Source organism: Populus trichocarpa, chromosome 1 (genome assembly GCF_000002775.5).
Source record: "Populus trichocarpa isolate Nisqually-1 chromosome 1, P.trichocarpa_v4.1, whole genome shotgun sequence".
Taxonomy (NCBI): Eukaryota; Viridiplantae; Streptophyta; class Magnoliopsida; order Malpighiales; family Salicaceae; genus Populus; species Populus trichocarpa.
In genome coordinates, this window is record NC_037285.2 from 15,586,752 (window position 1) to 15,730,930 (window position 144,179).

At 32.7% G+C, this 144,179-nt stretch overlaps 8 protein-coding genes, 2 long non-coding RNA genes and 1 pseudogene across 24 annotated transcripts in view; 4 read left to right on the forward strand and 7 right to left on the reverse strand.

Annotated features, from left to right (window-relative positions):
• The window catches only part of LOC112328024 (uncharacterized), a 4,715-nt pseudogene extending 2,424 nt beyond the window's left edge, over positions 1-2,291 (reverse strand).
• LOC7486640 (sirohydrochlorin ferrochelatase, chloroplastic) lies at positions 1,910-4,272 on the reverse strand. The gene is made up of 6 exons (XM_002299597.4): positions 3,959-4,272; positions 3,575-3,813; positions 3,410-3,471; positions 3,101-3,211; positions 2,901-2,993; positions 1,910-2,502 (listed from the first exon to the last, which is right to left on the reverse strand). Exons 1-6 carry the CDS (start codon positions 4,012-4,014, stop codon positions 2,401-2,403), a joined length of 663 nt encoding a protein of 220 aa, XP_002299633.4. The 5' UTR covers positions 4,015-4,272; the 3' UTR covers positions 1,910-2,400.
• A 13,971-nt stretch (positions 4,273-18,243) lies between these two features.
• Positions 18,244-24,143, forward strand: LOC18094746 (protein MLN51 homolog). 6 transcript variants are annotated; one of them, XM_024588379.2, is made up of 11 exons: positions 18,244-19,291; positions 19,760-19,863; positions 19,965-21,032; positions 21,377-21,491; positions 21,857-21,979; positions 22,811-22,866; positions 22,973-23,015; positions 23,109-23,185; positions 23,261-23,339; positions 23,495-23,581; positions 23,675-24,143. In XM_024588379.2, the coding sequence occupies exons 1-8, from the start codon at positions 18,765-18,767 to the stop codon at positions 23,149-23,151; spliced, it is 2,079 nt and encodes a 692-aa protein (XP_024444147.2). In that variant the 5' UTR covers positions 18,244-18,764; the 3' UTR covers positions 23,152-23,185; positions 23,261-23,339; positions 23,495-23,581; positions 23,675-24,143. The 6 variants fall into 6 exon arrangements, with proteins under 6 accessions (XP_024444147.2, XP_024444152.2, XP_052301667.1 ...); XM_024588384.2 differs by having other exon boundaries at positions 18,245-19,291; positions 19,760-19,862; positions 19,961-21,032; positions 21,857-21,952; XM_024588363.2 differs by having other exon boundaries at positions 18,246-19,291; positions 19,760-19,862; positions 19,961-21,032.
• A 17,475-nt stretch (positions 24,144-41,618) lies between these two features.
• LOC7486641 (uncharacterized) lies at positions 41,619-48,667 on the forward strand. 2 transcript variants are annotated; one of them, XM_024584082.2, is made up of 5 exons: positions 41,619-41,911; positions 42,583-43,594; positions 44,620-45,518; positions 46,749-46,805; positions 48,237-48,667. In XM_024584082.2, the coding sequence occupies exons 2-5, from the start codon at positions 42,598-42,600 to the stop codon at positions 48,480-48,482; spliced, it is 2,199 nt and encodes a 732-aa protein (XP_024439850.2). In that variant the 5' UTR covers positions 41,619-41,911; positions 42,583-42,597; the 3' UTR covers positions 48,483-48,667. The 2 variants fall into 2 exon arrangements, with proteins under 2 accessions (XP_024439850.2, XP_024439842.2); XM_024584074.2 differs by having other exon boundaries at positions 41,620-41,911; positions 42,431-43,594.
• Positions 48,668-56,705: 8,038 nt separating this feature from the next.
• LOC7486642 (nuclear pore complex protein NUP50A) lies at positions 56,706-60,219 on the reverse strand. The gene is made up of 2 exons (XM_024586051.2): positions 60,051-60,219; positions 56,706-58,597 (listed from the first exon to the last, which is right to left on the reverse strand). Exon 2 carries the CDS (start codon positions 58,527-58,529, stop codon positions 57,054-57,056), a length of 1,476 nt encoding a protein of 491 aa, XP_024441819.1. The 5' UTR covers positions 58,530-58,597; positions 60,051-60,219; the 3' UTR covers positions 56,706-57,053.
• A 2,775-nt stretch (positions 60,220-62,994) lies between these two features.
• Positions 62,995-74,519, reverse strand: LOC7472972 (coatomer subunit beta'-1). 6 transcript variants are annotated; one of them, XR_008058340.1, is made up of 26 exons: positions 74,382-74,519; positions 73,763-73,783; positions 73,608-73,669; positions 73,405-73,459; positions 72,546-72,582; positions 72,075-72,400; positions 71,856-71,987; positions 71,611-71,759; positions 70,888-70,956; positions 70,609-70,759; positions 70,433-70,498; positions 69,673-69,861; positions 69,206-69,346; positions 69,044-69,118; positions 68,755-68,931; positions 68,559-68,650; positions 68,345-68,461; positions 67,680-67,794; positions 67,452-67,523; positions 66,829-67,025; positions 66,660-66,753; positions 66,046-66,152; positions 65,668-65,797; positions 65,128-65,334; positions 64,451-64,514; positions 62,995-63,335 (listed from the first exon to the last, which is right to left on the reverse strand). XR_008058340.1 is itself a non-coding variant. In XM_024590177.2 (26 exons), the coding sequence occupies exons 1-25, from the start codon at positions 74,382-74,384 to the stop codon at positions 64,495-64,497; spliced, it is 2,739 nt and encodes a 912-aa protein (XP_024445945.1). In that variant the 5' UTR covers positions 74,385-74,519; the 3' UTR covers positions 62,995-63,335; positions 64,451-64,494. The 6 variants fall into 6 exon arrangements, 3 of the variants coding, with proteins under 3 accessions (XP_024445945.1, XP_052305985.1, XP_024445941.1); XR_002979027.2 differs by having other exon boundaries at positions 65,128-65,346; XM_024590177.2 differs by having other exon boundaries at positions 65,205-65,346.
• Positions 74,520-95,442: 20,923 nt separating this feature from the next.
• On the forward strand, positions 95,443-97,147 carry LOC112326497 (uncharacterized). The gene is made up of 3 exons (XR_002980103.2): positions 95,443-95,620; positions 96,208-96,264; positions 97,053-97,147. It is a non-coding gene; the product is annotated as an uncharacterized LOC112326497 (long non-coding RNA).
• Positions 97,148-103,865: 6,718 nt separating this feature from the next.
• Positions 103,866-105,364, reverse strand: LOC18094747 (uncharacterized). The gene is made up of 2 exons (XR_002979032.1): positions 105,044-105,364; positions 103,866-104,517 (listed from the first exon to the last, which is right to left on the reverse strand). It is a non-coding gene; the product is annotated as an uncharacterized LOC18094747 (long non-coding RNA).
• Positions 105,365-125,787: 20,423 nt separating this feature from the next.
• Positions 125,788-130,441, forward strand: LOC7472973 (probable sulfate transporter 3.4). Of its 2 annotated transcripts, none has more exons than XM_024590197.2 (13): positions 125,788-126,155; positions 126,694-126,742; positions 126,876-127,083; positions 127,384-127,555; positions 127,862-127,927; positions 128,022-128,135; positions 128,249-128,365; positions 128,558-128,684; positions 128,761-129,047; positions 129,125-129,315; positions 129,532-129,617; positions 129,854-129,930; positions 130,009-130,441. In XM_024590197.2, the coding sequence occupies exons 1-13, from the start codon at positions 125,835-125,837 to the stop codon at positions 130,057-130,059; spliced, it is 1,866 nt and encodes a 621-aa protein (XP_024445965.1). In that variant the 5' UTR covers positions 125,788-125,834; the 3' UTR covers positions 130,060-130,441. The 2 variants fall into 2 exon arrangements, with proteins under 2 accessions (XP_024445965.1, XP_024445957.1); XM_024590189.2 differs by having other exon boundaries at positions 125,790-126,155; positions 130,029-130,441.
• A 10,187-nt stretch (positions 130,442-140,628) lies between these two features.
• LOC7486643 (uncharacterized) lies at positions 140,629-142,964 on the reverse strand. Its single transcript, XM_006369108.3, has 3 exons — positions 142,397-142,964; positions 142,053-142,279; positions 140,629-141,099 (listed from the first exon to the last, which is right to left on the reverse strand). The coding sequence occupies exons 1-3, from the start codon at positions 142,618-142,620 to the stop codon at positions 141,092-141,094; spliced, it is 459 nt and encodes a 152-aa protein (XP_006369170.1). The 5' UTR covers positions 142,621-142,964; the 3' UTR covers positions 140,629-141,091.
• Positions 142,965-143,777: 813 nt separating this feature from the next.
• Positions 143,778-144,179, reverse strand: part of LOC7472974 (MAR-binding filament-like protein 1-1) — a 6,234-nt gene continuing 5,832 nt past the window's right edge. For all 3 annotated transcript variants that reach the window (XM_002299601.4, XM_024592898.2, XM_006369109.3), the window contains one exon: positions 143,778-144,179. This exon is cut by the window's right edge and continues 1,552 nt beyond it. In XM_002299601.4, the coding sequence (XP_002299637.2) occupies positions 143,935-144,179 (245 nt within the window). In that variant the 3' untranslated portion in view covers positions 143,778-143,934.

Consider the following 144,179-nt stretch of genomic DNA (forward strand, 5'->3'; position numbering starts at 1 on the left):
TCCAGGAGGCACAGACTGCTGATTCTGCAACGACAAGATCTGCCTTCATGGCTGTTTGAAGCTGAGATCTGTTGCGTCTTCAGGAACTCAGATCCTTCATCTAGCAAGCTCTGGCATCAGGCTACTGTTCTTGCTGGGACTACGGCAGAAACTATGGCTCAAAGCTCAAAAACTCTGTTGCCAACTCCAACATTGATAGTGAAGCTTCAGTCATTAAGAGCTCATGCAATATCAGCACAAATTTCTGTTGCTGCTTCTTTTTACCATGTGCTTTGCCACGCAACCAGTGTCCTTATCTTAGAAGTATAACTCCAATTTCATGAAACTTATTTCCCCTCCTTGGCCAAAACCACAATAATCTTTTACCATGTCTGACCTGATTATTATCAGTCCTATTGTCTACAACTACCAAACTATCATTAGCAAGCAAATCTCACCATGCATTCTGTTCAGTGTCAGAAAGTCATTACTGGATTTACCTCCAAGCCCTAGAACTCCTCATTATTGCCATGAGCCCATCTGACTGCAAATAAAACTCGAGGTAGGTCCATCAATTGGTTTGAAACCATTTTAAGCTGCCACCAATCTCTCTTCATGTAGTTTGACTTAAATGTAATTGATGGGTAAGAGCGTTCCTAGATATTGATCTCTTGGACAATGTGGACAAAGCTGCCAACTTGCCTTGAAGGTGATTGCCTAGCTACATTAACATGTAAATCTCCTCTGGTCTTGCCTTCCCCTGTCAGCTTCTTCAACTATACACCGCCAAAATATTATCCACACCGTTTGTTACATGAATTACCCAAAAAATCAGCACAACTATAGAGATTTGAACTGGTCTCAATGTCTAATATAGCTTTCAAAGTTCACCTGAAACCAAAAAAAAAAGGAAAGAAAGAAAGAAAGAAAGAACAGGATAAAGTGATTGCTTTCTGATGGAAAATAAGTTTATTTTTTTTATTTTCTGTATATCATTACATTTTTGACAACCAAGCAGTGGCCTAAGAGAAAGAGAACTAGTATATCAAATAAGAAAAAAAAAGAAAAGTTTACTAAAATTAAAGTTATGAATTTACATAAAACAATTGAAATTCTAAGCTTCTCAGTTTTTCTTCTCTTTTCTTTTCCATGAGTAAAAGAAAGTTTAATTTACTTACGTAGCCAATGCTAAATTAATAAATAAATATATCAAGAACTGCTTTCATTTTCTTTCCATTTTCTACACTTTCTCAGCAACCAAACAGAGACCAATGGCAATGGAGGATCATAAAGTGATACTATTATAAATTTTCCTAAGCATTAATCAGAATCTTCCAGAACAGTATGGAGCTACAACACAAAGTAAATCAATTTTGTTGTCTTATTTTCCTACATTGATTTCTCAGCAGCCAAACAGAATTTATAGTGATGAAAACACATCAACAGAAAGGATCTTAGCAGTTTGTAACTTATCATGCAATGCAGCTTAAAGTCAGAAAGAGAGAGAAAAGAAATTACTTTTGATCTTTTCGACAGAGAAACAAAAGATCTTCTATGCTCATCATTTTTCTACACATTTTCTTACCTGGTATCTAAATAGCTTTCAGCGTACAGTGTGCTCTAGGACATGCACACCAAGTTGAATGAGAGATCCCAGCTCAAGCTGAGATTAAACCCAATCCTAGCTTGAATTCAAGATAGAGAATTCTAAGCAATTTTGGAATATGGCGAAACATGGGTATGTGTGTGGGCAAGAATAGGAAATGAATTTTTCCACAAAAGGATCACAGGTGTTATAGATATATGTTGACAATATCACCAAGCCTGCATACATTAAACAGAGAGAAAAGGCAATCTAAAGCAAGGGCCAATGGAATTTTGCAGTTTTCATTTGATAGAAAGTAGTAGAAACTGCATGTAGCACGAGATAAGAGTGTAAATTTTGCATTGAATATAATAAAAATATATTTCAGGAAATGCACAGCACCACTATAAGAATAAATACATCAACAAATGTTCACCAAGGTCATCACCATACCGAAACATTTCACACTCCAGTCGGTCATATTCAGGAAGCATATAAATTTCAAGCTATTCCAACTCCCAGGAACAACCATGTGAGGAGCCAAATTACATCCACATCAATGCTTCAAGAGTTCTTTTAAATCAGTGTCACCAGTGCAAAGTGCAACAGAGAATGCCAGAATTAGAAGATCACATGAAATGCCATGAACTATAACTTGTAGAAAGGATCGTTTGTATCCCGCAGTAACACCAGCAATATCTCTCAGTATAATCCACTTGTCACGCATTCTTCTTGATTGGCTCCATATGTTTGTCTAGCTCCTTAAATTAAAACTGCAAAGCAATAGCATGATAGATTCTTCGATTTTCCCAGATGCCTCTTGGTTTCCAGTTAGACTAATAGAGCTTGCATTTGCTTGTTCCAACGCAAACTGCACATTCATTTGCATCTCCTGCTATATGGCTTAAACAGTAGTTTATCCTATCATTCATAACATCCTGCATTATAAATCACTTCAGTATAGAATACAAGGCAAGCAGCTTCCATTCAAAAGAAATTATGTACTCAAGTTGGGTGGTACATGGTCACAACTTCTGGGAGGAAGTAAAAAACTCAAGGAAAAGGGAGGTCATCATCACAGAGATGCTTATGGATATCTATAAAAGTGTCATTGAGGGAAAAATTAAATTACTAGTCGATGTGGATGTGGAAAGAGCAAATACTTATCACAGGAGAAAGTGGAAGAGAGTATGATTATATTGGATCCATCAGCAGCGACCGAGATACTTTACCAAAAAATAGATAACATAAACACACCATAAATTTCACACACAGTTTGGAACTAAGCCAACACTATACAGACCTATGTAGATATTATGGTGGCCGAGATACATACCACAAGTAGCTCATGCAAGCCAAGAGGTGCAGTTATGAGATATGAGACACCAGGATGCTCCTTAGCAGCTTCATCAGTCAATGAAGGAATATCCTTTCGAACAAAAATATAGTGGAATGTTTGTTAGCATGACATGTAAAGCTGTAAGAAGAATAAATAAATTGATAATCCAGTCGAGGAAGAAAACAACAATGAATTACCCGGTGCCAATGTCGTCCTGGAAAGAGAAAGAATGGGCTCACGATCACACGATTCGCCCCTTGTTGAACACACAAACCAAAAGCATCTCTTATCGAGGGCTCAGCCAGCTCCTGATTAAATTAAAATATTAAGAGAAACATTACCAGAAGTGCATCGTTCACTTCATAGATGTAAATAGTTGAAGAAGAACACTGCGTATTTAAACGTGACAATATAACAAAAAAAAAAAAAATGAAGGGTGCGTGCTGAAACATATAAATGAAAAACCTCTAAGGGAAAAAAGGAGTATGTGAAATAGGAGCAAATACCATATGAGCAGGCTCCACAATTAGGTACCCAGTTTTATCTCTAAACATGGCCACAAACTCATCTGAAATTCACAAAACACAGCTATTTGATTATTATTTTTATGGGGAAAAAACCATAAAATCAAATAAGGTATGGTATTTGACAAAAAAGAAGAAGCAGCTTACTGAGCATGAGATTTGATTCTTTACGACGTGAGCCATGGTCAACAATGATGACACCGTCTTTGTCGCCCACAAAGACCCCATTCCCTCGAGGGTTCGTCTTCATAATTCCACCATCCCCACTGTTCAAACACAAGATTCTTCTTGATGAATACTTTACGTTTTGTAAATTCGAGGATTTGGGAGTCAACGCCCATCTGGGATTTCTTCTCGCAGTTGTTTCCCTTCCTGAACAACAATTACTGCAATTGCCAAACAAACGAAAAAACACGGGAGAAGAAACCAATAAGGGAGCGGCTACTGCTTATTTCAAAGAAAAATATTGCAATCTGAAGCCAGAAACTCCATTAAAGAATTAATCAGAAAAGAAGTAAGTTAATTAATTACATTTTAGCCAGAATGAGAGGAGAGACTGATGAGATAGAAAACGACTCTAACCCCATCTTTTTTTCTTCTTCTTTTTTTGAGCTAGTTTTGTGATCTATAGTTACCGCTGTCGCAGAATTTTTTTATAATAAATAAACAGTAGCTGAGAGAGGCAAAACGGCTAGGTAGGGCCATGACTCGGACGTGGTAGAAACTTTTTGAACATGTTCTACGGACGGAGACGTGAAGGGAAAAATGAGGCCATTTTTATGTACCTCCACGGCTCCACCAGGGGGTTCTCGGGGGACAAAGATAAGGAGGAGCTTTTCATGAAACCTTTTTTTTTCTCCCTTCAAGCGTAAACTTTTCACAATTCCAAGTCATATCCTTATGTCTTTCATGTATTAATCATAAACATCGATTTTCTATCAAGTTTATAAAGTAAAAATCATATATATAAAAAGAAAAACATAAAATGTAAAAGCAAATGAACTAGAGTGGCAATTACAACCACTTTTACCTGATTTAGGAGTGTGGTATATGATATAAATTGCTTTTCAAAATATTTTTTTTGTTTGAAAATTCATTAAAATTATATATTTTTTTATTATTTTTGATATCAATACATCAAAATATACAAAAAAAATTTAAAACAAACAAATTTTTAAATTTTTTAGAAGTGCGGTTTGACTATACTCCTAAACACACCTCAATCAGGAACACAACCACAAGTTCCAAAGACAAGTAGTAATAAACCTATTATTGATGGAAGACCTTCAAAATTACAACTAAACCTACTTATATTGAATGCTGGCATTTTACTTATCCATAAGTGTAGATGCCAAATCTTGATTTTGTTAATTATTATAGGTTAGGAGAGTGATGAGTCCTAAAATCCAAAATGTTTAGGAATAAGACTGATGTACTGGATAATTAATTGATCTCTTAATTTAAGTAATTTGATTCATTCTTCATATTTAAGGTGTCTAATGGCTTGATATGGAAAGCCTAAAGGGGTTGGTAACTAGTAGCACGTGATGCCTGGTAAGCCAGGTGATTGGTAGTTGTGGTACTAACAGGCAGTGCCTGGTAAGCCATGTAACCAGTAGCTGGTAACTGTAAAAAATTTCATTTGACAGACGTGGGGACTCTTCAATAGTAAAGTCAGTAACTTTATAAAGAGAAAAAATACAATGATAATTTAGAGAGATAACCTTTGAAAATATGTATGCTGAAAAGGTTAAGAATGAAGAGATTATTAACCTTGAGTTTGAATGATTCATAATGTATTTTATAACTCATGAGTCTTGTCTTTTCGTAGTGAAGGGGGGCTAAAATATAATTTCACCCTTGTGATATTTTGAGTTTTATTTAACTCAAAATAATACGTATTGGATCAATATAAAATAATGAAGGACTTACGTGGGGTCCTGAAAAAAAATCCCCAATAGAGTGTTTGGCTCAGGGCACATGCCCGATTCTATGGAGGTTCTGGGGTGCATACCCAGCACCCCCAATAAATTAGGTGTTGGAGCGCCCAACACCTTAATTAAATGGGTCTAAATCTTATGCTCGAACCCAATAACATGTGCGTATGTGCCCCAACACATAAAATAATTGGGTTTGGGCATAACACTTGGACCCAATAAGGGGTGATGACACAATCAGCACCCTCACTTGATTGGGAGGGTGCTGTCGTGTCCAGCACCCCCAATTAATTAGGGGGTGCTGGTGCCAACACCCTTAACTCTTGCTAGGTGTGACACACCTAGTAAGGTGTGACGCCTAGTATGGGCTCGGGCCACCATACCTGAGCCCATGTATCTTAGTAGCAATTAGGCTCGGACGTGGTAGCCCGAGCCTAAAGAAAATGTTTTTTAGGCCTATTTGAGGAGGGGTTTAGGTCCATTTTATTTGGATTCATCAATAGCCCCCAAGTCTTTGTGGTATTAATCCATAAAGACTTGTAAAAGCATAGGTTTCAGACATGGCCCGGTCCAAAGCCCGGGTTCCAGGTTTTGACCGGGTCAATTCTTTTTAAAAAAAAATCAAAACGACATCGTTTTAGTAAAAAAACAAAAGTCAACGGGTTGCATCCGAGATTTTGACTGGGTCAACCCGTCGGGTCAACGGGTTCACGCCGAGTTTTTCCTTCCTATATTTTTTCTTCAACCTGGCCCGATTCCAGCCTCGGGTTGGCCGGGTCCTGGGTCGACTCGTCAGGCCGAGCCTGGCCGGGTTTCAAAACTATGTGTAAAAGTATCTGGTTACCATGACGAGTTCATTGAATTTTCTTTGTATGAGAAGAGGGGTTGAAAATCCAGGTAATAAATTGGAAAGTCCGTGTGTAGAGGTGTGCATTATTTTTGAAGAAATTTTTAAGTATGTAGAGGAGAACCATGAAGGAGTCCATACTTAGAAAAATTCTTAGGAGAGTGAAATGAGATATAAAGGATTTCATACTTGAAATTTTTTTATAAAAGGTCAAAGGAAACTTATGGAGAAAAGGCTCATACTTAGAAAAATTTCTAAGTGGTTGGTAAAAACCTATGAGGGTGAGCTTATACTTAGAAAGTATTCTAAAAGGTTGAGGGGGTCCTAAGAAAGGTGACCTATGTTGACGCCTATATTTAAAAAAATTTCTAAAGGGCTAAAAGGAATGAACACATATCGACGCCCATACTTAGAAAAAATTTTAAGGGGCAAAAAAGAGTGAACCCATGTTGACGCCAATACTTAGAAAGATTTCTAAGGGGCGGAGGGGAGCGAACCTATTTTGACAACCTTAGAAAAATTTCTAAAAGGTGGAGGGGAATAAACTTATGTTGACGTCTATACTTAAAAAAAGATTATAAGAGGAAGAAGGGACAAATCCATAAAGGGTGGTTCTATCGCACCAAGAAAACCAAGTCCATCAACCCCTGGTTAATTGGTGAGAGGCCATTTGACATCACTGGAGAATGTGCTAGTCCTGAGACTGCACTGGAGAATAAAGGATCTGAGATCAACCTGTGATGAATTGGTTAGAGGCCTTTTGACATCACTTGAAGAATATGTCAGTCCGAGACTGAACTGAAGAATAGAGGATCTAAGATCAACCCCTGGTGATTGTGGTAATATTGCTCCAAGAAGGCCAAGTCAGTTCCTTTTAAGGAAAGTGGTTGGAAGCCTTTCATTAGAGATTTATAGTTAGGAAATGTATGTTAGAGATACTTATTTTTATTTCAAAAATAAACTTATATTTTTATTGAGCATTATGCATCATAACGTGATTTGTTGAACTTTAAAAAGCCTGGGGGGTTTGGCGTGAAACAACAGGATTGATAACTGAGGTCCATCTCACGGTAGCTAGGGGGAGCGTGTTTGGAGTATCGATTATGTGCATGGGTATCATAATGACACGAGCGACCCTAGAGGGACTTGATAGTATAGAGGCAAAATACTCTCCTGGAGGTCATTCTGCTTAGGCCTTTTTAGGTGGTGATTTGGCCTACGAGGGTTAGGAGTAGTCGATAATGATGGTGATGGGGTCAAATATGTTACCACAGGTGCTAAGACTTACTAGAGTGGTAAGGTCTGATTTTGTCCCTGTGTTGCCAACACGACTTGAGTAAGGACTTGAACCTAGTTGATGAGTTATTAAAGGTATGGTTGGGTAGAAGTGCTTGCGATGGCGGTAACAAATATATTCGTCACGCATCCTAACTAAGGTGTGCCTTGGTTATGTGTCATATAATGACCTGAAAATATCAAAAATAAGTTTTAAAAACCAATGGCTTTTTTATTAGTTTCCCATAGATAATGCCAATTGATGAGTCCTAAAAACCAAGGTGCTTAGAAATAAGGTTAATATGTTAGATAATTGGTAGATTTCTTAGTTCAAGCAATTTGATATATTCTCTCTAGTGTGTATGGTGTCTTGATATGGAAAACTCACGGGGTTGGTAACTAGCAGTAATCTGATCCATTCTTCATAGTTAAAGTGTCTAATGGCTTGATATGGAAAGCGTGGGAGGTTGGTAACTAGTAGCACGTGATGCTTGGTAAGCCAAAGTGACCAATAACTATGGTAATAACAAGTGGTGCTTGGTAAGCTAGATTATTGGTAGCTGTGGTAGTAGCAGGCGGTGTAGTGGCTTGATATAGAAAGCCTAGGAGGTTGGTAACTAGCAGCATATAATGCCTGGTAAGCTAGGGTAACCAATAACTATGGTAGTAGCAGGCGATAGGTGACAGGTAGCTGTGATAGTAACAAACAGTGTCTGGTAAGTCAGGTGACTGGTAGTTGTAGTAGTATTAGACGGAGCATGGTAAGCCATGAGAGTGGTAGCTGATACCTATAAAAGATCCCTTTGATGGATTTTGGGACTCTCTTGTCATAACTCAATTTTGAATTTACAAAAAAATAATAATATAAAAAAAAATGAAAAATAATTTGATAATTATGTCAAAACAATAGAAATTGAAAGTGTGAGGACTAATAAGAATGAAATTATAAAGTTGGAATAATTGATAAGTTTAGTAATTTAATTAAATTTTGAATTAGTTTAATTAATGCAATCAAGGGCTTAGTTGAAGAAATATCAAAGTTTAGGGTCAATTTGGGTCAAAATTGCAAGAAATTAAATTCCAAGGACCGAAGTGAATAGGCATTGATACTATAGGGAGGTTAATTGATTTTTCCAGGGATAATTTTGAAAGAATAAAAAGTTTGAGGAGTCAATTAAGGACTGAATTGATTAAATTTGAAACTAAGAACTATTTTGTAAATGACGCTGAAATCCAGGGGTCTAATTGTATTTGATCAAGGGGCGAATTAAAAAAAAAAGATTTTCAAAGATAAGGGGTTAATTGCAAGATGTTAGAACTTCAGGGGTTAAATTGAAGAATGACCATCTCGACCTAAAATGATGTTGTTCAATCAACTGTTCATTCTCCTCTGCCTCTAAAATAGAGGAAAATTTGTGTAAGAAAAGTTGTCAAAATAACATCGGTCAGACCACAATTCACACCAAATCCAAGCCAGAATATAGACCAAATGGTCTACTACAAATCCCAAATTGGTTCAGCTCATTTTGCCCCCCGATGCACCATTAATGTTAAATAAACCCATCACCAACAGTCCAACAATGGCAAGACTGTTAGTGTTTTTATTCCGACAAAACACGAACACTTTCAAGCCATGCTTATCCTTATCCTCATGAGAGATAAAACAGACCCACCATGCATATCCAGGGGTCCATCCCTATAAAAACAGAAGCAGAGGGGAACAAAACAAAACAAAACATAGAGAGAGTTAGGGAGAAAAAAATGCAAAAACCAGAGGGACTTTTGGATTTCCTTCAGAACTTCAGTAAAGAAATTTTTGCTCTCCCTCACAACAGGCTACTGGTCCATCCAACAGAACAGAAAACATGAAAAAAACAGAGGAAATTAGAGAAAAAAGCAAGAAAATAGAGGAAGAAAAAGAAGAGAGTAAGGGAGCTAGAGAGAAGAACGACTAGAGAGAAACAAACTAAAACAGAAACAAAAGGGAAGAAATGAGCCTTGTCCAACCAGCGCATCATTGCCTCACGTCTTCGTCTCTAGCAATAGCTACACCAGGTAAGCTATTGTTCTCCCCATCTTTGAATTTTAATTACTCACCCCCCGTAGCAAACATGTATGAATAATTAACGCATGCAAATGATGCCAACTTGGTCATTGGGATGCCCCAGTGACCAAGTTGGGTAGGCTGGATCAAGCCTAACTTGTATGGTTGGGCTAGATCTAACCAAAAAAAGAAAGAACTGTTGAGACCAGGCCGAGCCTAGGCCTTAGGCCCAACCGACCTTTTTTTTTAAGCTAAAGGTGTGTTCGGCAAACACACCTTTAAGCCGTTTCCCTTTCCTTTACTCTTCTTTATTTTAATATCTAGTCAAACATGCCTTTTAAGATATCAGAAAATTCTGAAAAAATTTAGGGACCCTTTTGAATTTTTTATGAGTCTCTTTCATGTTTTTTTTATGACTTTACTTAGTATTGGGTTGTAGAGTTATATTGCGGAATGCGAATCTGGTATAAAATATATACCTGTCTTTTTCGGTTTTTTTCTCTTTTCTAAAAAAAATAAAAAAGAAGAAGAAAACTCCCTTTTGACAAAAATACAAAAATACATGTTCTGCTTTCAAGTCAAAATTTTACTTGTTTATTCATTGGTACCAAAGTCAGGAATATTTGTATTCACTAATGTCAGAATTAGGAATACCCTCGATGTTCACCAATGCTAGAATTAAGAATCAGAACACTGGAATTGAAATTTATCTTGAACCCCAATATACACTAATGCCAAAGTCAGGAACACCATACTTTTTTACATAATATTTACTAATGCTAGGGTTGGAAGTATTTCTAGTTGAATATTCAAATGACACTAGAGTCAAGAATATTATAGGCATACCATCAAAAACAAAAATACAACAAATATTTAGCAATTTAAGACAAAACCAGCAGTACAATCTACCTCAGGTAGGACACTTAAGGGGTGATAATATCTTTCCTTTTGTATAATCAGCCTCGTACCATATAATCTCTGTTGACCAGTTAGGGTTCATAGTGACCATAATACTAGATGACGACTCCTTAAACCAGACTTTTTTCCCCTCTAAGAACAAGATACCAGATATATGTTTTTTTCCTAGAAATTTAAAGGTCGTCGCGATGCCAGGTGTGATATCCATGATGGTTAAGTTAGTAACTTTGTAAAGAGAGAAAATGCATTGATATTTTAGAGAGATAGACTTTAAAAATATGTATGCTGAAAATGTTAAGAATGAAGAGATTGTTAACCTTGAGTTTAAATGATTCGTGGTGTGTTTATAACCCATGAGTCTTGTCTTTTTGTGGAGAGGATGTGCTAAAATATAATTTCACCCGTGTGATATTTTGAGTTATATTCAACTTAAAATAATACATATTAAATCAGTATAAAATACTAAAGGACTCACGTAGGGTCCTAAAAAAAATCCTCAAATAAGTGTTAGGCTCGAGGCACGTGCCCGAGCCCATAGGGGTTTTGGGGTGAATGCCTAACACTCCCGAGAAATTAGGTGCTGAAACGCCCAACACCCTAATTAAATTAGTCCAGATGTTATACATGTACCCAATAATGGGTGCTTACGTGCCCTAACACCCATAATAATTGGGTTCGGGTGCGCCCAACACCCCTATTTAATTGGGTCCAAATGTTATGCCTAAACCCAAATAATTAGGAGGGTGCTGATGTGTCCAACACCCCAATTAATTAAAGAGTGCTGGCGTTAGTACCCCTAACTCTTGCTAGGCATGACACGCCTAAAAAGGTGTCACGCCGAGCATGGGCTCGGGACACCATGCTTGAGCCCATGTATCTTGGTAGCAATTGGGCTCGTGTGTGATAGCTCGAATGCAAAGAAGATGTTTTTTTGGGCCCGTTGGGGGGGGGGGTTAGGTCTATTTTATTTGAATCCATCAGAGAGAAATAAAATATTGGTGGATTTATGTTTTTGACTTGGATCGCTTATATGAAAGAGTCGCATGTTATTATTGGAACTAACAGTAGTAAGAAATCAACTTCATCATCTCAACAACAAAAAGAAACCTCATCATCCAAGCCTGAAAGAAGAACATCACCCTCACAATCTAACAAAAACTAATAAGCCAAAAAGCTAAGCCACAACCTTATATTTCTTAGGTTTGTTATATCATTTTCACTAGCCTTTTGAATTGTAATTTCCTTTATGTCTTATTTAGGTTTGTTATATACTTACTGTATTTCTAGTTTGTTAAGCTTTTATAACTCATTATTATGAATTGTCATAGCCTTGATGAATTATTTTGGATGCTCTAAGATTTCATTATAGTCTTGAAAAATATGTTATGATTGTTATATAAATTTTGTATTATTGTTGTGTTTTATAGCTATCAGGTTTTGTTTTTCTGTTTTGTCATCATGTTGCTCAAATCATGCATTCATAACATAACTTGCATTACACAAATACATAACATGTAAAATCTCCATTACATGTATTTCATTCACTCCATAAACATTAAAATAATTTGGAAAGCTAAGAAACCTAAAAGCAATGTTCTTAATCCCATTATAATGCTCTTCATATATTGCAAATTTGGATTGATCCCTTGAACAACATCTTTCAAGTTTTCAACCTTATTTTTCATTTCACTATTTGTTTCAAAATCTTTATTCATATTTTGCACCCAACCAATAAACCCATAAAAATCATATCATTAGAGCAACTAGGATTTTTTGTAGTCTTTAAAATCCTAGTTTATTTTTCTATACCTGCTTAATATTTAGTTTACACTAGATCATTGGCCTGCGCTGCGCTGCTGGTCAAATCAATTTTTTTTAACATAAAAAATATCAAAACATTGCTAATGTTTTTTTTCTGGTAGAATTTATTTTCTACATCGTGTGAGAAATGATCCAATATGACTCGGTCGACTTAAAGGCTCAAAATGCAACCTGGACAATCAGTAAAAACATAGTTTAACTCAAAATAAATATTCAATATATTTTTTTATAAATATTGAGATGACAATATACGAAATCGGTTTTGGTTAACCCGGGTTAACTTATCAATCCACATGTCGAGTTATGAGACCACGACAACCTAAAAAATAACAAATCAAATTAAATTATGAAGCCTAATTTTTAATAAACCCAATGTTGAATGATAAAATTAAAAAAAAAATCAACTAAAAAAATGATAACAAATGGTCAAAGATAACTCGGATTAACTTGTCAAATTCGCAACTTAAGTCATGAGACCACAATAACCCAATAGAAATAAATTTAAAATAAATTATGAAGCTCAATTCCCAATTAACCCAGTGTTGAAAGATGAAATTGAAAAAAAATAGTTAAAAAAAACAACTTCAGTCAACCTGGATTAATCCGCCAAACCTGTAACCCGAGTCATGAGATAAGAATATCCTTATAGAAAACAAACTAAAACAAATCACGAAATCTAATTTCCAATCAACCCAATGTTGAAAGGTGAAATTGAGATAAAATCAATTAGAAAAAAAGAAAAAACTCGAGTCAATTGAGTTAACTCATCAAACCCTTATTTTTGTAGCATTTTTAGAAATTGAAATACTCTAAAGAGTTTCAAACATGAGATTTCATTAAAAAATTTAAATTGAATTTAATTAAGAAGGTTTCAAACATGTTGTCATACATTAATATTTGTAAGCCTAAAAGGTCACAAGAAATATAGAATTCAAATGAACTTGAAGATTATAAATGAACATGAAAATAGAAAAAAGAAGAAAGACAAATAAAGATGTACTACTTATGTGATCGGCGCTCTGCCGCGGGTCATATATTTTTATTTTCTATAAAAAAATGTATATGCAAGTTTTTTCAACGCATTTCTATATTTCAAAAAATTTAAGTGCAAATCAAAAAGTTTATGCATATATGTAATCAAATAAACCGAGAACTATATGTTCTAATAAATAAATAAAAAGTCATTAATGATACTCGGTTAATCTCGCAAGATGGGACTTTACCCTGTCGCACCCTAGCGGCGGAGCGCGGCGACCCTCAATTGATTTTGGTTTTTTTTTTGTTTTTTTATGGATAAAGGAGTCGCCACCTAGTATTTTGGTCACTAGAAACCCTAACTGGTCTTTCAGAGATTCCAAGGCAAGGGACTAGTTGCGTAAAGGGAAGGTATTAGCACCCCTAGGATGCCCTACCTAAGGTAAGCTGCTTGATATTTGGTTTGCCTTATAATTGTTATGGTGTTGGTGTTTTCTAATCCCATCAGTTTTCCTAGGTTTGATTCAAACTAAATTTATTAAGATAGAAATCCAATGAGATTCCATGTGCTTTAAAAGCTCATTTTTCCCTTAGTATTTCAAGAGTTTGCGACTCGTAAACTGCAAGGAGCAGGGATAAAAATTTAGAAATCTAAGGAAATTTAGTGCGCTTTAAAAGCCTATTTTTGCCTTAGTGTTTCATACTTTCACGGCTTGTAAACAGTGGAGTAAAAAATTAAAATGTCCTCGATTATAATCAAGACTTCTTTCAAAGATGTGTGATGACTTATTATTCCTAAAAAAATATTTTGGATATTTACCACTTAGGGTTTCTTTATCCAAATATTAACAGTGAATAATAACAAGTTATTCCCAATAATATTTTGGATATTCATCCCTTTGGGATTTCTTTATCCAAACATTAACGGTGAATAATATATGAATTTCCCCCAAAATAAGATTTTTTATTTTTTGGAATATTGGCCAATATCCTTTGGAGTTTTACAAACATGTTGTAAAATCCAGAAATGCAAGAAAATAATTTTTATTGTGTTTAAGAAATCCATGCAAGAACACATTTTTGAAACTTCCAATATTTTTTATATAAAAAAAAAACCGTTCAAAACATGTTAGGGTATTGACCGTATGCAACACATAAAAAACATTTTTTTTTTACAACAAACACTCTAGTGCTTAAGCATAAATGACAAACCATTGCACACTTTTATTTTAAACAAACACTCCAATGCTTAAGCATAAATGATAAGCCACGCTTGTACAAGGATGATGCATTCACACGCTAAGACACTGTTCAAGAGGGAAAATGTATTTAAAGAGACCCGGCTACTGTTCAAGTGAATTATATTTCACTTGAACAGTACAAACACAAAGGAAAATGCATGCAAAGAGGTGAAGAGAACAGACCTGGAGGAAGACGAAGGAGCTGCAACGCTGTTGAAGGCTTTGCTGGCTAGTCGATCAGTGTTGCCATCTGTTCCAGCTCTTTCCCCCTATTCTCTGTTCGTCTCTTGAGTTTTAACCTCTGCAATCTTCGTCCCTCTCTCTACTGGTTATCTGCACTTTCTTCTCCCATGTTTTGCAGATTTTATTTGCAGAAAATAGAGCAACCGGAAGGCAGTCCCTGCTTCTTTTCTTGTTTCTCTTCTCTTTTTTCTTCTTTCTCTTCTACTACCTGCCTTCCCGATCTCACAATAACGCAAGAAATGAAGGGAAGAAACTCCCTCTGTTCTCTGCATTTTCTTTCTCTCCTACTGCCTGCTTCTCTTGCGTTTTTTTCTGGTCTTTCTTTTCTCCTTTTCTTTCTTCTCCCTCTCGCTAGGTCATTAGAGGGGGCTTATATATAGTCTAATATATCTCTATTTAGGAAAGATTCAATGCATTAATTCTAGGATGCAAATCCCTGCTGATTTGCAGTAAAAAAAACGCAAAAAGGAAACTAAAATATTCTGATTCCTATTTTGATTTCAGCAATTAGTTTCAGTGATCAAGAGGGTGGTACAACTCCTTTCTTTCCTTCCATAGCTGGGACCATGAGGCACCAGCTGCTCCCTTTGAAATAAGGCAATAAAAACATGGTTTGCATCTCTCTAATCAAGTGAGAGAAACATGGAAACCAAACAGGAAATTACAGATAAAAGGAAAGAAAAATCAGGATAGCTGTGCAGATAAAAACATGGTTCTTCAATTTCTTCCTCCGACAAAATTTCTTCTAATTTTATCTTCAATCAACTTCTTTATTTTAGCACCTTTTCCATTTGGTCATTGGTCCAAAAAAAGGGCTTCAAATTGGCCTGCAATTGGTCTTCAAACTTTAAGCATCTTACAATTGTGTCCTGCAAACTCGGGCAAAAATCCTTCTCGCGGTAGGAATCCCTGCTTTCACACTAGATATTCAAATGGGAATATCTTGAGCTTCTGATATCGAAATCAAGCGATTCAAAAGCCCAAATTTATTTACATGTCCAGGACTACAACTTGATGAAGGATTCGAAGTGAGATAAAATCGTTTTAGAGAACAGAATCTGACAGTAATCTGGTTGGTCAAAAAGGGCCTCCTGATCTATTTCAGAAACTGACAATGTCGAGCATCCTGATATGACTGAGAGTATGACCTAAGAACAAATCAATAAAATTTATGACGGAAATAGAGTCTTTAGTGTAAAACTCGGGTCAGGATCCTTCTCGCGACAGAATTCTCTGCTTTCACGTTAGATATTCAAACAGGAATATTATGAGCTTTTGATATCGAAATCAAGCGATTCAAAGGTCCTAAATTCATCTACACTTGTAGAGGTACAACTTTCATGAAGGATAAAAAATGAGATAAATTCGTTTTGAATAACAGAATTGTAACCAAACTCGGCTGGAAACCTTTTTGCGACAGGATTCTATGTTTCCACGCTAGATTTCAAACAGAAATATCTTGAGCTTCTAATATCGAAATCAAGCAATTCAAAAGCCCAAATTCATCTATGTGTCCCGGACTACAACTTTGATGAATGATTCAAAATGAGATAAAATCGTTTTAGATAACAGAATCTGGTTGGTCAAAAAGGTTTTCTTGATCTGACAATGCCGAACATCCAAATTTGACTGAGAGTCTGCCCTAAGAACAGTGATCCCTAGGACCCAATAAAGGTGTAGGTCAATTTTTCAACATGTCATAAGTGACATAATATAGCTAGGATGGTCAGATATCGTACAAAACCAAGTCAGAATTAGAGCCTGAGTTGGAACAAAAAATTACGACAATAACAGAATCAGTTTTTTTTTAAAATGCAAATTCTGAGGGATTTATATGAAGACTCCTTATCAGCCTAAGAAACATGACACTTTTGGCAGCAAAGGGGAGGATAAAAAGAGTAGAAAACAACTCAAATAGGGTTCGAAAAAATATTTCTTTCTCCTCCGCTTTTGTCAATTTTCCATCAAACATATGAGCTACACTCCTGCACTTGGTTCAAAAGGGGTACACACCATCTTCAGCACGTGGGGTCCAAAAATGAGTAACAACATACCTGATTATGTTTGCTAAATTTTTTTATTACAATATTTTTTTATTCAATCAGATGATAACAGAAATAGACAAACACATTAAATTGATTTAATAAAATAAAAAGAAAAAATATTATGCGAGACTACACATATTAGAAATATTATTTGAAAATAAAAAAAATTTATTTTAAAAAATATAGTTCATCTATACAAAAGATAAAAAAATTATAGATGAATTAGAAAAATCTCTTCGAAAATTAAACGCAAATCCAAAAAATAACCTTCATTTAAAAAAGGTTCTCTAAATAAAATAAAAGAAAGAAGGGATATTAATCTAAATATAAATATATTTTTTTTGAAAAGAAGCATTAACTGAAAATAATAGGAAAAAATAAATCAGACGACGTGTCATCTGATCTTGCCCAGATTCTGGCCATTATGGTGGTTGAAAAATCGAGGCCTAAGTTTTTAACCCCAAAACCCGTTTTTTCAGCCTATTTTTTACTCAAAATACCTATAAAATACTTTAAAAACCACAATAAACCTATCTATGATATAAAAAAAATCAAAAAATCATCTCAAAAACTGAAATCAATCCGAAACAAAAAATCACACTGAGTTCATATCTGTTTTTTCACGAACTTTAAAGGTGAAAAAAACCTAATATGAAATTTTCCTCATCAAAAGGAACCATTTGACACAAATATCTTCCGTTTTGGTGGCCTAAATTAGTGTCAACAACATGTTTCTCTTTCTACTACTAGAATTTAGTAACCTTTCTCTCTTTCTCAATCAGAGACTAAAAATAACAAAAATGAGCTTTTATACAAAAATTGATTTTGAAAACATATTGACCTGAAATTGTATAATCTTTTTTATTTTTGAAGTTCAAAGACCAATATTCATCTTTTTTTAAAAATTTATGGAATGTCATCCATGTTTGACATCTTTTTTTATTTAGGTCTTTTTTTTCAGTCCCACCTTTTTATAAGAAATTAAAATCAATTAGTTTTTAATTTGTACTAAATCACAAAAAAAAATTAAAACTAAATTTTAAAAATAAAAAATTTTGCACTGTCAACACCTTTTTATACTTGAGCGTGTTTGAGAGTGTGGTCGTGGTTGTTTTTCAAAGTGATTTTTACTCAGAAATGTATCAAAATAATATATATATATATATATATATATATATTTATTTAAATTATTTTTGACATCAGTGCATCAAAATAATCTAAAAATATTAGAAAAATATTAATTTGAAAAAAAATAAAAAAATTTAAATTTTTTCAAAAATATTTTTAAAATATAAAAACAAACCGGATATTAATGCAAAATATATAATTTCACAACAATTTTTTATACAAAATCCAAGAGGATTTATTAACAGGAGTGCAAGTTGTAAAACGACATCGTCAACACAAATACACTACCCTTGCTGGTGACCAAGCTACACACGTCCCACGTGCCGTGTCCTTTCCAATCCGAAACTTCCATGAAAATACAGATTGCCTAAAATCCCCTACAAAAAATGTGAAATACCTAAAGATTCCCTAAACCCAAACGACGAGAATTTCTTCTCCTCGAAATCTCCTCTGATAAATCAATCCTTCTTTTCTTCCCCTATTTATTGAATTTATTTATTTATTTTTTTATGACGCAGATTACACCAATAAATCACCAAATCTCTCTTTCTCAGAATCTAGGGTTTGCAAAATTCAGAACTCCTGGATCTAGTCTCCATTTCAAATTTAGGGTTTCAAGAGTTTCGATTTCCTTTGATTGTTAACGAATTTGCTTTTGGTTCGCTTTATCGCCAGTTCTGGTTGACTTCTAATTTCTTTACCCGGCCTTTTGGTTTGTGAGGAAGTTTTTGTTTGCGTGGAAGGATTATGTGTTTTCTTTGCGGCGTTTAGAAGTTTGATTCGACTGGGAGTTTCTTATTGTTGTTGTCCTTTTGATTGACGGACTGCAACGTGAAAATTTGAAATTTTAGGGTTTTGTAATAATGGCCAGGGTTGGTGAAGCGGAGATTGAATATGAGAGTGATCCTGAGGAAGAGAAGCGGTTGCTTGGAAGGAGAAGGAGAGAAGCTGCGAGTGACGACGAGGAGGGTGAAGGAGAAGAGAAGCCCATAATTGATCGGAGGTCTCCAATTCACTCTGATGAATCTGACGACCAGGTTGGGGCTGCAGACTATGATGACGACGAAGAAGAAGAAGAAGACGCATTAAATGGAGAGGAAGATGGAGATGACGATGAAGAGGTTTATGATGATGAAGTGGAAGAAGAAGAGGTTTATGAGGAAGAGGAGGGGGAAAAAGGAAATGAAAAGGGAGTAGGAGGCAACGGCAATGTTGGTGTTGAGGTTAGGGAAAAGGAGATTGAGGGGAGGAAGGTGGAGGAGATGGGAGAGGAGAAAGTGGAGGAAGGGGAAGAGGGGAAGAAGGAGAACGAGCCATTTGCTGTGCCTACTGCTGGGGCATTTTACATGCATGATGATAGGTTTAGGGACAGTGCTGGTGGTCGGCACAGGTATGATTGTGCCATTGGTGTGGTTTTAGGATAGAAGAAATTTGTTCTAGTGTAGAGTTTGTTCATAGTATATTATATACTGAAGTTTAGTAGTGTACACTTCAATGCAAAAGCCTATGAACTTTAATAGTCATTTTTTATTTTTGTGGTTTTTTATTGTATGCATAAACACATGTGTCTATATTTCCTTTAACCAGGGATCCATGGTTCTGATATCTTGGTGTGCTACTCCCTTTGCTTTACGATTCTAGACTTAACCATTGTTCACGTAGATAATTTGTCTTACCTGGGCTTATATAGAAAAACCTGGACTTTCTGTTTTACCTTTTACTTTTTTTGCTTTTGATATTCATAGTCAGAACTTCCTATACATATTGTTACCATGTAGTTCTGAATGATGTGTACCATCTCCTTTCACTTGTTATATCTTAAATAAGTAATTCTAAGTTTAACTTGTACTTGGTTTAGGCGAACCTTAGGTCGAAGGAAGTTGTGGGAGTCCAAAGACAATAAGAAATGGGGGCATGACAAGTTTGAAGAGATGACTTTGCAGGAAAGGCATTATGAACAGGTGATAATTTCATACAAAACTTTATTTGATGTGAGAGTCCATTTTCTTCCTTTTCCTTTTTGTTGTTTCTTAGTGAAACTTTCCTCGTAATAATTCAGGGAAGAAGGAATGCTAAAGGTAATTTTCATGCCCGTGGTGGTAAAAATCGAGGTCCAGAACAAGGATATGCCAGACGGAACAGGTCGCAATCATTTAGTGATGGTAACAATCAAAACCAGGCACCAAAAGCTGTGAGAGGTAGAGGACCCAGAAAGGGTGAATCTACTTTCAAGAGCCGCAGAGAGACACCTCCAGTGCAAAGCAAACAGCCTGGGAAGCCCCTTGAAAAACATTCGCATGGCAGTTCAGGGAGAGTTTTGATATCAGCATCAAATACAGAATCTGATCAAGTGCCCACTGCTCGAAAAAACTCAAACTTGAGTTCTGCTTCTCCTCCTTTTTATCCTTCTGGATCTTCAAGTAAAGACATCACCTTGGGTCAGAAAAGGGATGTACACGGTGCAAGCACAAGCAAGAATCATCGCACTCCTGTTATAGATGAGAATTTTCCTATGCAGCAAACCAGTGCATTGGTGAGGGGGAAGAATATAGCTGACTCTGTTGCAATTGACAAGCTTTATATTGATGATTCCATCACTCCAGCAGGGAAGCCTTTGAACAATATGCAAACGCCACCATCTGTATCTTCTGTGGTCAGCACTATCCAATCTTTGCAATCCAGGGCGCAAGGGAGGGGTGTAGCTATGTCAAGCCAGAGGAGTTATCAGGGGAGTCCACAGCACAACCTAACCAACAGAACCTCTCCCACCGCACCGCTTCACTCTCGTCAGCGAAGTCCTGCTCAAAACCGCATTCAACCAGCTCCTGCTCAAAACCGCATTCAACCAGCTCCTGCTCAGCCGTTAGTCCAACATCCTGGTAGTGGCTCTCAAGCCTCTTCTCCACCAAAAACTGCTTTGTCACTAAATTCTTATGAAGCTGGTGAAGCAGAGACTGCTGTGGAATCAAGTAAATCCAGAACTGCATTGGTTGGAAAGGGAAAAGGCATTATTCAAGGAAATGGAAGGGGATCTTTTCTTTATGGTGGGGCAGAGGTTGTGGGAGCCACAAGGAATATGGGTGTTGGGCATGGTGATCAGAACCTCCCCGGAACACCAACGTTTTTGCCAGGTATAGTTTTTTTTTGGATTGCATTGTTTATCATCTAAAAGGAAAAGAAGAAGAAGAATAATAGCAATATTAGGAGCCTTCATTATGCAAGTGTGAGAGGCGCTCATGCTAATGCTTTATCCTTATTATTATTTTTCTATTCAAATCATGGACATGGTCTTCATATTGTTTTCTTTTCTGTGTGTTTGGTATCTTCAAGGTATCCTTTGGAGGAATAGCTTTCTTATCATGAGCTGTTATAGTGGTCTTGTCCATGCTTTATGTTTTTAAAGAAGCTAAGGACTACATTTTGTATATTTGTGTTTAAATAATTCATTTTGTTATGGTGGTTGATTGGTATGCAGTTATGCAATTTGGAAGTCAGCATCCTGGTGGTATTGGAGTTCCTGCGGTTGGCATGGCATTTCCTGGATATGTTGCTCAGCCTCAACTTGGTTTAGGGAATTCTGAAATGACATGGTATGCTGAATCTGTCACAGAACTGCAATATAACTGACAGGGTTTTGGTTTTACCTCGGGTCTTGCATGGTCTAGGGAGGTGCTGTCTATGTCCCATCAATTGGCAAATTGCACTGGTGGATTCAGATTATTATGATTCAGCTATAAAAAAACAGAACAAAAGTAAAGAAAATAAACTGATTGCTAACACAATGGTGTTTTTCTGTCATGCAATGGTTTTCTATATATCTTGAAGCAAATCTGTGTCACATGATGTTTATAGTAGGAATTACTGCCCTGTTCATTCCATTATGTGGTCTTTCTCTTTTGGTTTCTTTTCTTTATATCGTAAAAGGCGAATAATAAATTGTTATAATGATGTTCAGGTTACCAGTTCTGACTGGTGCTGCAGGAGCTTTAGGGGCTACTTATTGTTCGCCTTATCTTACAGTTGATGGTGCTTATCATGGTCGTCCATCCAGGCAAGCATCTTGCTTGGGTTCTTCAAGGTTGTTAGCAAATTGTCATTGTCTTGGATGTCCAAATGTTTTGTTGAATTTCTTCATTGGGTCCTTTTATCCATGTTTGTTAATTTTTCCATAAAAATCTCTGCTAAACAACAGCTTTTTATTGCATGAGCTACTTGTAATACAAAAACAAAAAGACATTAACAGAAGGAACAATCCAGTTGAGAAATGGGTAAAACATTGGGGACCTATTTGATGAATTTGTTTTATGTTGGGACACAATTGATAATGGTTATACAGGTTATGGATTAAACTTAGGATTGACCTATATTCTAGCTGGCAACGCCAAACCTTTTCTGAGTTAGACATTGTGATCTAGATGTAAATTTTTTGGGTGTTTTTCTTTTCATTTAAAAAACATATTTTTACCTGGAAAGAGAATTATTAGATTGCTTAATGTTGTAAGAACTTTAGTCATGCCTGCATGCTTCTTTGATTTGTTTGTCAAAACGGTAATTGTAGAATGCTAGGGCTTAGTTTTGTTTTGTCTTGTCAATTTATTTGGAACTTTTTTTTTTTATAGATCATTCACTTTTGCAATTTTGAAATCTAATTGGAAATTGGTAGTTTGCTGGTTGATTTATAATTTTTGCTACTATTTAAAGTGTTTGACTGGATAGTTACTGTTTTTAATGTTAGATGATATCAATATTTCTCGTTGTATTTTCAATTATATGTTGCACTTCTCTTTAGCACTTTTGGTTTTTTATTTTTTTTTCTTGTGCTAAGTTGCTTCATCTTCATTGACTTAAATGACATTATTCTGTTGACATGTAGTCAAGAGTAGTATTGATGGTTTGTTTTCCTTTGCAGTGAAGAAAGTAGTTCCAATGTACCCGATAATGAATGGAAGCCTACTCAGAGACCTGGTAAGGAACAATCTTAATCTTTCTGTTGCTATGCTTAGATTCTGTTGACTTGATTTTGAACAGACCTTGTCATTGTTATGTTTCTATGAAACTAACTGTCCCACAGAACTTGCAAGTGATGAATTTGGACAGCGACAAAAGCCTCGCAGGCAAGTTAAATTTCTAAGCTGTTGCTTTCTGTTACCCCCCTGCTACTCTCTACGTTCCTTGATAAGGTAGCTGACTTATTTCTGTCTTTGTAGATACTCGGAGATGGATTTTAAGCAGCCAAGTACAAGCACTTAGATGAAATGGAGCGTGTTTTAATAAGCAGATACAGGTTAAATTCTGTTCAGTCAACTTTGTATTTTGTTTGCGTTATGAAATTCTTAGACGTGATTATGTGTTGACACAGGTCTTCATTCAAGCCCTTTGTGATCTCCAGCTTTTATTCTGGAGGGCTTTGGGCCACAGTATGTCCCAGGATATTTTAGGTAACTACATTTTAGCCTCTGGTTATTTTTTCTGTTTCATACTTTAATCTTCTGAACAAAAGCACAAGCACCTTACAATTATGCAAGTTAAATCATTTTTCCCTACTGAAAATGCTTTTTATTTACTCTTGATTCTTATCACCTCACAATTGCAGTTATGTAACCAACGCCTGCTCATGCTGCAGTCAATTGGAGAACATAATTGTGGCTTGACGGGTGGCATTTTCTTGTTAAAACTTGCAGTATGAATGCATTAGAGAAGATCCTGTTGGTATGTTGGTTTCTTAATGTTTGGTGAACAGACTTTTATTTATTGTGTTTTTTGGTGTTTTCAGGTTTTCTTGTGGCTTGGTTTCTTAATGAAGCTCGTGAGAATTGCATGCGGGCTTCTCAAAAAACTATATACTAAAAAAATGAAAAAAGAGAGAAGAATTATTGTGCTGAAGGTGCTTGCTCGGTGGTGACGTGAGTTTTCCTTTTACACAGTAGCTGGTATATGAGTTTTTTTTATACATGACTTGCATGATCCTCGTTGGTCGGTCAAGTCTGGTTTTGAGGGTACCTATTTCCATCTGAGATTTCTTCGTTTAGCTCAGGACCGCCTTCCTGCTGAAATACTGCAGGTAGACATTTACTTGTTTAGTGGGACTCATACTGTGAGAACAAGTGCTTCTCTCAGCTGTGGAATGTGGCTTGTTTTTTTTTTTTTTTTAATTTATTTTTTAAAACGTGGCTATGATTTAAAATATTCTGTCTTTTTATCATGACAATAAAATTTATGTGCTATATCTTTCGTTTATTTAATCAAGTTGTGTCTATGCCATGTTTGGGTTTGGATAGAAAGGCTAAAATAGGAAAACTCATTCGTTAGGGCCTACTGGTCTCAAGAAAGGTTGATGCTAACAGAACAGAAGAGCGGATCCAATGCCGTGAGTGAGTTGGGCTGCCAAGTGCAACAAGCACTTGAGAATCTTTGAAATATCATGTCCGACGAGATGCACGGAGGAAGATAACGAACTTAGAATGGCACCTCCTTTAGATTCTAGAAAGTTGAAGAAGACAAGGATAAAATGCCTAGGAGAAGAGAACGAACCTAGACCGGCACCTTCTTTAGATTCTAGAAAGGTGAAGGCAAGGACAGGCGATCCTCTTCATCTTCTACAAGGCTAGAATAGATAAAGGATAGGATAGTGATCTTCAATTTGAGGGTCTAGTCAGTGGAACCGATGAACCATGCGAGTTGGTTAGATGTGCTTGGGGCAGACGGCTTATATATAGTACAGGGGAAAGAACTAGAAAGAAAGAAAAAGATTGTGAGTAAGCTAAAAGCAACTATCAACGAAGACCATACCTGGAGTTTCAAACATGAAAACATACTATCCTAGTCGGGGAGGGACTTTCTCTAACTCCACTCCTTGTTATATATATATAAGTGGAAAACTACGCTTAAAACACAAGCCATGAAATTGAATTTTTGGATTTGGCTCGGGGACCTTTCCTAGGTCGGGCGAAGTCGAGATAGATTCACATGGATAGAAAGCCCAGAGACGAGAGTTTGGAAGAAAATTTCCATTTTTTGTTTGGAGAAGACAATGAAAAAGGAACCACCGTTTTAAAAGTACCAGTACCACAAGCAGATTAAACTTCTACTTATTATATAGTCTATATATTTTGCATCTTTAAAAGCGATCTCGTAGGGAAAGAGGTATATTGAATTACTAGAAATAGATTCATGTGTACTTCTATGGAAGTCCTCTCTCACTTGAAGCTAAATGAAGATAAGAAGTGCCTAAAATCAATGCATTCCTTTCTTAGTGAAGGTTCCTTCCATCTAATCCCTCGAAGTCGCTCACTTACCTTCAAAGAGTGATTGATATATTTTACAAAACGTAGGCGCAAGGTCCTCTAGACACTGTATTACGTGCTGTAGTTTGAGATCTTGTGATGGGTTTATGAACGTTTGTAAGATACTTTGAGGAACTCTAGGCCTCCTTGGATTGGTTTAGTTCGAGATAATCATGTGATACTTTTATTCATGGCCTTCAAGTTTTTTAAATAGCCGAACCTCTTGATGTAATTTAGATTTTGGGGGTAACTCCAATTTATATGCCACAATGCCAATCTTAAATGGGATTTTAAATGGTCAAAAAAATTAGGGAGTAAGTTTTTAGGTATCCCATTGTACCCAATATTGAAAGATAATGCAAATTCAAGATTAAATTAAATGATTATCGGATGAATTTACATAAAAATTAAGTCTGAAAACTTAAATAGGTTTTTAATAGACCAATTTGATTTAATTATGGGTTCAATTAAATGTTTAATTAAATTCTAGAATTAATTTGGGACAAATTAAAAGAATTAATTCAATGCAAGGACTTAATTAGGCTTTTAATGTGTTAAATTAATTTTATTAGAGATTTAATTGGTGAAAAATTAAGTTTGAAAGCTTAATTTGGGCTTAATTAAGAAGTTTGGAATTTTAAAGCATCATATTTAATTTTTCCAAACTCAATTAGATGAAATCAAGAATAAAATTGCAAAAAAATCAAAGTTTTAGGGGAAATTATGGGCCATATTTAAGAAATTCAAGACCAAGGACCTTTTTGCAAAAAACACATTAATTCAGGGATCCAGTTAGGTGCAATTAGGGATAAAATTGAAGAAATTAGAAGTTTGAAAGTTAATCAAAGATGAAATTGAAAATATCCAAGACCATGGATCAAGTTGAAAAAAAAGCTGAACTCAGAGGGTCATTTTAATAATTGGCAGGGATGAAATTGAATTGATTCTTAGAATCAAAATTCAATTGAAGACTTAATTGAATAAATTGAAAGGTTGAGGGCTGAAATGGAAACATGAGTTTTAAACCTAAATTAACCCTAACCACCAAAACAACGTTGTTTCATTTAAATGAAACAATGTGTTTTTGTGTTGTTTTGAAGGGGGAAAAAACGATGTATTTTGGGACAAAATAATGTCGTTTTGGTCAACAAAAGTAAAAAAATAATAGTGTAGATGACGCATTATCTAGCATTGTTCATTATCTTTAACCTTTGTACTAGAAAGGCTGCCTGAGTGACTACTTTTCAAAGACATTTAATGTCTCATCTCTCTACCAAACAGGATAAACAAGGCATCACTATCATGGACCAACATTGTACTATGCCTCAACATGATTTTCACAATATGGTAACCTTTGTATCTACCACACCGCCGCCCCAAAGATACTAACCCAGTCAGCCTGTGCAACCCAGTTTCACAACTTATGATGGTGACTTTTGACCAACAATTGAGATCCTTTCTATTTGAATCAAGGCTCAAGATTCATGCAAGATCAACATTTCATACTCTTCTTTCAACACTTATAAATAGTGGTGACATCCATTGGAAAAAAAGAGGGGAGAGAACCCAAAAGTAAACCCCTGCACCATTTTTTCTAAAAAAGAGAAGAAGGAACAAAGCCACCTTCCCTCTTTTCCTCGCCTCAAACAATATCCCCTCTGTTTTAGCTTAAAATTATGACCCTCTCCTTTCCTTCCCCACAGTGGAAGCCAAACAACACCATTTTCAACCTCTAGCAGCTTCACCACAAAAAACCAACCTCTCATTTCCCTCTCCTCTACTGTAAAAAATATATCCACACAATACCTCAGCACAACAAATTCTCTTCCCTTGGCGACACCACCACAACTTGTCATTGCCATCAACTTCACCTGTACCACCGCCAACCTCAATTAGGACCACTACGCCATGACAACCTCCACTATTCACAGTAGCTTTCAGTAACACCCACAACAACTCAATTTCCTCAACAAGAAAACCATCATATTCCTCACTATTCAGCAATTCCAGTAAGCTGCGCCTCTAGCAAGCGACCTTCTCTCCTCACCATGACCAGCCTTGCACCAGACTCCTCTCAAGAGTAGCTCCACTAGCAATGATAACAAACCTTTAACCTAAGAAACACCATAAGCCTCTATCTCGTTCCCTCAGTGCCAATAGCTGTAGTCGTAGCTTCTTTCTCCAGCGCCACCAGTAGTGGCAACATACAAGGCCATGTAACTTTATCTTCCTCTTTTCTTTAGCAAGCTTTTGTTGCATGTAGGACATAATTAATTAATGTTCTACAGTTGCTATTTTTTTTTTTAACCAGCAAAGGATAAGATAGGCTGTATCCTCAACCTATCCTATATGACTAGGCTAGGTCCAATCCATCTTTACATATATAAAAAAGGAGGAAGAAATGTTTGGGCCTTCATTCAGCCCAACCCAACCGGGTTGAGCTTGGACCTCAAGCCCGACCAGCCCAAGCCCCTGGCTAAGGGTATGTTTGCCAAACACACCCTAATGCCTCTCTTAGTTTTTAGCCTTTTTTTATTATTATTTCAATAGCTAGTCAAACAAAGCCTTAAAATCTTAAAAAAAATCTAAAAAATTCAGGGACTATTTAAAAAATATTTTTAGGTCTCTCGTGCATTTTCCTAACAATTTTGTTTAATATTAGGCTGTAGACTTACACTGTAAGATACAAAACCAATACTAAAAATACTCGACTTTCTTCAAAAACTTTGAAAAAATCCAAAACATTCCCTCATTTCAAAAACAAAAGGAATATGTTTTTTTGCATACGGACAAATCCTAAAGATTTTTTTATATATATTTTCTAAAAACAAAAACAAATAAAAATTGCATTTTTATCATGTTTTTAAAATACAAAAGGGATATCGTAACCAATTTATGATTATCCATTAGAGTTTGACCAAAATACCAAAAATACCACAACAAATATTTTGTTTAATTGATATTCGGTGTATTAAGATTTAGTTATAGACTTTAATATGTGAGGATATAACATTACATTGTAAAGTATACCCTCAGGTATTAAAGATACAAAATAGAAAATAAATGTAATGCTAAAATTAAGACCTTAGAACGATTAGGATTTAACCTGAAAGATAGAGACTTTTTCATGAAAAGAGATCTATTTCGAACCTTAGAAAAGACTAGCATATAGAAACACGACTTAGAATAACAATCAATCAACAATGCAACTTATCCTAGGTAGGTTGCACTGGGGTGACACATCTTCCCCTTGAACAACTAGTCTCATTACCCAGGTTCTCGCAGACTATAGGGTTTCTAGTGATCATGATACTAAGTGTTGCCTACCTCAAATCATAACTTTAAAATTAAACCCTAAAACCCTTCATTTCAGGAGGCAACTCAGCCATTCAACGCAGTACACGTCACGACACCAACCATACTACCTATTCTTTGGGCTTAGAACTCATAAAACATTTAAAGTACATCTCCAACATCTTGTTGACCACCTCACTTTCACAATCAGTTTGTGAGCAATAAGCTTAACTAAAATCAAATTTAGTTCCATTTAATAAGAATAAATTCTAAAAAAAAGAACTTGTGAACACCAAGGTCACAATTATAAACAATAAACTCGGGCATGCGATGAAGCTTGAATATATGGGAAAAAGATGTTTGAGCAACTGTGGTGGCCATGTGAGGGTGTTTAATGGGAAAAAATAGCTATATTTGGATAATCGGTCAACTACCATAAAAATGGTAGAATTACCTCTAGATGTTGGCAAGTCATCCACAAAGTCCATGTAGATATTCGTCTATATATGACATGGAATTGGAAGAGGGCTAAGTAGACTAATGATTTTAACTTGGTCCACCTTATTTCTTTAACAAACATCTCATTCTTGAATAAATTTTTGTAAATCCCCCTTCATACCTTTCTAATAGAAAACTAATTTGATTCTATGGAGAGATTTATAGAGCCTTTCATAATTGTTGGAATGGAATTCATTGATTATAAGAATAATCATTTCGGATGTAGGAAATAGGTAAATATGATCTTAATAGAAATCAATTATCTCTTAAATAACCATGGTCTCAATGCTTCTCATTCCTTGATTTTCACCACCAAATCTTGCGAGTAAGGGTTAGAAAAAGTTTTGGATTTCATGAGACCCACCCAACTAGGAATAAGAGAAGATAACACATGCTTGAATTTTTAATTGCTAAAATTTCCCTATCTTTTTTGTAGTGAATTTGAAAATCAAACCTTAAGAGCTTTACCAATAATTTTTGTTGAGCAACCATAGTAATTGTTTATCTCAACAAAAATTGCAAACTCTTATGGTATATGTTTGGACAATAAATTTGGCTTCTAAAAGATAGGAATGCCATTTTTGGATCGCCCTAACCAAGGCCAACATTTCCTTCTTATACATGGACAAGTCAAGATTTTTTCCATGTAAAGCATGGCTAAAAAAGAAAATTGGTCAGTCTTTTTACTTGAGCATTATACCTAAACCCACACCAGATGCATCACATTCTATAGTGAATGTTTGTGAAAAATCTAGAAGAGTTAACCCAAGTCTGGATGTTATGGACCTTTTTAATTCTTTAAAAGCTTGTTCTTCTTCAAGAGTCCACCTTAAGGAATCCTTCTTGAGCATATGGGTCAATGGTTGAGCAATGATGCTATAATGGTGGATGAATGATATTTTTTCAGAATATATGGCCACTCCATGATAAGAAATAAAATGCCCCAAGTAGCCAAGTTCTTCTTATTTAAATTGGCATTATTCTCACTTGATAAAAAATTGGTTAACTTGTAAAATGTGTAGCATACGATGCACAAGTAATAAATGTCATTTCCCTGACTTGCTAAAATTAAAAATATTATAAAAAAAAATACCGAGATGAATTTACAAAGAAATGACTTGAATACCTCTTTCATCATGTTTTGAAAAGTTACATGTGTATTTGTAAGGCCAAATATAATGATCATAAATTTATAATGGCTTTGGTGTATATGAAAAGCCAGTTTCTCTTTATCTTCAGGGTGCATACAAATTTGATGGTGTCCCAATCATAAATTAAACTTTGTAAAAAATCATGCCCTGTGTAATTCATCTAATAACTCGTCGATGATGGGTATCATGAATCTATTCTTAACTATAATGTTGTTGACTGCTCAATAATCAACATACAGTTGTTATAAGTCATTATGTTTTTTGATTAATAATACAAGAGAGGAATAGAGACTCGTGATTAGACGTGTCATACTAGATGATAGGAGCCCCTTCACCATGTTTTTAATTTCTTTATTTTGGTAATATGGATAACAATAAAGCTTAACTAAAATTGGATTAGCTCCATGTAGCAATGAAATCTTGTGATTTTAAGAGCGATGAGATGCCAAGCCTTAACCTCCTGGAAATGGCAAAATAGTGATTCAAAATGGTCACCAAATATGGATTTAATTGACTAATTGTAGCTCATTGTTCCCATCCTAAATTCAAGGAATTTAGTTGCAATAAAAATCTCTTTTTCCTTTTCTAAACTACTCTTCTAAATCATGACCTTCGAGGCCTTTTCATCATGTGCAACTTCATTGTTTTTCCTTACCACCAAAACCACATCCATATCTCATTGGATTCCTAAATAATTGGACTTAATATTTTAGCCATTGAGTTCAAAAAATAGCATTATATCCTTCCACGAGTAAAAGGAAAAAAAACCCATGTGGAACTGAACCTTTTGAGCTGAAATATAGATAAATTCTCCAATCTTCATTTTATTTCCATTCGTCACTTATACTGAAAACTCTTTGTTTTTTGTGGGATAAATTCTCATTTTGATAGATAACTTTGAATTCAAAAAGTTATAGGTGCTACAAGAATCCACTGATACTATAACCATAAAATCTCTAATTCCTAAAAAATACATGTCTAAGGTTTCATATTTCCCAAAATAGCATGGAAAATAATTTCAGGAATCTCCTCTTTTTATTTCTCTTTAATGTTAGTTTCATCCAATGTCTTATTAATAGAAGGAAAAGTTCATTATATTAAAAATAACTTCTTACAATGATGGTTTGGAGAAAATTTTTCATCATAGATGAAGCATAACCCACCTCTTTTCTTGTAACTTGACTGAGATCATTATTTTAATGGTGAGGGTATGGGCACAGGTAAGAAATGTTAAGGGTAAGGGTGATTATCCTTTGATTAATGAGGTCTTTCAAGGTTCCATATACTTTTTTTTTCCCAATACATACAAGACTTATAGAGCTATGCAATACCAATAACAATAGACAAGGAAACTAGATTACATGTTTTCATGTCAGCTCGTATTACCTCCTTTAACATACTCATAAACCACCTAACTTGTTATTTTTTATATAAATGGACAGCTCGATGTAACAAACAATTAAACTCCATTTGCTAATAATATATGATTTCTATTTGTTTAAGCTTAGTGAGATCCCAAAAATGTTTTGGTATTTTAAAGTTCCATAACATAAATGCATCTTGTACTTGAAAACCTCCCAATTGATACCTTTCAATCGATGTTTGAAACATTAATACCACAATTAAACATCATCATCTAAGTGGTAACCGGTCATTAAAAGTTTCTTCACCTCTTTTGTGTATTGCAACTTAGGAAATCGCTCTACCTGATAAATCTACCTAGTTGGATCTTCAAATTCATCATAGCGTGGAAAGTTCAACTTTGTGATTTTAGTCGTGAGAGAGCCTCCACCTAAAGGGATATGACGATGCCATGAGAAGGCTTGACATTGTTGTCATATCCTCTATTGTGCATAAAAAAAGCGAACATGTTCTCTATATGCTTCAAAAGGTTCTCTTCACTAAGCCCTCATGGCTTTTTATAGTTCTTTTTGGCCCATAACTAATGAGCCAAACTTGTTCTCCACTTGCTTTAGGTGGTGGTCGGATATGCAGGGCTTTGATACTAAGTTGTTACATGTTATAGTTTGAGATCTCGTGATGGGTTTATGAATGGGTAGAGAACAAGAATCGTCCTTGCATTTTCTACCTTTGGTGGCAAGTTTATAAGGTACTTTAAGAGAGACCTTCTTAGATTGGTTTAATTTAAGAAAAACCACAACTCCAAGTTAACTCTAGATTAAAAGTAATAATAATATGATACTTTTATTCATGGCCTCAAGCTATTTAAATAGCCAAATGACTTTTGATGTAATAGACAATAACCTATTATTAGGGAAAGAAAAATTACATTGTATAATTCTCGCACAAACTTAATAAAAAGGAAATAACATTGATTTTAATTATTTAATGGTAAGCATCAATCACTCCCATCCTACGATGCTCGGTCTCTAACACTTTATTTTTCCCTAATCTATATAAGGTACATGTCTCAATCTTGCTTAGTGATGCCTATTTTGATTATTGTTAACTCAATATTGATTTTGTGTTTGAGTTAGAGATCCCTCTCCTAATCTGTTGAGAAAAGTAATTTGTTAGCAAAACTTTTTTTCATCGTTTATCCCATGCCATGCTTTTTATAAATAAAGTATGACATTTTATGAAAATATATGTATTGAGATTGTGTTTTCTCTGAAGGTTCTATTATTGACCATCTATATTGATAGATAATCTAATAGCTTTTCTAACTTAGATATTAGAAAGTTTCACATGTTGATTTTATTATGGCTCTGGTAAGTTTTCAAAAAATAAAAAACCATGATGTATTTGGGCATGCTTGAACATGCCCTATACGACTTGAAAAAAAAATTATTAGGATGATTTAGATGTTGGGTAGTTTTGGATAGAGTCTCACTCATAAATAGAGGAAGAGTATGCATGTTATGAGTAATTGATTAGATCCTATATCATTTTAGGCAATCAATAAAATATCAAGTTTTGATAAATAAAAAAAAACCTTGGAGGGATGATTATGTGGCTTAAGGCATTAGTTTGCTAAATTAATATACAATCTTTTTATATTATGAGTTTGTTCTCATTTCCAATTTTTTGCTTTATTATTCCCATTATTAAATAGAAATAGTGGAATGTGGGGAGGAAACAATCTCATTCAATCATTTTTTAGGTTGGACGTTCATCGTTTCAATATAATATAGATTGAAAGTTAAGATGGAATAATTATCCATTTCTTATAGTCTTGGTTATTGCTATAAAGATCAAAGATAGATGAAAGACAAAGATAGGTGACCTTATTGAAATAAATCGGTTAGTCAAACATCCTAAACACTGATATAGAAGTATTGATACACAATATCTAGAATTATAAGCTTCGATAACATGATCTAAACCCTTTTTAAGAAGCTCGAAAAGCATTTTATGGAAAAACAAAAATTAAAGATTTGGATATAAAGTAGGAAAAAAGGTAGGGTGTTTCAGTTTGGAAATTAACAACTAAAATAACTTGATTTGTGACATTGCACAGAACAAACAAAAATAAAAGAGAATGGCAAAGACCGATGTTAACATCGTTTCATTTCTTCCCTGAAAAAAGTTATTAAAAGAATTTTGTAAGATGTAATTACACTATTGATCTCTCAAAGCATGAATCACAAGAATGATATTGTGAACATTTCTAGAATGCACAATATGAGATTGTATTTTATTTCATGATGAAACTCTTCATGGGCATTTATTGATCAAAATTAATTCTCTTAAGTTCGCTAAACTTAGTATTAAAGGTTAGATTAGAAGCCTTAAGAGTATGATTGCTATAATGAATAGATAAGAGAGAAAGACTACCCATGCCTTCACCACTAGCTATATCCTAATTCAAGTGTAAATTTGCTTGGGTGTTTTCTTTGCATCTACTCACTTTCTCAATTTGGTCTTTATTGATGTGATCATTTTCTTTTTTTATAGTTTTATATATCGGGGAATAAATATATAAAATTATCCTTACTAAAATAATTATTACATATTAAATGAGAAATAGTTAGGAGATGAACGTAAATAGTAAGCCAACTCATCAGATTCTTATTGGGATTCCATTACCCAATATTAGAATTAGAAAAAGTGGGTTAGAGATAGCTATAATAAATTCTTTCAATCAAGTACCAATAACTATCTAGTTTGTTAATCAATGGATAATGTTTGATTGCATAGGTGGTAGATGCACACCTAACCAATTTAAAGCCCTTATATGTTTTATTTAATCAAGTCCTATATAACTAAATAGTTGGAGATGACCATCTAACCTATCTAAAGCCACCAAACAGGGGACCTTCCTTATTAGAGACATCATGCCATAATGAAAGGATGATTTCTTATATGTTTTATTTTATTTGAAAGAAAAAAAAAAGGACCCCTATTATGGTGAGGGTGGTGTTACAAGCCATTTTAAATGTTTAGTTTATAAGCAATTCTTTAGTGATTGTACTAAAAGGTATATATAATATAGGTTGGTTAAAGATGATGTAGACAATGTTTAGAAAGAGTATTAAGAAAGGCTAATAGAGTTTGAGGCTATCTCTCCTTTAAGAAAGATTAAAAGGGGTAACTTAGCTTTCCTAACCCATTTAGACTAAGACACTTATTGAATGCAAAAAAATATTCCTGAAAGAATCATAAAATAGATCCTATTGACTTGACTTGTGACCATTAACGTATTCTCTAGATAAAAGGAACCAAATAAAAATGTGTTTTGGGCCAGGTCCTTACAATCCTACCACCTCTTGACATAATAAGATGATAGGTAAGTTTTTTTTTTCACAATGGCGTGGGGCGTTAGAGGTTATTGCCTCACAACCGAATCCCCCCCTCTATATTTTCTTATTTTTCTAATCTTCCCCTAATTAATTTCAAAACTAACAAGCATATAAAAGCTTTAAAGTGATCTTTTAATGCTAATTTGAGATCTTAATTCGTTATGATCTCTACACCAGGTTAGTCAAATAATTGGATTTCATGTTTGAGAAATTTCCTTGGCTTATTTAGAACTCCCTGCCTGTTTTGACTCTTTGTTTCCATTCTTATTTTATAATCTTAAATATCCATTCAACAAGAGCTATTTTAGATTATCATTAACAAAACTAAAAGAGTTGGTGCTTTTACCGTCCACCACCTCATAAAATATTATTCATTGCAATATTGTTTTTTTTCCTTTGTTTTTTTAATATATGTTTCTTTTCTAAATTTCATCTTTAAACATTTTGTTTATTGGAGATTATGTTTCCTGATTTGTTACAATTCGCTTTCTACGCGGTTATTTTAGTCTTATGACTTGTGTCACGAGTTCAGCAAATTAACCCATTTGACTTGGTTTTTTTTTTTTAATTTCATCCTTCAACATTAAGATGTTAGGAATTAGACTTCATAATTTTAATTTTTTTGGTTTGCTATCTATGAGGTGATTCTAATCTCATGACCCAAGTCATGTTTTTTGTAAGTTAATCGTTTTACTGTGTTTTATTTTATATTGACTTCTTTTCTTCCAATTTTATCATTCAATAATGAGTTTATTGAGAATTGAGCTTTATAATTTGTTTTAATTTTTTTTATGGGGTTATCATAGTCTTATGACCTGAGTTGCAAGTTTGACAAGTTAACCCGAGTTAACTGGGTTATTTTTTCAGTTTATTTTCTATAAGGTTATCCAGGTCTCATGACCCAGGTCATGAGTTTGGTAGGTTAACGTGGGTTGACTCAAGTTGTTTTTTGTGTATTTTTTTAATTGATTTTTTTAATTCATCATTCAACATTAAGTTGATTGAGAATTATGATTTATAATTTGTATTGATTTACTTTCTATGAGGTTATCCTAATGTCATGAGTCGTGTTATTAGTTTGGCTGGTTTACTCGAGAAATTTGTTTTGGGTTTTTCTTTAACTAATTTTTTTTTCAATTTCATCCTTCAAAATTGAGTTGATTTTGAATTGGGCTTAATAATTTATTTCTATCTGCTTTATATGGGGCTATCATAGTCTCATGACTCAGATCATAGATGTAGCAGGTTAACCCAAGTTAAACTGGGTCGATCCAATATGTTATCGTCTCAATCATGGTTGTTAAAAATGTGTTTTAACTCCTAAAATTATACGATTTTACGAGTTTAAACCCACAAAACGTGCAGAAACGGAAGCAGAACTCGAAAATCATTAAAATCGCATAAAACCGGGTCAAACTCGCATAAAATCGGGTCAACTCGTAAAAAACGTTAAAAACGTTACGTTTTCGTTAAATGAAATGTCACGGTCACCGAATGGAAAATTAGAAATGAAACAAATTTTTACTCAGGGTCAGGGCAGTAGGGCACTAATCTATTTTCTTTCCCAATTCCCACCTGAGTCCCCGACCACCCTCCTGAGTCCTGTGACTTCGTCCCTGTCTCAAGGTCACCCCACCTGGGACTTCATCGTCCCTGACTCCCTGTCTCACACTCTCCCTGACTCTAGAGTCCCAGACTTCGTCCAATCGTCCCCTCTCTATCTCACACTCTCCCTGACTCCAGAGTCCCAGACTTCATCCAATCGTCCCCTCTCTGTCTCACACTCTAAGAATTGATCCAGAGTGTCTTGGCGAGACGAAGGTAAGAATTGATTCTGAATCCCAAGCTTTGTTTTTTCTGTCTAATGGTGGTGATTAGAGATAAAAAAATAATTTGGGTATGCTGTGAATCTATGTTTATCTTCTGGGTATTCTACAATTAAGTGGTTTGCTTCTGGCCTCTGGGTATTTTTTTCGATTTGATCTGTGTATGCTGTGAAGTGTGAATCTATGCTCTGTTTGATCTTGCTTGCTTTGGTGTTGCAGATTCTGTAATTCTGCAATCTGTGTATTTTCACTTTGCCTTGTTGTATCCCTTGTTGATTTACAATTTGTGTTGATTCTTATGGGACTGGCAGGTTAAATGGCTAAAGTGAAAAGCTTCTTGGCAAGTTTATACAAGAATTTCCAGGTTGGTATCTTTCTTGGTTTCATTTACTTCATTATATTGACTGAATTATGCAGGATTTAATCAACTATGATACTGACCTTTTTTGCTTAATTGCTCACACAGGATTGAATCCAGTTTGTAGTGATTAATTTGATGATCAATGTGGCATAATGTATGCATAATTTCTGATAATAGACATGCAGTATGATTTCAATATCCACTTGATCGCTGAGCTTGATGAATAAATACTGCTAAATCTTAGCTATTGCCCCCCCTCTGTGAGTGGCATCCTTGCATAAAGATAGGGAAAGAATGTGTTTTGGTTGTCACTAAGTGCATTCATGCCTTAATTCTCAGGAAAACAGATGTGAAATGACATTGTGATTGCTACAAAGTTTGCAGCATACCCGTGGCGTCTGACACCGGGGCTGTTTGTGAAAGCTTGCAAGTAAACATCTCTAACTATTCTGTTTTCTGTCTCATGTAGTGCGTGCTTTCTCAATTTTTTTTCTTCAAAAACTTGAATGTATGCTTCCCTGAAGACACTCAGCTTTATCATGTTCAATATGAACTATATTGGTGTTAAATATTGTTGACAATATTGATGTTGGTCCTGGTACTAGTAGTAGCACTAATGTTTCTAATATCGGTGCTGGTACTAGTAGTAGCAATAATAATCCTTTAGATGGTAATGATTTTAGGAATAATGAGGGAGACAAAAGCAATGAGGGTGTGTTTAGTTTACATGACACACCTACAGACTGTTTGTTTTAGGTGTGTTAACTTTTAGTTATTGAAATACTACGGACATGTATGAATTTTTATTTGAATTATGTATTTTAAGATGTTTGGATATTTGTATTGTTTATTTTACTTTTATTTGAATTATGTATTTTAATATGTTTGATATTTGTATTGTTTAAAATATTTTACTTGTGATTTTTCGATTTTAGTTAAAATATTTTACTTCCGATTTTACGATTTTTAGTTAAAACTTTTTACTTCTGATTTTACGATTTTACGATTCGAGTTTACGAGTCGAGTTTAAATTGTATGTTCCGTGTCGTGTCAAAAAAGCGTTTTTGACAACCTTGGTCTCAATGTTAAAAAAAAAAAAAAAAGATGTCATCTTGAAATGTTTTTAGTCAAACCAGAGTTTTAAAACCCGGACCGGCCCGGCGGGTCGACCCGGCCGACCCGGGCCTGGGACCAGTTCGGGTTGAGGCAAAAACCCGCTCGGGAATTGGCCCGGGGAAACCCGGTCGACCCGGGGGGTCGACCCGGGACCCGGTCCACCTGGCCAAACCCTGGTGAGACCGGTTAATTTTTATTTTTTACTATCATTAAACGACGTTATTTTTTGCCATCTAAAATGCCAAAACGTTGAAGACTGAAGACAGAAGAAGAACGAAACAATAAACCTAATTAATGTTACTCTTTGTCTTTGAAACTCAGCTGAGGAGCTGATGAGCAACAAACGTCTGACCATTGATCTCTGCGAAAAAGGTTTGAATATCCTTCTTTCACTCTCTGTTTTCTTTATTCTTGGCCGTTTTCTCATTTCTGGCATCAATTTCAATTTCAGCCCAGCACCTCAATTTCTGCGATAATCCTTCTTTCACTCGCTGCCATCGATTTCAATTTCGCCACCGTAACCATTTCTTATATATATATATATATATGACAATAGGCCTTTCGTTTGCTGTTCCTTATGATCCACAATCCATGTTTGTTATTATTATTACAATTATTATTAAGAATTGAAAGCGGGGGAAAGAGAAAGAAAGACTTACCTGGAGCTGCTACTTAAAGACGAAGGCGATGGTGATGGAGGGCTGGCTAACCAATGTTACTTTCTTCCCCTCTACTTCTGTTTTTCGTTCACTTCACCTTTGTTCTTGCTTTTCTCTGCTTGTCTTCTCTTTATTTATTTTTTTATTTCTCTTGTTCCCTCTGTCTCTCTCTGTTCTTGTTCCTCTTGGTCTCTCTCTGTATTATCTGTGTTAGTTCATTTTTCGTCTGTGTTTTTTTGTATTATCTGTTTATGGTTCTCCCCTTCTTTGTGGCTTTTGTCTATTTGTCCTGGTTTCTCTGGGTTTGTATTTGTTGGTTGGATCAACAACCTACGGTAAGGGGAAGTTGAAGTTCCCTTTTGCTGGAGGAAGGTCACAAGTCTCCTTGTCTTCTCTATGTCTTTGTTTTTTTTTTTGGGTTGACCCGGGTCAACCCATCTGACCCGTGACCCGATCACTTGACCGGGTCGATGACCGGGTCGGGTTTCAAAACTATGAGTCAAACTATGTTTTTAGCAGTAGTGCAAGTTGTTTTTAGACCCGCCAATAAATCATGTCATATCAGGTTAATCTTCAAATGATTGTTTTCTACTAGAAAAATCTCATCAACGCATGGATGTTTCTTTTAACATTTTTTTTTCCAATAGAAAAATGTTAGGAATGTCTGAGTTTATTCTTATTCCTTTAGGAGGCATGTGTGGTTCACATCGACCACCGTTGGTAGCCTTTATAAATTCATATCGTTGAGCTTTTTTCAATGGTTATAAAAGTGTCGTCATTGGAGTTTAGATTTGACTCTAATATTTTTTTTTCCATGCAAATCCCATCTCTTCTTCCCGTTTACCTGTACTTGGGGATGACAATGAATACCTATAAGTTGAGTTTTGTATTATTCATATCCGAATTCAAACCCAAAATAACTATTCAAGCCCAAACTAAACAAATATGAAATGTTGATACCCAATTAGGTTTTGATAACTCATTTAATATTCATGATCTCAACTCCATCTAAACCTAAATATTATAATTTATAACTATTTAGTGTGTGTGTGTGTCTATATATATATATAAAATTTTTTAAAACTTTAAATTTATTTATTTATCTTAGATGGGTAGCGTTTGGGATCAGGTAAAGTAAACTAATATTCACACCCAGTTCAAAACCAAATTTTTTACCTTTAAATTTTACTCGAAACCTGTGTCCTGATCGGGTCTAAAATTTTGATATCCATTTGGGTTGATTCCACCTGTATTCAGTGATTTTGAGTGAAATTGCCATCTCTGTACTTTCGCTCTTCTTCTTCTTCTTTTCTTTCCTCGTTGTCCTACAGTTTCATTGTGCTATGTGCAGTGGGGGAGCCCTCCTTAATTACTCTACCTTGACCTGCCTCTGTCATTTTCCTTATATAAAACAAAATGATGCCATTTCCAAGGCTTGGATGAGTTTATTAAGAAACAGTGGCATTTAATTATTTAAATTAGAGCTCAGCTTACAATGATTCCTTCCCCTTCTCAGTAGCCGTTGAATAAAAGCATTGACGCCTTCCATAAGATTAAACAATGAAGGCAAAAAAATAAAAAATAATATAAAAACAAATCTACAATAAAAGCACTAAGATTCAACAGCTATCCATATTCATTTTGATCGTAATTTAATTACTAATAATTTCAGAAGTGAAAAATGGTGGAGTACAATTACTAACACCACCCTATTATTTTAAAAAACAAATCATTTCATAAAAATAAAAACCATTTTAAGTAACTATGAAGTATTAATTTCTTTTTTGAGAAAATTATGAAGTGTAATTATATTGTCATATTGTATCTTTATTACTTGTTTTAACTAGTTATTTTGAAATTTTACTAATTCTAAATCGTGAATAACTCAGACTAAATGAATTATAAACTTTATCTCGCGATTTTATAAAACTTGAAGATACTATAATTGTAGTTTTATTGTTATCATATAATTATAGTATATTTAAGTAGTCATAAATAATTTTACATGTCAAAGATACTTCTTAATCTAAAAATTTAAACTGTTATGTGAAATCTCAATATATAATTTTATATTACTCTCTAGTATGGATCCTCAAGTGAAAGCTCTTTGAGTTTGGAATTTTTATAGGTCCACACTACCCCCTGTGTTATTAATTAGATTTAATTAGAAAAGAGAATAAAGATAATAAAATTTAAACTTGTGAATGTTTGGTTATTAAAATTTTGATGTTGCATTAAAGAACCATCTCAATCTAAAAATTTAATTTGTTAGGAGATGTCCAAAATATAATTTTATATTATTTTATAACAAAGTGTAAGTAGTTTTATTATAAAAAATAAAAATTTTAAAAATATCTTTAATACTCTATTTTTATATTTCATCTTTATGATTTCATTAAGAATTGTGTTCTTTTATTTAATTCTATTAGTTTGAGTGTTATATATCAATTAATCATTAGTTGAATCATTAAAAACACTCTAGAATAGAAAATAAATGTATTCTCTTAAATTATCATAACCTAACCCATAAATTATATTTCATCTGTTTTTTTTTTAATTTATTTTCTAAAATTTCATTTGTTATTTTTTTTTAGTGGTTCAACCACGAAACGATACCATTCTTTAACAGAATAAAAATCATTAAAAAAAAGAGAAAGAATACGATGGCTGTCCAGTGCCATTTACCACCGACAGCGCAACGGGACACATGATAAGCTTCTGTACGCGCTCAAGCGTCCGATCTTATTCTGCTACAAAAATAGTAGCAGAGAGGAGGACTTCTATCTATAAGTCACCTCGTACATTATGACTGCCCACTCCCCAAATCACACGTGCTAAGCAGCACGCGCAATCCGTTTTTCGTCAAAAGTTGAGTCCAGACACCCCCTCCCCCTCCCTCTCAGATCAGTCAGCTGTCCTTCTCGCTAACTCAACTACTGCCGGCTAATCATTAGCTCTCCCTTCCCTTCTCTCTGAAAAAACACACACTCTCTCTCTCTCTAAAAACTCTGTATCAGCGACGTAGAGGATCTTCAAGCTCTCTCTCTAAAAGATCGAAAGTAATTCCTTCTCTCTGTCTCTGGATTAATTTATATACTTCAATGCATGATAAGTTGCAGATGATGTGTTTTGGTTACTTTAAGTTGTGTTTGGTTGCTGAGAAAATAAATGAAAACTTATTTACTTGTACCTATACCAGTATAATTCTGTTTTAGAAGATTTTGATTGCTGCTGTGCTGAAGTGTGCTGCTTTATGTTCATGGTTCTCAATTCGTAGCTTTCTGTTGTGTTTTATGCTTGGTTGCTGAGTAAGTATGTAAAATTAATGGAAATAAAATAAAACGTGCAATTGTTGTCATATCAATCTAGCTTGTAGCTGCACAAGTAAGGAATTTAAGTTTGCTTTTACTTGTGGAAAGAAAAAAAAAAACTGAAAACTCTTGGAATCTTAATTAGCTTTTAATTTTATTTAGAACACTGCTTGGTTGTTGAATAAAAATCCTCTATTTTTTTCTTTAATTTATTTATGAAAGAGAAATTATTATTATTAATAATAATAAAATCCTTCGTTTCCTCAGAAAGCAACGTGCAACTCTTCTCTTTTGGTTTCAAGAGAAGTTTGAGAGCTATATTAAATAGACCAGTTCGAATGTCCATACATGTACTGATTTTTTGGGCAATGGATGTAACTGAAGAAACGTGGATTAAGATTTTTGCTGTTGTAATATAGTTGAAGAAGAAACTAATGGAGGAAGGCAAGAGTAGAGGAGATTTACATGTTAATGTACTTAAGCAAACACCTTCAAGACAAGGTGGAAGTTTCAAGTCCACCACATTGTCAGGGAGGTCAACACCTCGGAACTCTCCTACTCATCGGTTACTACATTCCAGTCGAACTCCACGAAGAGAGGGTAGAGGTAGTGGAGGGATACAGTGGTTTCGAAGCAATCGATTAATATACTGGTTACTTCTCATTACTCTATGGACTTACCTTGGGTTTTACGTCCAGTCCAGATGGGCTCATGGTGATAACAAGGATGAATTTCTGGGGTTTGGAGGTAAATCCAGCAATGGACTTTTAGATGCTGAACAGCATACACGACGAGATTTGCTTGCCAATGATAGTTTGGTAGTTGTAAATAATGGGACCAATAAAATTCAGGTGAGAAATGCTAAAAAGATAGATGTTGTTTTGGCCAAGAAGGGGAATGGAGTTTCATCTAATCGAAGAGCAACTCCTAAGAAGAAGAAGAGCAAGAGAGGAGGACGCAGGTCACGTGCCAAAGCACATGATAAACAAAAGGCAACAGTAGTGGTTGAAAGCGATGATGTAGAGGTTGCAGAACCTGATGTTCCTAAAAATAATGCTTCTTATGGTTTACTTGTTGGCCCATTTGGGCCAATAGAGGATAGAATTTTGGAATGGAGCCCTGAGAAACGATCAGGAACATGTGATAGGAAGGGGGCCTTTGCACGTCTTGTATGGTCTAGGAAATTTGTGTTAATATTCCATGAACTCTCGATGACTGGAGCTCCACTTTCAATGTTGGAGTTGGCAACAGAGTTTTTGAGCTGTGGAGCCACAGTTTCTGCTGTAGTTCTCAGCAAGAAGGGTGGCTTGATGCCAGAGCTTGCTAGGAGAAGGATCAAAGTGCTTGAAGACAGAGCAGATCTCAGCTTCAAAACAGCCATGAAAGCAGATCTTGTCATTGCAGGATCAGCTGTCTGTACCTCATGGATAGGTACGAACCATGTGACAACCATTTATCCGTGTTTGTTTATATAAGAAACTAACTATGCTGATACAAAGTTTTCTTCTTGTTCTGACTTTTGATTTGTAAATCTTCAATTTATGACCTAAGGCACTTTTAATAGCTCGAAAACTTGATGCTAAAAAGATTTCAGGGCATGAAACAAAATGCACAAACATCATTATGAATTAAATGAATGCATTATCTTCTTTAGTATTCTTGTTTATAAATGTATTGCTACTAGCAATCAGATGCATGATACAGAATATTTCCTCGTCATGTGCACATGCCCTTTTCAGCAGTGTCTTGTTGCAATTGGAGTTCAGATTGTCTATTCCAAACGTATATGCCTATAGTGGGGCAATCACAATGTCTGCTAACTTTTAAGAGACTTTCATAATCGATGTGCATACACATGTATCATCTATGATGATGATCAAAATTAATTTCAGTTGACTGCTCTTTTGTGGCTTATATTGGAGTTAAATAGATATAAGGCTCTTTTGTGGCTTTGATTGGATCATTGACTGCTCTGTTATTAGATATGAAACATTGAGTGGACGCTGTATAACATGAAAGTATGTTAATCAGTTGACACTATCTTTGAGTGATGGCTTGTGTCAAGCCTCTTCTGCTACTCAGAGTTAATGACAAGTGTTCAAACTTTTCTTTGAACTTCCTTTGGAAAATGTGAGGGCAGCTTGGAATCTCATGTTATGAGCTCATGCATCTTATGTTGAATGTGATTTGTTTTCATGCGTTTGCCTTCTACATTGTTATTTGGTGTGCAATTTGTAGGAAGTCTATCTTTAAAAGGCCAAGATTGTAAAAGTTCTATCTTCTCTGTTCACAATTTATATTTAGCACATGAACTGATAGGAAAGAGAATACAATTGCTTTTACCATATGTTTAGCAAGCTTTGAAACTAAGCTATTATTGTTATTTCTAGTTGGCAACAAAATAGTTTGAAAAGATGAAAAATTCTATACCATTGAATTCTTTATTTTGGTTTCAGATCAATACATTGCCCGTTTTCCAGCTGGAGGTAGTCAAGTTGTTTGGTGGATTATGGAAAATCGACGAGAATACTTTGATAGGTCAAAAATTATCCTTAATCGAGTGAAAATGCTGGTCTTTCTCTCTGAAAGTCAGATGAAACAATGGCAAACTTGGTGTGAGGAAGAAAATATTAGGCTGAGATCTCCACCAGCAGTGGTTCAACTTTCTGTTAATGATGAGCTAGCTTTTGTAGCCGGCATTGCTTGTTCACTAAATACTCCAACTTCTAGCTCTGAAAAGATGTTGGAGAAAAGACAGTTGCTACGGGAATCTGTTAGAAAAGAGATGGGATTGACAGATAATGATATGCTTGTGATGTCTCTCAGCAGCATAAATGCTGGTAAGGGTCAGCTCTTGCTTCTTGAATCAGCAAACCTGGTGATTGAACCAGATCCTTCGCCTAAAATAACAAATTCAGTGGATAAGGGTAACCAATCTACCTTGGCTGCGAAGCATCATTTAAGAGCTCTGTTGGCGAAGCCAGAAAATCTTGTCAGATTTTCAAATGAATTTAGCCGCTACAGTGAGTCTTCTACCAGATTGGCTGAACCTAATAAGACGAATTCACAAGTTACCAGTGTCTCTAACTCCATTGATTACAACGTTGCCGGGAACCTTGACAGAAGTCACAGAAAAAGGAAGTTGTTGGCTGACAGTGAAGGAACACATGAACAGGCTCTTAAAGTTCTTATTGGTTCTGTTGGATCTAAAAGCAATAAGGTGCCTTATGTCAAAGAGATTCTGAGGTTCATATCCCAACATTCAAATTTGTCGAAGTCAGTGTTATGGACTTCAGCAACTACACGTGTTGCCTCGCTTTACTCTGCGGCAGATGTTTATATTACAAACTCCCAGGTAATCCTCATCTTCACGGTTTACTGATTTATCTGTATGTGTGCTTTTTTTTGGTAGGCTCTAAGTTAAATTTTTGGATTTACATCACAAATTTGAAGTTTCAGGTTATGGTATTAAATTATCATATCTGCATCTCATGATAGAAGTGAAATTTTGTTGACAAAAATAGGCCATCCTTTCCCTTTTATTATCTGAAGAGTCTTTTTCTAAACTTGCAGATTGAATTAGTAATCCTCCATTATGTTATTTGGCAACAGTTTCTGTGTACATGTTTGACCTTCAGTCATTCAAATTTCCTTCACCTCTTCCTCTAATTTGAAGTGTCCAAGGGTCATAGACCCTTATTTAAGTGTCCAGTATCTGAAACTTGTACTGCAGGGTAAAATGAAGAGTAAAAGGATCACATTCAGAAATTTGATTACGGTTATGCTTATCCATCTGCTTTACTTATACATTAGAACACAGAAGTAGTTTGCTGTATGGAATTACATTTCAAAATTCACAAAAACTCTTTCAACTATGCAATCTATGTACATAGTGAAATTTGCTGCAGAAATATGGTAGTGTATAAAATGGGATGTGGGCAATGTGGCATTGAGGTGCCCTAACCAGCCCATTGTATTAGTGATGCAGAAATTTAAGTCTTGATTCTAAGGAACGTGCTCCCTGCCAAATGTGCAATGCCTTACACCATTTTCCATTGAGTTATGTGGCTATGTTCCAAGATCTTGATCATTCAGTTGTTCTGTTACAACAGAAACTCATTTAGTAGAGCTCAAGCAGTGTAACTTACCAACCTACATACAAACTGAATGATTGACAAGAACTAGTCCCATTCTCATGCTGAGCTCATTTATTACTGGAATAATTTAAATGTTGCCTGTTATTGTGGGTTCCTCAGCCATTCACCCACGAGCTATAGAGGGTGAACATGTGGTCTGGTGTAGAGTCGATAACCAAGGAAGAGTTTAGTAAGAATGTCTGCCAGCGTTTCTAAAGTTGATTGCATGATAATGGGATACTGCATCAAGTGTAATCGGTTTGTAACTATGTATCTGATGTTGACAACAATGTAATATCCATCATCATAAACTAGCATTTGTGTTTCAATTGAACTCCTTTTTTACTGGTGTAGTTTACTCATTGTGAAAAACAAATGTGAACTCTTACTTATGAGACCTATTCTGTATTAATAAGAAAGCGTATGGAAATTTCTGGATTGGTTTTCAGGGCCTGGGAGAGACATTTGGAAGAGTTACCATAGAAGCCATGGCGTTTGGTCTTCCGGTAAGGCAACCAATACCTTCCTGTTTTTGTAAGGCTGGCATGAATAGTATATGTTGATTGCTCATCCTGCTAACTTATCATTCGCGGAACTTGAATTAGTAAATAGCTGGCCTGTCATGGTCTCGAGTCAACTTCTTCTGGGGAAAAAAATATGATATCATGCTCTTCTTGAGCCAATAGGACCACCATTATCAAACCTTAGTTTTTGAATATGACTGGTTAAATATATTTTTATTTTTCCTGACAGGAATAAACTGCAAAGCATGTCACCATCAGTATTCAGTGTTCTTCATTAACTTTGTTTAACTATTTTCTCTTAGTCTGCCTTATTAACTAGGAAACCCTCATTCTTAATTCAAAATATTCTTTTACCAATTCCATTCTATGCAGTCGATGAACTTTCTGCAAATCACTTTCAGAAAGATAGATCTTTAGCCAGCTGTAAAAGATCACACATTTTGTTTGAATTTGCTAGGTGCATCTCATTTGACTTATTTCATGCTTTCACCCAGTCTGTTTTGGTAGAGCATGTAGAAAGCACAACTCTACTGACTTACTCCATGCATGAGCATACGAAAACTGTCAGTTAAATGTCTTTAGTAGGAGCTGGCAACAAAATAAATACCATGACCCTTGGATGAGGTGTTTAGGTGTTTCTTGAGAAAAGAAAGGGAGTTTAGGTGTTTGATCCATTTACATCCAATAGCACCTAGCACAAATATTAGTGTGAATATTTAGTGTTTTTTCAAGGCATGAATTCAAGTAAGCCCGCTAGAAATTATGTGAAAAAAACGATACTGTTTTCTTTAGGGGATACACGTTCATTTTCTTCGAAGACCCCCGCTGTTCCATAAGTTAATATCCTAGAAAAGTTTTGCATTTGAATGTCCATGGTTGCTGTAAAATATGTTAGGAAGAGTATAGCATGAAGACATCATGTATTTCTTTGTGTGTGATTTTAAGTTTCAGTTTTAATGCGGACAAACTGGTGGTTGCTTAGCTGTGTGCACGCAAACTTTGCGAGGCATTCTCCAGAGGATTCTGGAGCTTGGTCTATTCTTAATGGACACACATTTAGCGTTTCTGAAGCTAAACAGCTTGAAATGCAATGAGCTCGTAGCTCAACTAGAACCCCAATCCCGCTCCCACCAAGAGGTCTTGTTTGTAGAAAACAAAAAAGAAGATAAAAAGAAAAAGGAAAACAAACACAGCCATCTTAAATTTACCCTTTGCTCCAATGGTGTATATGAACACTACTTGTGCTTCGAGGTAAACCTATCTTCATATCACTACAGCTGGACTTATGTCCGTCACTTAAGACATCTATCCAGGAGTTTCTTTTCTTTTCTTTTCTTTGTTTACTTCTGCTGCATGGATTCAAGATTGCAACGAACAAGCCTTCCAGATTTATTTTCTTTACCATTTTATCAGGTCCTTGGAACAGATGCAGGAGGCACACAAGAAATTGTTGAGCACAACATAACAGGGCTTCTTCATCCCGTGGGACGTCCAGGATCTCGTGTTCTTGCTCAAAATATCGAACTCTTACTTAAAAATCCATCTGTGAGGAAGCAAATGGGGATCAAAGGGAGGAAAAAAGTGGAGAAAATGTACTTGAAGCGGCACATGTATAAAAAAATCTGGGAGGTTCTTTACAAGTGCATGAGAGTCAAATGACATCTGCCAATGCACAGACTGATTCTTTGATTGGTTTTGAATTTGAAAGAAATTGGTGAGCATCGATGCAGATTGTGTTACCCAACACAACTGATTTGTAAGGTTTCAAATTTAGCAAATTGTATCTGGATTATTTGGAAGCTGTAGCTGTTTGATTGATTTCGAGCTTGAAAGTTCTTTCTCCACCAGCATGTTCTCTTCGTTGCATTACATGAGTCAAAAGGCATGCGAAAAAAAACTTCGATGCTGGCAAAAAAAAGGTCCTTACAGAGTGGGTTTTTACTTTTTAGTCCTCACTGATAGCTCCAAAAAGGGTCCTCACGGAGAGCAGCATTAAGTACAGTTATCGTCATTATTACTAGGATCCACAATTAATTGGAGCTATTAAACAGAATTGTTTCCGTTGTATGTTTTCAGGAAACACGCTTTTAATGAGAACTAAAGTTAGCTTTCATGTTTGGAAATTTAGCACACGTTTTGTAATATAATTGAACATTTGAACTGGGTTTTTATTAAATTTTAAAATGTTTTTTTATTAAATTAATTTATTTAGTGTTTTTTTATATTGATTTGATGTGCTAATATTAAAAATAAAATTTTAAAAATAAAATAAAAAATTATTTTAATATATTACAAGCAAAAATCACAAATTTAAAAAATAAACTCTTTATCTTTCTCGTTGTATATTTTACCAATTCTCTTCTCTCAATCTATTATTACAAATTTAATTCATCTCAATTTATAAGAAATGTGTATTTAACATCCGATTTTGTATTGTTTTCCTACATTAAAAATTTTAAAACAAAATTGATATGAAAAAAAATAAAGGAAAAATAGAAAGATACTTGTGTATAATATTATTAATGGGATCTATTATTTTTGTTTTTAATAAAAATAGTTTAAATATATCACTTGTACACGGTTAAGAAAAATTATTCGTTCACACACAATGGTTCACAACATTGAAATTTTTTAATTAAGTGGATAAAAGTAGAACGTCCATAGTAGGAATATAAATTATCCAAAAAACAGGTTGGTATTTAATAATCATAAAGGTAAAAAAGGAAAAGATATACTTTAATGTCTCACTATGTCAAATAAAAAACTTGGAGCAAGTTATTATTTAATCCCCGTGTTTTTTATAAGATAATTAGTTAATTCCTTTTTAGTTTTTTTTTGTGTTTTTTTTTTAAGTTCTAATATTTTCATATTTGATTCCATCTTGGTCTTTACATTGTTTTTTATCACAATTAAATAGTCTTTTAGCCTAAATACCCTTCATTTGTAATCAAAATCCCCAATTTTATTTACTACAGATAAAATTAAAAAGGACTTACTTACAAAATCATAAAAAATAAAAGAGACTAAATTATAATTTGCTCAAAAACTTAATTGTGAGTGTTTATCATGAGAAATTTTGCTCAATCTTGTGAGGACTTTAGTGCAATTTCTTCTCATGCTTTGTGAATTAACAAGACATTTTTTTTCTCATTCTTTCATTATTTTTTTTTGTGAACAAAGGCGAAAGAGGAGAGATGAAAGAACAAAATAGACCAGAGAAGAAGTTGAGAAGGAAGATCTACAGAGAGAAGGCCTTGCTTTTGCGTCCCTGGCTTGGAAAAAGGATTTGGATTGAACGCCGCCAGTTCTAGGTCCTTTCCTGCTATTTGGCAACATAAATGGATTAGCTCATGTAACCCCACCCAAAACCACTATCAATAACTGTAACGACCTCATTGTTTTTTATTTTTTTAAAAAAAAATTCAACAATTTTTTTATATTTATTTATACTAAATTATGGACTCAATAATTTAGAGATTCTTGAGTCCCTATAATTTAGAGTTTTTTAGATGAATTATACCTTGGACATATTATATTAGAGATTCTCACTCCTTTTCCAATCCCCCTCCCACACCAAACCCTAACCACCAGCTATTATCATAACAACTAGCATAGTCACTACCATCACCTTCCTCTTCGCAACCACCATCACCCAAATCAATTGCACCTGAAACCCACAACTCTCCCTAACACTCCGTAGCCATTCAAACCTCAGTCGTCGTCAATGTCAACTCATCACCTCCCTCCTCCACCAAACATAGCAACCCTTCACCTCCTCCTCCACCAAACAACCCAGCTCCCCCCACAAAATTATCCCCTTCCTTCACCCTCTACGTCATAGACAACCCACCATTAAAACACGGGAGATTTTAATGCCGAATAATGGAGGAGCTAAAGGGAAGAGGTTGGCGGAGTAAGCACAACTACTCAATCCGTATCTGGTTGCTGGAAAGCTTGACATGGACTCTTTCCTGGCAAGCTCTCTCTTGTGAAGCCAGCCACCTAAGTCAACAATGGTGGGAGAAGGTGAAGCCATCCTTTACACCTTAGTCAAAAATTATAGGCACTAAATTGGTGCCACTTGCCTTGCCCCTTGTCTTTTGCATGGATGCTTACCTATAAATAGGCAATGCATCCAAGCATTATAGACACACCACAAGAGAGAAACAAGAGAGCAAGAAGAGACAGTAATCCCACGAAGTTGTGAGGTATTTGTGAAATAGTAAATGAGGTGTTTTCTCCTAGTAATAGAGAAATTTCAGTTATTCTCCTATTAGAAGAGAAACATTATAATTCTCACATTACTTTTGTAAAATCCTTTTATACTTGCCCGTGGACGTAGCCAAATTGGGTGAACCACGTAAATTGTTGTGTGTCTAATTTCTCATTTTATCCTATCATTTGCCTTTTATCTTGTCGGGTTTGCATGCTAGTATCCTAACAGTGGTATCAGAGCCTTCTGGTTGGTGTTGTTAATACACAAAAGTTATTCGTGTATATAGTTACTATTCAGTCTACAGCACTATTCACCTATACGGCATTATTCACCTATACGGCACTATTCATACATACGATAATGTTCACATATGTTATTGTTGGCGTATAAAGAAAGTCAGTACGGTGATTAAATACAGTCTAGGAAGTTCTGTCTAAGTAGATTGGGTTTTAAGCGGGACCGTTTGTGACCCCTCCAATCTTTCCTGAGAACTTTCTTAGTGAAGTATTATTCACACGATACTATTTCTGTATACGTTGCAAATCAGTGAAGCAGTGATAGCTGAATAGATCACGGTGAATAAAATGGCAGCAAAGTACGAGATTGAGAGGTTCAAGGGGAGCAATTTCTCATTGTGGAAAATGAGAATCAAGGCAATCTTAAGGAAAGACAATTGCTTGGCAGCAATTGGGGATCGGCCCGTAGAGATCACTAATAATGCAAAATGGAATGAGATGGATGGCAATACTATTGCTAACATACATTTAGCATTAGCCGATGAAGTATTATCAAGTGTGGCGGAGAAGAAAACAACTAAGGAGATATGAGAGACTCTAACAAAGCTATACGAGTCCAAGTATTTGCACAATAAGATTTTCTTAAAGCGGAGACTTTATACCCTTCGAATGGCAGAAACCACGGCGGTGACTGACCACATCAACACAATAAGAACTCTATTTTCACAACTCACTACGTTGGGTCAACAAATAGAGGAAAATGAACGTGCAAATCTTCTACTTCAAAGTCTTCCTGATTCGTATGATCAGCTCATTATCAACTTGACCAATAATATCCTCTCAGACTATTTAGTCTTCGATGATGTTGTAGCCGCTATCTTGGAAGAAGAAAATAGATGCAGAAATAAAAAGAGACAGAAATAGTTCAAACCAAGTAGAGACATTGTTGGTGTCAAGAGGAAGATCAACGGAGCGTGGCTCCAGTGGGAGTCAAAGGCAGGGGAGGTCCAAATCAAGAAGTAAGAAGACTGTGAAATGCTATAATTGTGGCAGAAAAGGGCACTTTAAAAGGGATTGTTGGTTTAAAAAGGGAATAGAGAATACTGCAGAGTCATCAAAACCTCAAGGATGTGTTGCAAGCACCTCAGAAGATGGAGAGGTTTTATATAGTGAAGTAGCGACAATCTCTACAGATAGAGAAGAGCTCATTGAGGTTTGGCTAATGGATTCAAGAGCAACATGGCATATGACTCCTAATCGAGATTGGTTTCATACATATGAACCCATCTCTAGAGGCATAGTGTTCATGGGTGATAATCATGCTTTAGAGATAGCTGGCATTGGCACCATCAAATTGAAGATGTATCATGGCTTAATTCGTACTATTTCAGGAGTGCGACATGTGAAAGACTTAAAGAAGAATCTTTTGTCCGTAGGACAATTTGATAGTCTTGGCTGTAAGATCCGAACAGACAATGGAATAATGAAAATTATCAAAGGAGCGCTGGTGGTTTTAAAAGCAAGAAAGACAGTTGCAAATATGTTTGTGTTAATGGGAGAAACACATCATGAGACAGAGGCGTCAATTGCATCAGCCAGTCCTGCAGAAGAGAAGACAATGATGTGGCATAAAACACTAGGCCACATGTCAGAGAAAGGTTTGAAAATTCTCTCTGATCAGAAGTTACTCCCTAGGCTTATAAAGGTTACTTTACCTATTTGTGAGCACTGTGTTACAAGTAAACAACACAGGTTGAAGTTTCGCACATCAACAACTAAGAGCAAATGCATCTTAGACCTGATTCACTCTGATGTTTGGCAAGCATCGGTTGTATCCTAAGGAGGAGCAAGATACTTTGTATCATTTATAGATGACTTCTCCAGGAGATGTTGGGTGTATCCAATTAGAAGGAAGGCAGATGTGCTCGCAGTCTTTAAAACCTTCAAAGCGCGAGTAGAACTTGAATCTGAAAAGAAGATTAAGTGTTTGAGGACTGACAATGGAGGAGAATATACCAGTGATGAATTTGATAACTTCTGTCAACATGAAGGTATCAAAAGGCAGTTCACAACGGCATACACTCCACAGCAAAATGGAGTGGCAGAGCGGATGAACAGAACTCTATTGGAAAGAACAAGAGCAATGTTGAAGGCTGCAGGTCTAGGAAAGTCATTCTAGGCAGAAGCAGTCAATACCGCATGTTATGTGATAAATCGATCTCCGTCAACTGCAATTGAGCTGAAGACACCGATAGAGATGTGGACTGGGAAACCAGCTGATTATTCTCGATTGCATATATTTGGAAGTCCTGTGTACGTGATGTACAATACTCAAGAAGTTAGCAAGCTGGATTCAAAATCAAGAAAATGTGTATTCTTGGGATATACTGATGGAGTAAAGGGGTATCGCTTGTGGGATCCCACTGCCCACAAGATAGTCATCAGCAGAGATGTTATATTTGCAGAAGATAAAATGCAAATGGAAGAACATAATAGCATTTTAAAGGAGACTACAACAGTCTAGATGGAAAATACTCAGAATCATACTTCTTCTGAAGCTGCACCAGAGCATGAAGAACAAGAACAAACAGAGTCTGAAACTCCTGAAGTTCGATGGTCAACTCGTGAAAGAAGACCACCGGCTTAGCACTCAGAATATGTTACTGAGAGCAATATTGCATACTGTCTTCTAACAGAGGATGAAGAGCCATCAACTTTCCATGAGGCTATCAAAAGCACAGATGTATCTATGTGGATGACAGCAATGCAAGAGGAGATTGAAGCTTTACATAAGAATAACACTTGGGATCTTGCTCCGCTACCACAAGAAAGGAAAGCCATTGGCAACAAATGGGTTTACAAGATAAAACATGATGGCAATGATCAAGTGGAGCGGTACCGTGCAAGATTAGTGGTGAAAGGATATGCTCAGAAAGAAGGAATAGACTTTAATGAGATATTTTCCCCGGTGGTACGACTTGTTACAATCAGAGTAGTCTTGGCGATGTGTGCTATATTTGATCTTCACTTAGAGCAGTTAGATGTGAAAACTGCATTTCTTCATGGAGAACTTGAAGAAGAAATTTATATGCTCCAACCAGAGGGTTTTGTTGAAACAGGCAAAGAGAACTTGGTTTGCAGGTTGAACAAATCTCTATACGGTCTCAAACAGGCACTGAGGTGTTGGTACAAGAGATTTGATTCCTTCATAATTAGCCTTGGGTACAACAGACTCAGTTCAGACCATTGTACATATTACAAGAGGTTTGAAGAAGATGATGATTTCATCATTCTGTTGTTGTACGTGGATGACATGTTGGTAATAGGCCCCAACAAATATCGAGTCCGAGAATTGAAGGCACAATTGGCTAGGGAGTTTGATATGAAGGACTTGGGACCAGCAAACAAGATTTTAGGGATGCAAATTCACCGAGACAGAAGTAAGAGGAAGATTTGGCTTTCTCAGAAGAATTATTTGAAGAAAATCTTACGACGCTTCAACATACAAGATTGTAAGCCAATTTCCACCCCACTTCCAATTAACTTCAAATTATCCTCAAGTATGTCTCCTAGCAATGAAGCAGAGAGGATGGAGATGTCTCAAGTACCGTATGCATCAGCAGTGGGAAGTTTAATGTTTGCCATGATATGTACAAGACCAGACATTGCATAAGCAGTGGGAGCAGCTAGTCGATACATGGCAAATCCTGGTAGAAAGCATTGGAATACTATTAAGAGGATCTTGAAATACATCAAAGGTACCTCAGATGCCGTATTATGTTATGGAGGATTAGAATTTACTGTCAAAGGTTATGTTGATTCAGATTTTGCTGGCGACCTTGAGAAAAGAAAATCCATTACAGGCTATGTGTTTATAATTGCAGGAGGAGCTGTAAGTTGGGTCTCTAAACTTCATACTGTTGTAGCGTTATCCACAACAGAAGCTGAGTATATGGAAGCTACACAAGCTTGTAAAGAAGCAATATGGATGAAGAAACTTATGGATGAGCTCGGGCACAAACAAGAGAAGATTTGTATTGTGATAATCAGAGTGCCTTGCATATTGCAAGGAATCTAGTGTTTCATTCAAGAACAAAACACATAGATGTTCAATATCACTTTGTTCGCGAAGTGGTGGAAGATGGAAGTGTAGATTTTCAGAAGGTTCACACAAAGAAAAACCCAGCAAATGCTTTGACCAAACCAGTCAACACTGACAAGTACATATGGTGCAGATTCTCTTATGGCCTAGCAGAAACGTAAGCAGCATGAAGATGGCAAGTATAAGGATAGAAGAATCACAGAAGATCACGTGTGAAGACTTGATTAAATCATCAAAGTCTTCAAGTGGGAGAATGTGAAGCCAGCCACCTAAGTCAACAATGGTGGGTGGAGGTGAAGCCATCCTTTACACCTTAGTCAAAAATTATAGGCACCAAATTGGTGCCACTTGCCTTGCACCTTGTCTTTTGCATGGATGCTTGCCTATAAATAGGCAATGCGTCCAAGCATTATAGACACACTATAAAAGAGAAACAAAAGAGCAAGAAGAGAGAGTAATCCCACGAAGTTGTGAGGTATTTGTAAAATAATAAGTGAGGTGTTTTCTCCTAATAATATAGAGATTTCAGTTGTTCTCCTATTAGAAGAGAGAAATTGTAATTCCACATTACTTAGTAAAATCCTTCTATACTTACCTGTGGACGTAGCCAAATTGGGTGAACCACGTACATTCTTGTGTGTCTAATTTCTCATTTTATCATATCCTTTGTCTTTTATCTTATCGGGTTTGCATGTCAGTATCCTAACATCTCTTACATTAAAAGAAAAATAAATAGTGGATCACAGCGCAAGGTAACAAGATTTTGAGGGAAATTACATGGATCCACGTAATAAGTTGTGATACCAAATAGTGAAAAGAAAGGTTGGTTGCGTTTGAAATGCTTTCAGGGTGTTTGGCAATAAATTTTAACATGTTTTTCATTAAAATTTTAATTTTAAAAAAATTATATTTTTTAAATTATTTTGATACGTGAGTGTAAAAAATAAATTTTAAAAATAAAAAATATTATTATAATATATTTTTAAATAAAAAAATACTTTATATTATCATCAAAAAAAGGAGCTTAGCCTTTTGAATAATAAATTAACACCAAAGTTGACTACCATAAACTCAATCTCTCTCTTCACATTTCAAATTTATGGAACTAAAAAAGTAGTAATTAGGTTGGAATTTCAAATGGGCTCGCAAAATGATGCTTGGTTCACCAGATGTGTAAGCAAATTAAGGTGAGGTTGAAGTTTTCCCAATCTGTGAACGAGGTCTGTTCTTGGGTTTTGTCCTTGACAACAATATCCTCATTTACATGTTTAACCTATTTTTATACTTTAATGTCGGTTGTGTGCTAAGATGTGAAAATCAACATCACCTTTTGAGACACCTAAAGGATAAATTCATGCCGGACGTCCGGTAAACATTCAACATGCAACAATGCAATACAATATATGTATCCCTTGTGCAAGGGAGCAACTATAAAACTGTCAAACATTCCGTGTCCTTTCAGCTGTAAATTTATGCAGTTGAAGCAGGAAATAACCTCAAATAAAGAGCATTCTCCTGAAGACTAAACCGAGGTTCAACAACAAAAAGGGGAGTGCACCTTTTCAAACTCTGCTACAAAAGGCATCAGGATAACCTGAAAGTAATTCTTCTCTTCAATGAAGAACAGTTAACGGTTTCCCAGTACAACATTTTTATGTGGTTCAATGTGAGGCACCTCACTCATCAGAAGCCTTTGGTGAATTCTCTGGAGTCTTCAGAGCTACAGGTGCTTTATCTCTATGTGCAGTGACAGCTGTGCGAAACTCTTCTACAATGGAACTGTCTTTGAACTTCAGTGCGAAAGTGGAAAGGCTGTCCTTACCTTCACCAATACTGTTCATGCAGGCAAAAGTGATACCTCGCTTGTCCATATTTGTAAGCTTCATATCAGGATAAATGTTTGCATTCAGAATTAACCTGAAATTACCCCTAGCTCTCATTAGAAGTCTGGCTCTTTCAGCTCCAGTGGTAGATACATTGACCCTGAGTTCTCCCTTTCCACGCTCCTTCCAGCCACCATCAAGAAATTCAAACACCACTGAATCAGCAGAGAACACCACTCTCTCATTCTCTTCCCCTGTCTCAACTGGAACCTCCTGCATAGATGGAAAACCAGTTCCCTCGGTCTTTGAGACAATAGACGCCAGTGAAGAGCTTCCATTGTTAGAGAGACCGAATCCAAAAGAAGGTTGTTCATTTTTCTGCCCAAACAGAGAACCAGAACCACCACCCATTACAGAGCCATCCTTTGGAAATGAACCAAAAGTGAACGAAGTAGTGGAAAACCCAGTTCCAGCAAGCCCTGTGAAAGCATTCTGGCTACTTGAAAGCTGTTGGAATGAATTCAAAGGGGCACCTTCAGAACTTGGATCAACATTTTCACTACCATTATCCTTCTTATCTTGATTTTCTGCATCATCATCTCCTGTAGCCTTTTCTTTCTCAGTCTCATCTTCCAATGGTTTCTCATTATCCACCTTCAATTCAGTTGCCTCATTGACTGTACTGTTATTTCCCTTATCTTCCGCACTCTCCTTGTCTATAGCAGTCCCAGCCACTGGCTCATCAACCTTGCCCTCTGATTCCTCACCCTTCTCCTTATCTGTAGCAATTTCAGTCACTGGCTCATCTTTGGTATTTCCCTTATCTTCCACACTCTCCTTGTCCATAGCAGTCTCAGCCACTGGCTCGTCAGTCTTTCCTTCTGGCTCCTTACTTTTCTCCTTATCTACAGCATTCTTCTTATCTTCAGCACTTTCAGCCACTGGCTTATCAATCTCACTCTCTGACTGCTCAGTCTTCTCACCTTGACCCTTTTCAACATCCTCGCACACATCACTTTTCCCTTCTTCTGAAATTTGCTGCCTAGTACTAACTACTTCAGTTGTGGCTACAGCAGTGCCCGCAATTGGCTCAGTAGGAGGAACTAGGCGAATGCTAGCAAATGGATTGGATGATGGAGTTGATGTGGTTTGGTTGCGACGAACTTTCACAATTCTTCTTCCTGCCAGTACCTCTTCACTGGCTCTCTTGAAAGTCCCAGTTTCTTGCTCAACAGAGTCATCATCATCAAGACCAGGGTTATCTCTGGAGATCTCCCTTCCAGCAGCCCTCTTCTTCGAAGGAGGAAGGGAATTTTCTGCATCCCCCATCGTCAAACAAAGCCAAAAACCTAAAACTTATGAACTGTTATCTCCACAAGACAGGGTGAAGATGAATCCTGCATATCAACAGATTTTATCTTTCTCACCATGACTATCAAATAATTCCAAAGCACACTCTTTCTACACAAGTGACAAATGTAGAAAGCAGAGCTAAAGTTGTGGAAACTAGAGCGATGAATGATTTAAAATCTGACTGCTCGATGTTCCATTTAGTAAGAAATGTCAAACAAACTGTCTCCCTAAATTAAGTCCATAAAGTTACTAACATGAGAAGGATACTAATAATCAAAATACACAATTGAAAAATAAACTTGCAAATTCTTCTGCTCTAATGTATTCCAAGACTTCATTACTTAAACCCGGTAAAATATTGTCACTACCACTTCAGTATATCCCTAACGGAAGGTAATAGAGGGTTAAATATTCTACATCATGCATCACAAACAACCTATGACACAACAGGAAACTGCTCTTAAGATAATTTATGCATAACAGAGTCTGGATGATATTTTTATCCCAAAAATAAACAAGTACACAAAATGTTGGGCTCTTAAGACATTGATTGCTTAAACCAAAGTTACATTCAGGAAAAGGCTCAAAGCCTAGCTAGCTATCTCACATCCAACTATCATGTCCAGGATCAATAATTGAGAAATGAAAGCAGGAATAACCTAAATTAATAATTGAGAACAGAAACAAACTTAACCAGATGGAATTTTCATTAAATCATGATAAACCTTTTATCTTCATCCCAGTTAGAAGTGTACAAATTCATAAGGAAACTCCTTCACACACAATGATTTGATCATTCCCTCTTCCCTCATAATTATAAAAATTCCATCTCAAACTTATATTAAACATCTCTAGACTTCTTTAAGATTGCCTCGAACCACAAAGCATATGCGAGGATATACAGTAAAAAAAATGAATTTCAACTCTGAAACAGTCTCAGAGTTAAAATGAATGGCAGTTAAATCATACAAAACGGACAGCGTATAAATGATTTGTTAAAGGTGAGCATCAGCAACTAAATAACTGGTAAAAGAAATATATTGCAAGTCAAAAGAGGGCAAAAAAAAAACCCTAGAGGAAAATAGTTTGAATTAGAAAGAAACAAGCTACAGCTCAGCTCCATCAGATTAAAAAAAAAAGCACCTACCTCCCCACTAATTAATCGAAATAAAGAAAAAAGTAAGGCGAAGAATTATCAATAAAATCTCGGATTCAAAAAGAAATGCTCTTCACTTTCTTTCAATTCTCCCACCAACCAGACAGAAGGTGTGAGATAATAAACCTAACAATCTAATCTAAACCTGCAGTTTGTGAGCTGGGACACCCAACAAAAAACTAACCAAGACACTAACAAGCGTAGAGGATACACGCACCCCACCCTAAAACTCGAAACATTTGCGAGCGAAAAAAAGAAATTCTCACTGAGAAACAAACAGGCAGAGAGGAGAGAAAACATATAAGAAGATTCTGTACGAAGAAGCGAAGGTGGAGACTTACAAGAGCTGGAGCGGAAGCTGGAGCAAAACCCTAGCAAAGGAGATCCAAACTTCAAAACGAGGAAAAGGGTTTCTAATGCTATTATTATTATTATTATTATTTTGGAGATGGATTGAGGGGCTGGGTATGGATTATGTCAGAGACCAAGGGGACCCTTTTCATTTTTAATTTTAAACAGGTTCCCTTTGTATTTTTACCTTTTATTATTCCTCTTTTTTCCCCCTCTCCTTTTGGTTTCTTTTAGGAAATTTGGAGTTGAATGATTACTCGTGTTTACTGGGCCGATTATTGGGCCTTTAGATTTCAAAATCTGAGCATATATATATATATATATATATAAAATAAAAATTAATATTTTTTAAAATTAAATTCAAATAAATAATAAATAATTTTACTTATTTAAAATATAAAATTCCATAAAATTTGAATGTGATCGAATTTATAGTGAAGAGGGAGAAAAAAGAAGGTCACTCGTTAAATAATAATTAAAATTAAATATTTTAGATGAATACAACAATGAATTTAATAAACAAATATAAACTCGATAATTATATTTGTAAAAATATTTTATTATAATATTTTTTGATTTTTTTATATTTTTATTATAATTCTAAGAATTTTTTGCTCAATTTAGTAAAAAAAATTGTAGTTGTCAGAGTATTATTTTGTTTCTAAACTAATTGATGATGTAACATCCATCCCAAAGAAGGACCCAGGCATTTGGCAGAGTGTAGCCAGATCATTGGAAATTCTGGTGTCATCCTTTTCTGCAGAAGGTCATAAATAGAAGGGACTCGATGAAGATTCACAATAACGTATGCTCTCTACATCTGCAGTTGGAGAGAGAAAAAAAAAAAAAGCAACTTTAAGTGTGTAGATGCATTTTACTGCTCATCGGGCCTGCTTTAAAGTTTCTTTTTTCCTCAAAACAAATATATATTAAGATAATAATTTTTTAAATTTTATTTTTGATATTAGAATATTAAAAAGATATAAAAATAAAATAAAATTAATTTTAAACAAAAAAATTTTAGACTTTGAGCAAATAATATTTTGTTCGCACTTTAAACATTCTTTCCATTAGATTGGAAATTACTATAATTTTTAGATTTATCAATATAATTTTTTATCAATATTTATACTCATAATATGTCAGCAAGAATTTTTTTTATGGATCTATAGATAAAAATAATCTGTCAGAAAAATTCTCATTAGTGATTTGTAGTCCGTTAATAAATCTATTAGTAATAATTTGTTGAGAAAATATTTTTATTGATGTTTATCATGAATATTGGTAGAACATATTCAGTCAAAAAAAAATTCACAATAATCTATTTATCAGTATGTCCGTCTATATATTATAATTGTTTTTGCTAGTGTGAAGTATCATGTGGGTGTCAATTTTTCTTTATTTAACATTCCCCTCATTAGATTTAAGATATCATATTAGTGTCGATTTTTCTTTATTTAAATAACACGTCAATAATAATATTTTTATATTAATCATTGATTTGAACAATTTTTTGTTTGATTTGAAACAGCAGATCTTTCAAATAATTGTTTATTTAGAATGCAAATATTTAAAAACCATAATTATATTGTCAAGCTCTTCCATATCAGAAGTCACGTCCTTCTAATATATATATTCTTAAAGTTTCTTTGAGTTTACACCGAAACAACTTTATATCATTACTACTATTCTGTTCTTCCGCATTCGATAAATTTTTTAAAATATTAAAATAATAAATAATTTTTTAATTGTGTTATTAAACCTAATTTATTATATTAATTTTAAAATTTCGTAACCTAACTTTCACTTAACTCAAGTTTCAAACTAAATCACGTAAGAATTAACCTAAATTAAAATTAATTGATTTCATAAATCAAAATATAATCTTGATAACAGGTAAAAACATGACTTTGGTTTTAATAAAACTTCGAGATGATAATTTAAAAAAAAAAACATATTAGATTGATCTCAATCTTCAAACAAATCATGTCATAGACTCTATTAAGTTTAATAATTTTTTTATAATTTTTTTAATTATATAATAAAAATATATTGTCACAAAATTGAGTATCAACCTAAAAATAAAAACTTATTTGAAACATAGATAACCTTAAAGAAAACAAAAAAGAAATAAATCTTGCAGTTTATTTTTGAATCAATCAAATATTGAAGAATAAAATAGAGAAAAAAACTATTAAAAACAATTAACGGACCAAAAACCAAGAAGCATATCCAGTCAGCGAATGAACTCGTCAAACTTATGAACTGGATAACCCAAGATAGCACGCAAAACCCGTGAACCGGGTTATGGACTCTAGTGAGATTATAATTTTTTTTCAAAACTATTTTTTATTTAATTACATGATAAAAAAATTACAATTGCAAAATAAAACATCAACCTAATACTGAGATATTGTAAGAAATTAAGCAATAAATGAATATCAAAATATTTAACATCACAACACGAGTAATTTAGCTTATTGCATTTAATGAATTTCTCTATCAAAATAAATTTGTAATAGAAAAACACATAAAATTTATAATAGAAATCGATACACATAAAATTTATTGAATACAAAAAAAAAATACAAGGCTCCACATATGAAAAATCTTTTAAAAAAATCAATATTAAAAAAACAAATTTAATCTATATAAAATTTAAAAAAAATAAATCATACCTACATCTTTAAAAACTAAACATACATAATATTATTAAAAATATCATCACAAGCTAATTACAGCATAAATCCAAAATTTATTTGAAAAACAAATATATACTAATGTATTATAGAAGCATTTTTTCAAGGTGTTAGGCTTGGTAGATCAGGCCTAACACTTGACCTACTTAAACAACAGCCCACCAATGAGCCTATATTTTTTTTAAGGTTAATGAGGCAAACATAATATTATAATATTACCTGTTCATCTCTAAAATTTGGAAAAATAATATTCTTTATTTATTTATCTAAAAATTTATTTTTAATCCAAAACACTATTGTTAAACCAATCTAGTCACAAAAAATATAAACAATCACCTTAAAACTCGAAATCCAACTAATTTTCATATGTTGAATTGAATCAAAACTAAAATTTAAACTTGATAAATTAGCCTAAAACCTATTACAAGTTATAACCAAAAAAACAAAAACAGAATATAAAACAACAAATTAAATTTGTTGTTACAGGATATACAAGATAGATAAAGTTCATGAGGTTTCAAAAATCTCAACACACCACCCCAACCCGTGACATTTATGTTTTTGATTTTTTTAACCCTGCAAAATCCACAATATCTAACTTATGAGTTGAAACATATTGGATAACGCAAATAATACAGATAAACCAGTGTTTTTAAACACCCCCACCCTATTTATAACACATTTCATTTGGTCAAATAGGATTTCTGGGACCTTAAACAGGTTTTAAGCCAAATCACAGTAGTGCATTTTACACAGCTATTGATAAAAAGTCGATTTATCTACGCATTTCCACATCTATTCATCAGACGTAAGAATCATTACATGGAAGATCCTGGCAATTATTGATAGGGTGCCAACAAACAAAAATCATGTTTCTTCAAGTATGTGTACATGGCGAATTACACTCGTAGGAAATTCTCAAAACACAAAAAGAATACCGTGGAGTTTCAAATAAATAATATGCGAGGCAAAAAGGGAGTTGGATGAGAGCAATCTCTAATTCAACTTTGTAAATTCACAATAAGAAACTTCAGGAATACGAGGGCCTCAAAGAATATGCTAAAACATCAACAATTATAAACGAAACTAGGAATCCTTTATACTAAATCTTCCATGACAAAATTCAATGCGCTATATAGCCACACCACCTGGAAAGAGACAACCGATCCCTATAATAACCTTTTTTTCTAGCATCCAGCAAGAAACCTGAGTTCACCCAAGAAAATAAACAATAAAAGGGGAGGAAACCACCATATGAAGTAAATTTACTATCATTGAAAAATAGAGCCGATATCTTTTAAGTTACTCGTTCTTTAAGCATGTAGCAAAGGTAAACATTTACTGCATTTCATCGTCATTTAACTATAAACCAAATATCAACCATACTTCCAAGGCAAGAAAACAAAAAATCACCACATTTGAAACGTTGTGAAAAATCATCATCAATCTTAGCAATGAGTAGGCCAAATTGACAGTGCACAATCAACATAAACGATGCTAAAGTGCCCTATCCAAAACATATTCAATTGTGTAGTGTAGTGAGTCCAACTTTCTGCCAGATCCCACTCTTGTGGAGTTTCTTCAATATTTTCCACCAAACAACCACTCTGGTTGCATACCGATGCTCTGTTCAAACTTGTTCATCTCTCTATACAAACCTATCCATTATATCTAAAGCATGCTTTGCTCACCTTACGGGATTAATACAGCTGGACCGATTGACTTGAAAGAAGACCTAGTGATGTGGTGTAAGCACTGCAAACAAAATGGGTAGAGGAGTAAGGACCAAGATGTCATACACCCACCCACTCAAATCACAAATGACTCCACTAAAAGGAAAACTTTTTTGAAAACCTCAACAAAATAAATTTGAAATTTTCCAAACGTCAAAGAGAAGAGCCAAAATGCAAGCACATATTGTAACAAAACTAGAACTAACAGCACATGGAAATTACAAGGAGTGGATAGCTAACATAAATTCAACACTTTTAAATCTAACAGCAATGGTTGGAAGTAGTCTAACACTCCTAGAGATGTTTTTAAGTAGTAAATCAATTTAAGTCAGAAATTGGATTGGCCCTCAACTACCATATGTTAGATGCATGCTTGTTCAAAAATGAATAATGTAAAGAGTAATAACAGCTAGAACTTGCAAGACTAAGACCCAGCCATCGGTTAGAAAACTAGCACCACCTGAGCCTGACTAGACCTAAACTTTGTGTCAGATATTGATGAGCCAGACAGATATAGTGCTAGCATAGCACATTGATAAAACAAAAACAAATATTTTTACTAGTTGTGGTAGTGGTAGAAAAAATAACATGTGAGATCGGGAGTTAGAGATGGCACTTTAGAATCAATTAATCACCAGAGACAAAATTTGGATTTTCACACTGCCCCAACCAATTTGCTTTTAGGCTGACGGGGTTTCTTCATTATTCGTACCCCACTCTTCCTCAGGTTCGTTTCCATTAACAAGTACAGCACCATCTGTGGAATCTGCATCCACCACAACTGCTTCCTCTTGGCTCCCTTCTTCGCCATTCTGTTCCTCGGCATTATGTTCGTCTCCATTCTGTTCATCAGACTGATGAATATAGTTTTACATATCAGGATAAAAAAAAAAGTCAAAATCTGAAAACCATAATAGTTAATAATGCTTTATTGCACCCCTAATTTTAAGGAAAATCAGGAATTTATAAACTACTTGCACATCAAACTCCTTAAAAGTGAGCTTTTGTGAGGTTGAAGTAGGTTAAATGCATGGCATTGACCATTAGGATATAGATTTCTTGGCAGATGAAATGCAAATGCACATCTCATAACGTCATCATAACCTTAGCATAGATGGAATGAAGAAAGGCAGCTGAGTATGAAAAGGCGATTCAACACCCAATTGACAAAATACCTCATGATCAAAGTCTCCATTTTCAAGAGGTTCCTCCTCTTCTACTTGCATGTTTCTGAAAGCCTCCACGAGGGTGATGTGAGGTTTATCAGCATGGTATTGGTAGTCCTCTGCGGGAGGATGCACACCCCTACAGGAGCAATAACAGAGCCATCAATAAACTAGTAATTCAAAAATTCACATTAAAATTATGAGCTCCCTTGTAACTCTTGGGATATTGTCCCAAATTATCAATTCTAGGGAATTTGGAAAGAAAGATTCTTGTTCAGCTAAACTAATCAGTTATGCATTGCAACTAGTTAAGAAGAAACATTTCATTCAAAGACAATAGCAGCCATGTGAATTCATGGTGTACGCATGTGTGCCCTACAAAAGTACCTTGTCCCTGCAGCTCTAGATTCGACAGATAAAGCAACTTGCCAATCATCAAACAAATTTGGATATTCTTCAGGATCAGCCAGAGATTCTGCAGCTTTTGGATTGACCTATAAAGAAACACAAACTACGACTTACAAGACTCCTGAAATGCATTTTTCAAAAATTATCTAGGGACATGTTAGTTTTATTTAAGAAAAAAAATAATTATTGTGGAAATCTTGAATAGAATAACAAGGAATATATATGTATATATCAATAATAATAGAATAATGGACATAATTTTTTTAACTGTAACTGGAGTTCTTTGTATAACAACCTAGTGAGGTGGAGACTGGAGAAAGCATTTCTCAGGGAAAAGAAACATGATGAATTATAGCTTATCACAAGCTATCTCAGGCAAGATTTACAATATAATGTTGCTTGAAGTTGAATAATTCTCTCTTTTGAACTAATTTGCTTGAAGCTTTTCGATTATGTAAACCAATGGAAGCATTGCTCAACAAGTAAGAAACTAATTTCACATACTTGGATACAGGTAGAAAAAGAGAAGGGGAAGTTCATGCAGACTTGCCAGGGACCCTAGATATTCTAAGTGAAACAAAAACACAAGATACCTTGTTCAGGTCTTTCCTCCAAATTGCAACAATCTCTGAAACCTTGCTGGGAAGATAAGATCGTGCCATCAAAGCAGCCTCAGGTATCCGATTGCTGCCAGAATAATGCTTCAGTATCTCAATTTGAAATAACCTCCATTCTAATCTTAAGTAGTCAAAAGAAAATTACCTTTCCACCAACAACTGGAGGCAGTCTTCAACTTTGCCCAACATGAACAAACAAAGGAATGCAACATTTATCTTCCCCTGTTCTTTTGCCAAGGATCCAAGCTTTGATATCCCTTCAGCATCTCCTAAGGAAGAATACAGTAGCAGCAAACCACTCAAGTCTGTTGCATGCCTCATGCATTCCTCAGCCATTTCCAACTGCAGCACAGTAACTCAAAATAAGATATAATCAGAGCAAAACTGTAACCCAGAATGCTGCCTGAAATGTGACATGGAATCAACATACGCAGCAAAAAAAAACAACTAGATCTAAAATCCAACAAAAGCACTGGTATGCTGTGTTATTTGCCCATTTATTCATGAAGGTTGTTAAATCAAACTATTTCATCTGACCAGCCCAACCTCAATCAAAAACAAAGTACAAAGACAATATTATTATTTCAAGCAGCTGTCTCCTAGACCAAATAATTTTTTTCTGGGTTAAGTGGGAGAATAATTCTTCATTCTGTTATCCATCTCATCATACAATGTACCCAGGATGGATAAGATATTATGTATTAGTTTACTGCAGTGAAGGCCATAATTATTTCTGGCAATTAAATGTCTGTTCAAGTAACACGATACCTTTCCACTGGACATGGCCAACTCTCCCAACTGTTTCCACTTTGACTCACTCTGCACTTCACTGGCAATTTCCTGTAAAAGAAAGACATTCAGAGCAGACACAAAGTTGTCATTTCATCCAAAGGAGATGACAAATATCAAGAAGACAAGATTAAAACATGAAAATGAAAAAAAAGCTTCCATGACTAATTGTGGAGTCCAACCAAAAGTAGAATCAATTGACCTCACCTTCGCAGCCTCTAATCTACCAAGCTGAATAGCTAGCTCAAATCTGTAATCAGGGTCAGTAGCTACTTCCAGAGCATCCTCTATCATGCCTCGTGATTCCAAGAAACGAGCCACACTAGCAATCAAAGTTAATTGTCCATCAGAAAATAAACACTTCAACAGCCAAACTTCACAGTTTAACTAACAACAAGTAAAGCAAATGACAGAATTATGAAATTCTATGAAACATTTATAAAGGGAAAGGGAAAGCGAATAGCCAAAACCCTGCAATCACATTTCAATCTCTTAACTTGGAAATTGCAAGAACATTCAAAACACAAACACAAGTTGTGTATACTGCTATGCTACTAAAAAAAAAAATTGTCCACAGGGCATACCAACAGAAAAAATGTTTTTATAAAAAAAAAAGGGGGGGGGGGGCAACAAAAAATAAGAATATAATATAAATTATCATAAAATGAAGAAATTAAAGAGAATCTAATAGTAAAAACATGCTACTATTTCTATTTTGTAATAATTTGACAAGCATGTAGCAATGTTGATGTTGAACACCCAAAAATACACAGTATTTCCCAGCAGCCAATTGTAAAATCACTCATTTTGCAGAGGACAAATGTAAATATCCATTTGCCAAAAATCTAAGAACTAGTAAACAGGATGAATACCTATTATGGTGTTCTTTAGGAATTGAAGGTAAAACTTCACTGGCCCTCTCCAGATCTCCCCGCATCACCAGAGTCTTGTACTCAATTAAGCTAAGGAGTAAAGTGTACCCCATGACACTGCATGATAACCAAAGAAGAAAACAGCAAAGAAAGGTTAAAAGAAAAATAATTAGATCATGTAACTTCCAAAAACTGATATGAAAAAAACACCTACTTGAATTCTTTGTCTATCAAATACACCCGACTTTGACCAGCAAGGTACCCCAGTAAGTACATGGGACGGTCCAGATGATACATAGTGGTTACCTAAAACAATTGGGTTAGCTATCAATACAGCAACATCAAATATGCGGAAACAAGTTGTATCTGGATTTAGGAAATTCTGTGGCAAGCACAAGGATGCAAAGTACCTCGCCTCCAACACAATAATTAAGCCTCCAGGAGGAGTTGTTATATATAAAACAATCCCCAACCCATAAGCCAGTTCTGACACGTTCATTGGTTTCATGAAGAAGCTCAAATGCATCCTCAATACCTTGTTCATCTACAGGTTTTCCATTATCTAAATAAGATGAAACTATCTCACGCTGCAAAATTAAACAAACATCATTTAAAATAAATGTATGCAATATGAAGGCAGCAAGTGAATGTACAGACAATTCAAGAAATCCCAGAGGATAATCTAATAAGGAGCCTTACATTGTATTTGAGGATGTAGAATGACGTATCACTTGCAATAGCCACTAAATCTCCGCTGTCAGCCCAAAAGAGATTCTGATATATTCAAGATCAAGCATTAATAATTACAAAAGGAACATGGTATAAAAAAACCCATGATATTGGAGAAACATCTGGTCTTACCTTCACAGTAACATCAATTCTCCTAATCAACCTGCATTCAGCCCAGTCATAGAAACAAATGAAATCATTTGAGCACATAGCCAACAGGGTTCCTCCGTGAATACGCTCAGCTGAAAAGGTTGGCCGGATGCTCTTCTTTTCCTGAAAGAATTTACCATCATTTGACTCCATACTTCACATAATAGTAAAGAATTTACATAACAGCTAGATTGATGAGTTTTGAGAATAAAAAACAATTCTGTTAGCCCCCAGGAAATATAAGCCTGAACATGATTAGACAAATCACAAGATGAACCGGGAGAGCATTACTAGTGGCTCTTGAGATAAATGTTCAACAATTTTCATCAAAGAAGCTTGGCATATTACATTGCTTTTCTATACAGGCCAGCTTGTCAAAAAATTTCCACTTCTCCAGAACAAAACAATAATTTAAGAGAAAGGATGAAATAAGCTAAAAGTGTACATACCTGGAAATTTTTACTGAAAATCTTTATCTTTGATGTACTTTCTCTAACAGCATATTCACCATCAGCAGACCAAACGAATTCAAGTGCAGAACCAAATGATCTGTTTCTCCATGCTAAAGCTGTATATATGATGTACTCACCATCTCCGCAGACAACAACAAACCTCCCATTGGGATTGTGCTTTAAGATCTGTAATATAAGTGTGGAAGAAAAACTAAGTCACCCATGTACACAAATGTACATTTCAAGATAGATTATAAAAAAAATCAGCACGTGTTTTTCCTAGCTTACTCTCAACACCATTAATGCTATGTCTATGCATGTTACAAGTTTCCCTTCCACCTTGAAAAACTAGTCCATGATACTATGCATATACATGTAACAAGGAATACTCCCACAAAAAAATGGAAAAAAGAAATGATGCAAGGGACCATAAAAAAAAAAAAAAACATTAATTTGTCTATCAAGCATCTAAATTGAGTTTAGGAGACATTTTGCAGACTTTATGTCCTACCAGGAAAAAATGGCCATCTGCTCTGGGCTGCTACATCAATTGAATTTTCTTAAACCAACGAATAACTCTTAGAAAGAATGTTAAAAAATCTAAAATATGTTACATTAACCCCGCTGAGATGCATGAAGAAATTAATGTAGCTTTAAACGATGCAGCCTTACTTAATATGATGGAACCTTAGGTGCAGGTGAGGGACAAAAAGAAACATAAAAAATCATGGAATGAGAAAAAAAGTTGCAAACTCACTTGGGGGTAAAGATCACATGTTCCCAACTCCTTAACAGCCAAAGGCAATCTTTCACCATCAGTGACCTAAAGCATAGATAACAAAAGGGTGATGTTATGCCAAGCAAAAGAACCTTTTTCACATTAAGATTGTATGTTAAGTAGCAATTATGAGGTGGTCTAACTGGAACCCAAACCTCAAAATCTGCCCCCACACTCTTAATGTTCACAGTTTGAATTTCATTGTGCTTGGCCCATATAATCTTTCCACTATTGTCCATGCTAGCTACAGGTTCTTCTCGGCCGATCTTGACCATAATGGTTCCTTCATCATACCCAATCACAATACTGCACAAAGAAATTGATAAACATTCTGCTTTTACTCATCATCGACAAAAACTCAGTTTCAAAAGATGTTCAACTATTCCCCAAATGGTGGAAGGGTTGATCATCAACAAACTAATCAAGACACATACCGGCGTGAACCTTTCATGTATCCAACAGCCCAAACTCTTTCTAGGCCATAATTCAAGGTGTTCTCAAGCCTGTAGGAAATGAAACATGTATTAGAAGTCTGAAACATTAAGGCAAACAGAAATCTATCCTTGTAAATTACAAAGATTCAGATAATTTCAATATATATGCAATGTTATAGGTTTACAACAAAGAAAAATAAAGAGAAACATGATGCAACTATTTAGCTTGAGCTTTCAAGATTTTGCATCAATTCTAACCCCAAAGAATTTAACAACTCAAAGAATCAGCCTAATTCAGATCATACTGGGCTGTGCATTCACCAATAGAAAAAAATCTTCAATTTAATATCAAATTATGGCTGCAAATATGCAGAAATTCATGACAATTTCACATGCCAGTAAAATTAAAATCCTGAAGCTAATTGACTAAACAGGTGCATAAGGAATATTTTTCAGGTGTGCAAGACTCTAGGAAGCCCATGATGCCTACACAAACTAGTCCATAATCTCAGATTGAGAGGTATATAAAAATTGGAAAAAAAAATATCCAAGGAAGTTGGCCCGCCAAATGTTCTTGCAAAGGTGCTGAAAAAACATCTCTAAGAGATGTTCTAATTCAATCAGAATGTATATGTTCCAGTTACCATGTAGAGCAGATAATTAAGTGCACATAAAAGCTATCACAGACATGACAAAATTATGTTTATACGGAGAAAGAATTACCTGTAAGTTGTTGAATGCCATATACGAACAGTCCCATCCTCAGAACCTGTAATTATTATTGGAAGTTCGGGATGGAAACATACAGCAGAGACATTGTGTGTATGGCCGTCCAAAGTCTGGACGCAACTTTTAGTTTGATAGTCCCATACCTGGTTGAAAAAATGGTCCGTTAAGATTCAAAATCAAGATAAATATGTTAATCGAGCATGACAAAAAAAAACTAAATAAATATATGAAGGACAGACCTTCGCAGTGTGATCATCAGAACCAGTTATTAGATAAGGTTTATCTCCACCAGTAAAGTAATCGACACAATTTACTCCTTTCTGATGGGCATCCAGAGTGAAATTTGGGTCGGGAGAGCCAAGATTCCATATCTAAAACAAAGAAATATCAACTAACTGAACCAAGTGGAGCACATAATGCATTTACAAAAAGTTAGCAGCAGAGAACACCCCTTATACCTTTATGGTGCGATCAAGGGATGCGCTTGCGAAAGTGTTGGTGTCTTTAGGATTAAAAGTAACCTGCATCACATAATGAGAATGCCCCTCAAATATCTGAGTACAGGCCCAACCCTTCTCCCAATCCCAAAGTTTTATAAGCATGTCATCAGATGATGACAACACATATGGAAGGGTAGGATGGACAGCCACACATCTAATGTAATCTGTATGCGCCTCTAAAACTTTTATCTTATCCATTGTGTTGTAGTTGTACACACGAATATACATGTCATCGGCCCCAGCAACAACCCACTGCTTTCGTGCTATAAACTTGGCTGACCTAACTGCAGAAACATAATGTAAACCTCAGAATATATGATGATTACAAAGAAGAAAAAAGCTCACTTCACATCATATGCAAATAAAGAGATGAAGTATTAGAGAATTTTTTACAATGGCTTCATAAATAAAGCGAATATTATAATATACCTGGTAATTCAGTGACCTCAAAAGACTTTGCCATGGTCTGGAGGAGATCAAGGAGATTTAGATTAAAAGGGAAAAAATAAAAACTTCAAGAAAATAATCAATTGTAAGAAAATTTCAAGCTCAAAAACAACAAAAAGAAACTTTTGGCTGCTGATTTGTGACTGTAGCAAAACAAAAATACATTTCAAGACAAGCTTCTCACAAGATAGTCAGCAGCTAAGTTTATTTCCCAAGCTTACTTGGTCTACAAAAATGGAAAAATAAATTGTAAAGCTCCCCATTGATATGGTGTGATGTGTTGCTTGCTCTCTCAGTTCATGTTCCATGATCAATTAGCTGGGGGGCAAACAACTCATACCATATTGCAGCTTTTCCTACCCCTAATAGTCTGGTACTTCATCGTTGTTCCCAGCTGATGAAAACAAATCCAAATAGCAACCAGCTTCACAAGTTAAGAGAAAGTACTACTAGGTACGGTCCCAATCACATGTAACTTGTTCAGTTTTACCATAAGCGCATTACCCTCATGCCCTAACTCGTAACAGAAAGCAACTAAGGTGGAAAACCAGGATTGTGTTTTCTTTGTAGTTTTTTCTCTAAAATAAGAACAGGAGATGATTGAGAATTATCAGCACTCTCATAAGAAACAATGATCTTGGGACCCCATACCTACTCAACGTTAACTAAAGTTACTAGCCATGTTGCTTCACTAATAAAACATATACATAATTTTTAGAAAATTATCATGATCATCAATAACAATCACCCTACTTCAAACGTTTTATTGTTAATGCTGAAAATTCCATGTGTAAATAAACCAGAATCGTGAAGAAAAACAAGTGTGGTTACATTCCCATACCTGTGACTGGTAGTTCCAGATACACACAGTCCCTGAATACAAACTCACTAAAATCCTGCAGAAACCCAAATCACAAGTTAATACAGAACATCAACTATAAAATTCATCAAGTTAAAATACCACCATATCTACAACTTCTCTCTGCACTCAAATAACTAACAAATTAAGTGAAGAAAACACGCAAAAAGAAGAATATAATTTACCATGGTTCAGTTGGATGTAGATCGACTGACTTTACTCTCTCTGATCTTTGAGCAAGTTTCCTCTGATCCAAATATCAAAGCCAGAATATTACCCAGTCATTTTAGAGGAAAAAAAAAAAACTCATAGAATTGAAGCTGAAAATATATAAGAATACCTTGATTTCGAGTCTGAGAGGCTGTTAATACACAAACATATAAAAAAAAAAAAACATCAGTCCCGGAATTATATACCAGATCTCAAATTAATCCAGAAAAATAAAATCCGCATTAATCCAATTAGTTAACAATAAAATAAGAAAAAATTCATAATCTCAAAACACATCAAGTCATAACCAAAACAATTTTTGGTTATTCCTTCACTTTTTGAGCAATCAAACACACCTCGAAAACTCACATTACACAAATATCTAAAAATTCAAATTCCCTAACACCAGATCTCAGTAAAACTCAAGACCTAAACATCCGTTTGGTCACTAACAAATCAAAGCGAACATCAAGAACCTCGGATTCCAAGCAACCAAACAGAGCGCAATCGATCCCAATGTAAGGCATTTGATTAATTCAACAGAAAAAATGATTGAGTGGTGCGAATAGAAGCTAACAATTTATACAATTAGATGCTTAATTAGAAAACAGCAACAAATCAAAGCAGACTTCAACCAGATCTAATGCATACTCGAACTCGAAAGTGAAGGCTATAAAACGACAGCACAAATTGGATGTGAATAGAAAAACCGCAATAGATCACGAAACGGTAATGGATCACGAACTCACCATTTTTGCAGATCGCGCGAGTTAGAGATCCAGGTGATCGGGTTCTAAATTCCGAGAGAGAGAGAGAGAGAGAGAGAGAAAGCGGGGTATGGTTTTGTGTAAACGAGTCTTGAGTGTGATAATATGTGAGAGACAAATGGTGTGTAAATTAAGGGACAAAATTACGAAATCGCCACTGCAAGGGGGAAGCTACAGTATGGAGGGGTGTAGCGTAAGTTAGGTTGCTTCCTGGATTTCAATGGTGATGATGTGGAGAATTGGACGCTGACGAGTTTAAGAGAGGTGTCCAATCGTGTGCGGACTTAGCAACGTGGAAGAAGGAGCGGATAGGATGAGTTTTGGTGACTGACCAGTAGGTCTTCTTATTTTAGTTGTTTAAGAATAGACCCCCTCTTGTTAAAAGTGCCGCGTTTTTGTGTATGTTTGGAAGTGTATTATGTTTGTTTTTTTAAATAATTTTTATATTAAAATAATATTTTTTTATTTTTTAAAAATTATTTTTGAGATAAACACATCAAAATGATATAAAACATAAATTTTTTTTAATTTTTAACATAAAAATATTAATTATTTTGAAAACTCGGGTTGGCCCGCGTTTCCAAATACTCGCAAAGCAATTTAGTGACGCGTTTAAAAAGATATTTTTTAAAATATTAAAATTTTATTTATTTAAAAATATCTTTTTATATTTTTAAATGGTTTTTGGGTGTAGTGTCAAAAATAATTTTTTTTAAAATAAATAATTATTTTAATATATTTTGAAAAAATATATTAAAAATTAATTACTAACACACTCTTAAAAAAAAATTGATATAAATTTATAATTTTAATTCTACTGTACAACATTTATAATCCAACTAATAATTTTCTGTTACCATCCTATTATCATCATTTAAGAGGATTTGCCTTTTTTACATTGTTGGCAGAAAATAATTTTTTCAAATACATTGATATCCAAATTTGAATATTTTGCATATAAATTAAAATTGATTTTAAAAAAAATTAATTTCGATGCATGAAAGCTAACTTTAAAATATATTTATTATTTACTGCTAAAGCAGTAAGAGTGACAAATGGTTGCAATTGTGGTATTCTAGCACAAATATATTTTTTTGTTCTTAAAAAGAAACAAATTAAGGGTGGTGGTACTCCTTTTGTTTTTCATTTCATATGGGACAGTCCATTATAAAAGAAAAAAAAAATCTCCTCTGCTTTTCTGATTCATAAAGTTTGTCCTCGGGGACAAAACATCTTAAAGAATTCAATATCTTATTGAAATGTGACTTTTTTTTTTTTTTCATAAAAGCTAGTCTATTAGATAGTAAATTAAGCTTACCGGATAATTGTTTTCTATTTTCAAAATTAATTTTAGCAACAAACCATGATTTCATATGACATAATTTGATTGAATATCTTTATATAAACCTAACAAGGTCAAGGTTTTTGTTATTAAAAGCTAATTAAGGAGCGAGAAAACATTCCTTACGATGAAAGGATTCATGTTCATTAGAATAATATAATGATTATTTTACTTTTTTAAAAAAATTAATAAATTGGTTATTAGGATAATATAAGCTTTTTTGCAAGGTTCATTCATTATTGTCAGATTATTTAAGGACAAGTCGATTTTTATATATTTTAAGCATAGTTAAATGAATCAATTACCCTTAACAAAAAATTATTTAACTAGTGTCAATGAGTTTTTTCAAAATTTTACTTTTTAAAGCACGGTAAAATGATTAAATTACCATTAAAAGCAAATTTTCTTTAATTGGTGTCTATGGGCTTTTAAGTATTTTCATCATAGTTTTTTAGTTATAATTAAGTCGGCTAAGAAGCAATTTAATATTTTGATAAATATAAAATATTATTTAAAAACAAAAATGATTAGCAAGTGCATTATACGAGTCAGCGTGTCTGTCACTCCGCCGTGTGCAGGCAACATGTACGGAGGATTCCACCAGCCTCCCTTGATGTCATTGGAAACATCTCAGCAGACCCTCCCTCCCTAGACGACATGTGTAACTTTCATACCTCTAGTTTGGTATCGTCAGTCTTTTCTTTTCTATTTTTCTTTTTTTTTTCTCTCACCCTTGATTTTTGCGTCTGAAACTCATAATTTTTGAAGTAGCTCTTCAATTTGTTTTTTCTTTATAATTAATCATTGTTATTTTGTTACTATTTGTTTTATTTTTAAAGAATTTATAAAATATATATATATATTTTTAATTTCATCATCTTTCAATTTTTGTTCTCATTCTTTTGATAGCTATTTTTTTTACCTTGTCAAATTTTTTAAAGGGATACATTTTTTTTTCTAATTTCATCCTTCAACATTAAATTGATTAGGAAATGAGCTTCTTAATTGATACTGAGTCTAAGATTTCATGAGTTGCAAGTTTAAGAGATTAACTCAAGTTTAGAAAATTCGTCTGAGTTTGCTTGCTTTTTCTTTTTTGTTTTTTAAGCTCATATTTTTTTTTTCAGTTTCATCATTTAATATTTATTTAATTAGAGATTGAGTTTTGTTATTTTCTTTTATTTGTTTTCTATAGGATTTTTTACTAATTTAAAAAATAACCTAGTTTATCTCGGGTCTTTTTATTTGTCACTCTTTGTTAAATTTAGCTTTTTAAAACAAATAATTGAATTAAATTGATTGATTAAATATAAATATTAAATGCTCACTTCATTATATTTTATATGGTTTGCTTTCTGAGTTGTTTCTCTTACAGTGCATGCGACCATTTTAAGTGTTGTCGTGCATCCTTTCATAATGGCATTAGAATTGTCTTGGCGAGCTCTTTCTAGTTGTGAGAAGGTGTCCACAACAAAATGACGATGAGTCTCCAATAGACTTTTCTTTCGTCTTAATATGAGTATGATATTGCGACTCATTTTTTATAGTTAATTATTACAAAACAAATTGATTTATTTACTACCATTGTCTATTTTTTACCATATTATTAAGAGGCTATTTGTTTTTGCATTTCAAAAGTATTTTTTATTTTTTTCTTTGCTTCAAATTTTTGATATTTTCAAATCGTTTTGATGTGCTGATGTCAAAAATAAATTTTAAAAATAAAAAAATATTATTTGATATATTTTCAAGAAAAAAACACTTTGAAAAATAACTAGTACTACAATACTAAATATGCTCTAAATAAACAAACTTGTTGGATTTAGTTAAGTCAATTATTTGGGTCTCAATTTTTTTTTTTTTAAAAAAAAACATTATCATCACTTGAGTATCCTATTTTTACATTAAAAAATTTAGTCCAACGCACGGCATAACCATGACCACTAGTTTAGTATTAACTAATTAGCTAATTTATAATTGAATAGTTGATTTGTTTCTTATACAATTTTACAATTATATAATTAGGACTAGTGACTCTTTCTATTATAGTAATACATTAATTTTATCACATGTGCTACACGGTGGATAAAAGTCCAAGTTACTTTCGAACATAATATATGTAAAAAATATGTTAATATTGTGAATGCACTTTAAAGTATCATGATTTTTTTTTAATTTATAAAAGCAAACATGTTGTTTAAGTCGTGAATAAAATTTTAAGTCAATTTCTAATATAAAAAAAATATTTATATTACAAATATGTTTTCATGTATTATTTTGTTTTAACTTAGAACCAAAAAGATGTTGTTTATGTATTATAAAATAAATTAAAAAATATATGAACTGATAAATAGAAAAATAAGTCGTTCTCATTAATTCAATATTAAAGCAAGAAGTTAATTTTCATAATAGTTTTAAAAGATAGATGCATATACAAATATTTTACATCGATTATTATTTTTATTTAAAATATTTACATTCATTTTATCTTAGTGGCTAAATTTTGTTGCTAATAATTAATAATCTTTTATTTTTATAAAAACTTTATATAAATATAGTCAATTCATATAAAATATAAAAACTAAAAATGATATAAATCAAACTATCACTTCAAAGTATCACGCAACTAAAAAATGTAAAAAGATTATTATGTAAATAAAAATAATTAATAAAAAGGGATAAAAAGCAAAAAACAAAAAAAAAAGGTTTGGTGCTGATGGGATACCCTTAATAAAAAAAAAACATAGGTGGTCGGGTTTTTCTTTAATTAGGAACAAACAACGCGTCATCTATTCTTTTTTTCTTTTTAAAGCAGGCAACAAGTTGCCTAGAGTAGTAAGTGACCTATTGCTAACCAAGCTCCTTACCTAGAAACAAACCATCAAAAAATTAAGGGGAATCTATTTTATAGCTTGTTTTAACTTAAAAACACTCGAAAACATCATTTAGACATTGAAAAACCACTTAACAACCCTAAAACATCTCAAAATCACACTAAAAATAAAAAATAACCTAATGAAAATAAATCAAACAAAACCAAATCTACTTATCCCACTATGTTTGGAGAAAAAACTACCTCTATTGAACTCCTCCCGGGAAGAGAAACTCATTGACACAAAGATCCTTTTTTTTTGATATCTTGAATGTAGTTAATCGATAACTTTTCTTTTATTCATTTTTTATGAGTTTCTCTCTCGTCTCTCAAATTTCGGGTTGATAAATGAAGAAAACAAAATTTTAAACCATAATAAAAAATTTAAAAACTTTGAGGTTGGACACGTATTTTTGTGTGTTTCATATTTCAATCATCTATTTTTTAGTTTTGTCTTTCTATTAGAATTTTAAGAATTTTATCTCATAGAATTAGACCATAAAAAGATTAAATAAAACAAATTAAGGACAAAATTAGAAAAAAAAAGACAAAAACAAAACAAAACAAAATGAGGGGATATGTTTCAATGCTCACATAAATAGTGAAACATCATAAAAAAAAAACCCCTAGTTCTTAGTGTTTTAGTTAACTAGTTGCTCCACATGCTACCACGAGATGCTTTGGATAGTGTTATAAAACCTGACTTGGTTGATCAACATGGTGACCCACTGACTCGGCTTTTGTCCTAAGTTGAGTTTCAAATTAAATCAAGGGAGTTAATTTAGTGTGACTTAATCAACTTAATGGGTGCATCCGTGGTGACTCTCTGGCCTCGGCTATGACCTATGTCGAGTTTGAAATTAAACTGGGTGAGAATTGACTTGATGTGACCTTCTCAACCTTGCAGGTGCATCCATGACTCCTTCAACTTGATTGAAACCTAATCTAACTTTTTTAAAAAAAATTCAAAGTGATACTAATTAAATGTTTTTTTTATAAACAATTTTGAAATGATGATGTTTTAAATTTCTAGGGTTAAACTTTCTAACTCGTGAATTATACGATAATCAAAATTGACATCACAAAAAAAAAATTATAGAAAAATGATTTTTTTTTTATCCAAAGTGTCCTTTTTTATTTGTTTTTTGTTTTTACAACAAAATGTTTTGTTTTATTAACGACATAATTTATTGAATAAAAAGATAAAACAAGCAAAAAAAAGGTCTAAAAAATATTAATATTTGAGCTAAACAGGAAAAAAATATTTTTAATTCAAAAACTAATTTTCTTATTCATGCATTTTCTTATTTAAAAAAAACATATTCTTTTTATGATAAAAAATGTTTTAAGAAAAAAACTTATTATGATCATGAAATTTTTTTAATTAAAAACTAGAAAATTATGAATAGATTATTTTTATATACCTATATGAAAAAACATAAGAACAATAATTTCTAGAAAATTATATAAAAAATATACAATAAAAATCTATATTTTATTCTCATTTAATATCAATGAGCAGTTAATATTTAAAATTATGCATGTAAAGCTAATATAAAACTATTCATTGATAATATTATTATAAAAAAATATGATATCCTTAAAAACAATGGCAAAATTCTTTATCAACAACATAATTTTGAATAAAAGGAAGTAGTATTAAAACAAAAGTTTGTCCAAAACTTCTACCATTTAAAATAAAAAAAAGTAGAAAATAAAAAAAAGTAGAACAAACGTTGCTTCTCAATTTCGTTATCAATTCCTTTTTTTATTGTTTGAAGGAAAATATATTTTTAATAGAAATAACTATTTTTTAAAATAAATATTTATCATGATCTTAAAAAGCAAGTTTTAATAAAAAATTTTCAAACAGTGTCTTAATATTTTGCATGTGATTAAAGGAAAACAAATTAATTAATATGATAGAATCATGTAAAAAATAACAAAAAAAGAAATTTTATCTTCATTGAATATTCATGAATATTTTTTTGATTTTTTTTCATATTAGATATATAATAATTAAAAAACAAATTGTTATCATTCTCATAAAAACCCATAATAGTATTTAACAATGCCAAAAGTGAATTATAATTTAAATATAATGCTAAGTATTTTATTTATTGTTTATTTCAATCAATATAAAAAAAATGAGATAAAAAGACCATGAAAAGATAACCCAACACCTAGGTTTAAAAGATTGGCTAGTGTGCTTGGTCTAATAAAGAAATATCTAGCATGTGCGGACTTGCAAAATTAAACCTATATGTGTGGCCTCCTTGATCAATTATTTTTTTTATTAAAAAAACAAACAACATGTCATCTATTTTTTTATTTAAAAAAATAAAATAGATGATGTATTATCTACTAATCTAGATTCCAACTTCTAGATAAGCTGGAGGAAAGACAGGTCATGGATTTTCTAAAACTAATTTTTAACATATTTTCATCTAAAAACATTTAATAAACACCTTAAGAATCTTGATAAACCAATTACTAACCTCAAAACACTCCTAAATCGGTTAAAAAATACAAAATTAAATCAAACACAAAAATTCACCCTTAACCTCAATCTTCCTTTTCCAACAAGATGTTCGGTCATGTTTGGGATAGTGGTAGCGGTTGCGGTTCAAAATGCTTTTCGCTTAGAAATGCATTAAAATAATATATTTTTTTATTTTTTAAAAATTATTTTTGAGATCAGCATATTAAAATCATTTGAAAACATAAAAAAATTAGCAAAACAAAACTTAAAATTTAAGGGAATGCGGTTTCAACCGCGTTCCCCAACGGAGTTGAAAGCTCAAATACACGTCCATAACACTCCTCTTGTCAACAGAAACTTTGGACATCAAAATCGATTTTTTTCGTCATTGAAATGTGGTCAACCAACTATTTTTTCTCTCCCCTCAAATTTCAAGGACTAAAATATAAAATAAATAAAATTTAAGGTTGAATAATTCAACCCTAAAAACACAAAGACAAACTTTTCAATGCCTCATGAACAATAAAAAAATAAAAAAGGACTAACTCTTTGTTTCTATTTTAAAATCGATCGTAGGTGTTTCAATTTTTTGAACCAGTAAAATTAAATCCTATCATGAACAATTGAGTAGAAATTCAACACCAAGGTAATTTTAGTCACTATAAATATGATGAATCGCACAAATTAAACAGAATTACCAGGATTTAAATCATATGAACTTAAAGTGAAAAGATGAAATAAAAAAATCAAGATCTATAACAAATAACTAACTAAAGAAAAAAAAAGTATAAGTCAAACATAATGTAATAGTTTATGGTGCACCTGAGTTCTTTTAGTACATTTGAGCATGCAAGAATAACAAAATAAACATGAAAATCATGAAAATCATGTCTTCTTTTAGTCTATGGTGTAATGTAATGTCGAAGTTTGGCTAATTGGGGTCAAGTTTTGTGGTTTTTTCTTTTGTTAATAAATATATAATTATGTAATGCTTATATACAAAAATAAACACTATCTGAATATTAGAGAATAATATAAATCATATCATGAGACTTCACCTAACAGCTTAAGCTATTGGGTTGAGATGGTTCTTTGACATGGTATCAGAGCCTTGATGACCAAGCGGTCACGAGTTCAAATCTCACCATCTCTATTTATTTGATAAAAATTAAGCACATGGTATTGTGGGCCTGTGCAAGTTTCAAGCCCAAAGGGCTTTCACTTGAGGGGGCGTGTTAGAGAATAATATAAATCATATCCTGAGACCTCACCTAACAGCTTAAGCTATTGGGTTGAGATGGTTCTTTGACACTAAATGATCCCTTCTATGGTCAGTATCATTATCAACAAAAACTTCCCTTATCTTTCTTGGTACTTTGGCTCCTACCCTCTTAGATAATATACCCTTGCAAGCTAAAAACATTTTTTATTCAGGAACAATGCCCTATATTATCATTTCTTTTTCTAACACACACACACACACACACATATTATTTACTTCTATGCATATTAATTCTTGCTTTATTAACCTTTGAAAAAGCATATAATTTGGACAGGGGACTCAATGAAAAATTATCTGAAACGTTAGAGACCCCAATTTAAATGAAAAAATTTTGTTTGAAGGCTCAATCATGAATCCCTAGATAGCTAGAGGGCTTATTTGAGGTTTGTATGTACATAACACTATCATAGAGAGTCTATACTAGAAAAACAAATTAACAACTAGTGACTGATTATAAAAACATCTAGGAGAAGAACTATACCCCCTCCTCTCCCTAATTTTTCGGTAGTTTATTAGAAAGAAGAAAAACATAATTATATTGTTATTGTGGCATGAAAACAAAAATGGGAGAGAGATACTAACAAGATATAACAATTGAAAGGATTAGAGGGGTTAACAACTCTAATAAAGCTCTTTTTATTTTTAGAATTAACAACATTTTTTTTCCATTTCATTGGATGGTAATTTGAGGACATCGATAATCTACATTTCTTCTATTGACTTGATTTAAATAACCAAAGGTTTCAATAACACAGGTTCAAAGTTAATCATCCTAGTTAATTGTAATTAACTTAGAGGTTCGTCACATGTCATGGACAAACTCCAAATTTACTAGGCTAATGCAAAAATACAGTTAATCATCAACACTGGTAGTAGGTGATTGCAAGCATGAAACTAGGATCTAGGTCATATGCACTGAAGCACAACATCCAATCATCATTGAGATGTTAACACCTACTCTAACCGACATATAATGATAAGATGCAAAGAGTGTAAACATATTTTAATTTTCAATATATGCTCTTTAACATAAAACATTAATATGATTTAAACAAATTATGAGTGAATGAGAAATAAATTATAAAAAACCATTAGTTGTCATGTTTTAGTGAAACCCAAAACCCTCTAAAGTGAGTAGTTGAAAAGCTAAAATTTCACCTCTTTAACACCCAAGTTTTTAGAGGGGAGATATCATAGACAAAACGAGCACAAACAAAATAATATTTTAGGTCATAAAAAATTATTTTTTACCAACTAGAATTTGGACTTGGGCTTGGTCCATAAAAGATTTGTTTTTTACCAACTGAAAATTAGACTTGGGCCTGGTCTATGAAGAACTATTTCTTCCAGCCCAACCAATGAATGTTATCAGTCTCTTCCAAAAGCTTTTGTTGCAAATCTAAATAATTTTTCCAGCTTAAAAAATACAGATTTTATAGCCATTATGTTCGTATTTAATTATTGATTTATAGTGTAATCAAAGATTAGTAAAGTAATAACTAATTCTTATTATTACCAGAATTAATTCTTCAACATTTTAACTTTCAAAATCCATCACAAAAATAGGCGGGGGAGGGGGGGTTGAAGGAAGAGTTTAAAAACAATTTTTTTCATATTTTTATGCACTTTTCCTCACCCCTATAGTTTAATGTTTTCTTCTTTTTTTCTTCTTTGGTTTTCCTCCCAAATATAGAACTTAGTTTCCTCTTGTGGAAAAATATTTGAGTTACACAATATTTGGTTTAAAAACCTTGTTTAGAGGTGCATTTAAACCAATGTAGTGTTATTAAAATCTTGAGAGACATATTACAAACATTCTAGTTGTACAAATGAGGAGTCATAAAGTTTTAAAGATAAAGAATTCGTCATTGACAATAACACAAGTCTCATTACTTTAAAGTGATTCAATAAGTAAATACCCTTCTTTGTTTTAATTTAAGCATAATGGCGTTGTTGTAATCTTGAGAGACATATTGTAAACATCTTAGTTGTACAAGTGAGGAATAATAAAATTTTAAGGATAAATAATTCATCCTTAATAACAAAAGTCTCATTAGTTTAAAGTGCTGCAACAAGTAAGTAACATTCTTTATTTTAATTTAAGCACAATTATTTTTATTATTAGTATGCATATTAAGACTTTGATTTTGTATCAATTGCAAGTTTAAATAGATGATTAATATGCATACACTGATACAAGTATTATTTTATTATATTTTTGTTGAAAGCATGTTTCATATAGGTTTTATTTTTTTCATGTTTATAGATTTAAAATTGTATGCACTTTAAGCTTTTCTTGAATCATTTTTATGTTTTGAATGTTTTTGTTATGATACAGTAAACATCTTCACTCACTAGTCTAATATATTTACAATCTTGAAAAACAATCTTAAGGCTTTATTCTTTATATTAGACTTTATTTAGTTTATCTTGTTAAAAAAATGATAATAATAATATAGATTAATTGTAATATAGGTTCTTAGCATCTTTAAAAATAAGTTATTATTTAACTTCCTTTAATTAGCTATATTCTTACATATATATTTAAGTTTAATTCTATATGCTTTACTTTATAACCTTTTGGTTTATTACAGTTTTTTTTTTCTTTTATTTAATTTTTGAAGGTTGCTATGTATTTTTGTTTTAAAGTTATAGTTTATCTTCTAAAATTGTATTTCATGCAATTTATTTAAATCTTTTTGAGTTGTTGCATGGTACATATTTTATAAACTAGGCTTTTATAAACCATGTTTTATATCTTTGCTTAATTTATACATGTTTACTTTCAAACTTGGTGGTATAATCATGCATTTTATCTTTCTTGTTTAAATATATTGTTGTGATATAATGCATGTTTAAGTTGAACTAAAATAAACAAAAGTGTTTATTTGTTTCCTTGCATAATTTAATTTTTTTTATCAAGTAGCTTTATTTCAAGTTTTATTTTATTTACTAATTGTGGAGCTGAAATATTTATTTATAAATATTATAGGCTATTGTTTTTATAATCTATATCATATTTTAACTTGATAATTAGTTTTTGCCAACCAATATTATTTCAACAAGTACTACTTCGATAGTGATGATTCCACCATCATTTTTTGATGTACATAGTGAGAAATTTAAAAAGTTCAATGGATTAAACTATAAATGGCGACAATATAAAATATTGATTTATGTGTCAATTTTGAACTTGGTTAAATTCTTGTAGGAAGAAGTGCTAAAGTTGTCAAATAATGAATTTGATTTCATTATTATAGTAGCTTTAGACGTATGGAATGATAATGATTTTATAGGTAAAAAATTATATTTTAAATAGATTAAACAATACATAATATAATTTGTATAATTCAATCAAGAGTGCAAAGACACTTTGAAAAGCTTTGGATAAAAATTTCAAGGTTGAAGCTGTCGTTATGAAAATGTTTATAGTTAGCAAATTTATAAATCTTAAGATGATCTTTGAGAGTAATAAACTTATACTCTCTAAAAATTGCATTAGAACTATCTGGTTGGTTTTGTTAATGTATACGTTATTGTTCACATATATGAAAAGTCAGTACGATGAATAAATATGGTCTAAAAAGTTTTATCTAAGTAGACTGGGTTTTAAACGGAACTGTTTGTGACCTTTCTAATCTTTCATGAGAACTTACCTAGTGAAAACATTATTCACACAATACTATTTTCGTATACATTACAATTCGTTAGTGAAATTGTGATAGTTGAACAAATCAAAATGAACAAAATAAGGCTCAACAAAGTAACTCAAGAAAGGGAATGACTATTGAAGCCAATATCAACGAGGTTGATTTCCTCGTCGATGGAGTTTTAGAAATAAACATGTTTGTTGTTTCTAAAGTCAACCTGATTAAAAAATTTCGAGTAATAGTGCGTTGACATCGATATAACAAGACATGTATGCACCAAAAAAAGAATGTTCCACTTACAAAGAAGTGAATAGAGAAAACATATACATGAAAAACTTATAAACCTTCATAGTACTAAGTGTTGGAAAGGTCATACTAAAAATGATCTTTAGAAAGTTTCTCACATTCAACAATATACTACATGCTACTGACATTAGGAATACTGTAGTTTTTGGCTCATTGTTGAGCGAAAATAGTATTAAGATAGTTTTTTAGAGTGAAAGAGGCATATCTGTAATCACCTTTGAAAAATAAATATAATGATCATTACAACCAACGATGAGAATAATAATAAGATTGTCTATTTTCTTATTTACTCAAGTCTTGTGGCATGACATGCTATTACAAGTCCCTGTGGAAATTAAAGAGGATTTGTCTATGGAGGTAAGACCACTGAAGGTGTTAGACCGGAGTGAAAAGAAACTTCTTGAATAAAAAGATACCAATGATTAAGATCCTATGGAGGAGCTCTCAAATAGAAAAAGAGACATGGGAAAGAGAATCAGAGATGAGAAGAAAATATCCTGAATTATTTCAAGATCCAGATATGACTTAAATTTTTGGGGGCGAAATTTTTAAAGGTGGGGAGAATGTAAACCCCGGTAATGTGTGTGTGTGTGTGTGTGTGATAAAAAAATGGTCTCGAGAATTAGTAAATTAATTGATATGATTTGTAAAAGTATGAAATATGAAAATTTGAATTTTTGATGAAAAATCACAAACCGGCTAATTTTATGTTATAGTACGTAACTTTCAATCTAGTCATCAAATTAAGTTGAAATTTTGTGTGGAGTCTTATAAAATATTATTTTAACTTAGGTTGAAGTTTCATAATTTTTGGAGTATGATAACATTTTTTTTTCAGATAAAAGAACAAATAGCACAAATGAGAGTCTAGAAATTTCTTTAGGGACCAAATTGAAAATTTATCCAAAACAACCCTCTTTACAAGCTGCCAGCAATGAAAAAAAGAAGGAAAAAAAGAGGGAGGGAGCAGCCAGCCAAAAGAAGAAAATATGAAAAGAGAGCTTCTGTCATCTTGCATGGAAATTGCTTAAAAAAAAGTGTAAGTTAGTATAAGTTAGAAAGAGTGTTAAGTAATTAAAGAGAGGGTTTAATACATTAAGGAGCCTATAAAGAGTTTAAAGATTTTAAGTGTGTTTTTAGAGAAGGAAAAATTGAGCTCAGAGGGAAGTGTAAATGAGAACTTGATTCAACTTGTTTTGACTTTTGATTCTTCATTCCTTAAGGGTAAGAAAACTCTCCATGATGATCCATGGTGTTGTTTTTTTAATGTTTGTTCTTGGATTGAGTAGAATTGGTATTATGTGAAGGTGAGTTCTTGATGTTAGGGTGGTTTGAATGCATGAATTTATATTGATTATATGTTTGTTGAGGGAATAAATGTTTAGGCTTGTTATTAATTACGTTAATTTATAAAAAACAAATAAAAAAAGAAGAGAAAAGAAGATGGAGGGGGATAAAGAGTGGTTTCCATGTTGGATTTGCTATTGATCCCTTATTATGTTATGAGTAAATATGATCTTGTTATGTTGATTAGTGAAATTTTATACATTGATGCTTAGTTATTATTATGTATGATTATGAAACTTTTAGATAAATAGAAACAGTGAATGTAATTTGTGAAGTTGTGCTAGAGTATTGTATGTTGGCATGAAAAAATAAAATAAAATAAATAAATGGGTTAACGTTAATTAAGTGAAAAGTTGAAGAATTATCATGTCACTATTTTTACTTGAAGTTTTGGCAAGAGTAACAAAATTTTGAGGGCTGGGTTGAATTGATGTAATTGGAGATTTTTCATGACTTAAATGGATGAATTGAATTTGGATGACGGATTAAAATTTAGAGTAGAAGAAAATTTATCCTCCTCTTAGAAAGGTGATTTTGGCATGAAAAAAAAGGAAATAAAACTTCAAGCTTGAAGAAATTTATAAATTGCATTTAAATAGTGAAAATAATAATAATGAAATGATGTGTTGAATGAGGTGTAAAGAAATTAAATTTCCTTTAGTTATTGGGAAATTTTCATAATAATATAAGATTCCCTTATAATTGTGATGAATTAAAAGTTTAGGTGGATGTAACATTGTAAGAATTATTTGTGGAATTATTAAAGAACATAAAAAAAATAATGGTAATAATTCCGGGTATTAAAATTGTATTGATCGAAAATTTTACTATGTGAAGAAGTTTTAAGTAAATTATTAGATGATGAAGTATTGAAATCTTGTGATCTTTTAAATGAAACATGAGAGGTTGGAGGCTCCAAACAACAATAAAGTGCTACTAGTCGAGCATCACCAGTAGGCATAGTAATAAAACTCAACTCGGTAGTTAACCCGGTAAAATGACCGGGTCACGAGTCTTGTGTGTCAACCCGGGTCAACTCGGATTTAAGGATAACAATTTTAGTTTCTTTGTCCAAAATTCCAAACACAAACATTTAATCTGTTGGCTTGGAATTTAAAATTATTACACCTTCTTTTGATGTTCTTCGTGAATCCACTAAAATATCATTAACTCTTAGAAATCAAAGCTGGCCTCACTGGAAAGGTATTGCAAATGAGATGTCCTGTTCTGGAAGACCACATAAACCAACTGGGAACCAACAAGAAAAACAAAATTGGCAGCAACAACAATGTAGGTGATAGTATTTAGAAAAATAGGAAAAAGAAAATAGGAACATGAGCTTGTGACATAAATAGCAGGCTGCAATGACAAAATCAGATGCTCACTATCAACCATCACTTGAAAATCTTATGTAATAACAACACCAAATGCATGGCGGCGAAGCATCAATTTCACCAGAAATTAATATAGCTATTTAGAAAAAAAAAGTTGAAAAAAGTGGCTTCCATAAGTCAAACTATAAAGGAATATTAAAACAGTTAAATAGAAGGAAAATAGAGAAGGATGTAAATCAGTGGCATAATGTTTATCCCAGGTTAAAAAATAAAATCAAAGGACCAAGCCAAATGGTAATTTAGTAAAACAATCACATAGGAACAGGGCTGCTAATTAAAAAGAAGATGGTGATATCTTTCAATAAAGTAGAATCTCTTTAACCATACATGTCGTATTAGTTGAGCTTGTCTCCTTATGGTATGAGGTAATGGTAGATTTGTAAAACCTTCGGGCAAAAAAATCATAAATTGACTAGTTTTATATAAAATAAAAAAATTCATAACTCTTGATTGGGTTATCAAAAAATTCTAAAATTTTGCGTGGAGCCTTCTTATATGATACCTTAGCTTGTGTTAAAATTTCAGAACTTTTAGAGAAATTCGGAAATTTGACGAAAAAACACAATTCGACTAGTTTTATGTTATTGGACGTAATTTTCAATCTGACCATCGGATTGAGCTGAAATTTTATGAGCAACCCTAAAATATATTGAATAAAATCTGGTTAAAATTTTAAGATGAATGGAATGTTATCCAGGATGATTGGATCAAGATGGAAGTCGTAATGACATATAATAGAAGTGTTGTCAATAACTTGTTACCAATAATAATAGAGGAAACTCTGCCGAAATTTTCAAAAAAAAAATCCCATAATTTTAGACATATTACCCAATACTTGACATTGTTAAAGAAATGTTGGGAGATTTCATGATATTATAATTTGAGGGTGTTACATTTGGTATCAGAGCATGGTTAAAGTTCAGGAGACCATTATTAATGTAAAATAATATTGTTTCAGGATGGTGCGTACACGGCAAGAAGCCAGAGCTGACTCGTCACCCGTGAGGGACGAGCATCTAGTTGAGATAGGAGATAGAGGACTAGAGAGGGATCCTCTGGTAGATACAACATCTTTTGTGCCAGCCGGGTCGGTGCAATCCGGACAAGGAGAGTCATCAGGACTCCGAGATGAGCCGAGGAGATTTGATGGAGATGGGCAGGGGACTCAGCCCCCACCAACTGTAGCGCCTGCAGTAGCACCAGCAGCACCCCCTAGGGGTAGCACCTCCACCATATCCAGATCCAGCTTATTTTGCACAGTTGGTTCGTGCAGTGATGACAGAGATGGCGGGACCATTAAGTACTACCCCCAGGGATAATGTGGTCACCTTAGTTCGATGGGTAAAGAGTCTGAGAGAATTAGGTTGTGAGACATTTATGGGAGAGGAGGACTGCTGAGATAGCTGAGCGATGGTTACGAAAGATAGAGAGGTCTATGGATCAAATAGCAGTACCAGTAGAGCTCCGAGTGGATTGTGCTACTCAGCTATTATCGGACAGAGCCCAGACATGGTGGGATATTGTTAAAAGAGACGGGCTGCTGAGACGCTTAGATGGAGGGATTTCAGGACAGAGTTTGAAAACCAGTATTATTCCCGACAGCATCGAAGATCAAAGAACAGGGAGTTCTTGGCTCTTACACAGGGAGATATGACAGTATTGGAATATGAGAGACGGTTTCAAGACCTCTCTATGTTTGCTTCTGTTTATTTACCGACTGAGCAGCATCGGATCGAGAGACTCCGAGATGGACTCCGACAGGAGCTGAGGATGGGATTGGCTGCCTTGCAGTTTCCGACAGTAAGAGATTTTATAGTGGCCGCTCAGTCTCTAGAGGCCGTGGTAGCCGCAGGGCGGCGGGAAGGTGATGGACAGGGTACTATGGGAACAGAAAAGCGTAAGGAGCCTGCATCAATTACAGGGAGATCTCCTTTTCCCAAAAAGGGAAAAGGAGGACATTTTGGTCAGTTCAGAAGGAAGGGAGGAAATCTTGAATCAGGGGGTACATCGAGTAGACCTATGCAGAGCTCACAGGGAGGGTGGTCACGCCCACAGACTAGTTTACCAGGAGGAGTCGCAGAGGGCTCCAGGATTACTACTTATCCCCTGTGTGTGAGATGCGAGCGTAGACATCCTGGAGATTGTTCGGTCACATCTGACAGATGTTATATATGTAGACAGGAACATAGATGGAGGGATTGCCCCTATCTAGATGCTGCATGTTATTATTGTGGAGAGTCGGGGCATCGTAGGAGGGAGTGTCCTCAGAGGACTATGGGGCAGACACAGAGACTGGGTTTTTCAGTAAAGAGTCAGCAACAGTCTGTGACCGTGGACAGGCCGGGTAGACCTGCCCAGTCTGGGACTAGTGCCGTTCGAGGCCGACCTCGAGTACAAGGAGGGGGAGCTCAAGGGAGAGTTTTCCGTATGACTCAGGAAGATGTGCGAGCTGCCACTGATGTTGTTGCAGGTACTTTACTATTAGAATCTCAACATGTATATACATTGATTGATCCTGGTGCTACCCATTCCTTTGTAGCTAGAAAATGGGAAGATAAATTGAAAGTATAACCTATGAGAGTGGAAAAAGGGGTAGTAATTGGTACACCTCTAGGGGAAACTGTACTTATAGAGTATGTTTACAGGGGTTGTTGGGTAAAAATAGGAGATGTTGAAATGAGGGTAGATTTATTACCACTAGACTTATATGATTTTGAGATGATTTTGGGAATGGATTGGCTAGTAACATACAGAGCCCAAATAGATTGTTTTACTAAAACGGTAACTCTCTAAGATGAGGGTGGTAGGAGGGTAGAGTTTAGAGGAGAGAGGAACATCATACCAAATAGTATAATTTCGATCATGACGGCTAGGAAACTATTAAGGAAGGGATGTACAACTTATCTTGCCTATGTAGTAGATTTGGAAAAGAAAGAAATAGAGTTGGATAAAATACCTGTAGTGAGAGAGTTTCCAGATGTATTTCCAAAGGAATTACCTGGGCTACCACCTGAGAGAGAAGTAGAAGTTTTGATAGAAACACTGCCTGGAACTACACCAGTAGCTCAGGCACCGTATCGAATGGCGCCTACAGAATTGGTGGAATTGAAAATACAGTTGCAAGAATTGCTGGATAAAGGGTTTATCCGCCCTAGTGTTTCACCTTGGGGGGCTCCTGTGCTATTTGTTAAAAAGAAAGATGGAACATTATGGCTCTGTATAGATTACAGACAGCTCAATAAAGTGACTGTAAAAAATAAGTACCCCCTTTCACGAATTGATGATTTGTTTGATCAGTTAAAAGGGGCATGTGTATTTTCAAAAATAGACTTGAGGTCAGGGTATCATCAGGTGACGATAAAGGAGAAAGATATGCAGAAAACAACTTTTAGAACTCGCTACGGGCATTATGAGTTTGTGGTGATGCCTTTTGGATTAACTAATGCCCCAACGATATTTATGGATTTGATGAATCGGGGTTTTCGATCCTATCTGGATAAGTTTGTAGTAGTGTTTATTGATGATATACTAATATATTCTTTGTCACAAATGGAACATGCAAATCACTTGAGAGAAGTGTTAGAGACCTTGAGGAGAAATAAGTTATATGCGAAGCTGAGTAAGTGTGAATTTTGGCTGAATGAAGTAGTATTTTTGGGTCATGTGATATCGGAGAAGGGTATCAGTGTGGATTCGAAGAAGATAGAAGCAATATTGAGATGGGAAAGACCTACGAATGTGACTGAAATTCATAGTTTTCTGGGCTTAGCTGGATATTATAGAAGATTTATAGAAGGATTTTCCACGATAGCCTCTCCAATGACTCGGCTAACTCGGAAGGAAGTTAAGTTTGAATGGTCAAAGGAGTGTGAAACAAGTTTTCAAGAGTTAAAATCCAGGCTAACTTCAGCCCTAGTATTGGCTTTACCAAAAGAACAAGAGGGATTTGTCGTGTATAGCGATGCTTCCAGTAAGGGTTTGGGTTGTGTACTTATGCAGCATGGAAGGGTAATTGCTTATGCATCCAGACAGTTAAAACCACATGAGGTGAACTATCCAGTACATGATTTGGAGCTGGCAGCTGTGGTGTTTGCTTTGAGGATATGGAGGCATTATCTGTACGTAGTGCATGTACAGATTTTTACAGATCACAAAAGTTTGAAATACTTGATGTCACAAAAAGAATTGAATATGCGGCAGAGGAGATGGATGGAGCTGATCAAAGATTATGATTGTATTATTGACTATCACCCGAGGAAAGCAAATGTGGTGGCAGATGCTCTGAGTCGGAAGAATAAAGCTTTTATTGGTGGCTTACGAGTGCGAGGTGATAAAGAACTCTTGGAACTTGGTGGGCTAAATGTGCATTTGGATGTGACTCCAGGAGGAATGTTACTGGCAACGTTAGTGCTACAATCTGATATGAGAGAAAAGATTCGAAAAGTTCAAGGTGAAGATCCCGAAGTAAAGAAAAAAATGAATAATGTAAAAGTCGGCCAAGACTCTTTATTTCGAGTGTCGAATGATGGGCTTGTAGTGATGGGAAAAAGAATATATTTACCTAATGATAAGGTTTTAAAAGGTGAAGTTTTAAAAGAAGCTCATGAGTCTAAATTGGCGATCCATCCAGGGAGCACGAAAATGTATAGAGATTTGAAGGAGAGCTACTGGTGGCCAAACATGAAGAAGGAGATAGCAGAATATGTGGCCAAGTGTGCCATATGTCAGCAGGTGAAAGTAGAGCATCAACGACCGGCTGGAGAATTACAGCCTCTTCCGATTCCAGAATGGAAATGGGAGAATATCACTATGGATTTTGTATCTGGGTTACCAAGAAGCAGGAAAGGACACGATGCTATATGGGTGATCGTGGATAGACTGACAAAGTCTTCTTTGTTTTTGCCTATGAAGATGGGGGATTCGGTTGAAAAATTAGCTCAATTATATATTAAGGAGGTGGTGAGATTGCATGGTGTACCAGTTTCTATAGTTTCCGATAGGGATCCTCGATTTACATCAAGGTTATGGTCGTGTATACAACGGGCTTTGGGTACCAGATTGGATCTAAGCACAACTTTTCATCCACAGACTGATGGGCAATCTAAAAGGACAATATAGATTTTAGAAGATTTGTTGCGGTCTTGTATTCTGGAGTTTGGAGGTCAATGGGAGGATCACTTGCCATTAGTAGAATTTACTTATAACAATAGTTATCAATCTACTATTAGAATGGCACCATATGAAGCATTGTATAGAAGGAGATGTCGAACTGCAGTATGTTGGGATGAAGTTGGGGAAAGAAAATTATTGAGACCTGAACTGGTGCAGATCACGGTTGATAAGGTGAAGGTGATAAAGAAAAGGATGAAAGAAGCTCAAGACCGGCAAAAGAGCTATGCAGATAATCGACGGAGACCTCTAGAGTTTCAAATTGGAGATATGGTATTTTTAAAGGTTGCTCCATGGAAACATGTGATTCGGTTTGGAATGAAAGGAAAATGAGCACCCAGGTATATCGGGCCATATAAAATTATAGAAAGAATTGGGACGGTTGCCTATCGTGTACAACTGCCACCACATTTAGATAGGATACATAATGTGTTTCATGTCTCGATGCTGCGGAAAGCAAATTTAGATCCTACACGAATTTTGCCACAAATTCCGATGGAAGTGCGGGAAGATTTAACTATGGAGGTACAGCCTGTGCGAGTTATGGACCGAAGTATAAAGGAATTACGGAATAAAAGGGTGCCGTTAGTAAAAGTATTGTGGAGAAACTCTCAAATAGAAGAAGAAACCTGGGAGAGAGAGTCGGAAATGATGAAGAAGTATCCTGGATTATTTTCTTATATAGGTATGAATTTAAATTTCGAGGACGAAATTTTTTTAGGAGGGAGAATGTAAAACCTCCGGGCAAAAAAATCATAAATTCACTAGTTTTATATAAAACAAAAAAATTCATAACTCTTGATTGGGTTATCAAAAAATTCTGAAATTTTGCGTGGAGCCTTCTAATATGATACCTTAGCTTGGGTTAAAATTTCAGAAGTTTTAGAGAAATTCGGAAATTTGACAAAAAACACAATTCGACTAGTTTTACGTTATTGGACGTAATTTTTAATCTGACCATCGGATTGAGCTGAAATTTTATGAGGAACCCTAAAATATATTGAATAAAATCTGGTTAAAATTTTAAGATGAATGGAGCTCGGTAGTGCTAGCAAAAAAATAAAGACCGTCAAATAGAGGCAAACATATTCATTAAGGGTATCATAGTAATTTGCCATTGAAAAGAAAACATATAAGCTCTCCTTCTCTTTTATTAACTGCCGAATGGGCAGAAACAAAAAGCTGAAAGGAAAAAAACAGAGCATAACGTGAGAGAAAGAGAGAAAGTAAGGAAAAACAATAAGGAAGTTGAGAAAATAACTTTATAAACTTGCAAGTTCAACCTATAAAACACTAAATCAAGTGAAGGAAGGAGGATTTGAGAAGGGGAATTCAGCTAACTTTGGAAGAGAAGAGAAATTGGAAGAAAAGCAATAGGTAAGCATGAGAAGTTTGGATTTAATGTTTGATTTAGATGTTTTCTTAAGCTTATTTGATTAAGTTAGGAAGTAATTTCATGGAATTTTACCTTAGTTTCCCTTAAATCCTATATTTTTGAACTTAGGGTTCTTATGTGAATTTGGGGGAATTAGGAGGGGAAGGAAAAATGATGAAATTGAAGTGGAATAGAATGAAAACAAGTTGAAATAACAAGTAAATGAAGAAAAATTTGGGGGAGGAAAAAGAAACATAAATTCAAATTAAAAGAGAAATAACCTAGCTAAAAGAAAATATGAAGACAAGATGTCTAGGTTGTGTTTGAATATAGTATTTAGATAAAAATAAGTAATATGATGTGAGGGTATAAAGAATAGAAGAATTATTTGATGGAGGAATTATGAACATAGAGTAAGCAAAGAAGTAACTTGAGTTAAATATGAGGTTGTATGTAAAATAATGATGTTATATTTGAGAATGAATTTTTATTAGAACAAATTACAAATAAAAATATTACGTGCTTTGTGTTTCGGCACGTAAGAAAAATATTGACGGACTAATGATATAATGACACTTGATTGATTCAGGAGTTGTGTCTGGAGCTGGTTATCAGACAGGAGGAGCTGGGTCATCCCGAGCAGAAGGTAGGTGATTTGTCACCTTATTTTGTAATTTTTAGTTTTCCTAATAATCTATGTTGCTTAGTTAATTGATATTAAACGAATGGAGCAAATGAATAAATGGAGTTATGATTATGTGAATTACCGGTAAATTATGTGGAATTACCGGGTTTTATTGGTTAACAAAGAGGTTAACCGGATATGGGGTAATTCGTATGGAATTACCGGATTGTTTGGCTAATAAAAGAGGTTTAGCCGAATGTTGGGTAATTCGAATGGAATTACCAGATTGCTTGGCTAATAAAAGAGGTTAGCCGGATGTTGGGTAATTCGTATGGAATTACTGGATTGTTTGGCTAATAAAAGAGGTTAGCCGGATGCTGGGTAATTCGTATGAATTACTAGATTGATTCTGGTAACCGAAATGGGTTAGCCGGATTTTTGGGTAATCAAGAGAATTACCGGGTTTATTGGTTAACAAAGAGGTTAACCGGATAAGGAGTAATTTATATGGAATTACCAGATTGATTGGCTAACAAAAAAAAAAGTTAGCCGGATGATGGGTAATTCGAATAGAAGTACTGGATCTATTGGTGACCGAGGAAGGAAACCAAATTTCTGATTAATTATATGGAAGTGTTGGATTTATTTGGTAATTAAGATGAGTTAGCTGGATTTTTAAATTTTGAAAAGATTATGTAAATTAAGGGATTAAGTTAGATTGAAAATTAAATTTCAAAGGTTAAGAGTAATTAATTAATATTAGACTACTATAGTGAGTAAGTTAATTGATATGGTTATTGTTGAAACAGGTACACCGCGAGGTGATGCAGATCGTTAGATGTAGGAATTCTCCTGTTTATATTTTGGAATGTAATTGTCATGTCTTTACTTTGAATGTAAATCCTTTTGTGTTGTAAAAAATTAAGTAAATTAAGTAGAAGATGTAATATGTAGTGGATGTATTATATATATGTATACTTGTTAGTATGACCAAATCATTTTCAAAATGATAAGATTTACGTAGTTTAAAGGCTTATCTGTAGTTAGTTAGCATTTATTATGTTTAGTGATGAATGTGTTTATCTTTTGAGTTGTTTTGGTAGTACATTTATGTTGATTTACTAATGGTTATTATGAGACTTGCATATATTGATAAGTATAAATATTGAGTTATTGTTTGATGAATGGAATGTGATCCAGGATGATTGGATCAAGATGGAAGTCGTAATGACATATAATAGAAGTGTTGTCGATAACTTGGTACCAACAACAATAGAGAAAACTCTGCCGAAATTTATTTTTTTTAAAAAAATCCCATAATTTTAGACATAGTACCCAATACTTGACATTGTTAAAGAAATGTTGGGAGATTTCATGATATTATAATTTGAGGGTGTTACAAGATTATTGATTATTGCTAGCACAATTAAACCCAAAATAAAACATTGCGAAGTAAAAAGAGGAAGTACTTGGCTTATAACAGTGGAATCCAGCTTCTTTTTCGGACCACTGGTGCAGAGTTCTACAAGATTCTGATAAGAAAAAAAATGACAGAAAGGGAATGATGTGAGTAGTGAAATCGGAGATCCAGTAAGGGGCTAGAAGATTCAATCAGTAGAAGAAAATCTCTTGATTGTTCAAACTTCAAAGAAAGAAATTAGGGCAAAAACTTCAGCTTTCCTTTTGCTTTCCTAAATTCCCTGAGTCAGATGAGTTAATATATATATACCGGGTCTCACCCGGGTTAGGGCGTGTCACCTGGGTCAGTCCAGGTCTGGCCAGTTTTTTCCTTGTGCTGACCTTTTGTCTTGCCCGAACCAGTCCAGCTACCGCGTCGACCCGCTGGGCCGGTCCGAGTTTAATAATTGTGCCAATAGCCGACATCTTGAATTTTTGTAGAGAGATTAATTGAAAAACATTTGTTAATTTTAATTAGAAATTTTGTAATTTATGTTTTGATGTTAACGGATGAACTAACGCCCGGTAAATGGGCGGGTGAACTAATGCCCCGTATTTGGGCGGATGAATAGATGAACTAATTTGGGCGGATAAACTAATGCTTGGTAATTGGACGGATGAATTAGTGCCCGGTATTTGGACGGGTGAACTAGTGCCCGATATTTGGGCGAATGAATTAGTTTCTCTAATGAGGGAGTAGCACCCCCGTGAAATGGCTAAGATTGGAATTAATTGGATGAATTTGGAGGTGTAAGATATTAATTATTCGCAATAAAGTGTATAGAAAAAATATTTTTATATGGGTGTAGCGAAATGATACATTGCATTTATTGATAATTATGTTGATAAAATGTTAATCTTATTTTCAGGACCCTTGCAGTAGTAGAATAAATCCTGCTTGAATATATGACACTTTTTGTGTATTTATATTGATCAATATGTATTTTGAGATTAATGAATGATGTAAAAGAGGTTGAATGAACCTTTTTAATTGTAGAACAAAATTGTTATATGTAACTAATGTAAATGTTATACTTAAAAATATATTTGTGTTATATTAAGTATTTACATTTTATCATAGTTGCTTATAGGATTAGAAATGTTAGAATGATAAGAAGAAGAAGAAGAAGAAGAAGATTTTACCCCAAATTTTTATATTTAACTAAGAAATTATCTCGGATAAAATAGTGGGAGCGTTACATTCATAATCTAAGTTTTTATTCGTTTTCTTAGAATAAATTAATTTTACAAGTTATGTAAACCTTAGAATTATTTATGTATTTGTTTTTATTGATTGCATCTTTATTATCGAACAATACATGTCTATTATTTTTGTGATGTACTGATTGGAATGAGGTTCAAGATGATTATACCATAATTATGATATGAATTGTGTGAGGAATGAAAATGTCGATAACTTGGTATGGTCCCGTTATAGAGGAAACTCTGCTGAATTTTTAGTAAAAAAAATAAAATTGAATCGAATAAAAATTAACTCTTATAAATAAATATGTTGTTTTTTTGGGTCGTGACATATATATTAGTGATTTAAAGTTTGTGCAAACTAGAGGTGAAAAAAAATATTATATTACTTTTATAGATAATTGCACAAGGTATTGTTATACTTATTTGCTTAAGAGTAAAGATAAAGCTCTTAAAATGTTTAAATGTTACAAAAATAAAGTTGAAAATCAACTTAACAAGAAGATAAAAGTAATAAAAATCGATAGAGGTGGAGAATATAAAGCATTATTTGGTGAATTCTGTTTCTAAATTGGTATTATCCACCAAACTACTACTCTTTATTCATCCCAATAAAATAATGTTGTGGAATGTAAGAACCGAACATTGAAAGAAATAATGAATGTCATGTTAATAAGTTTAAGAGCACCTCAAAACATGCGAGGTGAGGCAATTCTAGATTCATCACAATTAAATAACATTGTGGAATATAAAAACTGAACATTGGAAGAAATAATAAATGTAATGTTGATAAGTTCGGAAACACCTCAAAACATATGAGGGGAGACAATTCTAATTGTCAATTATATAATTAATGAAGTATATAAAACTGTGAATTGTGTATTTATTAGACATGTATACAATAATAATGCATATTGATTTCTTATACACAAGTCAAGTATTGAGGATATTCATCTTAGTATTATTATGGAATCAATGAATGTTATATTCTTTGAAGAAGTGTTTCCATCGAAGGAAGCACGAAAACATTATTGACTTAAGAGAATGAATAAGGCCAGCACAAGTAATCATCATCAATTAGAAGATGATGAAGTTGAGTTTAGAAAAAGGTAAAAAGGCAAAACGACCAAAACATTTAGTCTTGTTTTTTTAACATTCTTGTTAGAAAATAAACATCAAACCTACTTCAAGGTAATTTCCTATCTAGAAACTTCCTATTGGAATGAGGCAATCAATGGTGAAATTGAATCCATTATGAATAATCATACATGAGAACTAGTGGATTTTTCTCCTAGAAGCAAACCATTAGGTTATAAGTGGATTTTTAAAAGAAAAATAAAAGCTAATAACACCATTGACAAATATAAAGCTAGACTTGTTGTTAAATGTTTTAAACAACAAGAAGGCGTGAATTATTTTGACAGATATTCACATGTGTCAATAATAACTTCCATACAAACATTAATAGTCATTACAACTATTAACAAACTTGAAATACATCAAATGGATGCAAAAATAACTTTTTTAAAAGGTGACTTTAATAGAGAGGTTTACATGGAACAACCCGAGGGGTATGTTATTAATGGACAAGAAAAGAAAATTTATAACCTAATCAAATCATTATATGGTTTAAAACAAACACCTAAACAATGAAATGAAAAATTTGACAAGATTATGTTGTCAAAAGAGTTTAAAACCAATGAAGTTGATAAATATATTTATGTGAAAAATACAGATAAAAGTTGTGTTATCGTATTTCTCTATGTGGTTGATATGCTAATTTTTGGTACCAATGATCACATGATCAAGTCTACTAAAAAAATCTTAACCAACAAATTAGATATGAAAGAGTTGGGTGTTGTAGTTGTCATACTAGGAATAAAATTTCTTAAGACATCTAATGGATTTATATTGTCAAATCTCATTATGTTAAGAAAATTCTCGATAAATTTTCTAAAGGTGACAATAACATTGTTAAAATACCAATTAATGTAAGTGTACATCTATTTAAGAATAAGGTAAAAGAATAAACCAATTGAAATATTCTCAAATAATTGGAAGCCTAATATATGTTATGAATTGTATAAAGCCTGATATTGCTTATTCAATTAGTAAATTGCGTGGATTTACAAGTAACCCAGGTATGGATCACTAGAAAGTAATAAAAATAGTACTCAAGTATTTGAGGTACACCTTAGACAATGAGTTACACTATACTGGTTACCCAGTGATACTAGAAAGGTATAATAATGCTAATTGGATACCCGATACTAAGAATTCAAAATCCATAAGTGGATATCTCTTTATACTTGGTGGAGCAATTATGTCATGAAAATTATCTAAATAAACATGTATTGCAAGATCCGTAATAAAATCAGAGTTTATTGCTTTTAATAAACCTAAAGAGGAAGTCGAATAGATTTAGAATTTCTTAAATGATATTCCATGTTGGCCAAAACCAGTGCCAACTATTTATGTCTATTGCGACAATCAATCAATAATTGGAAGGGCACAAAGTAATATGTATAATTGTAAGTCTAGACATATATGTCATATACATAATACCGTTAAATACTTGATCTCGAATGAAATTATTTCTATTGACTATATAAAGTCAAAAGAAAATATTATTGATCCACTAAACAAAGGTTTGTCGAGAGTGCTTGTGTATAATTCATTAAGAAAAATGATCTTAAAACCTTTAAAGATGAAAAACTGTAATGATGATAACCATGTCTAGTTGATTGGAAATCTTAAGATCCAAGTTCAAATAGAAAACTAAGTTATATATCATTCTCAGTAGTAATAGGAAATTATATTCCCTATTTATTCTTATGATGAAATAAGTGCTAGTTGCAACGTAATAAGATGGTGAGCTAAGCTCTTAATGATTTTTATATCTTGGTACACCAACTGAAGTATAACATAATGAAAGTTACCTATATGAGTGAGCAATATAGTTGTTTCTTTAAGAATTTTAATAAAGGCTGAATTCTCTAAAGCATCTATGAATCCAAGAGTTGTTTAAGGCCAAAATAAACACAATAGTGAGAACCAAAGAAAATATCTAAGTAAAGAACTATATTAATACTATCGTCTTGGTTTACACAAAATCTGAATAGTTTATGACATCACATTCACTATTTAGCTAATAAATATAATATTATTTCATTACAAAAGTTTCAAAGCAAAAAAATCTATTCTAATGTAGTAATTTATCAAATTAGTATCTCTCAATAAATTTTTGAGTCGTTTTAAAATTGGTGAGACAATTTCTATTCATATGGGAGATTGTTGGAAATTTGTTTAAAGAACATGATTAACAGACACATTTGAGGCTAAATTAAAAACAAAGTCCACTTACTTTTAAGGTTAAAACTTTGTTGAAATTTAATCTTCAACATATGCTCTTTAACATAAAACATTAACATGATTTAAACAAATTATAAGTGAAAGAAAAATTGATCACAAATAACTCTTGGATAGAATGTTTTGGTGAAACCTAAAATCCTTTAAAGAACTCTATCCTATATTGGAAAGAATCAAAACTTTCCTAGTGTTTATAAAATGAATAGTTGAAAAGTTAAAATTGAACTCCAAGAGCACCCAAGCTTTTAGAGGGGAGAGGTCCTTGACAAAGCAGGTTTTAGACTTAAACCCATACACACACGTGTGCATTGCCCAACCCAACTCATGCTTAGGTTTAGGAGGCTTGGATTTAGGTTTGCGTTTATTATCAATAATATTTTGGGTCATAATATATTATTTTTTTCCAACTAAGATTTGGTTTTAGGTTTGGTCCATGAAAAACTATTTATTTTAGTCCATTGCTTGTCCAGTTCAACCCATGAAAGTAAACAATCTCTTCCAGAAGCTTTTTATTGCAAATTTGAATAATTTTTTCAACTTAAAAAAAATACAGAGTTATAGCTACTATGTTCAAATTTAATTATTGATCTCCTATGTAATCAAAGATTGATAATATGAGAATTAATTTTGATCATTCCCAGAGTTAATTTTGTAACTTTTTAGCTTTCAAAATTCATTATAAAAATAAGGAGTGAAGAAAGAATTTAAAAACAATGTTTTTCATATTTTTATGCTCTATTCATCACCCCCATACTTTAGTGTTTTCTTTCCATTTTATGTTTTGGTTTTCCTTACAAATCTAGAGCTTATATTCATTTTGTTTAGAGATATTTGAGTTACATAATTTTTTATTCAAAAACCTTATTTAGAAGTATATATAGTGTTGTTGGAATCTTGAAAAACATATTGCAAACATTCTAATTACACAAATGAAGAGCCATAAAATTTTAAGGATAAAAAATTCATCTTTGACAACAACAAAAGTTTCATTATTTTAAAGTGTTTCAACAAATAAGTACACTTTGTTTAATTTAAGTATAGTTAGTTTTATAATTAATATACATGCTAGGACTTTGATTTGCAAGTTTGAATAGATGATTAATATGCATGCTAATATTCTTTTATTATATTTATGCTAAAAATATGTTTGACATGAGTTTTATTTTTTGCATATTTATAGATTTAAAATTATATGCATTCTAGTCTTTCTCGAACCATTTTTGTGTTTTGAATGCTCTCGAATAAGACGTCGGTTAAGCCGGCAACTCCTCATAGTCGAAGTTCCCATCCCCTTTAGGTTTACGAGAGATTAAGGTATAATAAATTAAACATCTTTGCTTTGTAGTCTAATATATTTACAACCTTGAAAAACACATAGTATATGTTCATCTTCCAACGTATACTTGTTCACAAGCTGTTGCTTCTGCTCAGCAGTTAGCATATCCAGCTTCAGCTATAGGACATGCTTGGTGATGTTCACCAGCAGGTTATTGATCTGAATACAAAGCGAACCATCGCGTGAATGTCAAAAGCTTAAATGCGAAACCTTTTTAAATAAAAGTTATCAGGACAATAAGCGCCACACACATATATACAGAGGAAATGCTTATCGGTTGATAAAATAGCAATAGTATCACAGACATTATTAAAGAGTGACTAGCAAGGCTTCTAGCAGCAAGAAATTAGCATCATTCTTTAAATGCCTGGACACTCCTAATGGCCTGACAACGAATCTGAAGTATGAAAATTTATTTCGACTACAGAGGAATGTACTTGAAAAACCTTCACTTTGAAGGGAAACTTGTCCAGCTCTTTCTTGGCAAAGTGCTTCATTTTACTTTGCAAGATCAGTATCAGCTCATGTAGACTCTCTTTGTTAAGAATTTGACCATCAACAGTCCTGATATTAGCTGTTTTGATTTCATCAGTTCCCTGGAAGATGACAAAGGTCTGCAGACACAGTTCCGAAAGACTATGGCCAGAATTTCCATACAACTTTTGCCTAATAGAATGTACTTAAACAAGAGCTGCTCTCGTATCATAATTCCAACTTTACATGTTACTACAAGCAAGAGATTTTCAAGAAAACTTTAATCGAGGGAAAAAAAAAGCCATCCAGGTTTTGGACCTTTGGTCCCCCAAAACTCAATTTGAAGACAGTCCTTTCCTTCATCATTTTTGTATGGCCTGCACTGCTGTTTTTGCAGGCTCAAGACTTTTTAGCAATTCACCAAGCAACGTCTCCTATAAAGAACTAAACTTGTAAAATCGAAAAATGCTTACCCCTGGAATAAGTCATAAAAATGCAACAAATAAGCAATAAAAAAAAGTAGTAAAATTGAATTTCCTTTTCTCTTCGAAAAGAGTTCTTTATTAAATAAATAAAATAAATAACCATCATAAAACACCCTCTGGTTTGCATATGCACCAACCAATCTTCAGTAAAATAACTCAAAAAGCCCATCCTTTTCCTTTTTCTCTTCAAAAGGGTTCTTTAAATCAATCAAAACAAAATAAAAACACAACATTTTAAACATTCTACTTAGAAACCAAATCAAAGGGCAGTGACTTTAAATACAGTATAAAAAAATGTAAAAAAAGCTGCCACCTTTACCACCTTTACACTTCCTCTGTTCTCTACTCAAAAACCCCAAACAATTTTTTTTTTAAAAAAAAACTAATACATTACTGTTATTATTACAAAAAACCCATATCACAAACGAGATTAAAACATTCAATAAAAAAAATAGAATAATAAAAATAAGCACACCTTCTTGTGTCGATTGGAACGGAGAGAAACAGATAAGCAGAGGCTATCAATGTTAAAGCTATTTCCAAAAACAGAACGGAACTCAGCGAGTGAGCTCTGAGTCAGCCACGTCATAACCATGGTCTTCGAGGATTTCCAAAACTGTCCTTCAAGAAATGTAGTGCATGTAGCTCTGTGCTGACCCTTCTTCCACCAACTCCGTCAGCATCGGTCACGGAACAATGCACCTTGGATAGAAGCGCCGTTTCCCTTGATGGACTCTCTGGTTGCTGCCATTGTTAAATTATGTTCCTCTCTGTCGCTCTCTCTCAGCCTGAGCGACTCCCGTTATTTGTGTGTTTTTAACGTGAGGAGAGCGGGTTTTGTTCAAGGCATAAGGGTTTTGTAGGCCCATTTAAGTTATTCGGCTGATTCATATTTTGGGTTATAATTTGGGCCGACTCGGTGGATATCTGCTCCAACCCTTTGAAAAAACCCCACTTTTGCACAACCCAACTCCAGACGGGGCTGGGGTGGGTTTTTTTCTCCAAGATACATTTTTATTTTAGATGTTATCATTAACATTAATATTATTAATTATTATTATTATTATTATTATTAAAATATTGAGAGAGGTGTATTTTTATTGTAGAATACCTCACAAAAATACTATTTATTTTAATATTATTTTTTAATTTATTTTGTTTTTCAATTTTATTCCTTAACATTTATTTTTTTTTAGATTGAATTTCATGATTTGTTTCGATTTATTTTCTATAAGATTTTTCAAGCCTCTTGACTACATTTACATGTTAACCTAATTTAGTTAGTTGTTTCTATTATTTTTAATTTTATTTTGGTTTATTTTATATAAGATTATTATAATTTTATAATTCAAGATATGATTTTACTCAGATTATTTTATAGTTTTTTAAATTACTTTTACTTTTATTTTTATTCTGGATATGTGTTTTATGATTTTTTTGAACTAGTTTCGTTGCTTCAACAAAACTTTCATCATTCTACTTAAAGAAAAAAAAACCCAACGGTTTCTTGACTACAAAAGAAATGGGAACGCTTCCAAAATTTCCTAGGAGAAGAGAAGGTGAGTTGCCACATCGTTTCTCTGCAAATTACTCCATACAAGTTTCTAGCTTTATTATATTTGCCATAACACGATTTCACTACTACCTGTAAGAAACTTTGAGTTGAGCTATTCCTCGTCATAATATTCAACTAATAAAAATATTTATTTAAAAAAAATATTGCTGTATTATTTTTTCACTCATTTTCGAGTTAAAATCTTAGTTAAAAATCGTTATTTACCATGAATATTTTTTTATATATATATGGTTCACTCCATCATAAGTCTTTAATATTTTTATACGGGTGGTTTCATTGTGAATCCTATCACCAAAATTTTCAATAACAACTGATACGAATGAAAACAATACAATATTTTTTCGATGTTTTTTTTTCAAGAGAGAATCTCATCGCCCTCTTCTATATGAACATGTTATGTTTTGTGACATCTTTCAACCATGGTTATTCATTAGCACATAACAACTAATCACTAGGAATCAAGAGGAAGTGTTATAAAATCTATAATTATATATATTGAATATCTATTATAATCTCTTAGACTTCATGATTCTTGAGTTTAGTCTCTCGATTTTTCATGATACTTGGGTTTCCTAGTGTTCTTTAATGTTCTCATTTTTTTCTCCTATAAATAGACTATTTGCCATATATTCTGAGTATTAAAAAATATATAATAAAATGTATGAATTTTTTTTTAGTTTTATTTTGAATATGTATTTTCTTACTTGGTCTTTATTTTTTTTAACAAATACCAATATTTAATATTATCATTTGTGTAATTATTATCAATTATGAGAAATTTAATTATAGCTATTTTGGTTAAGAAGAAAATTATGCCTTAAAATTCTTTTTTACAATAAGGGTTAAAAAGTACATAACAAAGAAAAACTAGCTACATAATCTCAAATAACCCATTTCTCTCTATGATCTTCGATCAGAAGATACCTTATAAAATTAAGAGTCTTAAAGTAATGTAATTTGATAACTTATGCCCGCACTAAAGCCAGCCAATTTATCCCCTCTAGAAGTGTTCACCACAAGCATGAGTGATTTTGATGGTGTTTACGAGTGTGGTAGCGGTTGCTTTTCAAATTATTTTTCATTTGGAAATGTATCAAAATAATATTTTTTTATTTTTTAAAAATTATTTTTGATATCAGCATATCAAAATGATCTAAAAATACCAAAAAAGATTAATTTAAAGCAAAAAAAAATTAATTTTTTTCAAAAGCGCTTTTGAAACGCAAAAACAAATAGGTTTGATCTCCAATGCATGCACAACAGGTCTAGAGTCCATTTGTTTTTTTAGTTTTAAAAGTATTTTTTTAAAAAAATTATTTTTTGCTTTAAATTTTTTTTTTAATATTTTTATATTATTTTGATGTGCTAATATAAAAAAATAAATTAAAATAATATTATTTTATTATATTTCCAAATAAAAATTACTTTAAAAAATAGCTCTCACCGCAATATTAAACAATAACTCTTAATATACCTCACTAGCATGGCATGAACTCCAACCTCTTCATCATTTCTGGAGAGAACCCTAACCACCACCTGCAAATCAACTTCCAGTTTGTCTCCTGTTATTTAGTTAGCCAATGAGACGAACTAGAAAATTATTAAACTACAATAACTTGTTATTTTATCCTCTTCAAACAATTTAAACTTTAAGTAATATGTAGTAAAGCCTCTTTCAGATCAAGGTTATTTTTCACTTTATAAACATAATTAGAAAGTAACTTAAACTACTTGATCTTGAATAAGATAATATGCTTTTTTAATTATTGGGATTCTAATGAGGCTACAAAAATCACGAAAATATTCTGGAATGAATTATTCCTTAAGATTTTTATATATTATTCACAGTGTGCTCTACGATCTTCACTTTTAGATTGTAGTGACTTTTTTTTAAATGAATTTCTTCAAAGGTTGTAAATCTTTTTTTCAATAAATACTTGCACAATGTCCCGTAAAGACCCTTGAGGGTGTTGATTGGAGACCCTCTGAAGATCAAGTCAATACGATGTATTTTTATGTGGTAAAAAGACATTAATGAACTTTTATGAAGATAGAGAGGAAGAAGGAGAAGAAGATATAGAAGTTAGAAGAAGAAGAAGAAAAATGATTGTGCTTATGTCTCAAAGCATAAGATTTCAAACCTTTTTTCTGTATACTCAAGCTTTCTTTTATATTATCTAACGTGATACAACATAGGAGAAGTAAAGATGTAATCTCATAATCGTAAAATAATATTATTCTACTGCTCGTACCATCATATCTAATTAATATAAATATGAATTGCTTGTTTGTATTTAATGAGATGTGATGAGTATCGTAATTACTAGCCCAGATCCAGAGTATAGGAGGCTTAGTGTGGGGTTAAAGTTGTAAAATTTTCTTTGGGATAAATGAAGAGCGTTGCGTTATATATACATATAAAAAATGAAAATTGTGACTGTTGGTTTCTGAAATAAGTAAAAAAGCAAGACCTTTTATTTTATTTAACACGAAATAAAAAGACAAAAGAATGCCTATTATATGTTGGTGCAATCAAAATTAGGAATATAGCTGGGGACAGAGTGAATCCATTAAAGGGGAAAAAAAGCATGAACATGAGACCAATGGTGGTGCACTTTCTCCTCTCCTCTGGACTAATTTCATCCTAATTATTTTTTAAAATTATTTCTATTTAAAAATATATTAAAATAATATATATTTTTTATTTTTTTAGAATTTATTTTTAATATCAGCACGTCAAAAAAATATAAAAATACAAAAATAATAATTTAAAACAAAAAAATAAAAATAAAAAAACAAATAGGCTCTTAGTCCGTCCTGGTACCTACTCCAACAAAAATTAAACAACACATAATTAATATCTCTTAATTAGTGCTTCTTTTGAGTTCCCTTCTCCACATAATTATAATGAAAAATATGAATGCTGTTATCATACTCAACATGCTTTCGGCACATTTCCAAATCCATTGACAACATCACTCAATTCCACCCATTCTTGAAGTCAAGAACAGATAGACGAGATGAACTGGCCTGTATTCTAGTCGTTATAGCCTATAATTGAATGGCTAGTTTCCTAATCCTAATGCTATGAAGGTTCACAGAGCTCACAGCCCAGATGAAGTTTTTAGTGGATTGACCATTGGGGAATTTCTTGGTGTGCAAATAAACTCTCGAGACCCTCTAAGTTGACTTTAAATAGTGAAACATAGAGCATATATAGTAGTGCTCTGCAAGAAGCATCCAAAAAACAAGTCAATTTAAGTAATGATCATAGCTACGAAACCATAATTTGTGAAAGTGTGGCACAGTGCAAAGCAACGGTATATTCTGAGGATAAACTTCTCCACTCACAGCCTTCTTCTCAAGTTCCTTGAAAGACTAGAAAGAAAAACCTAATCTTTTGAAGTAGCTAGGGTTAGACCCTAGGCAAGCACTTCAGTGTCACAAACCAAATTTAGGAGACCATCTCGAGCGTTAGAGATTCTCTTAGATGGCATAGGCTAGCTTGGGGCCAGTCTTCGGCTTCGTTTATTGCTGGACATGTGATCGAGCCTCGTTGAATCATCACTTAAAATTGGTATTCAACAGTTCAATCCTCCTCTTTTTTCTTTTTTGCATGGGTGTTTCCGGGTTAACTTATACATATTTTAATTAATCTTTTAAAATTTTTAAGTTAATAATTATATAAACTTTTAATGATTCTGAGACTAATAATTTTTAAAAAATAAAATTAAAATCTTATCAGTTGATGTACACCCCTTATCATCTTTTATGATCCAGTTCAATCCTTTCCGTGAGTGGCATGGTGAAGAAAGCGAGCAGATTGCCATTTTTTTGTCCACTAGTTTGCAACCATCACGTTTTCCAGTGGTTCGCAAGTATCACGTTGCTTTAGGTTATTCTAATATATATATATATATATATATATATTTGAAATAAACTGATAAAAGTTGAGATAATATTTTTTTATTTTTTGTGTTCTTTAATTTTTTTCTACTGTGATCATCATTTTTTTATTTTTTTTTAATTTTCTATTGCGTTTACCTGAGATTAAGATGAATAAACGGGAAAGGATTAGTACATATTTTTATTTCTTTATTTCATTATGACTAAACAGGGAAAGGATTCCAATCCATAAAAAAAAAGCTAAAAAAGTGATTGTACATATTAAAAAAAAAGGATTTCTTAACACCTAAAAATTGCCTTGAATTGTTAATAAGAAAAAAAGGGGAAAATCTATTAATGTACCTTTATATATTACACATTTTCTCAGTTATACCATTATATGAAAAGGATAATTAATAAAAAAATCAATGGCATATTTGTAAAATGGTACGATCAACTAAAGGGGAAGTGACCATTCATTATTTAGAGTTAATTATAAAATTAAGTAGAAAAGTGATAATTTTGCATAGCTAAATTAACAAGCAAATTATTCAAAAAAATAAAAAAACAAGTGGAAATAAATGATAATATTTAAAATTATAAATAAAAATTAAGTGGTAAGGAATTTTAAAATATGGATATATGAAAGGCTCAGCACTATCTATTTTGATCTTGAGTGCTTAGATTAATAACCCTTTATATATATGGATATATGAACGGCTCAACAATACTTGCAGTTATAAATTTCAAAAGTGAATTTAAATCGTCAACCACCATAAAAGGTGCTTCAATTGAACAATGGAACGCTTTTCATTCCAAATAATAATATAATAATTTTAGTTATAGAACTCAGTTCAAATCGACAGATCAACCCAGGACTCAAATACCTTGAGCTTAAGCCGGTCCGAGCTTAAAAAAAAATAAAAATAATTGACTCAGCCTAAACAAGTCAAAAACCCAAGTTGAATTGCGACCTAGTAAACCCAGGGTAAAACCTATTGATTTGTTTTTGAATTTTTTTGGCCAAAACAACATCATTTGATCCTAAAAAAAAAATCAGGGTCAGCCTCTCGTCTCGTGACCAAGGTCTTATCTTGGTTCTAGTTTTAAAACTATGATAATAACCACTTTAATCTTTTCATGTCTTAGTTAAGCAAGTATGCAATTAATTTTTTTTATAAGGATATTTTAGGGATAAAAATAAAACATACTATCTCCTAAGACATATCCACTATGTATCTTATATTTTGAAAGTACAAAAACTCCCTCTAAAATTATCAAATAAATAAATTTATTTTTATGTCTCTGATTTTGTCTTTTTGAATAATTTTTTTTTTATTATCTCTGTTTTTTCTATCTCGAAACAATAATCAAACGCTACATAAATAAATTTGTATCAGGAGTTAATTTGAGGTGTTTAGAAAGACTTTTAAAAAGTGTCCTGCTATTATATTGCTACAATCAAATAGTAAGGATTATAGTTATAAACTATATTAGTGGCTTGTGCCATGTTGGGATTTTATTAATTTTTTTAACATAAAACAAAATATTCATACATTGCTAATGTATTTTCTAGCTCAATTTCTAATTAATTTAATATTGAATAATAAAATTAAAAAATAAATAAACAAATAAACGACCTAAAAAATAACTCGAGTAAACCCGTGTTAACTAGCTAAATCTGTAACTCAGATCATGAGATCTCGATAACCTTATAGAAAACAAATTGAAATAAATTGTGTCATCCTCTTCACGTTGGTGGGGAGTGTGAATTTTCCTTACTCTTTTCTCTCTTTCAGCCTAGAAATTCACCAACCCTTTCAAAAATTGATTGTATCCTCTAATTTATATTTCTATCAATTTTAACCCTTATTTTTTTATTATTATTTGTTTTTTTTAATGTATTTTTAATTTTTTTTTCTATTTCATCACCAGACATTTTATTTCATTAATTTTCTTTATCAAATTTGGTTCTTGTTCTTTTTATTGCCTTTTTTGTGTATTATTATATTCTTAATTTATTTTTTTTCAATCTCATACCCCGTCATTTTATATTTTACCCAATTTTGGTTCTTATTTTTTATTGCTGTTTTTTTATCCTTTTAATTTGTTTTTTCAATTGTTCCCTCAAAATTTTATTTCATTTGATTTTTTTTATCTAATTTTGGTCCTCATTCTTTTGATTGTTATTTTTTTTATCAATTTCTTAATTTTTTTTAATTTAGTCCCTAATTAGTTTTTTCATTTAGTTTTTATACCAAAATTGATCCTTATTGTTTTGATTGCTATTTTTTTTTATGATTGGAAATTTTACTTCGTGAGTTTTTGCGTATCTGCCTTTCTATAAGGTAATCATGGTCTCATAACCCAAACTCAATTTAAGTTCTATCTTTTTGAGGTCATTTATTACAAATTGATTTTTTAAATTTTTTTTCTTATTCAACATTGAGTTATTGAGCTTTGAGCTTCATTTTTTGTTCCACTTTTGTTTTTGCGAGTTTATTTCGATCTCATATCCTAAGAGTAGGTTAGTTGAGTTAAACCGGGATTGACTCAAGTTTTTTTTCTCAGTTGTTTTTTATGAAATTAATTTTTTTTCTAGTTTTATCCTTTGGCATTAAATTATTATCCCTTGAGCTTTGTGATTTTTCTCATTTTCTTTTCGTGGGGTTATCTTGAGTGTGAGTTAGTCAAATTAACCCGAGTTTTTTTTTTCTAGTTTTTTACATGTTAGTAAAATTAATCCGAATTAACTCTGTTATCATCATCTGAATATAATATTTTTATATTAGAAAATTTTTGACGGGTGAGCAATTTAGCACATGCCACCCCTCTATCTCTCTTGTATATAATTAACATTATTGTGAGGAGGTGAATTGGGAATCTCTAGTGATGGCACTCTGTGAACCGATCTCATCTTTCTAATGCCTTGATAAGAATATTCTAATTCAGCAAAAATGGTTCTAAAGAAACTCCACTAGTGATTAAATCTGGTTCATCAATTGTGGGAGCCATACAAGACAAAAGAATCTTTTCTGTGCAATTTATATCTGCCTTTTACTATCGGTTTCCAGGCAGAGGAACCAAAAGCCCCTACCTCTCGCCGTGTGGTCATTTGAGTTGAAAAAAAACACAAAGTGCCCTCTGGTTGGGTCAAAAATACATATTCTTCAATCCGGGTGAAGCTTAACTAACTGGGTTTTCACCTTAGAGATCATCAATTCAAGTGTTATAAATTTTATGGTTATTGAAAACTTATCTGATCGTAAACTTCAAGACCTCGAGGGATCAGTAAAGATACGCGTAAGCCAGTATCTATACCGCAATTTAAAAAAAAAATACATATTCTCCTTTCCGACCCTGAAATGTATGTTAGTGGTTCGTGGCAGAATTTTACAGGATGGAAAGTCAATGTGCAGGAACTTTTGACTATTTGCCTATACATGATTTTATGATGGGAGGATCGATTGATAAAATCTACTATTCTGCCACCTTTCCAATTGTTATTAATTTATGATGCCACCAGGAGAGAACGTCATGCCATGCCATGCTTAAAGCCTTGAATTATTACTCTTTGATGCTGTTAAAGATTCTAAAAGAGAGGAGAATCAGTTGTATACAATCTTGTTTATTTTTTTTGGGTTAAAAAGTGTTTCTTAAAAAAATTAAATTTTTATTTTAAATTAATTTTTAAATCGTTTTAATCTGTTGATATTAAAAATAAATTTTAAAAAATAAAAAAATAAATTATTTTAATATATTCCTAAATAAAAAAACTTTAAAAATAACCACTACAACAATATTAAAATAACAAATAAATCAGCCTAAATGCTAATGCGGTATCTAGCTGCCTTCAGAAGCAAGTTTCAGTCGGGAAATAATTTTTAATGCTACAAAATGGACCTCCCTGAATTGATTAATTCTTGCCGAATATGACTTGCGCTTGTCATAATAACACGTGTATTCTTCTGGGTACCATGTGTTTATTAAGCAGACACACTTTTTTTTTTAAAAAAAAAAAAACCGAAAGGAGCACTTACTTGTAAATGATTTGTTTGATTCTGATCTCTTTTTTTTCCCAGAAATAAATGTATATATTTTCAAGTCAGGTTTCGCATATTGAAATTAAGTTTTTTTTATTATTATTTTTATAACTACGTCATCTATTCCTAAATTAATACATTCACAAGGAATTATTTTTACCATATATTTTTTTAATACATTCACAAGGAATTATTTTTACCATATATTTTTTTAATACATTCACAAGGAATTATTTTTACCATATATTTTTTAATAAAATCCAAACTTTAAACGATAACCTGAGAAACTAATCTTAGATCTATATTGAGAGAAAGCTTAGTATGCAAGTTTACAAATCAAAATAAAGTAGTTAAATTTGAAATTGAAGTAAAATAATTTTTTAGTATGCATACTAAGATAATTGAAGTTGTAATTGAATAAAAATACATCCTAACATGTATATTAACACATACAAAAATTATAAATATATGATATTTACTTGTTGGAGATTTTTTAAAATTATAAATATACAAAAATGTTTGTGAAGGATTAGATCCTTTGTCTTTAAAAATAAAATACTAGTCACTTAGTGCAAAATATGTTATTATAAATAGTTTCATAGGATTTAACAATTAAACTTTTAAATGATGCATTTTTTTTTAAGCCTATGAAACAAAAAAAAAAAAGCAAACTAAAGGCAAACAAATCTGGAAAAATAGTAGAGAAAAAGGTAGAATAGAAAATTTTCTTTTAACCCCTTTTTATATTGATTTTTGAAATAAAATATGATTTATAATTAATTCTGATAATTACAATAATTAATTACTGTCATTTACTTACCTGATATAAATACATCAAAATTGATAGTCAATTTCACTTTGAAATTAAAATCATTCAAAAATTGAAGCTTATTATATAGATTGTTCATTCATGAGCTAACTAAAAAAAATGAACTCCTATTTACAGCAAACTTAAAACTTAGATATAAGATAGACCAGTGAAAAATAATTTTTCATGAGCTAAAAAGTTATTTTAATCAAGGCTTGAGGTCAGACATGTACTGAATCGAGCAAGCATATGACTTAAATCTAAAGTCATTTTGCTTAGAATTTCTTTTGGGCTCTATAAGCTTATTTTTAACTTTTCACGGCATAAATTACAAGAAAATCTTGTATTTTTTAAATATGATATAAAGAGTTTTAGGTTTTGTAAAACATTTTAATCAATAGTTTTTTAAGATTAATTTCTCATTTATCTATAATTATTTTAATCATGTTAAAGTATTTTATTAAAAAATAATTTTTAATAAAGTTCTAAAAATAAATGAATCATTCTTTTAATTTGGTCATAAAAATGATCATTAACAGGTTTTTTTTTTTTAAAAAAAATATTCTAATTTACAATAAAAAAATGGTTTATTTTCGGGTCTATAAATATAGATAAAATTTTGTTGTGCCCAATGTTTTATTTACCTTTTTTTTCCCCCATTAAATAGGATTGTTCGCGATGGTACTTTACCCTTTCTTCTATCAATTAAGTTGCCAATAGCAGTCCTCGAAATTTTAATCTTTTTAATATTTTATTCAAATCCTTTAGTCTCGAACAATTAAGTGTACATAGTAGAGAAAACGATGAGAATATTAATGCATGTTCAAGTCCGAGACAACAAAAAACATAAATTTAATTGTTTATTAAGGATTAAAGGATTTGGATTCAATTATATGCATAGTACTAGCTCGACTAAAATAAAATAATATTTTATTAAAAAACACAAAAGATAAAGATTCAAATATATAAGATACTCCATGGATTATTTGATTAGGTAGCTAGTTAGGTAGGTATCTAAGTGCCAAACTTCTTTTCTTAACTCATCAGTCGTTCTACCTCTTTGTTGAGTGTGTGACACTCCTCAGTGTCATGCTCGTTGTCATGATGAAAAATACAAAACTTGTTGAATTTTCTTGTGTTTGATCCGTCATTTATCAGGAAGTCTTTTCTTTAAATAGCAACTAGCATCTCTATCCATGTGGTGGTTAGATGTATCGTCATAAGCTCAGAGGATGTCATATTGCCATAAATGTGCCCTTTGGTGTTTCTTTTAGATGCTCTCATTGGAGATTAATAGTGTGGTTAAGACGTGTGAAAATATAGGTAACCTTGTCTGGTTATGCTAACTTTTTCCATCATGATGTAATTTTTTATTATATGTTTAACACCAAGAATATTTTTGTTAGGGTGACTGTATAATTTTTTCCAAAGAGGATAGTTGTATACTCTACTAATTAGAGCTTCTATAACTATGAGTTCAAGGAATCTTTCCATGTTGATCATCACTTCGTTGGACCATTGAAGATAGGCCTCAATATTTTCATCTTCTTGTTGTGTTACTGTAAAGAGTTTTATGATACTCTTTTTAGCAGGAATGCTTATGTTAAAGCAAAAAATTGGCTTGGATTTGAGATCATGAAAGTGGAGAATAGAGCCAAGCAATAGAATGTGATATAATGCACATACAAATCCATGAAGTGTTATTGGAAGAACTTTGCACATAGCATTAGTTTCTTATGTGATAAGTTCTAGGAGGCTTCTTATAATTTGTTTGTGCTCTTAAGGGTTTTTGATTCTCTCGTAGTTATCTAGACTGATTTTTATAGATATACGGTCTTTGGAGAGTTGAGTGTGTAACACTCTATAACAAAATGGATTTTGATGATGAGCACCGTGTTGTAGCTCAAGAACTTGTGGAGTCATGAAAGTTGTCTCACGCCTAGGTCTTTTTTTAGTAGAGTAAGGTGATGAAAATTGATGGTGACTAGATTGTTTGGAGTGTCTCATGTGAGCACAAGATGTGTAGCTTCTTTTGAGTGTAACTGTACGAGTGTTACTAACCTGCATGTCATTTTGTCTTGTTTCTCTAGGGAACTGAAGTTATATATGTGTACTTGGTGCATGTATAGGGGTTTGTTGTTGTGAAGAAGAAGAGTACAAACATGCAATTACATCGCTGCAATAACATCGTTGAGTAACTGAACTTGGTTACAAATTTGTTGGAGTCCTAAGGGAGCTGAAATCCTTATGGGGAGATCAGTCAATCTTCCTTGTTCTGGAGTTTTATCAGCTATGAAATGTTTTAGAAAAAAAGATGGAAATGAATGATCTGACCTTTTATTCAGGTCCTTACAGACGACTCCACTGATGAAATAATGAAAAAACTTCAGAGAGAAATATTGACTTTCCTTGTATTATTGTATTGTGTACATCTCATATGTTAAAAAGTGATGAAAAAATGGAAAATTTTCATAGAAAAATATTGACTTTCCTTGACTGATGAGTTCCAGCCCTGAGTCATACCAATATAACAAGTCCATCGTGGAAAGAGGGACACTTTGATGTTTAAGTCAGTATTTGAGTTTTTCTTAAGTGATAAATAAGTAAAAATTTAAGAAGATAAAAATTATATTTTTTTTATGTGTAAAGAAAATATTGTGTTCTCTATATAATGAAGAAGTGTAGAGGTAAGTTTTCAAATACTCCTCTCTCCCTCCCTCTTAAAACTTGAAAATATATAGTTTAGAAAATATCTGATAAAAATTATATTTTTTTTATGTGTAAAGAAAATATTGTGTTCTCTATATAATGAAGAAGTGTAGAGGTAAGTTTTCAAATACTCCTCTCTCCCTCCCTCTTAAAACTTGAAAATATATAGTTTAGAAAATATCTGATAAATATCTAGAAAATTATCTAGAGGAATATCCAAGAAAAGGTATTATTCATTAATAATATGAATAATAATAAATAATACCATGCAGGAAAAGTATTATTCATATGTTACTATTCATAAAATAATAAAATAAGATGAGACAAGGTAGCTTGGTCATACCAAGCCAAGGAGAGAGAGAGAAGGAAAGGAGAGAGAGCTACTTTGTAGCTTGAATGGGTTAAAAAAGTATTATTCACTTGTAATGAATAGCTTTTCACTCTCATACTAAAAAGAGATGGGTAAGAGAGAGGAATGAGAGAGGGGGAGGAGGTGACACTTGGTCTGATAGAGTCTGAGAACTCGGGACTCATTCTGACCGAGCTTTACATAATAAACATTATTCATGAATAGTATACGAGATTATACCGAGCTAAGAGATGAGAGGATAAAGAGAGGAGAGGATGAAGCTCGATCTAAATGAATATAAATAGTATGATCGAGCTTGAGATTTATTATGAATGAGCTTTGCATGGTAAATGCTATTTATGAATAGTAAATAAGATTAAACTAAGCTAAGAAAGAAGAGAGAAATGAAGGAGATGGAGCTCGGTTAAGCCATATTCCAATTGAGTATTTTAGACTTGGTTAGGCACTGAGCTTCATTTTCTCTTCTTTTTTTTTGTTGTATTATAAAAAAGCAATTAAAATTTTAATAATTTTGCATGTCGCATCTAATTTATATGTTACTAGACCAACTACTCTTCGATGCAGTTTAGATAAAAAGTTTTTTAAATTGAACAAATGACTATGTATATGTTTTTAATGTCTTTTTTTGTCATGAAGAAAAGAATTTTATTGTACATCGAAAAACTGATGTACACATTCAATTAAATAAAGTGGGAATCATATGTGCAAATAAATAAAAAGAAGAGTTGTTAACGCTAACTAAAAACTAAATTAGAAAGTTGAGAGATAGATATATATCAAGATATAGAATCACGTAACATGACTCACGAATCTGATTGTATTTAATATCATTATTTCTTAAAAACAAAATTTTAGTTAATCAAATGATATTAAAAACAAATATATTATAAAAGTGATTGAACAAAATTAAACAAACAAAAAACAAATATAATAGGGGGTTGCATAAAAAGAATGCATTCTAATATTATAACCTTATTCAAAAATAAAATAAAAAACAAATAAAATTTTATGCAAAAATATCTAAAAATATTAAAATTATTTATTTTAATTAACCTCAACCAAAATCAAATACCCGTTATGTCAGGCATCCAACATATATAATTAATTAATATAGTTTATTTAAGCTCAATTTAATTCAAATAAAAAATCAAATTATTAAAAAAGGGTTAGGCGTTGAGGCAGGGTGGCCTAGTGCCTAACCCTTAACAGGAAAGACTTTGTGTGCGGGCTTGCTAGGACAGACTCGCGCGTGTCTGGCCTATTATTTTCTTTTAAATAACCTAAGAGGCCTATTTAAAAATAAATAAAAACAGACAACACATCCTCTGGTTTATAATAAACCTGCCACTAGAGAGTGCCTGAAAAATTATGCATTGATTTTCTAAACTCAAAAATATATTTTAGCCTAAATATAAGAAAACAACACCTTTATATATATATATATATATATATATATATATATATATATATATATATAAAAACATATCTATCATCCTAAAAAAAACCCTATTTCGGTTTAAAAATACAAAAATAACCTGAATTTTTTTTTCTGTTCACAATTGATCTATTTTTTTCAACAATATTAAGGAAAATAAAAACAATGTAATGAAACTTCTCTTGTTTAATGAAACTTATAAACACCAAGAATGAGTTTTTTAGTTGTCAGGATGTGGATAATGAAAGCCCTTCCCTATCATCTACTATTTCCCAGCGTCTTTCTCTCTTTTCTGTGAACACGAGAACTAAAACGTAAAAAAAATAAACTCTTATATCAAAGAGTAAACTAGTCAAACTCAAGAGATCAAATTTAATTTTTAACAAAAACCTAATGCATAAAAATAGGAGTTAACATAAATAGTGGCATAAAAAAACCTCATTTCTTTACTCAATATCAATTTGAGAGTCTTTTGTTTTAATTTTTTTGATAAGAAAATTGAATATTTTTCCACAAAATGAAGTGTCAATCCTATGACAGATTATCTATTTGTGAATCACTAGCAATCAATCTTTAAAGTTGAACCCAACCTCTACAAATAAGATTAATATCAATTAACACATGCTATAAACTAAAAAAATATAAATTTGGCTATAAAGTTGGCCCGTAGGATTAGTCGAGGTGCGTGCAAGCTGGCCCGGACATCCACGTTAAATAAATAAATAAAAAAAAAATCAGTTAACACATGCTATAAAAACACACATGCTTTGCTCCCATTAGTTGTTTGTCTACAGATCCCCCCTCCCTCGATTTCTTTCTTTTCTTTTTGGAAAAACAATTAAGATAAACAAAAAAAGGTTTAAGAAAGTAAAATCCAGAAGAAGCATCTCCCTAAAAAAAATTGTTTGATATACATTATTCCCTTTTATTTCAATACAAAAAGACCTACAACTTGTGAGTAGTGACCGCACCAGGGTAGGCACATTCAAGTGATGATTGTATTTTATGTGTCGAAGTTCTTGATGTGTTTTCTGACAAATGGAAAACAAACTAATAAAGTTGTTTAATATATTCAAATTTCGAGATTAATATTAAAAAAATATTATTAAATGACTTTGAATACATCAAATTGATTGATGTGGAGTAATTAAAAGAATTAATAAATTATTTTGAATATATCAAGTTAATGTAGAGGTTGTTCTTAAAAGTTTCTCCAAATTTAATTAAGTTATAAGTTAGTATACGATACTTTTATTTATTGTTGAATTAAAAAAAAAGAAATTGACAATTGAATAAAAATACTATTTATTTATTGAACCAAACACCCCTCCATTAATTTTCTTACTTATTTTTGTGAAAACATCAGTTAATTGAAACTTCTTTTCACTTTTTTTCACAAGTTTCTAAGATCTTATTTAGTTTTATATTTTAAAAGTATTTTTTAAGAAAATTTTTATTTTAAAAGTATTTTTTTAAGAAAATTAAAATATTTTATTTTTTTATTTACTTCAAATTAATATTTTTTTGTGTTTTTAAATCGTTTTGATGTGTCGATATTAAAAATAAATTTTTTTTAAAAAAAATATATTATTTCAACGTATCTTAAAAAAAAACATTTAAAAAACAAAATCTTATTCTTTATTTGATACCATGCCGACTAAAATAACAAAACGAAAAAGAAAAGAAGAATTTGGAACATAACAAGGAAGCGAGACTTCTAGACAGCAGAACCAATCAGTAGACAACTTGAATTACAAGGATAAATTACTTTTTGCAGAATAAATAAGGGCCAAAGTTGAAAAGGAATAAAAGTAAAAGGGTAAAGAATTGCAAGGCTATAATCTATCAACAGCATCGATTGGAGTATTAGACGCCCATTTTAGTTTAGGAAGGGAGCCAGGAATGCCCACTGTAGAGTGATTTTTTTTTATTCATTCGGTTTTTATCAAAAAAAAAATTAATTAAATTAATTTTATTTTAAAACCAAAACTAGTTCAAACCAACTGGTTTTGATTTGATTTTTTAGGATAAAAACCAGTTCAAACTGGTTTGGCTCGGTTTTGGCACTGTTTTTTTTCTGGTTTGACTTGTTTTTTTTCGGTTTGGGTTCGGTTTGGTTTTTTCGGTTTTAGGCTTATAAAACCGAACCGGTCGGTTTTTTCAAAATTTTAATTGGTTTAATCAGGTTTTTTTTCACAGTTTGATTTTTTCAGTTTTTTTTTCTGATTTTCTTGAATTAATCAAATTAATTGATTTTTTTGGTTTTTTAGTCACTCCAGGCCTACTGTAAGAGAAACGTTGTCGGATAATAAAGAATTGATAAGAGACGTTCTCATAACATAGCTTTTCTTTTTAACACATATAAACTTCATTCTAATAATAATTTTATCATCATAATTCACATGTTATTAAACTAAAATCTATTAAAAATTTATTCTGTATTCATCTACCTATATTATTTATAAGGTGTTATTTACGGTTTGTTTTAATAATTATTATGTAAAACACTATAGAAATGATAATATTTCTCAAATTCTTTATTGTAATGGTTGAAATTTGTATTTTTTTTATTTTTTGCTACGATGGTGCTTAGCAATAGCAAATTTGTAATATTATTTTTTCAAAAAAAAATTTTGTTTTGTTTTTTCTATTTTTCTTCTTTACACTTGATATATTTATCATTTTATTCTTAGCATATTTATCACTATTTTTTTTCTTATCTTTATTTTCTTGTCATTTTTTCCTTTTGTTCTATAAATTTTTTTTGGCAAGAAAAAAAATTTGTCTAAGTTTTTCTTCCCTTTTGTTTCTTTGCACTTGACATATTATACAATATAATAAAAGGAAACGGAAAAACACTATAGAAATGAAAATTTTTCCGGCAGAAAATTCATAATTTTTTTTTTATTTTTCTTAAAATTTTTTATGTTTTTTTTTCTCTTTTTTTTCTTTACACTTGATATATTTCTCACTTTGCACTTAGCTTAGTGATCATCATTCTCTTATATTTTCTTTTTCCTTTTTTTTTTCTTTTAAGTTTTCCTTGGAAAAAAAATTTTTGAAATTTTTTTTGTTTTAGTTTTTGTACCCCTTTTTTTCTTGACACTTAGCATATTATACAATATACTAAAAAGAAATAGTAAATCACTATAACAATGGCAATTTTGTAATTTTAAATTTTTTTTTACTGTGGCTAGTATTGTAAAAAAAAATAAAAAATACAATTAGGGATGAAATTGAGAAAAAATATTTAGAAAATGGTTGAAATTAGCTAAATAACTGAAAAATAAAAAGTTAAGGACTGAATTGAAAAAGGTGGCAACATGCAAGGATCATTTTAATATAATCAAGGATGATATTCAAAAGAAATATCAAGAAAAGGAAAAGGGTAGATAGTGCTAAAAATAAATAAATTAAACACTCAATGATAAAACTAAAAAAGCAAAGAAATTAAGGGACCTTTATGAAAACACTAAAAGTCCTCTTAATTCAAAACAATGGTGTTTCATTTTAAGCGAAGTGATGCTTTTCACTCTCTTTAATGAAATGATGTGTTTTATTTTAATAATAAAAAAAAAGAGGAATCAAATCTACATTGTTTCGGTGAATGAATGAAAATAGGTATCTTCTTCCTCACACATGGTTGGTATGCAACTCTTGTTTTTCATGTCTTTTGGCCACCCTTTTCCTCTCTCCCATGCCTCCCACAAACAATATATTGGTCTCTTCCCATATACAACCATGTTGAAGAGTTGTGATTAACCTAAACATCAACAACAAAAGTGATTTTATCAGGGAAAACCAATGTTAAGCCTATATGTATTTGTTTTCTTGTTATTTTATTTCTTTTGCTATCATTTATTTCTAAGCATTTATTTTATTTATATTGTTTAATTTTATTTATTATTTGTTGCATTTATTTTAGTTTGCTAGATTGAATGTTCACACATATTATTTTTTAAATTTTCACACATATCATAAAAACCAACAAAAGCTTCAAGCCCGAACTTGTCTTTTTTAGGATTAGATAGGCAGATTCAGGTGACGAGTGTGACTTATGTCCATTGATACTCACTTGGATTTTCACTCAGTTTGGAACTCATTATACATAGGGTCTCATAGACTCATTCCTTTACCCATGTTGTATAAGGTTAAATTATGGGGTTATCCCACTAGTAATCTGAAAATTCCAGGAACCTAAAAAAATCTTCATAGATAGATTAGCTAAGCCAAACTTTACATAAACTAAATCTTATTTATTAGAGTTGACACTTAATAAGACATGAATCATATCATTAGTACTTATGGTGACCTTATTATTTCTTCTTTGATATATATATAGGGAGTGCGAGATGTAGAATATGTTGAGATTATCATTGATGATTGGGTTTGAGAAAGGCCAATATGATGAGGGGGTTTGCTTAATAATATGATTTAAGTTTAAATTACCAGAGCAAGTGAAGCATGAAGACAAAATGCCTAATTTCAGCCAATTATTAGATTATTAGGAGATGTTATCCTTACAAGATCAAGTTAACTTTCAAAACCAATATAAAGACATAGCTCAACTACTCAACATCTAGGTACAACCTTCATGTTTGCAAGCTATGATAAGGTTTAAGAACTCAAAATATAAAATTTTCACCTTCAATGCTATAAACATGACCCCTACTCTCGAGGAGTATGATTCTCTTTTGGATTGTTCAAAATTAGACTTGGTGTACTTCTATATGCTAAGAAAACAAGCTCTATCAAATTATATTTGGTTGATCAAGGTAGACTGCAAGACAATGAATAAACAAATGACCAAACAACCAATTAGGGTTTGTTTTGGAACACATTGGAACCTATATTCAAAAGGAAATTGCATCATGAAGAAAATGAAACTCATTTGAGGATTTTGGCTTTGAGGATTTTATGTGTTTTTCTTGCATGCTCTTGAATATACAAACGGTCGAAGAATATTTTGGTGTTGTATCAAAGATTGATTTTGTAAAATATAATTTTTTGAGTGTAATTAAAAAAATAACAAGGAGAGAATAAACAAATAAAATAAAAACAAAGTCTAATGTTGAAAAGACATGTAAAACTAGATTTTAGTCCTTGAAACCTTTGTATATGAAATAGATTGTCTCTAAAATTTATGGACTTAACATTCCAGTGTTGAACCGTATTATTTTCGCTTTTCAGACCCTAAATGTTGCGAGATAAGAGAGAAGTTTGCTAGAAAAAAAGGAGAGAGAAAGAGGTCGACCAGGCACATTCTGGTCACGAATAAGACCAATCTTAGTGTCGATGAATTCGTCCTGGAGAAGAGAGTTAAAGATGACTTATATTTTTTTTTTGTGTTTGGTGGTGCAGTGCACCACCAAATGATGCCTTAATCTTGTTGAAAAAAGTGGAAGGAGGCTCAAGAATATTTTTTTTATTTGGTTTGATTTTGGGATTTTTGATTGATTAAAGGGAATTTAGGGTTAAAATGGGTTTAATGAAGTTCCTATCATGTTTTTCATATATTTTCATGTCAAAACAAGTTGAAAAATGAGTTTTGGGGTTTCAAAAACTTGATCCTTGACTTTCCATTTACTAAATAATTATTCAATTATACAATAATTCTGAAGAGCATTAAAGCTTTTTCTGGTAATATCAATAATGACTTTACTATTACTTATGTATTAATCTAATAAGTGTAATTTCTTAAAATTTACTCCTTGATATTCAATACGAATATAATATATATTTTGTTATTTTTTATATAATTTCTCATATTTCTTATTCTTAGATTTAATCATATAAATGCGTAGAAATGATTGTTTCATGATTCTTTTATTTTTTTTATTGCAACTTTCATTAACAATTATCATAATTTTTTTATTTAAAAAAATGCCTCTAAAAAAACATGTTTTCTTCAAAAAAAAATAAAAAAAATACAAGAATAAAGAGATGGAGTTTTTCTATTAAAAAAAAATACATTTTTCCCCTTTAATTAAAGTCATCAGAATATTTATGAATATTTATTTTAATTACCATTAGTTTTTACTAAATAAAGTTGTTTATAAAAAGACATATTATTGTAAAAAAAAAAAATTACATGAATGAAAGAATATAATTTTGACTAAATAAATATAGTTTTCTCTATATTTTTAATTATCACATTTTTTACATGTATCAATTTTAATTCTCATATAAATAAATTAAAATAAATTTCAAAAAATTCCCCACAACATCAAACAGTATTTTGTACCCAAAAGCAGACCACAATACCCCTGCCACTATATATTGTTTCTGACTAAAATACCCCTATCCAGCAAGTACTGCTCAGTAACTACCATCCTCCTGACACATGCCCCCCCTCGTCCACTCCATCTCTCTCTATAAATTCTAAGCCATGCTAATGTGGTTCTTCAACAAATTGGTAACCTTTCGCCTTGGCAAAAAAAATGGGTGTCAACTCTAACAGGGTAGAAGATTTCTCTAGCCATAGAATCAACACTGAGCCAGTAATGCCAGGCATGGAGATACACACTGTTTGCTTATCACCCAAAAAAACCACTCTCCAAAAACTCAAGCAAAGGCTTTCTGAGATCTTCTTCCCTGATGATCCTCTCTACAGATTCAAGAACCAAACTTGGCGCAAGAAACTGCTTCTGGGTCTTCAATTTTTGTTTCCCATATTTCAATGGGCACCCGAGTATAGATTAAAACTATTGAGGTCTGATATCATCTCCGGTCTAACCATCGCTAGCCTTGCAATCCCACAGGTTAGAATCAGCTTACACCTACAAATGCATTAAGACTTACAGACAGCGTTTTGCACCCACATGTTTTTTTTTTTGTTATGTAAATGTAATTATGATACTGATTAGTTTTTGTCACCCAAGAAAAGCGAAGAGTGTATATACATATATGGAAATAGAACATGCATGTATGTATATATGGACATTATCTATGCATGTGTTGCGTTGATGATGTTTGTCATCATCTGATTTTTGAGCCTTAATGGACAAAGCACTCTGAGTTGGGGGTTAGCGCATATATTCCATTTCTTTTTGGATCATTAATTAGAGGGGCCAGGCCTTTTTCTTAATTAATTTAGTGGGAAAGTGGCAGTGTAAAATGCGTTTATCTTTAATTATCAGTCAACTTGTTAATCAAAAAGAAATTATTTTTATTAATAGAATCAAGGTTTTCTTTTTCTTTCTTGTCTTACTTGGAAGATGCGTTTTGTTTCAACATTTCATGTGAATTTAATATTCAATAATATTTTAGGTCATCTGACAGATAATTTTTACACCGCAGGGAATCAGTTATGCAAAACTCGCAAATTTGCCACCTATAGTGGGACTATGTTAGTATCAATACCATGACAACTCTGTATTCAGATGGGAATTCATTTATGAACAGATACAAGAGTGATTTTTAACCTTTTCAATTCACGGTCAAATTGAATTAATAATAATAATATTTTTGGTTTGGTGCAGATTCAAGCTTTGTGCCCCCTTTGATATACGCTATCCTTGGGAGTTCTAGCCACCTTGGTGTTGGTCCAGTCTCTATAGCATCATTAATCATGGGATCCATGCTAAGTGAAACAGTTTCTCCTAGGGATGAGCCAATTCTTTATCTGAAATTGGCCTTCACTGCAACCTTCTTTGCTGGTTTATTTCAGGCTTCTCTAGGCCTTCTAAGGTATAGATAAATTAGTTGGTATTGAACTGGGAAGTTCCCTTGATTGTGAAATGGATAGAAGTGGTTCTGTTTGTGATTTTGTGACAAAAGCACAAGTCAATTTTAGTCTCTTCATGTTTATCACAAGCTTTCTGAAAGCAAAATTCAATAATTCTAGAAAAAAAATGGTTGCTTTCAATAGGAAAAATCAACATGGAGAAACTTGTAGCAACTTTTATTTTATTTTTCAATTCGAGCACACTATGTTTTGTCTTTTTTTTTCCTCTTGAATATTAACTGCTTTTGTTTTGATGGCTACAGGTTAGGCTTTGTAATTGATTTTCTCTCAAAGGCAACTCTTGTTGGATTTATGTCTGGTGCAGCTGTGATAGTATCTCTGCAGCAGTTAAAAGGATTGCTTGGAATTTCTCACTTTACTAGCAAGATGCAATTTATTCCTGTAATGTCCTCAGTTTTCAAACACAGAGACGAGGCAAGTGGCATAATTAAGTGCAAGGAAGCTTTGGTGCGAATACAAAAAAAATAATAATAATAAAATGACAAGAAACATCTTCAGGAATCTGCTAACTTTCAACCATTTTTTTAATAACTCAACAATCAAAGTGATTGGGAAAAGGTGCCAATTTTTTTCCAAATTTTTTTTTTCATTTTGTTTGTCCAAATTTTTTTATTTAAAAGATTGTTTTAATTCTTATTAAATTAACATCATTCTACTTGCCATGCGCTATTTATCACCACAAGGATTTCATAAGGTGACATGATTACAATTAATTTGCAGTGGTCCTGGCAAACAATTGTTATGGGCTTCAGCTTCCTGGTGTTTATGTTGACGACAAGGCATATTGTATGTATCTTTTTTAGCTTATGAAGATAGTATAATGATTTCTTACATTGCAATGTATAGTTCTTAAAAGTTGGATATTGATGGATTGACGCAGAGCATGAAAAGAGCAAAGCTATTTTGGGTGTCAGCAGCAGCACCATTAACATCAGTGATTCTCTCAACCCTTTTAGTGTTCTGCCTCAGATCGAAGACTCACAAAATCTCATTTGTAAGAATTGGCTTATTAAGCTTGCTACTTTAGATGTAAAACACAAACAGTTAGTCCTAGACAAAGTCCTTAAGGGTAGCTTCTCTAAATTTGAATTTTTTATCCCTCAACAGATTGGCCATTTGCCGAAGGGTTTGAATCCACCTTCAGCTAACATGCTGTATTTTAGTGGTCCTGATCTGGAACTGGCTATCAAAACTGGCATTGTAACTGGAATTCTGTCTCTCACTGTAAGTTGGATGAAAGTTAAAACTATGGGGTTCTTGCCTTCTTTAAAGTAACACTAAATCAGGGAAGGAAAAAAAAAATACTAGTACTATTTTCCTGCCTACTATTTGATTATTGCATTACCATATTTCTGAAAAATCATGGTAATGTCTTCCACTGTTAAATATTCTACTCTTCCTTGTTTTCTTTTTCAGGAAGGAATTTCTGTGGGAAGGACATTCGCAGCTTTGAAAAATTACCAGGTGGATGGTAACAAAGAAATGATGGCTATTGGTCTCATGAACATGGCCGGCTCTTGTTCTTCATGTTTTGTTACTACAGGTGAAGTTTTGATCTTTTTTTGGTGGCTTTGTGATAGTGAAATTTTCTGAACTGGTCTTTTCTGTTACTTTTGCAGGATCATTTTCGCGGTCAGCAGTAAACTATAATGCTGGAGCACAGACAGCTGTTTCAAACATCGTAATGGCTACAGCTGTGCTAGTGACTCTATTGTTTCTCATGCCACTGTTTTATTACACCCCCAATGTTATATTGGGAGCCATTATCATATCAGCAGTAATTGGTCTCATAGATTACCAGGCTGCGTATTGTCTGTGGAAAGTAGACAAACTTGACTTCTTGGCTTGTTTGTGCTCCTTCTTCGGTGTGCTTTTCATTTCAGTGCCTTTGGGTCTTGGAATAGCTGTAAGCCTTCAATCTCTCACGTTTATACGAATGTTTAATATTTTGTTACGATGCCTGACTCCTTTGTTGGAATTCAGGTTGGAGTTTCAGTATTCAAAATTCTCCTGCATGTCACCCGTCCAAACTCCTTAATTATGGGGAACATAAAAGGAACTCAGATATACCATAGCCTCAGCAGATATAAGGAAGCTTCAAGGGTTCCTTCATTTCTCATTCTTGCTATTGAGTCACCCATCTACTTCGCAAATTCCACTTACCTCCAAGAGAGGTTATTACCTTCATTCTTTTATATATTGCAAAAGTACATATGGTATTTCAGAAGTTCCTGCAATCCCAAGATCATTATTGATATGGAATGTGAACCATATCTCAAAGTTTTATCAAGATTAGATTGTAAGGTTCACGCTGCTGGTTTATCATTGACAACAAGTTTGCCCGAGAATACTGTTTAGGATTTTCTGATGGAAGGAATTTCTTTTTGCAGGATATTAAGGTGGATTCGTGAGGAAGATGAGTGGATAAAAGCAAATGACAGGAGTCCATTAAAATGCATAATTTTGGACATGACAGGTGGGTTCCATTTGCCCCATGACTCTTTGATCATTTCCGTGAATCAATCTTAGTTCTGGAACATTATTAGTATGATCGTCTCTCTTTTGGTGAAACAAGAATTTTGTTACGAAAACTTGAAGCTACAACATGACAATATGATCATTAGAAATCTAGTAGCAGCGAACTCAAGCTCAAGATATATAGTTGGTATCATCCCTTATGCTATGACTTGTAAATCTTTTTATCTTTTTCAGCGGTGACGGCCATAGACACAAGTGGTATTGACTTGCTATGTGAACTAAGAAAGATGATGGAGAAAAGATCCCTTAAGGCAAGACTGTCTCCAAATCAGTCTCACTTAGCTGTGTGTAGGCCATTTTAAAACCAAATTATTCTTTCATTGATTCAGTTTGTACTTTTCTCATGTAGCTTGTGCTGGCAAATCCCGTCGGAAGTGTGATGGAAAAGTTACATCAGTCTAAAATGCTGGACTCGTTTGGCTTGAATGGAATATACCTTGCAGTTGGAGAAGCTGTGGCTGATATTTCTGCATTGTGGAAATCTCAACCTGATTTTCCGGAGGACTGCAATGAGACGAGGCAATGCAAAGAAACGAAGAGATGACTTAACATAAGGAGTTAAAAGCCCATTAAGGAAAGGACTTTTTCCTCTGTTTTCTTGTTTCTTTTCCCTTTTGAAGGGAGTGTATGGCCATGAAAATTTTGCTTCATTTTAATTAAAATAGATGAAAGACATGTGCTGACCATTACAAGTTGGTCTTTTTCATATTTTAAAAATATAATAAAATTACTAAATTATCCTGAAAATAAATTTTGTTTAAATGGTGCATTAGGTTTTTTCTTCCTTTCCATTTTGATTTTGTAATTATAATCAAGTTGGTTAATGTATAATTTGATATTTTAATAAATATAATATATAATAAAAAAAATTAAATTGGTTGGTGTATACAAAGCACATGTAATTAAGTGGGAGACGCCAACAAAGTGTGTAGTATCATCTAGCAGCTAATTTTTTTTTTTGTTGTGTTGTAAGAATCGTTTGTATCTTCTTCCTGTTAGTGGGTGCATTGTATCGATGGTGAGATGATTTGTCACCGATAATATATATAATTATATATTTTCTCTTTTCTCCCCTCAAAAATTATATTGAATATTCAAAATTTAAGAAAAGTCCTTTAACTTTGATCTTTATTATTTTTATTTCTAATTTTGTTTCTTGGCTCTTTTGTAAAATTTCAATTTATTTTTAATTTTATCATTCAATATCAATTTATGATATGTTATTTTTTTTTAATTTGGTCCTTATTTTTTTGATTTTGTTGTCCTTCAATAAAAAATTGTTAGCTATCCTCTAATTTATTTTTTATTTCAATTTTGATTTTTATTTTTTTAATTGCTATTTTTTGTTATGAATCCTTTTGTATAATTGAGTTTTATTTTTTTAATTTTATTTTTCAACATTTAATTGGTTAAAAATTGAGTTCTTTTAGATAGGTGTTTTCGGTCTAAAAATCTAAGTTATAAATTTGAAAAGTTATCGTCAACTATGGCATATCTAAATTTGAAAAGTTATCGTGAACTATGGCATATCTAAATGGCTGTTTACCAATCCTAGCTGCCATGTTAGTTTTGTTTCTTCAATGATCTCCAAGTTGCAGATTTTCTCGAATAAACCTGTCCACAAAAGGCCAGAAATTGAGTTAGCTGCTCAAGTTCAGTGAATTGATCAAAGAAAAGAAGTCAAGTTCGGTGCAATTGGTGATGATGGAAATCGATTAATAAGCAGACAAAATGACCTATGTATAAAGAAAGGAATTTTTTTATTTTATTAATGTGAATGTCTGAGCCAGTTTGTGTGCACTTCGACTAATCACATAGACTCTAAAATTAACGATTATGTAAACTTTTATTGACTCTGAAGTTTATAAAACTCGAACAACTTGTGATTTAAAAAAAAAAATTAAAAAGAGGAGAATTTAAATACAACCTGACGCTGAAGATTTTGGTTAGTCCTTCAAATCTTAGTGTTAATCACTTCACTCTTCCTTCCATTTCTTCCAGCAAAATCTTATGATACCTCGGAAACACCACATTCTTGCAAAGCTGAAACCTGCAGCACATGGCACACACCACATTTAGAACCATTTGAATCCAGTACCAACAATGACCATTTTTTTTTTTACTTTTTTAATATTTAATCAATTGACATAGTTTTTTTATATAAAAAATTAGCTTTGTGATTTTTTTTATTTTTTTTATCGAGTTATCTCGATCATATGATCTAGATCATGAATTTAGTAAGTTAACCCTAGTTAGTTTAATTAAATTTTAAACATTCACATTATCCATTCATTTTCTTAGTAGCAAAAGCACTTCTCTTTGCAAAAAAAAAAAAAAGATATATTTTTTTGTTCCTCTGCATCTAGGGTCTTTTTTTTAAAGATTTGTTTTTCAATTTTTTCATTCAAAATATATTTCTTTTTAAAACTAATTTTCATCATTTTCTCATTATTATTATCATCTTTTTTTTTATTTGGTTCACTTACTATCTTTGCATATTTTTTTATCATCTAATTAAAATAAAATCAATTTATTTGACCCAATCATATCAATAACCTAAATTGTTGATTTTTCTTCCTTTTTAAAATATATTTGTGGCACTTGAACTTCACTTTTTATGTTTTTTTAAAAAAGCCTTGTAGTATAGTGTCACTACACATATCTAGTCAACCTCTATTCAAGCTTCACCATCAGTTTGAAAGTAGTGTCACTTTAACATATGTGAAGAAAGCTCATCATAAATCTTTTAAGTATGGCAATTATCACACGTGGCCGAGCAATGTTAGGGGTCAAGTCACCACCTAGTTGTTTAGTTTAAAGTTGCTAAAAGACCCGGGTGTACTAGGCTTATAAAAAATTCAAAGGTAAATGATTGATTGTGGCTAAAGAAGGTATTAACACTCCTATTGCACCTTACATGAGATAAACTGCATTGTGTGGTCTAGATATAGTTTAAAAGTTTTAACAGGTTCCTAATTGGTAGTTTATCTATGATTCAGGATAAAGATTTACTTTATGAATAAATCTAGTATTTTAAATTTATTATAAACTTGTATGCCTAGATAATTTTTATGAAAAGGGTTCATGCAGCTGCCCTAACAGGGCTCGCCTATCCTAGAAGGCGTAAGGGTTTTCCATAATTCTTATATTGTGGTGACAGATATTTGCCCTAAAAATGCATAGATCAAGAATCAAGCCTCTAAATCCATCGATTATCATTACAAATCTAGGATTTGATTAAAATGGGTTTCGATTGAAAATCAAAACCCTAGGATTAAAACCCCTAAAAACTTGTTAATGATGCAAATAAATTCTAAATTATTGACTAATCGAGTTGCCCAAATGATTTACTATAAATAAATGGATCAAAACTAGTCTAAATCATGGATCTAAGACAATGTTTTTTCCAATAACACAAAAAACATTGCCCAACAGAAACCTAGAATTGAAGAACATGTTGTCATACCCAGAAAATGGAGTTTTAGGCCTCTAAATCTATTATTTTTTATCCTCACAAATTACATTATCAATACCAAGCATAACTGAATCAAAAGAGACTAACAAAAACATTAAATCATCATAAACATGCATTAAGTTCCATTTTTCAAAACTACCAAATTAAAACAATAAGCATGCTTAACCAATTTGGGGTTCAAAATTGACACTTTAACCAATTTGATCTTGAGAGAATTGTTTCCAGCCTTTGATAAGAACCCTTTGGGAATTTTTAAATGTGAACACATGAAAAAGTTAGATGATTTTATACAAATGGGTATCTTAGTCAAGGCTTATTGGGTTAGCTACTTTCAAGGTTTTGTTATAGCAATTCTAACATCATCGTCATTGAAGACCATCTGAAGTTGGTAGAAGGGGTGCACATATTTTGTTTGGATCCAACCTTATTTAATTTGGAGGTCTGTAGCTCCACATTCACTCACTTGAAGGTGCTAACTCAATCAGCTCATAATCTGAAAATTGAGTGATGACTGATTAGGAAATTGAGACATAAACGTCCAATTTTATGGAAATGAGGTTATAGAGGGGATGTTTCTCTTCCATTTACAAAAACACTACGTGCCATTTGGTGGTTTAGAACTCCACAATGAGCTTTTGGAAGATGTCAACTTGATCATCACAAACTGCCAAGGAAGAAGATGAATAGAGGTTGAATGACGTGTCATCTATATTAAATCCCTAGAAATTAGAGTTTTTAATTTGGGATATGGCAGATTTCATTGTAGTCCTTGTTCTTCTTATTGCTTTTAATTGCACCTTTAATGCCTATTAAACTCTTAATTTCATGCAATTTCACCCATACCAAACTCAATCATTAACCCTGCAGTTTTGCATTATTTTCATCTTGGTCCTTGATTCTCAATTTGTGCATTTGGACCTTTAATTGACTATCAAACTTTTAATTTTATTTAATTTGGCTCTTGATTTGGTCCATTTCAACCATTAAAGTATCGTGCTTTTTACGATTTAGTCCTTAGTTTTGAATTTCTTCAATCAAACCACTTATTGTTTTTACAATTAAACCCCTAATTTAACCAATTAAACTTTTCAAAGTCCAATTTCAGTCTCTAAACTTCAATTTCTTCCAATTAAAACCCAAATTGACTCCAAAACACTGATTTTCCTTTCAATCAAGTCCTTAATAAAATTGATTAAGCCTTCTAAAATCTTCATTAAGTTCTTAATTATCCAAATTGTATTTCTTTACCTCCAAATAAAAATATTTCACCGAATAGGTCTTTTATCAATCAGAATTGGGTCGTCAACTTTGTCAATCTTGTACATTATGGTCCTTTCATTTTTCCACTTGTTATTTTTGTTCTTCATCACCAACCTGGGCAATCTTCTAAGTTTTCCTCATGTATATCCTTTTGTATTTTTTGGTTTTCTTTTTTCTTTTCTTGATTTTTTTGTGGGGTAAAAAATAAGTAACAACAAATGTTCTCTTTTTACAATGCTTACGAAGCAAAATCTCATGAAGGTTTTGCATAGTGAGCTTGTAAAGAAAAAGTGTTTGTCCTACTTGTTAGGTGATCCACCAATCCAAAAACTTTGCTTTTAAAATTCAAAAACTTGTTTATTTTCATGGGCGACCTGCCATTTTTAAATTAAAAAAGAACTCCAACAAGCATCTATGCTTCCCTGAAATTGGTCTACTTTCACAAGCAACCTGCCTATTTTGAAATTAAAAAATTGATCTAATTTTGTGGGCGACCTTCCCTTTTAAATTTCAAAAAGAACTTCAGCAAGCGTTCATACTTCCCTGAAATTGGTTTATTTTCATAGGCAACCTGCCCAATTTGAAATTTAAAAACTACTTTATTTTCATGGGCGACCTGTCATTTTAAATTTTCTAAGAACTTCACTAAGCATCCATGCTTCCTTGAAATTGGTCTACTTTCACGGGCGAATTGTCTATTTTGAAATTCAAAAACTAATATATTTTCACGGGTGACATACCCTTTTAAATTTCAAAAGAACTTTAGCAAGCGTCTATGCTTCCCTGAATGTAGTATATTTTCACGAGCGACCTGTCCATTTTTAAATTCAAAAACTCGTTTATTTTCACAGGCAATATGCCCTTTTAAATTTCATAAAAACTTCAACAAGTGTTCATGCTTCCTTGAAATTGATCTATTTTCATGGACGACCTGCCCATTTTGAAATTAAAAAACTAGTATATTTTCACAATAACCTACCATTTTAAATCTCAAAAGAACTTCAGTAAGCATCCATGATTCCCTGAATTGATATATTTTCATGGGCGACCTGTCCATTTTGAAATTAAAAAATTAGTCTATTTTCACAGGTGACCTATCCTTTTAAAATCATATTTAAAAAGAAAAAACTTTAATTGAAACATGGTTTCATTATGAAATAAAATTACTTAAAAAATAATGCTTCTGGTAAGAAAGGGCATGCTTTTTGTTGAGATAAAAAAGAAATTCAAGAATACAAAAATTAGTTTGATTAAAAATAAATATATTTTTTTTAGTTTAAGTCAAATTGATCTATTTTCATGGGCGACCTGCCCATTTTGAAATTAAAAAATTAGTCTATTTTCACAATGACCTACCATTTTAAATCTCAAAAGAACTTCAGTAAGCATCCATGATTCCCTGAATTGATATATTTTCATGGGCGACCTGTCCATTTTGAAATTAAAAAATTAGTCTATTTTCACAGGTGACCTGTCCTTTTAAAATCATATTTAAAAAGAAAAAACTTTAATTGAAACATGGTTTCATTATAAAATAAAATTACTTAAAAAATAATGCTTCTTGTAAGAAAGGGCATGCTTTTTGTTGAGATAAAAAAGAAATTCAAGAATACAAAAATTAGTTTGATTAAAAATAAATATATTTTTTTTAGTTTAAGTCATTATAGTTTTCACAAATTTTTTTTTTCTAATTGATATTAATTTTTATTTAATGAATTATGTTGGTGATAAAAAAAAATTTATTTTGTTGTCAAAATAAAAACAAATATTACATGAATAAAAAAAGACAATTTTAATGAAAAAAATGCATTTTCCTCCATAATTTATTTGTTGTCTTTTCTACAAATATCTATTTTTATTATCATATAAATAAATAAAAAATATATTTTAAAAATCAAAGTTATTAAACTCAGTTGAGCTCATGACTTGGGTCACTGGTTTGGTAGATTAATCCAGGTCAAACCAAAACATTATTGTTTCAATATTAAAATGATATCATTTTAAATATATATTTTTAAGTAAAACAAGGTTTTGAATCAAGTCAACTAAGTCATAAATGGATACGTCAAGTCAATTTCTAACTAGTTTAATTTGAACTATGACTCAAGCCAAAGACAAGATCAGCAGATCATTAGGTTGACTTGTCAAACAAAATCAGATTTAACAGTATTATATGAAAAAAATCTATAACAATGCACAACCAACTAACTAGTTAAAGCCTGTACAACCAAGCCAAATGAGATTAATAAATGCCTATAAAAAAGTGTTCCATATGACATCACTATTAATATGTGCTTCCAAAACAAAAAAATCATCCAACATATCATCAAAGAGGAGTCAACTTGTGTGTGAACCTAAAAAAAATATTATTTGGTTGAATTTGTTGTTGAAAATATTGGGTTTCCCGAAACATATATATGCAACATGAACGGTAAATTTAAAATTTTTAGAGTTTCAATGATCTCGTTAGATAGACTTAGAATTGTTTAGGGTTTATGTGAAGATTAACTGAAGATCAGATGTTCTTTTTGGCTTTAAATATATGCTTCAAGGCTAGATTTTCGCAAACCATAAGTCGTCCAAATGTTCAACCTCTAACGGTAATCTACATGAACTATCAGTGATAAATCTCTTAAACCCTTTTATAAGAGATGAATTGTTATATTTTAGAGTGTTAGCCTTTTTTTTGTGTTTTAAGTGTTTTTGTACTATACTTTTCTCACCTTATTTTTTCTTAGGAAATAAGAGGCAATGTATTCTATTTATAGGGAAACATAAAAAACCTTAGAAACAAAAATATCAATTTGCCCCTGAAATAATATTATATATTATTTTAGCATAATTTTAGAAATTTATTCAATCAAGTCCTCACTTGATTTTTTTTATAGGTATAGAATAGTAATACCATGTATTAATTACATTTCAGTCCTTAATTTCTAAAATTTATTTACAATCAAGTCACACTTGATTAATCATCCCATTTTAATTTATGATCAATGATTCTTATATGTGTGGCCTATTAGGTTCCTTAATAAGTTGGCTCAAATATAAATCATAATTTTAAATAAAATAAGATTAGATAATTTAATGTATTATCAATTCAATAATTAATTGATTTATATTTGAATATCAAGTACAATGTTTAGCAACATGTCATGATCTTTCAAATATTAAAAAATATCATAAGTGATTTGACTTAACATTTTAGTGACTAGTTTTTCAGTTTAGTTATTATCTCTTCATCAAAAATGTTCTGATTAAGACATTATACTATGGAGTATGTCTGCTTTGTCAAATCATGTTAGTTCTCAACATTATAGTAATTGATACTTTGAATAAGATTTTGAAACTCTTTTCAAAACTCATTTCACCTTAGCCAAGGATTTCTCAATCAATACTATTTGAGAATATATATAACTTTTTTTTCTAATTCACTTAGGATGATGAATCCTCTTGATTACTTAAATATCTTCATATAATTTATGTTATACCCAATACTTGCTTCTTTGTTACCCTTTATTAAGACAACGTGTACCAAGATCAAAACATAACTCCCTATATAAGATAATTTAGTGATCTCAAATCTAGGGATCACTTACACAACCGTCATGTGAGTATTTTCCATAGACAAGTGATCTACCCATATGAAATTCTCTTGCGGGTCAGTTCAGTGTACATGTCATCTGACAAGCAACTGTATATTAGTTTTAGGTATCCCTCATACCTCAGTTTATAAGAACAATTATTTCCTTTCATAAATGAAGAAACATAATATGCAATGGTCTCAACAACTCTAATTAATGTCTAATCTTAATAGAACATTGACCAGGGTCATTTAAGAATAATGTTTTCATGCAATATGAATCTCATAATTATAACAACTTTGTAATTTCATTTGCAAAGTATTTTTATCTCATGAACTTTATCCTTACTCTAGATTTATTAATTAAACAATAGGTTCATTAATCAAATATAAATGAATATTAAATATAAAAAAACTTAAATATAAATTTTTTATATTAATGATAAATATATTTTAAATAAATAAAATCAGTGCTATGTATAACCAACTGATTGGTTAGATGACATATTCGCTATTAAAAAAAAGACACTTCCTAGGGAAGCACATCATATAGAGAGATTTTAGATATTAATAGACATTTTAAAGAAAAAAAAGTTTCTACCTTTTGGTAGAAAAACAAATGCATCTTGAGAAAGAAATACCTAGAGACAATTGAGTTACTCCAAGCAAAAAAAAAAAAAAAACAAATCTTATACGAACAACATGATTCGTAACAATCACTGTAAAAAAATATTTAAACTATTTTCTATTCATACCTTTTAGATTAGATTAACTTGAAGTAAAAATCAATACTAAATTAGAGTTTAAATTTGCACTTTTCGCATTTAAGTAGATTGTAATAAAGCTTAACATGGTTGAGCAAACTTGAGGCAACGTATTTCTAGGGCTTAGAGTTAGAGGGTAATGCTCTGACTTCACTGCGACTTGGAATCCGTTGTCCGCATAGGTTGTTTTGCCACCCTCTAAGCACACTCTTAGGATGATTCATAGGATGTTTGAGAATATAGTATTAATTATTTTTTCAAATATTTTTTATTTAAAAATATATTAAAATAATATTTTTTTTATTTTTTAAAAAATATTTTTTAACCTTATCACATCAAAATAATTTAAAAACACAAAAAAATATTAATTTACAATAATAAAATTTTAAATTTTAAAAATACTCTTAAAATAAAAAATCAATCCATTTATAAACTCAATGATAAATAGTACAGAAGGGTGGGGTTACCCTGTTGGAAATCAAACAAAGGGAGGGGATTCCTTCACTGCTCAGTTCTTTCCTATCATTATTTCCAAGTTGGAGCAATTACGGTAACAGAACTAAACAAAAACATCACCGAGTTTCAATTGCAATCTTAATATTTTTGAGACAACAATGGCAACAAGCGTTTATATTTTATGATTTGGAGTTTTTTTAGCAGGTAAAGAACACTTGAAATGCATATAAAAAAGACCCGGCTAAAATTACTTTCACAAATGCCAAGGCATAGACCGATCAACAGACAAGTGTTGATCAACGAAAGCCTCCTTAATATATCAGCGAAAGCCTCCTTAATTTACCTTTGTACTTTCTTGTTTCTTAACGTGCTCAAACCAGTCATTAAAAAGGGCAGTTTAACCGATCAACAGACAAGTGTTCCAGAAATTATAATGTTCACTGATACCAGTGGAAGAAGAAAAGAGAAATTAGATTTCTTTGGTACTGCAAGAATCTTAATCCACTTCGCTAAATGCAAACTCCTGACTAATGTAAAAAAGCACACTTCGTAAAGCACTTCCGAGGAGAGAGAACTGTGTTTTAAGCTAAACAAAGAATATTTTAGTACTAGACAGAATGAAGAAAAGAACTTAATGCTGCACTAAAGGATAAAACGATATCAGATTGAACCGCTCATGACACAAGACAGAATACAGCAGTAACGACTCAAGCTCCACCATTCTGTTGGAATGGCAGCATAACATGGTGAAAAGAAAAAACAACTTATCCAATATTGGGGGACTTGTCAACTATGTGATAATGTACTTCTGAAGACATGGCTTTATGTAGAGCTTAATGGCAAGATAACATTCCACAATCGTATCAAGCACCTGAATGTTTATGACTTTGGTTGTTTGAGCAAAGGAAAACAAAAGATCAGAGACGGGAAGAGCTTGTTTGGAACCGCACCCTTTTTCTGCTATGCTAAATCATTCTGCTATAAAGTGAGCTTCAAGCTTGCTCGCTTGACAAAATAACCAAGAGTGTTGAGAAAATGTTATGGAGGTGTGCAGCAAATGCACTTCCCCATGAACCTGAACCCATCAGTAAGGGAAATGGTGCATGCCATGAATACAACAGCATGTATGCAGACACAGAGGGAACAAAGTATAAGGTTCCCAGACCTCAAACAGCAATGCAACCTAGGAAACCAAGGCCGACGTTGCAAGATGGTCACCTAGAAACCAAAGCCAGCAAGTCATTCAGGCTGAAAACAAACCTATTGTAGCTAGCTTCCTTGAAAACAGGACCTATTGTACAGAATTATATCTCCGGGTGCTTAAACACCAAGGGGACAGGAATCTAAGTCTGATTGATGAACTATGGCCACGTGATCATAGAAAAGAGAAGGTAAAAAAAAGAAGTAAAGATACAGTGATTCCAGTGCAATGATATTGGCCTACTGGGCGTGTAAAGATGTCTCATGATACAACAAATTTCTTTTAGTTCATGGACATGCATGGAAACTCAAACATTTGTCATATCAAAATACAACACTATACCAGAAAGCAATACTAGAAGAAAACAAGCATCAACTTTTCCAAGAACCATCTAAAACTGTAAATTAAGAGTTTCCTGATACAATGCGTACCCACTCTCATGTGATCCGTCTTCATGTCATTTGAGAACCATCTTCAAATTTCTTTGGTCATTCTCCATCATCACCACCAGCACAGAATTTAACTGATTATATATCCCTTACTATCACTATCACAGTCTAGATTGATATCCCTCAAACGTCACACAGGTTACAGAAGCTCCTTGAAAGCTGTGAATAAGCACCATTGTGGTCCCAGAAAAAAAACTTTTCTTCGTGTTGACTTCTCTTGTTGGTCAAACATCTGCAGGCAAATAGTCTGAGATTATTATTTCTGAAAGAACAAAAATTAGAAAGCAAAAGGAGAGAATGAAAAAAAGCAGCCGCATTAGACATGCATGCTGGTAGGATAGCAAGGCAAACTGTGAAAAAGAAGGATGAGGTCAGTTAGGGTTATTAATTCTCTGATAATGGTGAAAAGGAATTGGTATAAAAGATGATACTGCAAGAGACAAACCAGTATCCATATTGGCTCACATTTGGAGTAAAACAAGAAATAAAATTCCCACCAATCAGTATTAATCGATTCAGAATCAAAACCAAGCACAATAACCAGTTGATATCAGAACTTGTTAAAATTTTAGGTAGAAACTAGTTTCAGGATGGTATCACTTCATAATGCATAACTTTGTAGCCATATGAATGGTAAGAATGAACTAGGCTATCACCTTAAACAATAAATATATCACAGAGACAATAAAAACTAAAACAAATGCATTGCTTGATCAACATGCAGTTTATCCTTACGTTCAATCTTTAAACTAAATCATTTCCCACTACATTCCTCACAGTCGAAACTGCTCTAAGAGCATGGGGAAAGACCTAAAAACAAACTAAATAAGCAGCTGGCGCAACATGCATTTAGATGTAGAACGAGCTTTCAAACGTATCAGTATACATTCATTGAACAGAAAATTAAACATTTGCCACTGAAAGCCTGTTTATTTGTGCACTTAAGCCAAATCTAACCTGCATTTCACAACCAAATTACTGTTAACACCAGCAGAATTGCTAAATAAACGAGCATAAACAAGTTCATTGAGCACTTCGGTCCAAGTAACTCAAAACTGTACTTTATTTACTCCCCAAAGGCACAAACCACTCTATGAAAACTAGAAAAAGAAATGAAGCACAACGGCATTTCACAGATAAGGTTCTTTTTAAGAAGTTTATTTAACATGTGCAGAGATTTCTTACTGGATCGATATCGCGAAATGGGAATCTCCCGGAGTTCACGCTCGCTACACAAATATTTACCAAGCCAGGCCATCACAGCAAACCCAGTACCATTAACGACCCACCATGTTATCGAGGAAGGCCAGCCTCCATATATGATGCATATAAACAAATGGATGATAAAGAGGGTGGCTGAAAAATCTAAGCACTTCTTTGACCTCTCAATCAAATACAGCATATACCCAGCTCTACATAAAAACAAAAATATAGACACAAAAAAAGAGGCAAAACAACAACAATTAAGAGGCAAAACAAAACCCAATTAAGAAAAAAAAAAAAACTAAGTATAACATAAATTGAATTACCCAGCAAAGGAGGAAGGGAGAAGGGAGGCAATGACACAGCGACCGGTGACAGTAGAGGTAGTGATAGTGGCGAAATCAAAGAAATAAACGAGAGTCAAGCGAGAGACGCGAGTGCCAACAAGAAAACATAAAAAGAAACCAAGAGTGAGGTAGTAAAGGCACTGAAGGCATACGATTTGGGCTGCTATTAGCCATGGATCCCATACCTCTGCACCATAGAACATGACGACTCTTTTCTAACCAAAAATCAAACAACCCTATTTATATATAATTAATTCTATTTTCCAGATTTATAACATTAAAGAAACGGTTGGTTGATTTGGCGAGTAGAAAGATCAGATCCGATTGAGCAATTGAAATTCTGTTTAAGAGATTTGAAACCCTAAATTTTTTTATTTTTAAATAGACGAGGAGGGAAAAGAAGGGATAAAATTCAAGAAGAAACAATCCTTCTGCTTCTTCAATTTTTGTTCGATTTTAAGAAAAAGACTTGAGAGGCTCTCTCTCTCTCTCTCTCTCTCTCTCTTCCTGTTACTGTTTTTCACTTTTTATTTTATTATCTGTACAGTGTTAAAGAGAGGGGGAGAAAAAACGAGGGAGAGTGCTAGTTTGTTTTTTATTTTCTTGTTTAATTCGTTATTTAAAAATGTGTTTTAAAATATATTTTACTGGTAAAATTATTAAATTGCTACTTTTAGATTATTTTTTTTGTAGTTTTAATATATTAATATTAATTTTTTTAAAAGAAAAACCTGCAACTTGTACCATTTTATCAAATATATAAAAAGAGATTTTTCAAAGTATTTTTTACATAAAAATATATTAAAATAATTTATTTTTAATATAATATTAAAATAATTTAAAAAATTAATTAAAATTAAAAAAATTAAACTTTAATAAATAAAAAAATAATTCAACCACCAACAAAATATGAACCCAACTAAACTAACTAGCTTCAACCGGCAACGAGCCAGTTGCACCCTCTGGCTGCTGGCTTTTCTGGGTAATAGGTGAGAGGAGAATTTAAAGGGTTCTTAAAAAAAAAAAAAAAAAAACCACAGTGATTCAATGCATGAGATTCCTTAAAAAAAAAAAAAAAAGTGAAACACATTAATCTATTACATATTCTACGTCAAGTTAAGAACATAGCATGCCTGTTGGCACTGGCAACCCAGGTTGACAGCCCCATAATAAGGTTACGAGTTGATTTAGAACATAAAAACCATTCATTAATTTGTTTTATTTTCTACCAAGATCTGTTGTAAATTATCATATTTAAATTATAGAACATGTATTCAAAATCACAATATGATGATCCTGCAGATCACAGGATTGAATTCAACTTTAACAAGTAAAAGCAATTGGACACAGTAAACAGAGATTACGAACAAGAATTTCCTCAATGTTATGCCTCGGGATCACATTCATACAACAACTTGGTTTACAGGAAAAATATATATATATCGTAGGGGAAGGACGTAAAAACAAAGAAACAGCTCAGCAAACAAAACTATCATGGCAATATTTCAAGCACTGCTTCATTGCGAACTAGCCCTTCTCCTTCTAGTTCTACCACTTCTCTTTGCATTCACTGTGACCTTCTCTTCAGCTTCAGTTCCCTCTGACTTCTCTTCATTTACAACAGTGCTCGATGAATTTGTTGTTTTACTCCTTGATAGCAAGTCTTCAGCTTCGGTTTTCTGTCTCTCCTGATCATTTACAGCAGTGTTCGAAGAATTTATTTTACTCCTTAATCGCAATATTTCACCCTTAGCAGATGCCA

Coding starts and splice junctions, on each gene's coding strand:
- LOC7472972 (XM_024590177.2), bottom strand. Junction 70,957..71,610: donor TGGCATTCAACAACTTACAG/GTAATTCTTTCT, acceptor CATTTCCTACAG/GCTTGAGAACACCTTGAATT. Junction 66,754..66,828: donor CTCCAGTTGTTGGTGGAAAG/GTAATTTTCTTT, acceptor TTATTCTGGCAG/CAATCGGATACCTGAGGCTG.
- LOC7486642 (XM_024586051.2), bottom strand. CDS start 58,529: ATGGGGGATGCAGAAAATTCCCTTCCTCCTTCGAAGAAGAGGGCTGCT.
- LOC7486640 (XM_002299597.4), bottom strand. CDS start 4,014: ATGGGGTTAGAGTCGTTTTCTATCTCATCAGTCTCTCCTCTCATTCTG. Junction 3,814..3,958: donor CCTCTCATTCTGGCTAAAAT/GTAATTAATTAA, acceptor TGGCAATTGCAG/TAATTGTTGTTCAGGAAGGG. Junction 2,503..2,900: donor GCTTGCATGAGCTACTTGTG/GTATGTATCTCG, acceptor TTTATAATGCAG/GATGTTATGAATGATAGGAT.
- LOC7486641 (XM_024584082.2), top strand. CDS start 42,598: ATGGAGGAAGGCAAGAGTAGAGGAGATTTACATGTTAATGTACTTAAG. Junction 43,595..44,619: donor TGTCTGTACCTCATGGATAG/GTACGAACCATG, acceptor TTTTGGTTTCAG/ATCAATACATTGCCCGTTTT. Junction 45,519..46,748: donor TTTATATTACAAACTCCCAG/GTAATCCTCATC, acceptor ATTGGTTTTCAG/GGCCTGGGAGAGACATTTGG.
- LOC7486643 (XM_006369108.3), bottom strand. CDS start 142,620: ATGTTCTATGGTGCAGAGGTATGGGATCCATGGCTAATAGCAGCCCAA. Junction 142,280..142,396: donor CTCCCTTCCTCCTTTGCTGG/GTAATTCAATTT, acceptor GTTTTTATGTAG/AGCTGGGTATATGCTGTATT.
- LOC7472973 (XM_024590189.2), top strand. CDS start 125,835: ATGGGTGTCAACTCTAACAGGGTAGAAGATTTCTCTAGCCATAGAATC. Junction 127,084..127,383: donor GCTTCTCTAGGCCTTCTAAG/GTATAGATAAAT, acceptor TGATGGCTACAG/GTTAGGCTTTGTAATTGATT. Junction 129,618..129,853: donor CATAATTTTGGACATGACAG/GTGGGTTCCATT, acceptor TATCTTTTTCAG/CGGTGACGGCCATAGACACA.
- LOC18094746 (XM_024588363.2), top strand. CDS start 18,765: ATGGCCAGGGTTGGTGAAGCGGAGATTGAATATGAGAGTGATCCTGAG. Junction 21,033..21,376: donor AACACCAACGTTTTTGCCAG/GTATAGTTTTTT, acceptor ATTGGTATGCAG/TTATGCAATTTGGAAGTCAG. Junction 21,492..21,856: donor GGGAATTCTGAAATGACATG/GTATGCTGAATC, acceptor AATGATGTTCAG/GTTACCAGTTCTGACTGGTG.